Source organism: Taudactylus pleione, unplaced genomic scaffold (assembly GCF_031769625.1).
Source record: "Taudactylus pleione unplaced genomic scaffold, aTauple2 ptg000095l, whole genome shotgun sequence".
Taxonomy (NCBI): Eukaryota; Metazoa; Chordata; class Amphibia; order Anura; family Myobatrachidae; genus Taudactylus; species Taudactylus pleione.
Window position 1 is genome coordinate 31,656,526 of NW_028284497.1, and position 123,770 is coordinate 31,780,295.

At 44.2% G+C, this 123,770-nt stretch overlaps 1 long non-coding RNA gene across 5 annotated transcripts; it reads left to right on the forward strand.

The window, feature by feature from the left end:
* The first annotated feature begins 32,513 nt into the window (after positions 1-32,513).
* On the forward strand, positions 32,514-118,142 carry LOC148526712 (uncharacterized). 5 transcript variants are annotated; one of them, XR_015878231.1, is made up of 7 exons: positions 32,514-32,659; positions 34,169-34,219; positions 35,875-36,211; positions 45,473-45,560; positions 76,216-76,348; positions 102,551-102,627; positions 118,044-118,142. It is a non-coding gene; the product is annotated as an uncharacterized LOC148526712 (long non-coding RNA). The 5 variants fall into 5 exon arrangements; XR_015878229.1 differs by lacking the exons at positions 76,216-76,348; positions 102,551-102,627; positions 118,044-118,142 and adding exons at positions 36,580-36,651; positions 70,819-72,786; XR_015878230.1 differs by lacking the exons at positions 76,216-76,348; positions 102,551-102,627; positions 118,044-118,142 and adding exons at positions 38,757-38,825; positions 70,819-72,786.
* Positions 118,143-123,770: the final 5,628 nt, after the last annotated feature.

Below are 123,770 nucleotides of genomic sequence, written 5' to 3' on the forward strand. Positions count from 1 at the left end.
AGCTGCTTCTGCAAAAGCCTGATGAGGGGAATGACCTGACTCAAGCTGGCAGTGTCTGAACTGACTTCACGTGTGGCAAGTTCGAAGGGCTCGAGAACCTTGCACAACATGGAAATAATTCTCCACTGCGCTTGAGTCAGGTGCATACCCCCTCCTTTGCCTATGTCATAGGTGGATGTATAGGCTTGAATGGCCTTTTGCTGCTCCTCCATCCTCTGAAGCATATAGAGGGTTAAGTTCCACCGCGTCACAACCTCTTGCTTCAGGTGATGGTGGGGCAGATTCAAGAGTGTTTGCTGGTGCTCCAGTCTTCGGCACGCAGTCACTGAATGGCAAAAGTGGCAAGAAATTTTTCAGACCACCCAAAACGTCTCCTGCACTCCCCTGTCGCTTTTCAGAAAATTCTGCACCACCAAATTTATTGTGTGAGCAAAACATGGGACATGCTGGAATTTTCCCAGATGTAATGCCCGCACAATATTGGTGGCGTTGTCAGATATCACAAATCCCCAGGAGAGTCTAAGTGGGGTAAGCCACTGGGCGATGATTTCCCTCAGTTTCTCTAAGAGGTTGTCGGCGGTGTGCCTCTTACTGAAACCGGTGATACACAGCGTAGCCTGCCTTGGAACGAGCTGGCGTTTCTGAGATGCTGCTACTGGTGACGCTGCTGTTGCTGCTGTGTAAGGTGATACATCTACCCAGTGGGCTGTCACAGTCATATAGTCCTTAGTCTGCCCTGTTCCACTTGTCCACATGTCCGTGGTTAAGTGGACATTGGGTACAACCGCATTTTTCAGGACACTGAGGACACTTTTTCTGACGTTTCTGTACAGTCTCGGTATCGCCTGCCTAGTGAAGTGGAATCTAGATGGGATTTGGAACCGGGGACACACTACCTCCATCAATTGTCTAAATCCCACTGCACTAATGGCGGATACCGGACGCACGTCTAACACCAACATAGCAGTCAAGGCCTCAGTTATACATTTTGCTTCAGGATGACTGCTGTTGTACTTCATCCTCCTCGCTAAGGACTGTTGGAGGGTCAATTGTTTAGTAAAAGTAGTGGTGTTCCTACTTCCTCTCTGGGGTAATGAACGACTCCCAGCAGCAACAGCAGCAGCGGCAGCAGTAGGTGTAGCAAGGCAGGATCTTCCGGAGGAATCCCGGATAGGAGAGTCAGTCATGCCAGTGACATGGCCTGCAGAACTACTTCCGATCCTGACTAAGGAGGAAATTGACGAGGAGGGAGTTGACGGTGTGGTTTGCAGGTGCTTGGATACAACAGGACGAAGGGATTTAGGTATCCCTGGACTGCTTACGGTCTTAGCCAAAGTTTCTGAACTTGACAGTAGCTTTTTATGAACGAGCTGCAGGTGACGTATAAGGGAGGATGTTCCTAGGTGGTTAACGTCCCTACCCCTACTTATTTCACCTTTACATATGGTACATATGGCAAGACAGTTGTTGTCCGGACTTGGATAGAAATATTGCCAGACCAAAGAGGTGGAATGTTTGGTCTTCTGCCCAGGCATGACCGTGATGGGCTTTTTCATCCTACGGACTACATCTGTCTCCCCCGGAGCCTGATTTAAACAAACCACATCACCATCAGAATCCTCCTCGCCAACTTCCTCCTCAGCACCAGCTACACCAGTATCCTCATCCTGTTGTACTTCAACAGTGACATCTTCAATTTGCATATCAGCAAGTGGACTGTGGGTGCTCCTTTCAGCACTTGCAGAGGGCGTGCAAATGGTGGAAAGAGCCACCTCTTCCCATCCAGTGCTGGGAAGGTCAGGCATCGCAACCGCCACCACACTTGGACTCTCCTTGGGGATTTGTGATATCTTCTTAGAACGCACAGTTCTTCGCTGTGCCTTTGCCAGCTTAACTCGTTTGATTTTTTTAGCGGGATGAGGGCTTCATGTGAAGCTGAACCACTAGTCATGAACATAGGGAAAGACCTTAGCCGTTCCTTGCCACTCCGTGTCGTAAATGGCATATTGGTAAGTTTACGTTTCTCCTCAGATGATTTAAATGTTTTTTTTTTAAGGTCATTTTCCTGAACTTTGTCATTTGGGATTGTATATGCCCTCTACTATGACATTGGGCATCGGCCTTGGCAGACAACGTTGATGGCATGTTATCGTCTATGTCATGACTAGTGGCAGCAGCTTCAGCACTAGGAGGAAGTGGTTTTTGATCTTTCCCTATTTTATTTTTATCAGAGAAAGTTTGGTCCTCTATTTATGTTATATTGATATATACGTGCGGCTAAGGCACACACAAACACAGAAAATATTTTTTTATTTTTGTTGGAGACTAGTGCACTTTGTGGGTTACACCACCCTTTAAGAAATGAGCCAGCTGGCTCTTTACTTATGGGACACAGGCGCACGCTTGGCACTGCGCCTTTGTTGATGCACGTGCAGCTACAGTGCACACAATTCACAAAGACAGAAAAAAAAGATTTTTTTATTTTTTGTCAAGCGCACTTTGAGGGTTACACCACCCTTTAACAGACAGACGCATGCTTGGCACTGCTGCTTCGAGGATGCACGTACAGTGCAGAAAATTCACAAACACAGAAGAAAATGTTTTATTTTTGTTGGAGTGCACTTTGGGGGTTACACCACCCTTTAACAGACAGACGCACGCTTGGCTGGTGACACCCGGGTGCGGCCCTCACCCCCCTTGTGATGCCAGTGCCCAGACCACTTCCATTCCTCAGCGGTTTCCCTCTACCCCTCCTTCTGTCACCTTTCCCTCCTCATGCCAGTTGCACTTACAATTCTTATTCCTGTCAATATATATTATTGATCTAATTTAGAAGAGCACATAATAACACCTCTGCAATGTCTCTGAAAATTCTATTGTTAACAGCAATCTTCTGAACTCCCCCACCCCAAATAAAAAAAAACATACTGTGGTTCTGACAGCTTGTCGGAGGAAGAGAGCATATATCATGTTTCTACAAGAAACATATTTTTATGGTACACACTTTGAGGGCAAAACAAGTAGTTTTCCTAGAATGTCTTTGCTTCACCAGACTCTAAAGGCGCACATCCACTTTCTGATTTCTATGAGCGATTGAACGATAACGATATCGTTCAATCGCTCATGAATCGTGCATGAATCGGGCACATTAATGTCGGAAACGACCAGCGATGCTTGCTCTCACTGGTCGTTACTGACATCAATCATCGACCGAACATGCTGGTCAACCTGACGATAACATCAGGTTGAGCATGTTAGGGATTGATTGATATGCCTACACCGAACGACTGATTTTTCAGTGTAGGCACAGCACAGACTGTGAAATGACTGCACGATTACAATGTCGTAATCATGCAGTTGTTTCAAAGTCTGCTAGTGGATGTGCCACATAAGAAACAGGTCGTGGCAGTCTTAGCAATCTTATACATAACAAAGTGCTATTCTCATTGACAGACCTTGAAGTTTGCTATCTTATTGTGATTTGCCCTCTCCACTCTGAAACAGTCACAAATATATGTATAAGCCCCTACCAGGGTTAAGAATCCTTCCTTGTCAGCTGTTCAGGTGCATTGAGCAGATTTTGCAAGACCATGTTATAATAGGGAGGTTTCAATGTATTCGTTAGTCCATTCCTAGAAAATTGTGTTACCCCATCTGGTAAAACAGAATCCAAAGCCATTAAAGATTTTTAGACTATTGCATCACTATTAATCCAAGATAGCTTATATGACACTTGATGCTTTAAAAATGATTTCACCAAGTAACATCTCCCTATTCTGCTTCCCAACCAAATATACTTCTGCATTGATATGATTCATATATCCCACACTCTAGATCGTGTAAATACTTAGTCTGAAATCATACCATTTTCTTGGATAGATCATGCCAGTGTATATATACTGTTAGCTATTATTCACCTTTCCCTTGGCTCCTCACAAATGGGTATGGATTTACTACTGCTAAATGTATCAGCTTTTGCTAAGATTAAAACTGTAATAGTTGACTTCTTTAACTATAATTCCTCTGATGTTATAGCACCAGGTGTCATATGGTGGACTCGTAAAGCTACCTTACATGTAGACTCATCACCTCTGTGTTCGCTGCCAAAAGAGCGGTGATTACCTTAGAACAGCGGTTATCCACCCTTCTAGACAAACACAAGCAATGTCCCATTAATAATTTTCTTCCTTAAATCGAGTCACTCAAAGGTCAACTCAATACTCTCCTGTAGAGTAGCTGTTATATTGCAAACAATGCTTTTATGAAAAAGCAGATAAGTCAGACCCTTTTCTAGCAAAACAGTTATAGCAAAAGAGGGCACTCTGAAAGACAACCCTCAAGAGATAGTCAAAGAAATTAGGGATTATTTTAACTCCCTCTACAATTTAGATCTAGATACACAGTCAAAAGATCGAGATCAGATGGTCGACATGTAAACAGTCTAGATGGTCAGATGGGCGACATTCAAAAGATCAACGTGGGCTTAGGTCGACAGGGTGAAAATGTTAACATGGTCAAAATGTTGACACATTTTTTTTAATGATTTTTAAGGTAGGTTGAGTGTAAGGGTTATGTTTAGGGTTAGGCACTTGGCAAAGGGTAAGGGTTAGGCTGTGGAAGGGGATGGTTAGAGTTATGATCTAGGGAGAGGGATAGGCATCAGGGAAAATGTTAGGGTTGGCACTAGGGGGAGGGTTAGGGTGAGGATTAGGGTTAAAATAACAAAAAAAGTGTTAACCCTGTCGACCTTAGTTTATGTCAACAATTTGTCAGTCTACCTTTTGACCCTGTCGATCATTTTACCCTATCTACATATTGCCTGTCTACCCTTTGCTGTCTATCTTTTGATTGTCTATCTAAATAGTGTAGATCTTTCAATCCACACCCTTTGGCAAACCATATCCTACCTAAGCTTTCAAAAGTTCAGCTGATCCCAATGCTTATACCACAGAGGATGAGACACTAGCACCTAATAAAGCTCTCATATCTTCTTCTCATCTGGTTCTGGTGGTTTTATGGTTGAATATTATAAAAACAAATGTAAAGTTTAAATAGGCTGGATCATTTACATTTGATGGCAGCGTGACATCAGCAATCGCATGATCACAGGTACAAACCCGGACGACAGCCAGGTGCCAGCGCCTAAACATGGCAGGGAAGGCTAAGGAGGGCAACACACTATGGTGGTGGGTGCCAAACAGCAGAAGATCGGGAGCCGCCCTCAGGGGAACAGCTCCGACATAGGCCTGTATTCAATTTGAGGCGAAAAGTCCAGACTTTTTGCCTACTGGACTTTCCGCCTCCTTCGCCTGTTTTCCAGGCGGAAAAGTATAGCACGCATGCCCGCTTATCCCCGTATTCAATTTCCATGGACGCGAAACCGGGAGCCGGCAAAACTGGAAGCGACGAAAAAATTTGTACATTTTCGGGAAATCATCCTTGGACCCCCCTAAAGATGTCCAGACATGGGGGATCACTATGAGTTTTTAAAAATCCACGACAGGTGCATAAATGCGGCTTTGAAGAAGGTGATGCAGAAGAGAATTTAGCAATTTTTTGGAGGAAAAATAACTATGGCCATCAAATTTGGGGTACTTGAAAATGGGTGCAAACATATTTTTAAATCCCTAAAATGATTTTTAAAAATTCTTCAAAAATGCACCTGCTGCTACTACCCGCAATGAAGAATACACCTGCTGCATATATGGGAACCCCTCTATATTGAATTTAGCTATTTTATAAGTGTCTTCCCTATTTTTTTTTTTAACCCCAAAATTTTAAATATTTTTTTGGGGTGTCCCGATTTTTTTGTAAAAACTTTATTTTACACATATTGTTTTTAAGGGGCATTCCCAGGGGTGCGGGGTATTTTTTTTAAGCCTGCACCCCTAAACCCTAATTCAGCACTTTTTTTCACCAGCTAAAGGCTAGAGAAAACTTAACCCCGTTTTTTAACAAAGACTTTTCACATCGGCGACAAGTCTTTGTAATTGAATACGGGGATAATTACAATAGGCAAAAATGACGTCATCAGCGATAAATTATCGCCGATAACAGGTTTTTGCCTGGAATTGAATACGGACCATGCCCGGTAAGGAGAACTGTGGATCTGATGTGCCATGACAACCTCTATAAGAAAATTCAGTCAGCTTTTTAATTTCTGTATGATAGTCATTTATTTAGCCAGGGAGAGATCACTGAGATAGGCATAAAAAGAAAGAAAAACATATAAGATTTTTGTCAAAATAGACCCTTCTGAGCCTTTATCTAATAGAAAACTTACGTGAAAGAAAGGAGTATATTCAGGGAAACCTGCCCCTGCTTTTCTTGGTAGCAAATATTCCACACTTCTTTCCTAATGAAATAGAATTTATGTAAATTATCCTGTTGAGTCCTGTGTCAGTGTAGAAGGGTATCTTTTGGACACTGGCAGTGCATGCAAAATAAGGTAAACATGGGACCCAGTGCCTGAGGTGGACTCTAATCCACTCCCCACTGCGTAAACGTAGGCAGTTGTACTGCGGAAATATGCAAATGTCAGAGCCCCACCGGTAGCTTATCTGATCCGCCACTTGCGTACGGAGATGCATCATTGGTCCCACCATCAAACATCTGAGCAACCCTATGGCTGCTCAGAATATCAGTCGGAAATAAGCCACTGGAGCCAATGCACCTCGTATACAGAAGAGTCGCTGGTAAAGACACCTCCACAAAACGGTTGAGACCCACCTGCGTTCATTTAGCCACCCGCCATTACCTTCCATAAATGCTTACTGACTGTTACTCACTCTGCGTCTAGATTCTCACTGTGACTGCCATCAGTATTCAATACTGGCGCCACATACGCAGTCTAAAAAATATCCTTCAACTCCGCAAACATCGGCATTGCGTCCATCACTGAATCAGGCCCTCAATCTGAAAGACAAACAACCGTTTCAAATGGTTCTTCGAGGCAGCATTTCTTTGAGAGTTGAATGCAGAGATGCTGCTTTTCTTATGAGAGATTGAACAAAGTAAATTCAGAGCAAGAAGAGAAAGAATTTAGGAAAGTCTCACACAGGTTCAGGGGCGTATCTATAATGGGTGCAGGGTGTCCAGGGGGGCCCCGCACCGCACACCCTGCACCCATAATATTACTTACCTCTCTGGAGTCCCGCGTCGGCGCAGGGGTCCGGCGCTATAAAACAACTGGGAAATTACCGCGGCGGCCATTTTCCCAACGTTTGCGCATGCGCAGTACAGGGAAAATTGCCTCTGGGGCTATTTTCCCGGTGACCTGTGCATACAGTATAGACTCTGGGCACACTCTAGTGCCCAGAGTCTATAACTCTGGGGCTGGCCTCGCACAGCTCAGTGCGCAGAGAGAAGGGGGCCCATGTCGGAGACTGCACATGGGCCCCCTCCTCTCTAGAAACGCCCCTGCACAGGATGTTTCATGGATGACCTGTCCAGACACCTCAGCTTCTGCAATTACTGCAATTCTGTAAGATTTAAACCTGAGATGATCAACCTATGTAATTTCTGCTCATCTGTTCAGAAATAGAAGGAAGGTATTACTGACGGGTTGGGTACAGTATCCCGACAGTCAGAATACTGATAGTAGCATCCTGACAGTAGGAATGTCAACAGATTTCTGGATAGATTGTAGCCCTTATCCTAATCCTTCCCTTCCACAGACTAGCCCTAACCCTCCCGTCCTGCAGCGTAACCCTAACCCTTCCGCCACGCAACCTAACCCTAACCCGCCCATTCCGCAGCCTAACCCTAATACTCCACCTAGTGCCTAACCCTATACCTAATCGGGATTCCGACCGTCGGGATGCCGGAGCTGGTACTCTAATGACTGTCGGGATTCCAGAGCCAGTATTCTAACAGTCGGCATCCTGACAGTCGGATGCCAACTAAATCTCTTACTGACACCTGGTTTGGTTAGAACGTTGAATTTGAAATTGGTTAGTCTTTGAGTGTACTCATGTCTTTCTATCTAGTGAAATCTTACAAGGTAAGCGTTATAATATTGTGATCACTGTTCAGCAATGCTCAAGTCTTAAATCCATTGTCCTGCTGAACTGTTTCTGGGATAAAATAAATATTTCCTAAGCTTCATGCTTGCAAATGCACTACTTCAGCATCTTATTAAATGTAACACACTTTTCAATCTCACATTATGAAGGATTACAAAAATGGGCTAGGTAGGGCTTAGAGTACAACTAAATTAGGTATTTAAACTGCAGGGATTGGGGATGGGGAGTTCGACGCACTGGCAATCAAGACTATTTTTATTTATTTTTTTGAAAAGCCACTATTCCCTTTCCATAGTGTTAGAGATAGACTAATCAATTAGTATAGGGCAGTGGCGGGGCTCAGTAGAGTTATATGCAATTTAGAGAGAAATGAAAGAGAAGGAGAACTCTATTGTGTGAGCACTCTTGAAATATGAATTATTTAAAACATCACTTTTATTGTAGAATATTTTTTAAAAATACCATATTTTACATACCTGACAAAAAACAAAATACGTAATCAAAGTGTATTGTACACTCTTAACAACGTTGATGGTCCCTATTGGGATACAAAAATCACATGAAGAGGTAGGAGCTGTAAGTGCCTCCTTACTCAAATTCACAAGGCGAAATATCAAAACAACATTTATTCATATGCTTGGTTTCAATAGAACAATACAAATTAGCATCAGTTTGTTCTTATTGTATGATCATTGGAGTGAAATACAGTATCAGGATGGTCAGGGTAAAGACACTGTTACTCTTAATTCTACTGCTCCTCACTTAGCCTTAGGCCATGGATGAGGAGTTAGAGATTGTTTGAGAGCAGTATGCCCTTAGAAACAACAGTGTAACTAACTGTAATGTTCCTCAAATTTTCATTTCTGCTGTTGGAGGTCTTGCATTAAGCATTGGACCTCCAATGAGAGAATTACTCTATTTGAGATGGTCATCAGTTAATAGAGGAAGAGAGAAAATATGAAGATAAGAGATTAAATATTAATCCTGTAAATATAATAAATTGTACAAGGGTTTCTTAATACAAATCACAGTGTCCAGACTCCAGATATATGCCAGCAATTCAAGTGCATTCAGGTTATCCACTTAGTAATTAGTCGCAATGGACTTAAATAGCAGAAAATAAAAAAAGTGCTAGTGCATAAATAAGTGCTATTTTTGTCATTACAAAGCAGAAAGTATAAATGCATAAATATATACTCTAATTAGGTTGTTTGTGTACAAATCATGTGATATGAACAGGTTTTGATGACTCTTACGCAAACCAGCTAATATACACCTTAGCTGTTTGTGTGAGCCCATAGAGGAAGGCCTCCAAAAAAAGAACTGAAGCATAAGTGAACCCGCTGTGTAACGTATCATAAAAAGGTGCTTGTTATAGCAGCAAATCAAAAAGTGCTAGTGCGTAAAGAAACATCAACATACATATATATAATCCAGTTGCGTTTTACAAGATGGTCACTGTGGGTAAGCTGTATAAGAATCACAGGATTAGTAATTTCGTACATACAAGTATTGTACTGGATTATTATAGGAAAATTGCAATCAGCAAGATACATAAAGTATTCACATAAATCGTGTATGTTAGCAGAAAGCCGTTGGATCAATCCTTATAGTATTAATACATGTAAAAACCAGCCGTACCATTGAGTGTGTGGTGTATTAAAATGCATAGGAATGGAAACATGGAAGCATAGTCTAACAACTACTGTGTAATGCCAACAATCAAATAGTCTAGCATGCTATGCATGAAAGTAAGTCCACCTAATAGGTACAAACTTGTTGCTGGGGTGTGCCGTGCTGTGCAGTCAAGGGCACCCGTCCTGCCGACGCGCGTTTTGCTGATCAGGCTTGTTCACAGAGGATGCAGCACTGAGTAGAACTAAATTGCATAAGAACTGTGGGCACTGAGATCAGAGCAAAGGAAATAAATGCTGTTGATGACTGGTACAATTGAAAATATATAAAAATAAAAAATATGGTTATTTCAAGTGTGCGGAGGTGTGTCCACTATTTCATACAGTTTTCTATGATGCCATAAAAAGTAGTGTTCTCATAATAATTTCTCATAATTATTGGGTTAAGATAGATTGGGGAGATGTAGCAAACCATCTAAACAGGACAAGTGGAGAAATTGGTCATAGCAACCAATCAGCTTTTATCTATCATTTATCTAGAACATTCTAAAAAAATAATATATACTGTAGAATATGAATGGTTGCCATGGGTAACATTTCTACTAGTCTTATTTATAAGGTTTGATACATCTACCCCACTGTGACATTTAGTGAACCAGAATTCTATTATATGCTGCTTTGTGAAATAATAAATAGGCCAATCACTCCTAAAAAAATAAAAAATAATTTTATATAATGTTTTTTTAAGAACCAAGGAGCTGACATAGGATGGTGGTTTAAGAACTGTATAACCATATCAGAAACAAATTGTATTGCTTTTAGCATTTTGTCTATTGACTGACAACCAAGATTTTAAATCATATATAAAAACACCATCATACATTGGGTTTACTACTTTTTACAGTCTATCACAGATAGGGGCAACAACCTGCTTTTTATTTACCATTATGTTAATGAAAACAGAAAATATATATCTTATTTATTTTAATGTATAATATGTATTTGCGCATATTCTATTGATTTCCTTTATCCTCCTGTCATATAGCTATGCAACAAATTCTCATCTATTTAGTATGTGCATTACATACACTGCAATATACTGTATATTCTGCTATGTGTTAATAACTAGACAGGATTATGTATTTAGCCCAATAACATGGAAATTACATTATGTTAATGTATAATTCTCTAAGAGTGTTGCTCATTTCCTTTTGGAGAGAATCAGTTATATTTTATATTGCTAGTTCTGTGTCATGTTATAATAGAGCTAAATGGTTTTACTTAGGTGAGGTGAGTGTACTTATTAATGCTTATTGTTATTTCTATACACATTACTCCAGTCTATGAGTTTCTTGATTTTATTTTACTAGTACTGTAGATTGATCTTCTTTTCCCTGATGTGTAATCATGACACTTTGGGGTGTATTACTATTTACTACGGTATGAAACGGTTTGTCAAAGTCGGACTGAGGCCTGATTCAGAGAAGTACGCTAATGACATCGCAAATGCATTTGTGTACGCAGCTGCTATGCAAAATTATGCAAAAGTTGCTGCCGCTGAGAGATGTATTGAGACGCCCACTTGCAGCTTTGCAAATCCAAGCATCTAAGTACAAAGCCACAGAATCTGCGTGTAAAGACGCAGCATCAGTCGCAGAATGGCCGTGGCAGTCCATCAGTCGCAGAATGGCCGTGGCAAGTGAGACGCAAAACCCACCAGAGGTATGTTTACTTTCTGCATATGGGATCACAGATGCAGGCAACGACAGAACCCGAAAACGGTAGCGCCAAGACTGCATTTTTGCTGCCATTTGCCTTTACCTCCACTAAACGCTGCCAGCCTCTCAATCACACTACAAATAAAAAGTTGTAGAGTTCGACAACTATAAAGTAGTGTGACGCATGCATAGTTTACCAATAATATCTCAACTGTGAAAAAACATTGTCATAGTGCACAAATTTAAATCAGACCCTGAATCAGGCTCTGAATATTCAATTACCGGCGATATTATTGCACCTGAGGTAATTTGTCGCCAATTTTTCATTGAAAAAGTGAGAAAACTTTTCTCCATTTTGAGAAATGGGGAAAAATGTGCAAAATTCCTATTTTTGGGTAAAAGTATGGGGATTTCTTTCAGAACCCTTTGGACAACCTCGCTAATGATACTTTAGTGAAAACATTTTTCGTGAGTTACGTACTTTGGCGAAAAACGGCTTCTGAAATTTCAGTCAAAATTGGGTTTTTTTTCGTAACAAATGCGTTTAATGTATTGGGTCTGGTATTTCGGAGGTCCATAAGGATGTGTCAAGTGTTTTAAAAATCGCCCCTGGCTGGTGCAGGCGATTTTTTTGCGGTTTTAAAAAACTATCTGCGCCAGCCACGCGCGATAAATAAAACACTTGATGCATCCTTACGGCTCTCCAAAATGCCAGACCCAATACGTTAAATGCATTTTTCATGTAAAAAAAAAAATTTGGACCGAAATTTAAGCGGCCATTTTTCGCCAAAGTATGCCAACTTGCGGAAAAAAAAAATTCTAAAGTATCATTAGAGGGGCTGTTGAAAGAGTTCTAAAAGAAATCCCCACATTTTTACCCCAAAATAGGGTTTTTTTAAAAAAAAATTTGCCTGACCTAGACAGGAGAAACAGTTTTCTCCACTTTTTAGGTGAAAATCGGCCATTTTTAAAAATATCGTTCAAAGCCGCCTATGATCAGTGGCTTTGAAAAACCGCGTCATAGTAAATATATCTTATATATAAGAGTAATTTTCGGTAAAAGAAACCGCATGCAACAGTAGTATATTACCATATGCAGATATATATCTAGATCAGGCTTGCCTACCCTCCCGATTTGGCCGGGAGCCTCCCGATTTTCGGGTGCCGCTCCCGGCCCCCCGGAAAGGCAGGCAAGCCTCCTGGAAGCTTGAGACCCTCCCCACCTCCCCCCTGACAAAAACGGAAACCCCCGCAGTCCGGTGACGCGATTCGCGCAGAATTGCGTCATTGTGGCCCCGCCCCCTGCTTCACAATGCTGAAAATAACAGCATTGTGAAGAGGGGGCGGAGTCACGATGACGCGATCGTGCGTCCCCGCCCCCGTCCCCGCCCCCAGTGTGCCACCAAATGGCCGCCCCCACCCCGGCTCCGCCCCCAATGGCCGGCCCCGCCCCCTGCTATTAGCCGACAATCAGCTCCCTCCCGGAAGGCTGGAGCTGATTGTCGGCAAGTATGATCTAGATCCATCTCTAGATCCATCCACTTTATACCATGTGCAAAAATAGTGTGCAGAGCTCTCTGTCTCTGCTTAGAAGCATAAGCACCATGTTTACAGTAGATATATTTAAACTTACATGCAAATATATCAGACACACAAAGTAACTCACTCTAGTATTCTATTTAAAGACAGTGAAAAATATTCTAATCCAACTTTACATAATGTAGATGCTGCTTTCTACTACAAGCTACTAATCTCATAGAAAACTAGAAATGCATCAAGGGAAAAAAGAATGCTGAATATATGCAACCTTAAAAATACACAGTAAAATATAATTAAGTTACCAGAAAGACATAAATCCTTTTATTACATCAATATTAATAATAAAGTGGGAAACATTGGGGATTGCTCAAGAATATTCGCATGGAAATTCTGTCTTTGTGATGGCTGCATAGTAGAGATGTCAGGAGATGTTCAGAAGCTTTCAATATACTCTTTAAATGGCTCATACTGACTTTGTATTTTCATTCAAAAGAGCACGGATGGTATTCAGTTTATTTGAAGCAACTTCCATTCATCATTCCAGATGGCCATATGCGATGCGCTGTCTTTGATTCTTCTGCTGGTATGAATCCCTGATGATGTTTGTGTTCATACAAAAGGCTCAAGATCAGTATACACCTATTATATTCTCAACAACAGGGAGGGTTCTTTCTGGACGGTTATAGTCCAGATATAACAATATCCCTTTGCTGGGCTCTTCATTAATATTACTGATAAATCAAAGTGGGACTGTTTCTAAGTACCTTTAGGTAATCTCTGTGGCAGCGATTATGTTCTCATCAGTGAATCTATCATGGATGCAAGAGACATTATGTAGATATGATCATAGCTTTTCGGAAATTGAATCTTCATGTGATTATTATATTTCTGGCAATTCTCTTTGTGCCTGTGGAGTATTGTTTGTTTTCATATTGATGTAATAATTATTTGTATCTACACTTCAACCAACAAAGAATGAAAATGCATGTACAGTATAGTCTCAATTAGGTTCATTAGAGAATAAACAGGTCTTTCTCTTAACTCATATTAACCTTTGGTGACATTTCTTCTCTTTGTTACAGCAGTCCCTCCCTCTGTGTAGTTAGCATTGCAAATGTTATGCGAGTGGCAGATTTTCTTACAATAGACACTTTTGCACCTTCACTAGTGATACCTTAATACTGTAGGGAGAGGTTTGCAAACTGACTTGTTAATCACACTGTTAGGGGTAAATTTACTAAGAATCGAGATTGGTCGAGTTGAGTTTTTTTAATCTCGATTTGCATCGCCAAAACTTGGGTGATTTTCCCGTTTTTCACGTCTCAAATTTACTAAGAAGTGAGTTTAGCTGTGAGTGAGACGTCCGATGGTGAAGCAGGTCGAGATATCTCCCCCAAGTTGTAAGTGAAGATGAGATTACTCACCCGAGATTGCAGTGTTTTTTCTCTGCAAATCTCTCCCGAGCTAGCAGCCTGCACATAATCAGTGAGATATGTGCAAGGGGTGCAAGGAAAAGCCCCGGGCTTCAGACCAAGCCTAGGGTTTTGGGAGAGGGGGACCCCTTTTTGGGGGGGTCCCCCTTCCACTGAGATCCCCGGCTTGGCCTGACCAGCTTGGGGTGAGAATGCTTTGGCCCTGGAGACCTGGTAATAGGGTCTCCTGGATGTGGCATTACTCCCTGGTCGGTTTGGGTCCGGTGCTGGTTTTATATATAGGGGGAGCCCTATGCAATTTTTCCCCCCTATATTTAAAACTAGCACTGGTACTGCAGCCTGGTGCTGGTTCTTAAACTACAGTGGAACCCTACTTTTGTTACCCGTAATTTACGGAACCAGGACTGGCTGACATGTCCGGGGCTGGTTATGCTTTTGGGGGGGAGACCCTTCATAATTTTTTTTTAAATTAACCCTATTTTAACTTTTTACAGGCAGAAATTTTGTGATTTGTGTATGTTTCTGCCAAACTCGCAGCTCAGGAGGTGGAGAGTTTGAAAAGTCAGTTTGGCAGAGAGTTTGCTTGTCATCCCAAATTGAGAGATGTATCTTTTAGGTGAAAAGTACTTCCGAGTTGTCCCGATGGTGAGTAAATTCGATATTGCTATCTCACCCGAGTTTTACGAATGAGAAGAGAGAAATTCGACTTTGCCTTTAGTAAATTTGTGAGTTGAAAATCATGCCTAAACTCTCCTGAGATTGTCACCTCGACCAATCTCGATTCTTAGTAAATTTACATCTTAGATTAGAATGATTTGCAAAGCATTTGAGATCGGTGGTTCGGTTTTACTTGGTTCTTTTCACCAAATTAGTGCAGATTCGGATTTATCTCAAAGGCTATCCAAAACATGAGAGCCAGATAGCCATTAAGATGACGTTTTTGAGATCTGAACATAACCGAGTTAAACCAAAGCCCTCATCTCTACCAAGAATGTGATCCAAAAAATTTTATTTATAAGAAACACAAACATTTTTTTTGCAAAATAAAAATAATTATTATTTTCAAATATAGAAAATCTAATTAAATGGTGTCCTTGCATAAGTAATGATATTGGACAATTTTGCCCAAGCATGGCTGCAGGTTTGTCATCTCCAAGTGTAGGTCCATCAAATATGCCCTTTGTTGGTGACTTTGGGGTTCTGGCAGGAGTTTGTATCACCATCTAGGCCATAATGATGAGAATGATACCCGTGCTGCTGCTCAGGGTGCAAAGACAAGGAGTTTGCATGGTTACTGCCCCAATTGCACCTTAGAGAAGAGTGCAACTACCAATCACAGCTTACCACTTAACTGGCTAATATTTTTTCCAAAAACCGCTCAGAATTTTTTTTTCCTTTATAATTGAATTAGGTCAAGAAGATCTATTTAAAACTTATCCAACACGTTTTATTATTTTTTGTTTTTATAAACACAGTATGCCATAAAAATAGCCATTTCCATGGTATAATGTAGTGATGGCCATCGATGGCTGTACTGTCATTGGCCAATGGTTTTGAACCATCATTAGATAACCATTTTTGGTGCAGCCATCTATGGTTGGGTTTTGCACATCTGATGTGACCACACCAGGCAAGTGGTTAAAATCCTAGGGCTGGTTATAAGTTTCAGGAGGAACCTAAAATGATTTTTGCTTTACATTTTATGTCTTTTCGCATATATAAAAAAAACAAGCCTGCACAGATCTTAGTGTTCAATGCAGTGCTTCACTCTGTCAGATTTGCAGCATTTTTACTGGTGAGATTGCATTCTTTGCTGTATGATCAGGGTTTGTAACTAATGTCAGAAAAAATTTAGTAAAAGATCTTCCATAAGCCGCATACACACTAGACGATGTGTCCAGTGAGCGACATCGGCAGCGGCAGGCCCAGCGGGGGTGCCGGTATTGGTAAGTGCATACACACTTGGCGATGCCGGTAACAACGAACAATGGCGGGGGGGGTGGAGTAGGACCATGATGCATTCGGCAGCATGGCATCACTAATGATATCCCCAGATTGAGCTGCGTGTTTTCAGACGACTGGGGATAATATTAACGATCCGCCGGAGCATGCATCGTCCGTCATTTACTGCATACACACCAGTGGCGTAACTAGGGGGGGTCGGGCAGGGTGCGTACCCTGGGCACCGTGGGACCAGCGGCACGGGGGGGCGCCGCCGGCCACGGTCCGGCCCGCCCTAGTTAGCCACCAGTGTAGCACCGACCGCATTGAGTGCAGTCAGCGCTACACATTTACACAGGACCGGCGCTAGGCTTCCAGCGCCGGTGCTGTGCTGCCCAGCTGTGCCCGTTCCCTCCCCCTGAGCACTTGCCTAATAGCACTAGGAGGCGGGCTCAGGCTGTGCATAACACACGTATCGCGCTGGCGGCGATGCGTGTGTTAAACAGCAGCCAATGAGAGTCAGATAGACAATCATTGACTGCTGCAGCACCCACTGCAAGAGACGGGCTTGTGGGTAATGGGACAGACGTCATGACATCATGACTTCTCTCCCATAATCCGGGAAGACTGGCAGGCGGCGGGAGCGGTGTTGCGGACCGGAGCATCAGCAGCGTGGATTCAGGTAAGTATATTTTTATATATATTTTTTTTAAACCTGTCTGCACTACTGGGGGCACAACGGGGGAGGGGGTGGCTACTACTGAGGTGACCTCTACTGGGGGTGGGGGCACAACGGGGGAGGGGTGGCTACTACTGGGGGCACCATTATTGGGAGGACCTCTACTGGGGGGGCTACTACTGGGGGCACTTAATCGGGAGGGGGAACCTCTACTGGGGACTACTACTTGGGGGAGGAACTACCACTGGGGGCATTATAAAAGTGGCATACTACTAGAGGCACTGCACTGGGGGGACCACTACTGGGGGCAATAATAGGAAGGGCCACTACAGGGGGCACTGGATAGGGGGGATCACTACTGGGTGCCTGCATAAGGAGTACCACTACTGGGAAAACTGCATGGGGGGGACTACTGCTGGGGGCACTATATAAAGGGCACTGCATAGGGGGGGCTACTACTGGGGGCACTATATAAAGGGCACTGCATAAGGGGATATCACTACTGGGCTCACTGCATTGTGGGGACTGCTACTGGGGGCACTGCATAAGGGGGAACACTACATGGGGCACTGCATTTGGGGGGGCCACTACTGGGGGTTCTGAGTAAGGGGAACTAATTGGCGGCTGTATAAGGGGGACCACTACTGGGGATACTGTATAAGGGACACTATTATGGGCCTGCATAAGAGGGACCACAACTGCATACTGGGGGTACTATATAAGGGGTACTACTGGGGCTAAGGTGCATATGGATAGGAATGTTCAGCGTGAAAATAAATGGGTGTGTCATGTTGACACGCCCCATTTTTAAGTGACCACACCCATTTTTTGCCGGGGGGCTCCCTTTTCAAATTTGCCCTGGGCTCCAAATACCCTAATTACGCCACTGATACACACTAAACAATATGAACACTGTATCGTTCAACGATATTGTTATCGTTCATATCATTCACAATTATCGTCCAGTGTGTATGCGCCTTGACTCTCTCTAGAGAGAGAGACAGTGAAAGACACAAACAGACAAATACTGTATCAGTATTATTAACGCCATCTGTTTTGATCTTCTTTCCCCTCCTTTCTTTCTCATGCCTCACTGTGTCTACAGTGTTTGTTTCTCTTCGGCGCACACTAATACACACGGAGGAAGCATTTGCATATTATCGCCGCAGTGGCAAAAAGACGCAGCAGCTGTGTGCCCTTCTAAATCAGGCCATGAGTCAGATACGTTTGTAAAGAGGCCCATTGGGTTATTTTCTGCTATTTTGTAGGGACAGTCTTGTTGACTACACTGGGAAGCACTCTCAAGATAATTACATTCTGCAATATCAGTGAAGCAGCCACTATATTTCAAGTAATAATGATTTATTTACTTTTCCTTTTAAAATGCACATCAATATAAAGAGTTTATTTTCCGTTGCTAATTAGGCTAATTCTATCTTCTGTAAGGAAGGGGTCATAATCCTTTACAGTGGGGGGGGGGGGGGGCTGAGGGTTATAGTCATTTCTACTCTGCTTATTCTCACACATTTGCTTATCTTTGTGTTTATTTGTACAATAGTAGATTTAACACTTTGTATAAATTAGGGGTGTGCACCGGCCACATTTCGTGTTTTGTGTTTTGATTTTGGATCTGGATCTTTCTTCGCGTTTTGGATCTGGATTGGTTTTGCCAAAACCACCCTTCCGTGTTTTGGGTTCTGGGTTTTGTGTTTTGGATCTGTATTTTTTTTGAAAAAAAGCATAAAAACAGCTAAAATCCCAGAATTTGTAGGTTTTTCTGCTCCTATGCTATTATTAACCTCAATAACCTTAATTTCCACTCATTTCCAGTCTATTCTGAACACCTCACACCTCACAATAGTGTTTTTATGTCCAAAAGGTTGCACCGAGGTAGCTGGATGACTATGCTAAGCGACACGAGTGGGCGGCACAAACACGTGACCCATCTAGGCGTGATACTGCAGTGGCAGACAGGATGGCAGTTTGAAAAACTAGGCCCCAAACTGTACATAATGCAAAGAAAAAAAAGAGGTGCAAGATGGAATTGTCCTTGGGCCCTCCCAGGCACCCTTATGTTGTATAAACAGGACATGCACACTTTAACAAACCAATCATTTCAGCGCCAGGGTCTGCCACACAACTGTGGCTGAAATGATTGGTTCGTTTGGGCCCCCACAAAACAAGCTGGCAATTAATCTGTCCCTGCACAAACTGGCTCTACGGAGGCAAGATGTCATCCTCATCCTCCTCATCCACCGATTCCTCACCCTCTTCAGTGTTGTGTACATCCTCATCCTCACAAAGTATTAACTCGTCCCCACTTGAATCCACCACCACAGGTCCCTCTGTACGTTCTGGAGGCTGGTCTCCCTGGAAGAGCTGATAATTCATTTTGATGAACATCATCTTCTCCACATTCTGTGGAAGCAACCTCCTACGCCTTTCGCTGACAAGGTTCCCGGCTGCACTAAACACTCTTTTGGAGTACACACTGGAGGGGGGCAACTCAGGTAAAATAGAGCCAGTTTGTACAGGGGCCTCCAAATTGCCTCTTTTTCCTGCCAGTACAGGTATGGACTGTCTGACATGCCTACTTGGATGCTGTCACCGATGTAATCCTCCACCATTCTGACAATGGTGACAGTATCATATGCAGTGACAGTAGACATGTCAGAAATTGTTGCCAGGTCCTTCAGTCCGGACCAGATGTCCAAACTTGGTCCTGCCTGCCCTGCATCACCGCCAGCGGGTTGCTTAGGATACCTAAGTTTTTTCCTGGCAGCCCCAGTTGCGGGAGAAAATGAAGAAGGAGCTGTTGACGTGTCACGTTCCGCTTCAGCTGACAGTGTGTTCACCAGCAGGTCTTTGCACCTCTGCAGGCTTGTGTCGGCCGGAAAGAGAGACACCACATAGGCATTAAACCTAGGATCGAGCACGGTGGCCAAAATGTAGTGGTCTGATTTCAACAGATTGACCACCCTGGAATCCTGGCAAAGCGAATGAAGGGCTTCATCCACAAGTCCCACATGCCGAGCGGAATTGCTCCGTCTTAGCTCCTCCTTCACTTTCTCCAGCTGCTTCTGCAAAAGCCTGATGAGGGGAATGACCTGACTCAAGCTGGCAGTGTCTGAACTGACTTCACGTGTGGCAAGTTCGAAGGGCTAGAGAACCTTGCACAACACGGAAATCATTCTCCACTGCGCTTGAGTCAGGTGCATACCCCCTCCTTTGCCTATGTCATAGGTGGATGTATAGGCTTGAATGGCCTTTTGCTGCTCCTCCATCCTCTGCAGCATATAGAGGGTTGAGCTCCACCGCATCACAACCTCTTGCTTCAGGTGATGGCGGGGCAGGTTCAAGAGTGTTTGCTGGCGCTCCAGTCTTCGGCACGCAGTCGCTGAATGGCGAAAGTGGCCTGAAATTTTTCGGGCCACCCAAAGCGTCTCCTGCACGCCCCTGTCGCTTTTCAGAAAATTCTGCACCACCAAGTTTATTGTGTGAGCAAAACATGGGACGTGCTGGAATTTGCCCAGATGTAATGCCCGCACAATATTGGTGGCGTTGTCAGATATCACAAATCCCCAGGAGAGTCTAAGTGGGGTAAGCCACTGGGCGATGATTTCCCTCAGTTTCTCTAAGAGGTTGTCGGCGGTGTGCCTCTTACTGAAACCGGTGATACACAGCGTAGCCTGCCTTGGAACAAGCTGGCGTTTCTGAGATGCTGCGACTGGTGACGCTGCTGCTGTTGCTGCGTAAGGTGATACATCTACCCAGTGGGCTGTCACAGTCATATAGTCCTTAGTCTGCCCTGTTCCACTTGTCCACATGTCCGTGGTTAAGTGGACATTGGGTACAGCGGCATTTTTCAGGACACTGAGGACACTTTTTCTGACGTTTCTGTACAGTCTCGGTATCGCCTGCCTAGTGAAGTGGAATCTAGACGGGATTTGGAACCGGGGACACACTACCTCCAGCAATTGCCTAAATCCCACTGCACTAATGGCGGATACCGGACACACGTCTAACACCAACATAGCAGTCAAGGCCTCAGTTATACATTTTGCTTCAGGATGACTGCTGTCGTAATTCATCCTCCTCGCTAAGGACTGTTGGAGGGTCAATTGTTTAGTAAAAGTAGTGGTGTTCCTACTTCCTCTCTGGGATGATGAACGACTCCCAGCAGCAGCAACAGCAGCAGCGGCAGCAGGAGGTGTAGCAATGCAGGATCCTCCGAAGGAATCCCAGATAGGAGAGTCAGTCATGCCAGTGACATGGCCTGCAGGACTACTTCCGATCCTGACTAAGGAGGAAATTGACGAGGAGGGAGTTGACGGTGTGGTTTGCAGGCGCTTGGATACAACAGGACAACGGGATTTAGGTGTCCCTGGACTGCTTACGGTCTTAGCCAAAGTTTCTGAACTTGACAGTAACTTATTATGAACGCGCTGCAGGTGCCGTATAAGGGAGGATGTTCCTAGGTGGTTAACGTCCCTACCCCTGCTTATTCCACCTTTACATAAGGTACATATGGCAAGACAGTTGTTTTCCGGATTTGGATAGAAATATTGCCAGACCAAAGAGGTGGAATGTTTGGTCTTCTGCCCAGGCATGACCGTGATGGGCTTTTTCATCCCACGGACAACAACTGTCTCCCCCGGAGCCTGATTTAAACAAACTACATCACCATCAGAATCCTCCTCGCCAACTTCCTCCTCAGCGTCAGCTACACCAGTATCCTCATCCTGTTGTACTTCAACAGTGACATCTTCAATTTGCATATCAGCAAGTGGACTGTGGGTGCTCCTTTCAGCAGTTGCAGGGGGCGTGCAAATGGTGGAAAGAGCCACCTCTTCCCGTCCAGTGCTGGGAAGGTCAGGCATCGCAACCACCACCACACTTGGACTCTCCTTGGGGATTTGTGATATCTTCTTAGAAAGCACAGTTCTTCGCTGTGCTTTTGCCAGCTTAACTCTTTTGATTTTTTTAGTGGGAGGAAGGCTTCCATCGTCATGTGAAGCTGAACCACTAGTCATGAACATACTAGGGATCGACCTTAGCCGTTCCTTGCCACTCCGTGTCGTAAATGGCATATTGGCAAGTTTAAATTTCTCTTCAGCTGATTTAAATGTTTTTTTCAAGGTCATTTTCCTGAACTTTGTCATTTGGGATTGTATGTGCCCTCTATTATGACATTGGGCATCGGCCTTGGCAAACGACGTTGATGGCATGTTATCGTCTATGTCATGACTAGTGGCAGCAGCTTCAGCACTAGGAGGAAGTGGTTCTTGATCTTTCTCTATTTTATTTTTATCGGAGAAAGTTTGGTCCTCCATTTATGTTATATCGATTTGATATATACGTGCGGCTAAACAAAGAAAATATTTTTTTATTTTTGCTGGAGAGTAGTGCACTTTGTGGGTTACACCAGCCTTTAAGAAATGAGCCAGCCGGCTCTTTACTTATGGGACACAGGCGCACGCTTGGCACTGCTCCTTTGTTGATGCACGTGCGGCTACTGCGCACACAATTCACAAACACAGAAAATAATTTTTTTTTTGGTTTGCACTGGAGTGTACTTTGGGGGTTACAGCACCCTTTAACGGTCAAGCCAGCCGGCCCTTTACTTATGACACAGGCGCACGCTTGGCACTACTTTGTTGATGCACGTGCGGCTACTGCGCACACAATTCACAAACACAGAAAATAATATTTTTTTTGGTTTGGACTGGAGTGTACTTTGGGGGTTACAGCACCCTTTAACGGTCAAGCCAGCCGGCCCTTTACTTATGACACAGGCGCACGCTTGGCACTACTTTGTTGATGCATGTGCGGCTACTGCGCACACAATTCACAGACACAGAAAATAATTGTTTTTTTGGTTTGGACTGGAGTGTACTTTGGGGGTTACAGCACCCTTTAACGGTTAAGCCAGCTGGCCCTTTACTTATGACACAGGCGCACGCTTGGCACTACTTTGTTGATGCACGTGCGGCTACTGCGCACACAATTCACAAACACAGAAAATATATATTTTTTGGTTTGGAGTGTACTTTGGGGGTTGCAGCACCCTTTAACAGTCAAGCCAGCCGGCCCTTTACTTATGACACAGGCGCACGCTTGGCACTACTTTGTTGATGCACGTGCGGCTACTGCGCACACAATTCACAAACACAGAAAATAAAAAAAATTTTGGTTTGGACTGGAGTGTACTTTGGGGGTTGCAGCACCATTTAACGGTCAAGCCAGCCGGCCCTTTACTTATGACACAGGCGCACGCTTGGCACTACTTTGTTGATGCACGTGCGGCTACTGCGCACACAATTCACAAACACAGAAAATTATTTTTTTTTGGTTTGGACTGGAGTGTACTTTGGGGGTTACAGCACCCTTTAACGGTCAAGCCAGCCGGCCCTTTACTTATGACACAGGCGCACGCTTGGCACTACTTTGTTGATGCACGTGCGGCTACTGCGCACACAATTCACAAACACAGAAAATTATTTTTTTTTTGGTTTGGACTGGAGTGTACTTTGGGGGTTACAGCACCCTTTAACGGTCAAGCCAGCCGGCCCTTTACTTATGACACAGGCGCACGCTTGGCACTACTTTGTTGATGCACGTGCGGCTACTGCGCACACAATTCACAAACACAGAAAATAATTTTTTTTTTGGTTTGGACTGGAGTGTACTTTGGGGGTTACAGCACCCTTTAACGGTCAAGCCAGCCGGCCCTTTACTTATGACACAGGCGCACGCTTGGCACTACTTTGTTGATGCACGTGCGGCTACTGCGCGCACAATTCACAAACACAGAAAATATATATTTTTTGGTTTGGAGTGTACTTTGGGGGTTACAGCACCCTTTAACGGTCAAGCCAGCCGGCCCTTTACTTATGACACAGGCGCACGCTTGGCACTACTTTGTTGATGCACGTGCGGCTACTGCGCACACAATTCACAAACAGAAAATAAAAAAATTTTTGGTTTGGACTGGAGTCTACTTTGGGGGTTACAGCACCCTTTAACGGTCAAGCCAGCCGGCCCTTTACTTATGACACAGGCGCACGCTTGGCACTACTTTGTTGATGCACGTGCGGCTACTGCTCACACAATTCACAAACACAGAAAATATTTTTTTTTTTGGTTTGGACTGGAGTGTACTTTGGGGGTTACAGCACCCTTTAACGGTCAAGCCAGCCGGCCCTTTACTTATGACACAGGCGCACGCTTGGCACTACTTTGTTGATGCACGTGCGGCTACTGCGCACACAATTCACAAACACAGAAAATATTTTTTTTTTGGTTTGGACTGGAGTGTACTTTGGGGGTTACAGCACCCTTTAACGGTCAAGCCAGCCGGCCCATTACTTATGACACAGGCGCACGCTTGGCACTACTTTGTTGATGCACGTGCGGCTACTGCGCACACAATTCACAAACACAGAAAATATTTTATTTTTTGGTTTGGACTGGAGTGTACTTTGGGGGTTACAGCGCCCTTTAACGGTCAAGCCAGCCGGCCCTTTACTTATGACACAGGCACGCGCTTGGCACTACTTTGTTGATGCACATGCAGCTACTGCGCACACAATTCACAAACACAGAAAATAATTATTTTTTTTGGTTTGGACTGGAGTGTACTTTGGGGGTTACAGCACCCTTTAACGGTCAAGCCAGCCGGCCCTTTACTTATGACACAGGCGCACGCTTGGCACTACTTTGTTGATGCACGTGCAGCTACTGCGCACACAATTCACAAACACAGAAAATATATTATTTTTTTAGCACTTGGGGGGAGCACCCCTGATGGACAGAGCACCCCCTGGACAACACTGCAGCACCCCTTTAGAACTGGGACACTGCACAGGACTTTGGAGTGGACACAGCCCCTATGGAGAACTGACTGCACAACACAGTCCAGCCAGCCCCTATGGACTTTGAAGTAGTGGACACAGCCCCTATTAACAACAGCAGCACAGCACAACACAGCCAGCCCCTATGGACTTTGTAGTAGTGGACAACAGCAGCACTACACTACACTACACTACACAGCCCAGCCAGCCCTAACTCCCACCCTCCCTCTTCACTGTCCACAGCCGAGTGAGAAAATGGCGCCGACGCGGGTACCTTATATAGGATCCAAAACCCACGAGACTCGGAATGCGGGATGATGACGTTTTGCCTCGATTTCAGATCCGAGTCAGGCGGGAAAAGTCGAGCCTGACTCGGATCGGACTCGGATCGGGGGGGCTCGGGGGGGTTCGGATTTCAGAAATCCGAACCCGCTCACCCCTAATAGTGACACACATACACATACACACAGTGACAGAAACACACACACACATGCTGACACACACACACACTGACACAGTGACACACATATGCTGACACACATACAGTGACACAGTAACAGAGACACACACACACATGCTGACACACACACACACTGACACACACATGCTGACACACATAGTGACACACATACACTGACACAGTGACACACACACACATGCTGACACACTGACACAGATACACACACAGTGACACACACCTTTCACACAGAATAGATGCAGCCAGCCAAGTAAAAACAAGGCTGACATCAATTGAAAGTTACCCCTCCCCCCACTGGCAGCCCGACCCCCACCAGCAAAACCATGTGTGACGCAGCCCGACCCAGAAGACGCCTACTGATGATGTCACTAACAAGGCCCGCTGTCATGGCAACAAACATTAAAAAATAACAACGGAGGTCCGATTTAGCTGTGATACTAATGTTATGATGCAAGCGACATAATCACAGTGAGCAAACTATGGGCCTGATTCAGAGCCGAACGCTCTGACCACAGCGCTCGCTCTGAATCTGTGCCCTCCTCCATGAAAATGGAGCGGCCTCCTGGCCGCTCGCATAGCTGTGGGTGACCACCCACAGCATATGCGAGCGTCCATGATGATGGTCGCGATGGTCTTGACCATCGCGACCATCGGGCTTGCGACGGAGACCCTGCGGTAGGGTCTCGCTGCCGCAAGCCCTGGGGTGATTTTGGCTCTATCAGAGCCAAAATCACTCCCACTGACATCACTAGTGATGTCAGTGGGGCCGGCTTCAGACGGTAGGCGTTCCCATGGGAACGCCTCCGTCTGGCAGGTACGCCCCCGGCACGCCCACCAAAGGGGACGTGCTGTCAATCAACATCGACAGCACGCCCCCTTTGGTGCGAGACCCGGAGCGATGGAGAGCCCGTCGCTCGCCGGGTCTCGCGCATGCGCACGACGGAGCTCCCTCCGTCGTGCGCATGCGCAGTGGGGGAACATCGACCCGCTTGCGAGCGTCCTGCACGAACTGGCTACTGCGATCGGGAATCCACCGCAGCGAGCACATAGAACCTGCATACAGTGATTGACAGGACCGGATAAAGGGAGGGTGGTGATGGGGGGTGGGGGTCGGAGGAACGCAGGCGTGCCAGGGCATTTAAACACCATTTCAGAGGCATGTATACAGGGCCGGTTCTAGATATTGTGGAGCTTAGGGCGAAAGTTCCCAGTTGCGTGCCCCTGCCACCCCAAAATAAAGAAAGAACTTTTTTTAGACGGCGTTCCTCTGCGCATGCCGAAAGTGTGTGCAATTCCAGAGAAGGGAGTATTTCCTTGCAGAGCACTCCCAATTCATCACACTGTGGGGCGTGCCCAGCACTTACGGAGGTGCTGTGCTTCCCCAAGCTCTCCCCTCATGGCAAACAATTGGCATGCGCAGTAAAGCGCCTTACACACTATGCCCTTTATAACACATTATGCCACACGCAGTAATGGCCTTTATAACACATTATGCCACATGCAGTAATGCCCTTTATAACACATTATGCCACATGCAGTAATGCCCTGTATAATACATTGTGCCACACACAGTAATTCCCTTTATAATACATTATCCCCAATTCAAATTACGCCACATAGTAGTCCCTTATTCATGTTATGACATACAGTGGTGCCCCTTTTACACAATGCCCAAATTAGTGCCCCTTATACACAAGGCCCACAGTAGTAGTGCCTCTAATACAATGCCCACAGCAGTGGTGCCCCTTACACAATGGCCCCGGTAGTGCTGCCTCCATGCAGTTCTCCCATGTGCCCCCATTGGTAATGTCCCCATTGGTAATGCCCACAGTAGTAATGCCCCCAGTAGTAGTGCCCCCAGTAGTAGTGCCCCCATTGGTAATGTGTGATGTACTGTCTGGTTTGTACAGTGCTGCACCACTAGCACCAGGTTCAGGTGTGTTCGGATTGCTTCGGTGGCCAAATTCCCTGTGTTAAGATAGGACACACCGTGACAGAGAGGCAAGCCTGAATTCCCCTTTTGCAGACACAATGGCCAGTCAGGAGGGAAGATACAACGCAATTTTATTATTTGTTAATAATTTACAACAAATGACAGGAGATATTTACCATTTACAGATGGAATGAAATTAATTACACTATTCAATGACAAAGTATTTATTTATTACCTCCCCGTCATCTACCGGTGACCCCAGCTAGCAAGCATGTGAAACCAACAAGAACCACAATTCCTGCAGAATTTTACATTACCAAAAAAACAAATGAGAGACCTAAATATGAAACCTGCTGGTCTAGCTTGAATCAATGGTGCTCCGGCAGTCTATAGCTGTGAAATACAGTCTGTGCTAACACTCCCTTTTTGCTGAGAAATAACGTAGGAAAAACACATGCAGGTTAGGCTTATATCAGTAGTGCTCCGGCAGTCTATAGCTGTGAAATTCAGTCTGTGTTAACGCTCCCTTTTTGCTGAGAAATAACGTGGGAAAAACACATGCAGGTTAGGCTTATAACAGTAGTGCACCAGCAGCCTATAGTTTAAAAATACAGTCGGTGTTAACACTCCCTTTTTGCTGAGGAATAACGTGGGAAAACACATGCAGGTTAGGCTTATATCAGTAGTGCACCAGCAGCCTATTGTTTAAAAATACAGTCTGTGTTAACGCTCCCTTTTTGCTGAGAAAAACGTGGGAAAAACACATGCAGGTTAGGCTTATATCAGTAGTGCACTAGCAGCCTATAGTTTAAAAATACAGTCTGTGTTAACGCTCCCTTTTTGCTGAGGAATAACGTGGGAAAAAACACATGCAGGTTAGGCTTATATCAGTAGTGCACCAGCAGCCTATAGTTTAAAAATACAGTCTGTGTTAACGCTCCCTTTTTGCTGAGAAAAACGTGGGAAAAACACATGCAGGTTAGGCTTATATCAGTAGTGCACCAGCAGCCTTTAGTTTAAAAAATACAGTTCATCAGCTGAAAACGGCTAACAGTTTATGCAGATAGCAGTAGTTTACCGGCAACTTGCAATAATTTACACAGTCTTTGGGCCTTGAGAAAATAAGGACAACTGAGGCTATGCTGGTAGCAGTAGTTCACCGGCAACTTACAATAATGTAACACAGTCCTTGAGCCTTGAGAAAATAGGGACAACAGTCTTCCTAATTGCCTATGCCACAAATTACTATCACCAGAATTGCCAGCCGGGGTTACACAGGGCAAAATAAACAAGTAATATACATTACATCAGCATGAATGGACTTTGAAATGGTTACCGGGCCAAATAGTGTATAAGATACAATTTATATCAACACCAATACGGGTAAATATTGAAACATTTAATGCAAGCAAAATATTAATCAGCATTGACAATAATAACACAGCGAGCAGTGAACAGCTTTACAGAGTGCTATAACAGATAAAGGGCCATGGAGGGCCACTATCAACCACTTTAGCTAACACACGAGTCAAACAGTAAACAGAGCCAAATACATATCATATGGCATTATATTTAGTTTAAAGCTAGACATAAAATACTTTACCCACAGTGGCATCGGACATGAGCCGACACCCATAAGGCACGTCCCCTCCTGGACATGAGCCAGAGGTTCACAGGAAAGAAAATGACCACCAATACAACTCTTGGGGAAAGAGGGGGTGCCCTATATTTTACTTCCCCCCTATTTCAACATTACACACACACTTTACCTAATTTAAGACACTATGACCCCTTTCTACACCCAGTTGTGTGAGAGACTAACCCCCGACCCCAGCTTTTACACAAAACCTAGTCTCCCAGCCTAAACATGGTTAGCCACAAGGTACAGGATAATGCAATAGACCCAGGGGACCCAGATAGGATAGGTGTACAGAGGGGCAGGGCCCTAATGGAGGGAAGATAGGAGCTGTGGAGGGACAGAGTATAGGGAGGTTCTGGTATGATCTCACCCCTGGCAGTGGCTGTTCAGCCTCTCACGATGTCCAGGGAAACTCCGGGATGCTAGGCACCGCACCAAAGTTCCCAGCTCCAGACCTCCAGCAGGTTATTTACAAGGAGCAACAGGTGCAAAATCCCTTTCCACAGGAGCTCTGTCCAGCAAACAAACACAGCAGCAGGAGGGGTCCTGAAGCACTCTTCCTCTGGGGCTATCTTCTGCCCGTGCGGGTGCCAGCAGGGTTTTCGTCACTGGCGGGACCTTTTCCTCAGCTGGGGCTTCATCTGCGACGATGGAGCGATGAGACCTCCTTCCCAGGAAGCTCCTCTTCTCTCCCAGCATGCGCAGACTCCCACATGTGGCGCCTCCTTATAACGGGCACTTAGGAAGGCAGTCCTTTATTCAGAGGGGGCTTTTTCCAAAGCAGGGTGCTCTATGCAAATCCCCAGGCAAGCTTCCTCCAGGGACTCACATCCAGCATCAGAGCACCTCTCCTGGCAGATTGGATAGGTAGCTTTCCAGGTTAATGTGAAGTCTGGTAATTGTAATCCAGGGCAAACATAAAAGTTATAGCATCCTTATTTTTACAGCTCCAAGGGACACTCCACAGCAACTCATTACAGACAGCACCAGGTGCAGTATTTGTAATCCAGGGTAACACAGGGGGATACTCTCCCCTATTTTTACAGATCCAAGGGCACTCCACAGCAACTCCTCCCTGACTCCTTTTTACAGAAATTCTCCCCAGACTCAGCACTGACAGCCCTGAGGAAAGTATTATATGAGCTCTCCCTCACTCTCCTCCCTGTCGGTCCGGCATCTATGAGTGGACAGGGGGACCCCAGCAACTGGCCGCCTACAGGGATCTCTGCCTGGACACCCAGGCTACCAATCAATGGGGCAGGATTTTCCCTCCTAAATGGATCGCTGACCAAGGGGCACTTTCTACCTCCCTGTTTGCACATGCTCAGTGGGGTTCAGGGAGAGCAGGGTCAGTCAAAGTTCACTGTACTATGTGAATGGGGCTGTTAACTGTATATATAAAAAAAAAATTGGGGGACCCCTATTTGGGAACAAACTTGGGGGTACCACAAATGTCCCCTATAATAGTGCCCCCATTGGTAATGCTATATGTAAGAAAGAACAATACCTTGCACCTAAGACTGCTGCTAAGTACCACATCCAAGGTTTCACCAACCTAAATAGTTATACATATAGAAGAGGTGGAGTGATACACCAGCGCTGTCTAAAACAAAAACACAGAGTGAGGATGGCCGGGATGTATATTTTTCCAAATGTGGGTTTTTCGTAGATACGAAGTTCACTGCCGTATCTAAATTAATCTGGATGGAGCTCACCAAATGAAACCCATACCGGTCTTATCAAGGTTTCTTTAATCTGTTCCTCCTTTACCCGTTATCCCCACATATGTGAAGCATTTGAAACAGGACTCACCTATATGCCACTTGTCACGTTCACATAAAGGTATCTTTGAAATGGGATGATCTCCTCTTAAATTTCACCTCGTTTCCAAAGAATAAATGCGCTTCTCCAAAAGAATTAACTTATTTCATAATAACATGGACCCCCAGAACCCTCCCCCGGCAATGGCCGCCAGTCACTGGGACTGTGCATGCGCAGCAGCCCAAGCACTGGCCGGCAGCTCTCCAGAGACATTGCAGGGACTTGTTCCTTTTGGAGCCCATGTCCCTGCATGTCCCAGATGATACATCCAGCTGTTATGATTGAATTTTGCAATGCGATCATGGACAGTACTGACATGCCCTGATCACATTTCAAATGCGATCATTAATACATGTGTAACACCTATATTATAAGCGTGAAATGTTGGGGTGCGGTGTAATGCAAAGTGTCTTACCACTTCCCCGTCTCTGGATTTGTCAGAATCCAACCAGAAAGTAAGTATTAAATATAGGCAACAGGGTACTCATACACTTTCGTATTTAATAACACAAAAATAAAGGTGTAGTGAAAGGTAAGTTCTTCAAATATCTTTACAAGGGAGCAAACTTGTACAATATAACTTTGAAGGGGCAATTCACAACTCAATAAGCAAATACATGCATCCAGTACCTATGACCACAATAACTACGCACTTGTCCCAGGGTAATTTTATTTTACAGGAACGCTTCTTTCTTTACGCTGAAAGGAAAAATATTATGGCAAGCTTATAACACAATGTGGCAGATGTATGAAGCTCTGGAAAGTGATAAAGTGCAGAGTGATAACCGTCCAGCCACTCAGCTCCCAACTGTCATGTTAAAGGCTGTGTTTGAAAAATGACAGTTGGGAGCTGATTGGCTGGACAGTTATCACTCTGCACTTTATCACTTTCCAGAGCTTCATACATCTGCCCCAATACCCGTTATCCACCACTTATGAAGCATCCTTTCACAATATAACAATTGCAACTTTTCCAAATACCCGGGATTTTCTACATTTGATAGGGTGGTCTATGACCTATCAAACTTCTCAAAGTCTGGCGCCTATCTCTTACGGTGGTGCACGTTTGACGGAGTTGAGTACTTAAAGCTATATCTCCTCCAAAATCTGTGGATAACTACTGATGCTATGCTGATATCGGTGCAGATACTTGTATGCTGCAAGCACGGGCCTGAGAATTCCTATGAATGGCACCTGAAGTTATTATAGTACTCCTTTTAGTCTGAGCTGATCCCTGCGTAATCTTCCTGACGTTAATCAACTGTTACTGAAGATAAAGCTGAGTTGCAGGATAATATTTTATTTAGTAGATAAGAGAGGTGAATGTCCTGGTCAACTAATACAATGACACTTGTACGTCAGTTTTCCTTCAACTGCGGACTCTTAACACTCAACAAAGAGCTGGATTTTCCCCCCACTGTGGCTGCAGCGTGTATTTTGTATAACTGGGGTGGCTGTGTTTCCTCACTGTACTGTCCTGCTTGCCCAGCTCTGTTATATACTCCTCTCGCTTTTACTCTCTATTTTTTTGTGGGAGAGAGTTTTCCAGGGAATAAACTATTCTTATGGTGACAAGTAATGACGGGCTGAGTAAATTAAACCACCTCAGAGTCACTGCCTTTATATATAAGTATAGTTTGTAATTCTCCTTATTACTAGGACAAGTTCTGACTCATAGTGTTGTTCTGACAATTCAACAATCTGCTTTGTCTGCCAAATGTCGTGCTGAGGTGTAATTGCAATGTAACTGCACAGACCTGTTCTTTGTCCTCTTGGTTGCAGTACCCAGGACAGCGCTCTCCACTCCGGTCCAGCCCCCGGACTGTCAGTCACCATGAAGGTAGAAGGCTGAGGGGCGGCTACCCGCTGACGCTGCTTCCTCCCGGCAGCAACTCAGACAGCTTCCTGGTGGCTCCACAGCTCACTCTGTCTGCCCTGATGCGAGGACCCTCGTCGATAGCCCTCCGGTGAGTCCTGCACTTTATCTCTCTGCCCTCAGGCGCCTCAGTGCGACATCCACTCCGCCACTCGCCTGCCTCAGGGAACCACTACCCAGCGGCCCCTGCAAGAGTCACTTATATAGCGGCGGTCGCGTGCGGGTCCGCTTCCCGCCGACCGCTCGCGCCGCTCAACTGCTGCTTGGTATAGCCCTCTATGGGCTTTCTCTTGCCTCCCCCTCTGCCCAGCAACTGCATGAACTGTCCCTGGCGCATGCCCACCAGTCTCTGAGTCCAGCAAGGGCAGGCTGCACCATGTTTACCTTTGCTAGGGGGTCACTTAAACATCACTTGCCATATAGGGGAAGATGTCCCCTGTTGTCCATAGTAAGCACAGTCCAAGTCCCCCCTACAGTGAGGGGTTAATGTACATACATTTATACTGGCAGCTCTCCAGCCTCATAACAGTGTAAATACATTAATTATCATTCTTTAAAATAAATTGAATTCTATATATTTCCATTACTATGTACAAATATGAATTTGCCAACAACTACTTTCAGGGGTATCACACATGGGGCCCTAAGTCTTCTACCACAATCACTGCCTCATGTCACACATTTTATAATTTGTGAGGTGTTAAAATGCATATACACTACACGAGTGTAGAACGACTGTACGATTACAACATCGTAATCGTTCATCATACTGTGCAGTGGATATTGTGCCCACACTGAACGATATGTCATACAGTGCAGACACCCTCCCTCATCCCCGAACATGCAAACCTGTCATTATCAGCAGGTTGGCTTACATGTTCAGGCGATGACAAATGCCAACAACGACCAGCGGGAGCGCGCATCGCTGGTCGTTGCCGACATAATTACCGCACGATTAATGAACGATTGAACGCTAACAATGTCGTTATCGTTCAATCATTCATTTTAATCGTGTAGTGGATATGCACCATTACTGAGATATATTTCATGGATATGTAATTGTAAATGTCACTAAAATGTAATGTAGCATGTGAGCTGTAGTGGCCCTTTAAGTCTGGTGGTAGCCATGGCAACATCAGTTTATTTTCAAACTGCCCGTGATCTCAGATGCCTGTGGGTGACGCATCTACCTGACCACTAAGGAGCTGCACCACTGGCTAATTATCTCCATTTATTCTTATATTTATCTATTTTTCTTACCTATTTTTACATTTTATTCTATAACTTTTTATTATTCAACTAATTATTAATATAACATTTGTATATAATATATATTGCTGTTTAGAGGGGTATAGTGTATATATGTATATATTACTAAAGTTTTCTCACTTTTCCAGCTAAACAGCATATATTTCTAATATATTTTTGCTAATATAATACTTTATTATTTACGATTTAAGTAAATTTTAGCAAATTAAACAGTGTAAATCAATTTAAAATATTGAGATTTATACTCTATTTGTTGATTTTAAATTTACTTCTCTATTTATTGTTAATTGTTACCTGAGCCTTTTTTTTAATACATTTCTTCTGTTTGGAGTCGTTCTCTGTTAGGTGTGAGGGAGGACAGAAGCAGAGAAATGGACAGTGGGTGAGTGCTATAAGCCAGTCACTACATATAGTAAGTTATAGGGATATAGAAAGAGCAGTGGAGGGGGTAATGCATGTAAGGGGCTAAGGGGTCTATGTACTAAGCCTTGGATGGAGATAAAGTACCAACCAACCAGCTCCTGTCATTTTTCAAACATAGCCTGTAACATGGCAGTTAGGAGCTGATTGGCTCATACTTTATCTCCGTTCAATTTATGTCCATCAAATATCACTAATTAGGGAAATATAAGGCTTGATTCTGAGATTTACGCAATACCGATATTTATGCAGATCGAGCAAATAGGATTCACTTGCAAAGAGAGGGGCAGTAAGTCAGCGTTTGGGGGAGGTAACAGGGGGTGGCTAGGCAAACGCCGGTGTGTCAGGACCGTTTAAACTCTGTTTCATGGGTGTGCATATATAAGCAATTGCGATCTCCTTCACAGCATGAGCTCTCCCTGCGTGTCAGGAGAGTCACAGTGTGTGAAGCAGATCAGACGTGACTTACAAGCTGCTTGGCTGGCAAATCTGCGTCAATGTTACTGATGTTTATGCTGTTGCATGGCGTCATACAGATATGAGGAGAAAGCAGTGGGCGTCCCTATGCTTCGCTGTGCTTTGGAAGACAATAGCATAATATAGCAATTGCGATCCATTTGAGATTGCAGTTGCAATTCCATTAGCCTAAATCTTAGAATCAGGCCCATAGTGTTAGATTTGGACCTAACCTTGTTATAGATATACATTTAATATTTGTTAGAAAAAAACATGTTGCAGATGCTTTTTTTGTTTAATAAGGTAGATTCTGGCCAGATAATGATGGGTGGGTTTCTGGGTACCGGGACACCCCCTCTCATCTCCCCTGAGTGCACCTCTGGCAGTATAAAAATAGTAAAACAGAGATAGAGTACAGATGATATAAACAGTCTGCTGCCCTGTCATTCTCATAATTGCTGTAACACATCCATGAGGCTGGAGCATGTAGGACAGGGTTGCCTACCTTTAACATTCTCTTCCCGGGAGAAGCCTGGGTAAGAGATGCAGCAGGGGGCCGACGGGGGCGGGGCTTGATGATTCGCATCATTAAGCCCCGCCCCCTCGTGGTAAAATTGCCACGATTGGGCACAATTTACATAGGGGGCGGGGCCAAATGCTGTGATTCATGCAGAATCACAGCTTAAGCCCGCCCCCTTCACGGAGACCCGCGATTGCCGCGGGTATTCTCCTAATTCTGCCCACTTCACTAGGAAGTGGGTAGAATGCGGGAGAAATGCCTACCCTTCCGGGGGTGCGGGGGGTTACCCAAAAAATCGGGAGCCTCCCGCGAAAACCGGGAGGGTAGGCATGTATGATGTAGGATTTTGTAAGGAAAAGATAATATGAAAGAAGTATATAGCTGTAAAGTGTTAGAAAGATTTTGAAGTTACATTATTACTCTCTTCCCCCTGTGTGTAGTCATCTAGGCCTGTAGTCCTACAAACGTAGCAACCCCATTTTATAGCAGCAGTTCCCCCAGCAGTATGTGGCCCTCATGTGCTAGGAGAACGTCGGTGCATTTCCGCATTAAACTATGAAATGTAGGCGTACATTAATCTTTCATTTGTAAATAAGTATTCAGTATTACCATATATAAAAGAGAATAATTTATCACCGCAGGAAGAGCGCAGAGATGAATCCAGCCAAGAGAGAAGAGTAGACGTTGGTGGAGAGGAAGAACAAGGCCGACACTTTCCTAGACCAACCCCAGAGGAGAAAGTGGCCTTTTATGACCTGCTGGCTAAGGCTTATTGCTTTACCATTTATTCAGACCACAAACAACGCCTACTGTATAAAAGACCCTACTGTTAGAGTGACTTTACTAATCACCGCTGTACAGATGTAGGAACCCCCCTCATACCTGCACCCCACATCTCAGCCGGAGTGACCAGGATTGGGGCTAGGGAAAGGTTTGCCCTGTTCCTGGCCCTGTGGTCTGTACAAATAGCATTCCCAGGTGAGTGTTGTATCTACAGCACACAAGTATTAGGCCCTATAACTCATGGTGGCAGAGTATGCCTATCCCAGCACAATATGATTTTACCTTTAATATGATAAAATTCCCTTGTAAAGTGTTGCCTAATATTCCACATGACTACATTTATGGCATAAAGGATAATATTCTATGTGTAACTGTGCAGAAAAGTCAGTGTCCATTTCATCCAATGAGATTCTGTCAGTTTCTAGTAGTACATAAACTAAAGCAAATGTCTGGTTAGCAGCTGTGGGCAACACCAACTCTTCTTCAGTTACCTGCAGAAAAGTTTATATAAATATAGGCCACTATATCATATACCATGAAACCATTACTGCTTCTTATTGCAGAGGAAGATGTCACCAAGAGGTTCCTGGAATTAGTTCCTGGAATTAGATTACTGCAAAGAAGTGTCAGACAAGGTATTATTGTCACTGTGACTTATCCCTAATTCCTTATATTCATACTCAGTAAAGTTCAGCGCTGGACTAGCCATCTGGCACTTCTGGCAAATGTCAAAAGGGCCGATCAGGAGATGGGGGTGTGCAGCAAGGCCACACCTATGTGCAGCAAGACCACACCCAGCCCGGCGAGGTCATGCTCCGTCTGGTGAGGTCACTCCCCCTTTTCATAAGCAAGCATGCTCAGGTATTCATGCCAGGGCTGGATTGAAGCATCAGTCTGTCCATGGTAGTGTGTAATAGGTGGGAAAATAGGACTGTAGAGGTATGTACATACACATGCATTTCTCCATTCTGATTATATAAATGGTATTTCTATTCTAGTACTTGTTGGCAATGGTGTTGGTGTATTTACAGAGATTCGGCCTGACTGTGAGCAAATACCATACCTCCCAACTGTCCCACATTTAGCGGGACAGTCTCGTTTTTCTGGGACTGTCCCGCTATCCCGCCCGCGGGCCGAAGTGTCCCGCGGTGGGGGGGAACTTGGGAGAAGCATGCACTGCTATGCAGAGCAGCGTGTATGCAGAGCGAGAATAGATGCTGTGCGCATGCGCACAGCATCTACTCATAGTACTAGAGGAAGCCCGGGGGCAGCCCAGCATCTCGGAGATGCTGGGCACACCCCATTAGTGATGTAAATGGGGGCATGTCATCAGACCACACCCCTTTACTATCAGGCCACGCCCCCTTTTTGGGTTCATGCACCTTCGGCGCACGCAGGTCCCGACTCCTTTCCGGTATTTTCCCTCTGTTAGTAGTCAGATACAGCTGGAGATAAATCCCTGAAAAAAGGAGACAGGACTAAATGTAATAGGATGTCAGTAGTCGATATATGCAGTTGGATTTAAAGCAGAAATGTATTCATAAAAACCTATTCCGGGTTGGTTCTGCCTTTAATAAAATTGCAGCTTTAAGTCTAGTGACAAAATCAATGAAAAATCTGCACTTTTGACAAATTGCATATTACATTTATACCAATGTGTTCAAATGGGGATGTAGTCGTCATCCTAGCGTGCGGGATGCCGACGGCCTAAATACCGGCTCCGTAATCCCGTCGGGTCGGGATCCCAGCAACAGTATCCCGAATGTCGGCACCCCGAATGGTAATTATCGGGGTGCATGGGTAGGGTAGCGTTAGGTAGCGGGGTTAGGTTTAGGCATTAGGGGGAGGGTTAGGGTGCGGGGAGGGGGAGGTTAGGTTTAGGGACTAGGGGGGAGGTTAGGTTTAGGCACCAGGGCGGGGGTGTTACGGTATGGGAAGAGACTTACCTTGCGTTCGTATGGGTGTCAGTATTCTGGCTGTCGGGATGCCGCTGTCGGTATTCTGAAAAGCGGCACCCCGACAGCCGAGATTTCATACCCAACCTGTTCAAATGATATAGCCCACAATATACAGAAACTATGAGTAAGAAACTTTCCAGAGCTCCTACATGATAGTCAGAGCATTATGTAGGTGGCGTTGCATATAGGAGCCTGTGGGCTTCTTCACACAGAAATCCTCGGAGAGAGAACCAAAAACCAAAAGACGATTGCACAAGCTCAGGCCCCAGGTCGCACATGCACATTAGGACTTGTGGGTCATAAACCCATAAGTCAGAACTTTGCCGGGACAGCTGTACATCAGAATCGCTGTCCTGGGAGGTAAGTAATGATGCATATCGGTGTTACTAAATGTCAGTATACATGTGATGGGGAGCGTGATGTATTATACAGTATATGCAATACTTGGTACATCCCATCCTATGAGATATGTATCAAATCTTCTAAAGACTATAGGAGTGCAGATTGGAGAAGTTGCCCATAGCAACCAATCAGCTTGTAACTATCATTTTATGGAGTTCACTTGATAAATGCTAACTAAAAGCTGATTGGTTGCTATGGACAACTCTACTCTTTACAAAGTTTAATACAATTTGCTGTATAAGAAAAGCACATAGCTGTCAGCACAATGGGCAGCACACTGGGATATATGTATCACTGTGAGACTGCCCACAGCTATACCTCTCAAGTTTATCACTGTTAATCATGGCAGTAATAATGTTTTTATCAAACCTCTCTCATAGCTGAGCAATACCCACCAGAGCTGTAATAGTTACTGACCGATCTAGAGGCCATCGGTCTTCTCTGAGCAGGTACTGGGCCTGCGAGTACAGATACTGTATATCCTCATACATCTAGCTTCAATAGCTGCTACATTGTAGCCCTTCACACAGATCTACAAGTGTCGCATTTAATCAGCACAGTCTGCAGTCCTAGTTGCACCTTTCAGCAAAAAAAAGATGCCCGGCGCTTGTAGAGTCTCGTGACCTGGTGCACCCAAGAGGGGTTTTTTGCCGTGACTAGAGCAAAGATGTATAAGGACACATCTGTAACTAGCGATGGACCCCTTTCTCCACTATGCATGTGCTGGGACTGGTGCATGCCTAGAACTAGAGATGTGTGCAGCTCCCCGTTCTCCTCTGAGCATGTGCTGGGACTGGTGCATGCCTGTAACTAGAGATGTGTGCAGTCCCCCGTTCTCCTCTGAGCATGTGCTGGGACTGGTGCATGCCTGTAACTAGAGATGTGTGCAGTCCCCCGTTCTCCTCTGAGCATGTGCTGGGACTGGTGCATTCCTGTAACTAGAGATGTGTGCAGTCCCCCGTTCTCCTCTGAGCATGTGCTGGGACTGGTGCATTCCTGTAACTAGAGATGTGTGCAGTCCCCCGTTCTCCTCTGAGCATGTGCTGGGACTGGTGCATTCCTGTAACTAGAGATGTGTGCAGTCCCCCGTTCTCCTCTGAGCATGTGCTGGGACTGGTGCATGCCTGTAACTAGAGATGTGTGCAGTCCCCCGTTCTCCTCTGAGCATGTGCTGGGACTGGTGCATTCCTGTAACTAGAGATGTGTGCAGTCCCCCGTTCTCCTCTGAGCATGTGCTGCTGGGACTGGTGCATGCCTGTAACTAGAGATGTGTGCAGTCCCCCATTCTCCTCTGAGCATGTGCTGGGACTGGTGCATGCCTGTAACTAGAGATGTGTGCAGTCCCCCGTTCTCCACTGAGCATGTGCTGGGACTGGTGTATTCCTGTAACTACAGATGGACCCCTTTCTCCACTATGCATGTGCTGGGACTGGTGCATGCCTGTAACTAGAGATGTGTGCAGTCCCCCGTTCTCCACTGAGCATGTGCTGGGACTGGTGTATTCCTGTAACTACAGATGGACCCCTTTCTCCACTATGCATGTGCTGGGACTGGTGCATGCCTGTAACTAGAGATATGTGCAGTCCCCCGTTCTCCTCTGAGCATGTGCTGGGACTGGTGCATGCCTGGAACTAGAGATGTGTGCAGTCCCCCGTTCTCCTCTGAGCATGTGCTGCTGGGACTGGTGCATGCCTGTAACTAGAGATGTGTGCAGTCCCCCATTCTCCTCTGAGCATGTGCTGGGACTGGTGCATGCCTGTAACTAGAGATGTGTGCAGTCCCCCGTTCTCCACTGAGCATGTGCTGGGACTGGTGTATTCCTGTAACTACAGATGGACCCCTTTCTCCACTATGCATGTGCTGGGACTGGTGCATGCCTGTAACTAGAGATATGTGCAGTCCCCCGTTCTCCTCTGAGCATGTGCTGGGACTGGTGCATGCCTGGAACTAGAGATGTGTGCAGTCCCCAGTTCTCCTCTGAGCATGTGCTGGGACTGGTGCATGCCTGGAACTAGAGATGTGTGCAGTCCCCCGTTCTCCTATGAGCATGTGCTGGGACTGGTGCATGCCTGTAACTAGAGATGTGTGCAGTCCCCTGTTCTCCTCTGAGCATGTGCTGGGACTGGTGCATTCCTGTAACTAGAGATGTGTGCAGTCCCCCGTTCTCCTCTGAGCATGTGATGGGACTGGTGCATGCCTGGAACTAGAGATATGTGCAGTCCCCAGTTCTCCTCTGAGCATGTGCTGGGACTGGTGCATGCCTGTAACTAGCGATGTGTGCAGTCCCCCGTTCTCCTCTGAGCATGTGCTGGGACTGGTGCATTCCTGTAACTAGAGATGTGTGCAGACCCCCGTTCTCCTCTGAGCACGTGCTGGGACTGGTGCATGCCTGTAACTAGAGATGTGTGCAGTCCCCCGTTCTCCTCTGAGCACGTGCTGGGACTGGTGCATTCCTGTAACTAGAGATGGACCCCATTCTCCTCTGAGCATGTGCTGGGACTGGTGCATTCCTGTAACTAGAGATGTGTGCTGTCCCCAGTTCTCCTCTGAGCATGTGCTGGGACTGGTGCATGCCTGTAACTAGAGATGTGTGCAGTCCCCCGTTCTCCACTGAGCATGTGCTGGGACTGGTGCATGCCTGTAACTAGAGATGTGTGCAGTCCCCAGTTCTCCTCTGAGCATGGGCTGGGACTGGTGCATGCCTGTAACTAGAGATGTGTGCAGTCCCCCGTTCTCCTCTGAGCATGTGCTGGGACTGGTGCATGCCTGTAACTAGAGATGGACAACGTTCTCCTCTTAGCATGTGCTGGGACTGGTGCATGCCTGTAACTAGAGATGTGTGCAGTCCCCCGTTCTCCTCTGAGCATGTGCTGGGACTGGTGCATTCCTGTAACTAGAGATGTGTGCAGTCCCCAGTTCTCCTCTGAGAATGTGCTGGGACTGGTGCATGCCTGTAACTAGAGATGTGTGCAGTCGCCTGTTCTCCTCTGAGCAGTTGCTGGGACTGGTGGATTCCTGTAACTAGAGATGTGTGCAGTCCCCCGTTCTCCTCTGAGCATGTGCTGGGACTGGTGCATGCCTGTAACTAGAGATGGACCCCGTTCTCCTCTGAACATGTGCTGGAACTGGTGCATTCCTATAACTAGAGATGTGTGCAGTCCCCCGTTCTTCTCTGAGCATGTGCTGGGACTGGTGCATGCGTGTAACTACAGATGTGTGCAGTCCCCCGTTCTCCACTGAGCATGTACTGGAACTGGTGCATGCCTGTAACTAGAGATGTGTGCAGTCCCCAGTTCTCCTCTGAGCATGTGCTGGGACTGGTGCATGCCTGTAACTAGAGATGTGTGCAGTCCCCCGTTCTCCTCTGAGCATGTGCTGGGACTGGTGCATGCCTGTAACTAGAGATGTGTGCAGTCCCCCGTTCTCCTCTGAGCATGTGCTGGGACTGGTGCATGCCTGTAACTAGAGATGTGTGCAGTCCCCTGTTCTCCTCTGAGCAGTTGCTGGGACTGGTGGATTCCTGTCACTAGAGATGTGTGCAGTCCCCCGTTCTCCTCTGAGCATGTGCTGGGACTGGTGCATGCCTGTAACTAGAGATGGACCCCGTTCTCCTCTGAGCATGTGCTGGAACTGGTGCATTCCTTTAACTAGAGATGTGTGCAGTCCCCCGTTCTCCTCTGAGCATGTGCTGGGACTGGTGCATTCCTGTAACTAGAGATGTGTGCAGTCCCCCGTTCTCCTCTGAGCATGTGCTGGGACTGGTGCATTCCTGTAACTAGAGATGTGTGCAGTCCCCCGTTCTCCTCTGAGCATGTGCTGGGACTGGTGCATGCCTGTAACTAGAGATGTGTGCAGTCCCCCGTTCTCCTCTGAGCATGTGCTGGGACTGGTGCATTCCTGTAACTAGAGATGTGTGCAGTCCCCCGTTCTCCTCTGAGCATGTGCTGCTGGGACTGGTGCATGCCTGTAACTAGAGATGTGTGCAGTCCCCCATTCTCCTCTGAGCATGTGCTGGGACTGGTGCATGCCTGTAACTAGAGATGTGTGCAGTCCCCCGTTCTCCACTGAGCATGTGCTGGGACTGGTGTATTCCTGTAACTACAGATGGACCCCTTTCTCCACTATGCATGTGCTGGGACTGGTGCATGCCTGTAACTAGAGATATGTGCAGTCCCCCGTTTTCCTCTGAGCATGTGCTGGGACTGGTGCATGCCTGGAACTAGAGATGTGTGCAGTCCCCAGTTCTCCTCTGAGCATGTGCTGGGACTGGTGCATGCCTGGAACTAGAGATGTGTGCAGTCCCCCGTTCTCCTATGAGCATGTGCTGGGACTGGTGCATGCCTGTAACTAGAGATGTGTGCAGTCCCCTGTTCTCCTCTGAGCATGTGCTGGGACTGGTGCATTCCTGTAACTAGAGATGTGTGCAGTCCCCCGTTCTCCTCTGAGCATGTGATGGGACTGGTGCATGCCTGGAACTAGAGATATGTGCAGTCCCCAGTTCTCCTCTGAGCATGTGCTGGGACTGGTGCATGCCTGTAACTAGCGATGTGTGCAGTCCCCCGTTCTCCTCTGAGCATGTGCTGGGACTGGTGCATTCCTGTAACTAGAGATGTGTGCAGACCCCCGTTCTCCTCTGAGCACGTGCTGGGACTGGTGCATGCCTGTAACTAGAGATGTGTGCAGTCCCCCGTTCTCCTCTGAGCACGTGCTGGGACTGGTGCATTCCTGTAACTAGAGATGGACCCCATTCTCCTCTGAGCATGTGCTGGGACTGGTGCATTCCTGTAACTAGAGATGTGTGCTGTCCCCAGTTCTCCTCTGAGCATGTGCTGGGACTGGTGCATGCCTGTAACTAGAGATGTGTGCAGTCCCCCGTTCTCCACTGAGCATGTGCTGGGACTGGTGCATGCCTGTAACTAGAGATGTGTGCAGTCCCCAGTTCTCCTCTGAGCATGGGCTGGGACTGGTGCATGCCTGTAACTAGAGATGTGTGCAGTCCCCCGTTCTCCTCTGAGCATGTGCTGGGACTGGTGCATGCCTGTAACTAGAGATGGACAACGTTCTCCTCTTAGCATGTGCTGGGACTGGTGCATGCCTGTAACTAGAGATGTGTGCAGTCCCCCGTTCTCCTCTGAGCATGTGCTGGGACTGGTGCATTCCTGTAACTAGAGATGTGTGCAGTCCCCAGTTCTCCTCTGAGAATGTGCTGGGACTGGTGCATGCCTGTAACTAGAGATGTGTGCAGTCGCCTGTTCTCCTCTGAGCAGTTGCTGGGACTGGTGGATTCCTGTAACTAGAGATGTGTGCAGTCCCCCGTTCTCCTCTGAGCATGTGCTGGGACTGGTGCATGCCTGTAACTAGAGATGGACCCCGTTCTCCTCTGAACATGTGCTGGAACTGGTGCATTCCTATAACTAGAGATGTGTGCAGTCCCCCGTTCTTCTCTGAGCATGTGCTGGGACTGGTGCATGCGTGTAACTACAGATGTGTGCAGTCCCCCGTTCTCCACTGAGCATGTACTGGAACTGGTGCATGCCTGTAACTAGAGATGTGTGCAGTCCCCAGTTCTCCTCTGAGCATGTGCTGGGACTGGTGCATGCCTGTAACTAGAGATGTGTGCAGTCCCCCGTTCTCCTCTGAGCATGTGCTGGAAGAGGTTCATGCCTGTAACTAGAGATGTGTGCAGTCCCCCGTTCTCCTCTGAGCATGTGCTGGGACTGGTGCATGCCTGTAACTAGAGATGTGTGCAGTCCCCCGTTCTCCTCTGAGCATGTGCTGGGACTGGTGCATGCCTGTAACTAGAGATGTGTGCAGTCCCCCGTTCTCCTCTGAGCATGTGCTGGGACTGGTGCATTCCTGTAACTAGAGATGTGTGCAGTCCCCAGTTCTCCTCTGAGAATGTGCTGGGACTGGTGCATGCCTGTAACTAGAGATGTGTGCAGTCCCCTGTTCTCCTCTGAGCAGTTGCTGGGACTGGTGGATTCCTGTCACTAGAGATGTGTGCAGTCCCCCGTTCTCCTCTGAGCATGTGCTGGGACTGGTGCATGCCTGTAACTAGAGATGGACCCCGTTCTCCTCTGAGCATGTGCTGGAACTGGTGCATTCCTTTAACTAGAGATGTGTGCAGTCCCCCGTTCTTCTCTGAGCATGTGCTGGGACTGGTGCATGCGTGTAACTAGAGATGTGTGCAGTCTCCCGTTCTCCTCTGAGTATGTACTGGAACTGGTGCATGCCTGTAACTAGAGATGTGTGCAGTCCCCAGTTCTCCTCTGAGCATGTGCTGGGACTGGTGCATGCCTGTAATTAGAGATGTATGCAGTCCCCCGTTCTCCTCTGAGCAGTTGCTGGGACTGATGGATTCCTGTAACTAGAGGTGTGTGCAGTCCCCCGTTCTCCTCTGAGCATGTGCTGGGACTGGTGCATGCCTGTAACTAGAGATGGACCCCGTTCTCCACTGAGCATGTGCTGGGACTGGTGCATTCCTGTAACTAGAGATGTGCACAGACTCCTGTTCTCATATGAAAATATGTGGTAGATATATCTTATGTTATATTTATTTATTTATTACCAGTTATTTATATAGCGCACACATATTCCGCAGTGCTTTACATTTGTCCATTCACATCAGTCCCTGCCCCAGTGGAGCTTACAATCTATATTTCTTATCACATGCACACAAACACTATGGTTATTTATTTTTATTTTTATTTTTTTTATATCTAACACCTCTTCCCAGAAAATACAATGTATTTCTGGATGTGCTATATTGACCCCATTTGTTTTATAAAGGTCCAACTAGAAACAAATATTTGCTGTAATAGTTATATATTTCAGGCTGTACTTCCTGTTGCTGCCATCCTAAGATGGCACTTAAAGAAAAGGCATCATGTCGTACTGTTGGTAAATGAGACCAGTCTCTACCCTGTGGTAAATACACCCTCTGTCTCTCCTACACCACAGTCTATATATAGCTTTGTATGTAACAAAACAGGAGCTGTGAAAGTAGATTCTTCTTTAATAATGATACATAAAACATGTTATGTAAAGTTGGTGAATATATGGCACACACCTTACTCCTCATGGTCTGTTTCTGTAGGTATCTTGCAAACCAGATGGAGGAGGATCACCGCTAATTGGAACGCCAGATTCTCCAGTTTAGGCCTCTCATCATGAGGTTCTGGAAGGTAAAGGACGCCCTGTAGCACAGAATGCAGCACAGAACATTTGTGACTCAGGAAGAACTGGACTAAGGGCCTGATTCAGACCCGCTCGCGAGCGCATAGCGCTCGCAAGCGGGTCGATGGTCGGGCAGTGCGCGCACGATAATCGCGACCATTGCCAGGCCGCCCGCACAAGCTGTGGGTGGTCACCACCAGCTATGCGAGCGGCCTGGAGGCGGATTTTTATTTTAAATGCAAGCACCTCTGAATCAGGACATAAGTGTGTAACACGGTACAATGAGTGTTGGATATATCTGTGCACAGGTGCGGTGTATGGCAGAGTTATGTACACACTAGCTCCCTTATCAACAATGAGCAGTGGAACGTTTCATGTATCTGAGGAAAAACATTTCATTCCAGTGTAACAAAATTACATTCTGGAGCATTTGGAAACAGTGTTAATTTTGTTGACGAAAATTTGACTACAACTTTTTTGAGGACTAAATAATGAAAACATAAACAATTTAATAACAAAATTATGACTAAGGGCCATATTCAATTTGGAGCTAAATAATAATAATTTACCGCCGATGACGTCATATTTGCCTATTTCAATTGTCCCCGTATTCAATTACAAAGACTTATTGCCAATGCGAAAAGTCTTTGTAAAAAAACGGGGATAAGTTTTCACCAGCCTTTAGCTGGCGAAAAAAAGTGCAGAATTAGGGTTTAGGGGTGCATGCTTTAAAAAAATAGCCTGTACCCCTGGGAATGGCCCATAAAAACAATCTGTGTTAAAAAAAAGTTTTTTAAAAAAATCGGGACACCCCAAAACAATATTTAAAATTTTGGTGTTAAAAAAAACACTTCTAAAATAGCTAAATTTAATCCAGAGGGGTTCCCTTATATGCGGCAGGTGTTTTCTTCATTGCCGGAGTAGCGGCAGGTGCATTTTTGCAGAATTTTTAAAAATAACTTTAGGGACTTAAAAATATGCTTACCCCCATTTTCATGTACCCCAAATTTGTTAGGAATTGTTATTTTTCCCCCCAAAAAAATGTAAGTGCTATTCTTCACCACTTCTTCATAGCCGCAAATATGCACCTGCCGCAGCTATTACAAACCCTGACTTCCTTCAGCAGGCAAAAATGGGGGTACCCATAGTGATCCCCCATGTCTGGACATCTTTAGGGGGGTCCCAAGCACATTTTCCAAAAATTCCCATTCTTTTTCGCAGATCCAATTTCTCCGGGTCCCGTTTTCGCTCCTTTTAAATTGAATACGGGGATAAGCGGCCACACGCCCGATTCTTTATCTCCACTCTAACCTCTGATGTGTAGCGAAAAGTCCAACACTGACTTTTCGCTCCCATATTGAATATGGCCCTAAATCTGTGTTCAATTTTTAATAAGTGACTAGGACTAAAACTAAGGCCCTGTTACAGAGCCGCTCGTTAACAGCAGTACGCTCGTTGCGTTCCGATGTTGACTAACCGCGCATGCGTCGGTGTTACACTGCGCATGTGCGTACGGCAGATTGCGAGCTTTTTTTGTCTCGTTCGTCAAATAGCGTACAGGAAGTGACATGTCAAATGTGATTGACAGAACAGGGCGTTTTTGGGTGTTGACGGTGGAGGAGATGGAAAAACGCAGGCGTGGCGAGGCGTTTTTGGGGCGTACATACATTAACAAATGCGAACGTCAAATGTGTTCGTACAAACTCATACGTCACTGCATGATCCTCTTTCCCTTCAAAATGCTCGCACAACTTAGGGGCTGGATAACTCGACCACAGTGGCGATGGCCTTCTCCTCCGTCCCGGCACTCCACGATGTTGCATCGATTAATCACGGCTTGTCAGAAAATCAATTAGTGTTGGATTGAAAACCGGCTTGGTATGTGTTTGGAAAGCAGTTTTTTTGGATAGCACAAAACCGAACGAAATCATAGCTGCTAATGTCTGGATTACACAATCAATTAGCGTACATTTGTGGGGGTGTATTTTGGCCGCAATGTGTTGTTTTTGGACTATTGTAACAATAATGTCATCATGTTTAGGTTTGGTGCCTCATTTTGTGTTTGCAAGGTGATTTTTCCTCCTTAGGTAATGTTTTAAACGTTCCTTAACGAGCCCTTTTTTTCCAATGTGTAATTTTTTAGGTTGAACGTTGTTGGCTTGTGGGCCCGGATTAAATGTAACCCATTTTTACAATAATGTCAGAATACAAAGTCGTACATTTGATGTAAATTTATTGGTATCCACCAAAAAAATTAATGCACATATTTAACACAAACATTTTTGGCAGTGTTCATTCCACAATATTTATTAATTGTGCAAACAATAAATTGGTGTTAAACATAAATGCAAAAATTAAAAACAATTCACAAGAAAGGAGAGGGAAGTTTTGGCCAGAAAGGAATATGAGGCAAGCACAGAAGGAGTGTGGGAAAAGTAGCCAATGCTGTCACCGTTTTTTCGGCCGTTTGGCTGGGGGAGGGAGGGCGCCAGACCGGGTCCGGGATGTCATCGGGCTGGCCTGTCCAGAGGCAGATGTTGTGGCCTCTGGACTAGGCACAGGGCTAGCCACATTTGGAGGATTTCTGATGTTGTGCCAGAGGTGGAGGATCCTGATGTTCCGGCAGGAAGGGAGGTCGGCTCCACCATGTGCTGGCGAACGAGCTGCTCCAGGGCATTGGCGATGCGGATGTTGGCCCTGGTATTTTCCGCCAGGGCCTGACCAATGGTCATGTTGGCCGCAGCATTTTGCTCCAGGGCCTCAGCCACCCGTACCAGACAGGCGTGCATCCTCTGCAGAATCTCTGTATGGAAATCCGATTTAAAATTGAGTTCTGTGAGGAGGGACACTGCCTGCGAGGGGGATTGCCCGGGACTGGCTTCTGCAGGGTCCTCAGCCGGATGTACTGGTTCATCCCCTGCAGAGCCAGCAGAAATTCTGCGGCCAAGGCTCCCCTCTGGAGCAGACTCATCCGCCTGTGTCTCTGTTGGAAAAATGAGAAAAGACTCACATTAGAATCTACATATTGGCACAATAACATTTCAGAGTTGGTGACATCACAATATTTACCTGGGACAACATGAGGAGCCGCAAAGTCTGGCATGTCCGTATCCATGTTGGACACGCCAAACACCTCCACAGCCTGCACACACCCCTGTGCCAGCTCTTCTAAATCAGTCAACTCCAATGACACAGGGGTGGGACCTCCACCTGTCCACCTTGCATGCCTAGCCCTGTCCGCCATTTTTTGTTTCAGGCGATATTTGAAGTCTTGCCATCTGTGGGTGAAAAAGGAACCATTATCTTTTATTTTATTTTGTTTTTGGTTTTAGGGTGGTCAAGTGTTTACTTACCGCCGTTTGACATCCCGGGCTAGACGGACATAATCACCCACCCTATTGACCTCAACGGCTACCTCTTCCCACATTCTCCACTTCTGGCTTGAACTCATATTCCTGTCTGCCTGTGGCAGGATGTCCACACACTTCTGAATCAAAACCTCCATCTCCTTTCTTGTGAATTGTGGCTGCCTTTTCTTTTTGGCAGCTTTGCCCGGAATACTGGGCCCAGCAGCCTCTTCCATGTCATCCTCCTCACCTATTTGTGTAAATTTGGAGAATTCTCAACTTCACAACTTGCACAATATTATGTTTCTAATTAATCATTGAGTCAAAATGCCTGAAATACTTACCGCCAGACTGTTGTCCATTGTTTCCCTGGTCTGTAGCCATGTCTGAGCTCCAAACAAGAAATACACCAGAATGTTTTTTTTGGCTCGTGACGTATTTATACATGCGTCCTTATTTTGCAGCCGCATCATTGATTGTGCGTTCCTATGATCCCTCCTTAATTTGTGCGGGAAACGAAACACTATTTATGGCTTGGAGCGTCTCGAGTCGAGGTGGCGTTTTTTGAATGTTGGAGGTTACGTTGGTTGGAGTTGATTGTTGGCTGGTGTAGAAGTTTGCGTTGGTGGAAGAATTTTTTGGGGATATATTCGTTTTTTGATTTCCGTTCGTTTTTTTTCGGTTCTAATTTTTTGGTCGTTTCCAGTTTTGGTAAGTTTTGGGAAGTCTAACTTTGGGTCAATTTGTGTCTCCTTCTGTTTAAGAATTTTCTAATTTTTTTTGCCATCATTTTATCTCTCTTAGGTTTTATTTTGGCTCTGCCCCAAAGACCTTTTGATCTGGATTCTTATATATTATCTCTTGGTAAGTTCATTTGTTAAATTGTTTTGTAAATGTTCTTGTTTGTCTTTACGCAACTTTGGTTGGCCTTACACATGTAACCTTTGTTTTTCATAATCCGAAATCTGTGTTTTTTTTTGTTTATTTTAGCTGCGTTTTTTTAACTTGTATTTGCGAACTAATTAGCGCATTTTTATTACTTTCTATTGTGACTTGTATTTGCGAACTAATTAGCGCATTTTTATTACTTTTTATTGTGACTTGTATTTGCGAACTAAATAGCGTATTTTTATTACTTTCTATTGTGACTTGTATTTGCGAACTAATTAGCGCATTTTTATTACTTTCTATTGTGACTTGTATTTGCGAACTAATTAGCGCATTTTTATTACTTTCTATTGTGACTTGTATTTGCAAACTAATTAGCGCATTTTTATTACTTTCTATTGTGACTTGTATTTGCGAACTAATTAGCGCATTTTTATTACTTTCTATTGTGACTTGTATTTGCGAACTAATTAGCGCATTTTTATTACTTTCTATTGTGACTTGTATTTGCGAACTAATTAGCGCATTTTTATTACTTTCTATTGTGACTTGTATTTGCGAACTAATTAGCGCATTTTTATTACTTTCTATTGTGACTTGTATTTGCGAACTAATTAGCGCTTTGTGAAATGCTTATTCATCCTGTAAAATTGTTTGTGTTTTCTATGGAGCATTTGTTGCTTACATTTGGCCTCAATTTGACGTAGTGTGCGCAATGTCGTTTTGCTCTTTGCCCAAATGTGTGTTTCTCCCCTTTTATGTTTTGTCTTGCTTAAAATTTGGAATCAGAAATGACCAGCATAACATGATGTATATTTATGTTGTGATTATTTCCAGTTTGCACATATCATGACAATACCCCGGCATGTAAGCATCAATGGATGGTATCTTCAAGCTAAGTGAAAATTTTAATTTTGGGGGGGTTAAAAAGCCTGACATTCAAATCTTGCCATTTCAGGTTGATCTGGGTCGGATTGTTCTAGCCATGCTCCCGGAAGCCGACCAACCTCAATCTCGTCCCAGGCGTAGGCATCGTAGGCGTGCAAGGCCCCAGATATTTCGAACACGTGTCACCCTTTTTGGAATGCCCGATGATGAGGTTTTAAGACGCTACCATCTTCCTCCAAAAATCATCATAGACACTCTCTCATTAATAGAGAGTGATCTTGAGCGGCAAATTGATAGTCCTACAGCAATACCACCACTTACGCAATTTATGGCGGTGTTACATTTCTGTGCCTCAGGATTGTTTCAAACAACGGTGGGAATAGTGGCGGGCATCTCACAATCCTCCTTTTCCCGGATCCTGAGGGCAGTGATGGAGGCACTTTTCAAGCACCTCCATCATTTTATTCAAATGCCTTTGGATATGGGTGCCCTTATTGTGGCCAAGGCCAATTTTTACCAAATAGCTGGCTTCCCACACATCATAGGGGTTGTGGATGGTACTCACATACCACTTCAGCCTCCAGCACGGCTGGAGGCAATATTTAGAAACCGGAAACACTATCACTCCCTCAATGTAATGGTGGTATGTGATGCCTCCCTCCAGATCCTGTCCCTGAATGCAAAATTACCAGGAAGTGCACATGACTCCTTCGTCATCCGGCAATCAGGGATATGGCACAAATTAACCAACCTACAAGCTGGTGATGCGTGGCTTCTGGGTAAGTGGAGACCTTTAGTACATAACAATGTTAAGCTTCATACAGAGTGATCCTGATGTTGTCTATTCTTTTTCACAGGAGACAGTGGCTACCCTTGCACGCCCTGGCTGCTCACTCCTTATTTGGCTCCCACACCAGGGCCACAAAGTGAGTATAATTCCGCACTTACAGCCACCAGACAAGTGGTGGAGCGCTGTATCTGCCTTTTAAAAGGCCGATTCAGATGCCTCCACCGCTCTGGTGGCGAGCTCATGTATTTGCCGGATATGGTTTCGAAAATTGTGGTCCTGTGTGGGATATTTCACAACATCGCCATAAGGAGTGGTGTCCCAATGCAGCCAGAGGATGCCTTACCTGAGGATGGCCCCCCGAGGTTGGTCGGAGGTCAGTATGTGGGGGGGCCATACGCGATGATGTGGTGGCCAGATTTTTTAGGTAATTATTGTCAAAACAACAGTGTTTATACCTAATGTGGTAGGGTTTGTTTGAGAACATCTAATTAATTTTTTTTATTTTCTCCATCTTCTGTTTTTTCACATAAACTTTGGCACTCCAACGATGACTACTTCCTGCTACCCTTAAAAAACCTGTATGTGGACATTTTGGGGATATATTATGGAACCCATATTGCAACGCCATATTTGTGGAATCATGTTGGCATGGTCCTTCGTCAACCAGTTCTTGATTTGTTGTTTTTTTTTTTTGTTTTGTTGGTATGTGTTGTATTTGTGATTATCACTGTGTGTTTTGTTTGTGAGTGACCACTTTGATTTTTCAGTTATGTTGTGAATAAATGTTTGGAGAGTGACATTTTGTACCTTTTTTTGAACGTTACAAGCAAGTGTAACCAGGTTCACACACGTTACATTTGACTAAGGGGTAATCCAGTAATGACGCCAGTTGAGCTAAAATGTAATATGTTTTCAGGGTCCAAACCAACACCCAAAGGAATCCTGTACAATCATTTGGCTTCGTAATATTGGCCTAAGCAGCTTGCACCTCAACTAGGAACCTGTAAAATGTAGTAATATCTAATTGTGACTACACCAAAAAAGGGAAATGAGATTGTTACTGTTAGGTGTTTCTTGTGGCTGTTTTACATAAAAATACAACACACAATCTTAGTGACAAAAATTGCTAATCCTTGCAGGAACAGTCTACTTATGTCAGGGTAAACAATCTCTGATTTTGAAAAAACGAATGAGCCAGAACGTTACTTAGAAAATAACAATTTATTTATAATTGGGCAAAAAACAAAAAAAACTAGTCCCTAAGGAGGACCGACATATGGTCAAGGACCACCAGCAGACCGATGATATTGTGACGCATACGGGCCACACAGGCGGCTAATTCTGCCCGACGCCTCTGTTCCTCTGTGGGTGAGAAAAGTGTGGGGATTAATACAACAATAATGAAACCACATTAAAAAACAAACCAAAAAACCAAAACCCCCCCCCAAAAAAACTAACCATAATTACACCATTAAAACCCATCAACCAAAAATGGTGTAGGCCAAAAATACAAGGCCAATGTACAAATTCCGACAGGTGTGATATGTGTATGTTGAAATCAGCAGTAACAGGTAAAGGCAATCTGCAAAATCCCCAAAAGTCTAGCAAAAAACGCCATAAAAAGGAACGACACATGATTACATACAAACAGTTTGTGGCGAAAAAAAACCCCAAAGAAAAACATACCGGAAGATAAAACGGCAGCTCGATTCCGGGGAGCGGGTAATTCGAAGAGGGGTGGTTGGAGGAGAGGGGGAATTGGGACGGAGGGGAAGGAGCCCCGAAATTTCACCCAGGGGGTCTTGAAGGCTGGGGAGGAGTGGGGAATAGGGGAATATTGTTGTGGAGGGTTGGCTGGGGGTTGGGGAGAGTGGCCGTGAGCGCCGTCTGGGCTGACGATGACGGCGTAGTCTTCGCTGGGCCCCTAAAAGATGTGAAACAAATTGTGGTTAGTTTCAACACAAATCCGCGAAAAACACCATTTTCTAATCACCCAAAAAAAAAAAGGGACATGCAGATATGAGTACAATGAATAAATATGAACTACATGGAAAACATGCACACGCAGATATGAGTACAATGAATAAAAATGAACTACATGGAAAACATGCACACGCAGATATGAGTAAAATGAATAAATATGAACTACATGGAAAACATGCACATGCAGTTAGGGCCACAAAGACAAACATGAAAACCACAGTCCATAAAACTTACTTTCGGCGATCTGCATGCGAAAGCATGCCAGCAAGCGGGGCGTCCGCCGTTGCAGGTCCGACCACCTGCGCTCCAGCTGCCCGATCTGGCGGCGTGAGCCGAAGGAGCGCAGGCGGGCCCGTACCTCCGCATATGCGGAACGCTTTTCGCGGTTGGTGATGGGTGGAGGCTGGCTGGTGATCCGCCTATCCATGACCTCCGTTAGCACCAGCAGCTCGCGCCTGGTGAATGCGGAGGCTCTCATGATGGCAATGGTGTATTTGTGAAAAATCATTTTTAATAAAGTGCCCAAAAAATTTTTGATTGGCTAATGTATTTGGGTAATTAACAGGACCAATTCTATTGGTTAGTGTATGAGTCATGTGTTCGACAGGGCCAGAAATCTCTTGAGACTTATGATAGGCTTGATGCAGTGACATGCGTAAGCAAATTTAAATAAAGAAATGAACTTCGGGAAATATGCGGGTAGAAAAACAAATAGAACAATTGTTTAATTGGGGCTAACATGTATTTTGACAATTAAAAGCGAATGTTTAAGCCATACGTATTCTGCGGGTAAACACAAACACGGACATGAATAAAGTTTATTGCATTGTGTTAAAAAAAAAAAAAAAAAAAACAATTAAGCTAATTGATATATTGATTGGCATGATACGATTGAGGGAGGTAGGCAGAATAAACGAGCAGTTAATCGAAATCTGACAGTCCAACTTCCGGGTAGTACTTGTGCGTACGTTCCCTTCAAGCCACTTCGGGGTTTCTACGCTCGCTATTTGGCACGCTCGTTAGTTAGAGGAGGGGTCGCTTGAGTTTGGGGAGGATGTTTGGCTGCGAGCGAAAATACGAGCGAGTGCTTGAATTTAAATATTTTTTTACGTACGCCGAACGTACGAACGGCCACTTGCGTCCGGGTCTGAATGAGGGCCTAAATTTTAAATAATTGTCAAAAATTATACTGTTTATAACAAACTTAAAGCATTAATTTGTATAACACATTCTCACTCAGACTACTGAGCCTAGATTACTAAACACATACGGTAGTTAAAGCTATGCTGACTTCAAGTTCTCAAGAGAATTTTAAGAGAAAAGTTCTTTAGTAACACACATGCCCCCCCTCCCCTATATACCACACATACATAGTTGTCAAATAGGCTTTCCCCACACATAGGCAGTCTTAATACTGGTAGTAACCCTTTCATTTGAGAAACAACCCTAGTCAGTGCCGTAACATGGCTCCTGGAATGTCGTGTGTCGGCCCCGGCCCCTTACCACATGACATGACGCATAGGGAACAGGGCCACCAGTACCAGGAAGTGCAGCAGTGCATGGAGCATCCTTACGATGGTCCGAGTAGCTGCACAGACAGCAGAGTGCATGCCCGGGAAACGTATTCTCCAGTGCTGCAGGAATACTGGCATTCCTTGTGTGTATTTTATATATATATATATATATATATATATATATGTGTGTGTGTGTGTGTATAATACAACCATTTACCGCTTGCCTTTCAAACCACTGATCTCCTTCTCATCTGGACAACTGTTTTTTGCAGGCTTCAGATCCACAAGAACTTGATAGCTGGTGATATGTAACACATTAGTACAACCCTTCATTAGCTGGCACGTGACATTTCTACACCTCTCTCTCTCTCTCTCTCTCTCTCTCTCTCTCTATATATACATATATATATATATATATATATATATATATATTTGCCAAATTAATTCAATATATCCCAATGGAACGTAGTATATAACCCATAATCTTAAAATACCCCACCACATAAAATATTACTGCACAACCCCACATACGATACCACAACCCCCAACCCACCTCCCCCCAAAAAAATTGTATACAACACCCTCCACGATACATTACTACACCCCCTACCAGATAAAATAAGTATACGCCCCCCAGATATATTAGACCTCTCAACCTACCTCATTTCCCAGATAATATAAGTATACACTCCCAAATACATTACTATACCCCATAACTCACCTCACCCCCCTGATACATCACTATACCCCCATGATTCATTACTATACCATCACCCAACCCACCTCCTCCCCCAGATAATATGTTTAAACCCCCCCTGATAAATTACACCTCTCAACTCACCTCAGCCCCTTGGTAATATAAGTATAAACCCACATAACATGAGGAAGCACAGAGCCCCCTGAGGTACTTACCTCTGTTTGCAGCATTGCAGGAGGCTCTGTGTTTAATTCTCACACGCCAGCAGGACAGGCCGGGACTCCGACACTAGAGCAGGAGAGGCGGGGACTCAGGGATGGGTGGAGACTCTGTGTAAAGGGACAGGGAGATTTGACCTTACACTGCCTGCAGAGGAGAATGACAGGTCAGGCAGAGCAGGAGGGGGCGGAAACTCAGGAAGGGGGCAGGGAGATGGAACCTCCCCACTCCACCTGCAGAACAGTCCGGGCATAACTGGAGGGGCGTGGATTCAGGAAAGGGGCTGGAGACTCTGGAAGTGGCCAGGAGATAGAAACTCCCAAAAATCCACTTGCAGGGAGATACTGATTACTGACTTGAGCTGGAGAAGGGAAGGGGCGGGACAGAGGAAGGAGTTAATTCATCCCCTGCAGACTCAGAGGAGATGGAAGGACAACATGTCGGGCAGAGATACAGTACTGAAGCCTCTGGTCTGCCATCCTATGAGAAGGGGGTCCTAAGCTGCCGGTCTCCACTGTAGCTTGTTACAAGACTGACAGTGACAAGGGGGCGCGCAGCGCGCCGCTGGTACTTACAGAATACTGCTATGTACTCACAGACAGGATCATTTGAACTCTGCGGGCCCCCTCTGAGCCCGGGCCCGGTACATTAGTACCGGCTGTCCCCCCCTGATGGCGGCCCTGCCTATACATATCTCAGTGTCCCTATGCCTCTCTGTGTTCTCTATACTTCTGAGTCCTCTATACCTATCTCAGTGTTCCCTATACCTGTATCCCTTATGCCTCTCTGTGTCCCTTATACCTCTTTGTGTCCCCTATACATGTTTCAGTGTCCCCTATACATATCTCAATGTCCCCTATGCCTCTCTGTGTCCTTTATACCTGTATCTCCTATACATATCTGTGTCCCCTATACTTCTCTGTGTCCCCTATACCTATCTCAGTGCTCTCTATGCCTGTGACCCTTATGCCTCGCTGTGTCTCTTATATGTCTCTCAGTGTCCCCTATACTTCTCTGTGTCTCCTAAACCTTTATCAGTGTCCCCTATACCTATATTTGTGTCCTCTATATCTTTCTCTGGATCCTACACTGCTCCTGGTGTCAGAGCCGGCCCTAGCCAATTTGGTGCCCTAGGCAAAATTTTGACTGGTGCCCCCTACACACACACACATATATATATATATATATATATATATATATATATTGCTATATATATATATATATATATATATCAAAATAATCAATCTGCACCCACATCTTCACAATATAATCAGAGTTTGGGGTGCTCCCCACTGGCACCACTCGAGGTCCAGATAAACACAGCCAATTTGAAAAATAGGGGCACACACCAGAGTAAATATTAAACAGCTATAGGTTTTATTGCTTACATATCCAGTTTGTCAAAGTTTGACCAACTGGTTATGTAAGCAATAAAAACCTGTAGATGTTTATATTTATTCTGGTGAGTGCCCCTCTTTTTCAAACTGACTGATATATATACATATATATATATATATATATATATATTATATATACATATAAATATATATATTACTGTATATATATATGAACACATACATGTTTACCCCCAGGCAGTGTCCATTGTCTGTATGCAGACTTGAAGGGGACCTCAGGGGACCTCTCCTCCCCTTACCCCCCCTAGGATCAGCCACTGGGTGGTCCTACCTGGTGGCAGAGGGTCCTCTCTCTTCAAGTTCTGTCTTTATGTATTCCACTCTTACTTTATTCCCCCTGCAATTTACATGCTGGGCTGCTCTGGCGGTGGCCATCTTTGAAAAGGACGCAATGACTCATGGGATTTGTAGTTTCTCTTTTACTGCTAAGAGTCTGAGCAGTAAAAAAAAAACTACAAATCCCATGTCACTCCACTTTCTTCTCTGGCCGGTCGGGTGCATGAGTTGACAGCTGACTCATCTCAGCTGTCCAGTGCCCACCCCTAACTGTATATGGACAGCGCGGCCAGGTCCCGGCTGGTACCCGCAGCTGACCTGACCTGGCCACGTGCTGAGCTGCCAACCGGAGCTGAGCTCCGATTGCGGCAGCGCCAGGGAGGCAGCGGCAGGTGGGTGAGCAGCGGCAGGCGGGGGGCAGCAGCAGAGCTGTTGGATGCCCCTGGGCATTCAAGCCGCCCCTAGGCATTAGCTTATTATGCCTATGCCTAGGGCCGGCTCTGCCTGGTGTCCTCTATGTTCCTTATCACACTTTCTGTAAAGGGGTTTTTGTCTTTTAAATTCTCTATCACCCCCACTCTATCTCTTGTGTCCCATATACATCTTTCAGTGCCTCCTATAGCTATCACTGTCCTCTATACCTCTCTCAGTGTCCCTTATATATCTGTGTCCCATATATTCGTCACTATCCCCTATACCTCTCTCAGGAGTCTATTAAGTATGTTAATTATAGTCACAAGCGTTGGAGACAGCTGGTCCAAAAATCAGCAATCCCCTTAAGTAGCGGTGAAACTTAGCACTGTCGAGTCTGATTCGGTGGTGCTACTGCGCATGTGTGATCTTATACATTGTAGATTCATTAAAATTTATATATATAATCAACGAGATCAGACATCCCTTATAGGTATACTCCCAATGACATATATTCCCATATGATTGGATAAGTGATCCAATATATTAAGGTAATAAATACTGATATAGAATCCTCCCGGATTGTGAGTGTACTCGTTGGTCTGTTAATTTGTATTGCCGCCAAATTTTGTACATCGGAACATATCTACAGTATGCATTATAATATAATAGGTGCAAACTGGGATTTTTTAATTATTTCACACCCTCTCCTTTTTTTATTTGCTTATGCAATCATCATTGTATGTGTGTGTATGATAAGTTTTAATATTTCGCTTTGATGCTACAACATTTTAATGACAATCAATAAACGTTAATTTTTATTTCATATTTGTGCGCCACCCAAGACAACTCTCTTTCTTTTTCTTCTTGATGAATAGCACTGACAATTTATACAAAAGTAGATGAAAATAGTAATTTTCACCTGCTTTTGTATAAATTCAGTGATGATGAATAGAGCCCTCAGTGTCCCCTATAGCATTCTAAAGCCAGGTACACACTAGACAATATGTCGTCCGATCCGACGGATTGGATGACATATCGTTCACCTTGGCCAGTGTGTACAAGCTATGTTACAGCTGAATGCAGCATGCCCCCTGCTGTCGCTCCATCGCTCCGGGCATTGGCCAATGTGTATGCACTAGCTGAAGCTGGCAGCCCCGCGAGACCCGATGCACAATAGATTGTGCTGGTACACATCATTTAGTGTGTACTCAGACCAACATATATCTATTCGCACAAGAATAACTCCTAAAAAGGAGAATAAAGACCCTCACATTTATATCTTCCAGAAATCAATATCATCAAATGAGGGGTGCTACCAAAGACATTTATAATATAGTTAACAAAAAAGAAGAGGAAAGGGATGAAATGTCCCTAATGGTGCACTTAATTTTATTTAAAATATAACTTTTATTATTCAATATTATAATAAAGAAAAACAGCGAAAATTAGTTAAAAAATATAGAAGTGAATATGAAATAAAGACTTTTCGGACCAGATCCAGACAATTGTGTGAAAGATTGAAATTTCGTGGATATAGTAACAGGAGCATCAAAAGAGCCTACAAAGATACTAACATATATACTAGAGATCAACTTCTTACACCAAAAATTAAGAAAAAAGAACAAGAATGTGTGAGATTTGTGGGGACTTTTTGCCATGAATGGAAACTTATACAAGGAATTCTACATAAAAATCTTGATGTATTACATACTGATCAAGATTTGATGAGAATCCTTGGAGATAAGATCCAAATGAGCTGGAGACGATCCAAGAATTTGAGGGACATTTTGGTCCAATGCTATTTTGAAACACCCAAGAAGCCCCTATATTTTAAAAAGGGCTCAAGAAAATGTGGAACTCGCAAAGCCTGTTCAGTTATGACAACTACAGAAACTTATTGTGATAAATTCAAAAAAGTTTGGCATATTAAAGAACACATTGATTGTAATACAACAGCAGTGGTATACAATCTACAATGTCCATGTAAAAAACACTATGGCCCTCATTCAGACCCACTCGCAAGCGGGCGAACGTACGTTAGGCGTACGTACAAAAATATTTAAATTCAAGGGCTCGCTCGTATTTTCGAACGCATCTAAAAATCCACCCCAAACTCAGACGACCCCTCCTCTAACTAACGAGCGTGCGAAATAGCGAGCGTACATCCCCAAAATGGCTTGAATGGAACGCACGCACAAGTATAAACCGGAAGTGGCCTTGTCAGATGTCGATTACCTGCTCCTTTATTCTGCCTACCTCCATCAATCGTATCATGCCAATCAATGAATCAATTACCTTCTTTTTTTTTTTTTTTTCAACACAATGCAACAAACTTTACTCTTGTCCGTGTTTGTGTTTTCACGCAGAATACGTACGGCTTAAACATTCGCTTTTATTGTTCAATAAACATGTTACCCACAATTAAACAATTGTTCTATTGCTTTGGATCCCCGCATATTTCCCGGGGTTCATTTCTTTATTTAAATTTGCTTACGCATGTCACTGCATCAAGCCTATCATAACTCTCAAGAGATTTCTGGCCCTGTCGAACACATGACTCATACACTAACCAATAGAATTGCTCCTGTTAATTTCCCAAATACATTAGCCAATCAGAATTTTTTTGGCCACTTTATCAAAAATGAATTTTAGGAAAAACACCATTGCCATCATGAGAGCCTCCGCTTTCACCAAGCGCGAGCTGCTGGTGCTAACGGAGGTGATAGATAGGCGTATCACCAGCCAGCCTCCACCCATAACCAACCGGCAGAAGCGTTCCGCATATGCGGAGGCACGGGCCCGCCTGCGCTCCTTCGGCTCATGCCGCAACATCGGCCAGCTGGAGCGCAGGTGGTCGGACCTGCAACGGCGAACGCCCCGCTTGCTGGCATGCTTTCACATGCAGATTTCTGAAAGTAAGTTTTATTTATTTTGTTTTTCATGTTTGTCTTTGTGGCCCAAACTGCGTGTGCATGTTGTCATGTCTGTCCAATTTATTCATTCTCCTCATATTTGCATGGCCATGTTTTCCCTCTATTTCATAATTAATCATTCTCCTCATATTTGCATGGCCATGTTTTCCCTCTATTTCATAATTATTCATTCTCATATTTGCATGGCCATGTTTTCCCTCTATTTCATAATTAATCATTCTCCTCATATTTGCATGTTTTTTCTTGTTGGGGGCTGTTTTTAAATAGTTTTTTGGCCAGGATTTGTGCTGAAACTAACCACAATTTGTTTGACATCTTTTAGGGGGACAGCCAAGACTACGCCGTCACCGTCCGGCCAGACGGCGGTCACGCCCACTCTCCCCAACCCCCAGCCAACACTCCACCCCCAATAATTCCCCTATTCCCCACTCCTCCCCAGCCTTCCAAGACCCACTCCCGGAAATGTCGGGCCTCCTTCCCCTCCGTCCCACTTCCCCCTCTCCTCCAACCACCCCTCTTCCAATTACACCCTCCCCGGAGTCGGTAATAACCCCGCCCCGATCTTTGGGGAATGGAGGGTCCTCCGAGGAAGACGATGGTGGGACTTCTGGAGCTGCCGTTTTGTCACCCGGTATGTTTTTCTTTTGCCTTTTTTTTAAGCACAAACTGTTTGTATGTAATCATGTGTCGTTCCTTTATTCGGGGTTTTTGGGTCGACTTTTGTGGATTTAGCAGATTGCCTTTAACTGTTCCTGCTGATTTCAACATACACATATCAGACCTGGGGGAATTTGTACATAGGCCTTGTATTTTTTGCACCCCCCATTTTTAATTTTTTTTTCTTTGGGTTATTTTTGGAGTGATTTCGTTGTATTTTATAATTTGTAATGTGGTTGCCCTATTGTTGTATTAATACACACACTTTTCTCACCAACAGAGGAACAGAGGCGTCATGACGAAGTTCAAGTTTGTGTGGCCCAGATACGCCAACATATAATTGGTGTGCTCGTGGCCCTTGATCGTTTGTCTGGCATCCTTCGCCAATAGTTTGTTTTTTGGTTGTTTTTTTTCACATTAAATGTTAGTTTTCAAACATACGTTCTGGCTAATTCGTTTTTGCAAACCCAAAGATTGTTAACCCTGACATAAGTAGACTGTTCCTGCAAGGATTTCCATTGTTTTAAAGTAAGATTGTGTTTTGTATTTGTATGTAAAACAGCCACAAGAAACACATTACAGTCACAATGTCATTTACCTTTTTGGGTGTAGTGTCAATTAGATATTTCAACATTTTACAGGTTCCTAGTTGGTGTGCAAGCTGCTTAGGCCAATCTTACAAAGCCAAATGATTGTACAGGCTTCCTTTTGGTGTGGGTTTGGAACCAGAAAACATATTTCATTTTAGCTCAACTGGCGACAGTACTGGATTACCCCTTAGTCAAATGTACCGTGTGTGAACCTGGTTACACTTGCTGGTAACGTCCAAAAAAAGGAAGAACATTTCACTCTACAAACATTTATTCACAACATAACTGATAAATCAAAGTGGTCACTCACAAAAAAAACACACAGTGATAATCTCAAATACAACACATACCAAACAAAAACAAACCAAAAACAAATCAAGAACTGGTTGACGAAGGACCATGCCAACATGATTCCACAAACATGGCGTTGCGATATGGGTTCCATAATATATTCCCAAAATGTCCAGATCCAGGTTTGGTAAGGGTAGCAGGAAGTAGTGAGCGTTGGAGTGCCAAAGATTATGTGAAAAAACAGAAGATGGTGAAAACAAAAAAAAAAATTAGAGGTTCGCAAACAAACCCAAACACATTAGGTATAAACACTGTTGTTTTGTAAAAACGTACCTAAAAAATCTGGCCACCACATCATCGCGTATGGCCCCCCCACATACTGACCTCCGACCAACCTCGGGGGGGCCATCCTCAGGTAAGGCATCCTCTGGCTGCATTGGGACACCACTCCTTATGGCGATGTTGTGAAATATCCCACACAGGACCACAATTTTCGACACCATATCCGGCAAATACATGAGCTCGCCACCAGAGCGGTGGAGGCATCGGAATCGGCCTTTTAAAAGGCCGATACAGCACTCCACCACTTGCCTGGTGGCTGTAAGTGCGGAATTATACGCACTTTGTGGGCCTGGTGTGGGAGCCAAATAAGGAGTGAGCAGCCAGGACATGCAAGGATATCCACTGTCTCCTGTGAAAAAGAAGAGACAACATCAGGAACACTGTGTATCAAGCTTAACATTGTTATGTACTAAAGGTCTCCACTTACCCAGAAGCCACGCATCACCAGCTTGTAGGTTGTTTAATTTGTGCCATATCCCTGATTGCCGGATGACGAAGGAGTCATGTGCACTTCCGGGTAATTTAGCATTCAGGGACAGGATCTGGAGGGAGGCATCACATACCACCATTACATTCAGGGAGTGATAGTGTTTCCTGTTTTGAAATATGGCCTCCAGCCGTGCTGGAGGCTGAAGTGGTATGTGAGTACCATCCACAACCCCTATGATGTGTGGGAAGCCAGCTATTTGGTAAAAATTGGCCTTGGCCACAATAAGGGCACCCATATCCAAAGGCATTTGAATAAAATGATGGAGGTGCTTGAAAAGTGCCTCCATCACTGCCCTCAGGATCCGGGAAAAGGAGGATTGGGAGATGCCCGCCACTATTCCCACCGTTTGAAACGATCCTGAGGCACAGAAATGTAACACCGCCATAAATTGTGTAAGTGGTGGTATTGCTGTTGGACTGTCAATATGCCGCTCAAGATCACTTTCTATTAATGAGAGAGTGTCTATGATGATTTTGGGAGGTAGACGGTAGCGTCTTAAAACCTCATCATCGGGCATTCCAAAAAGGGTGACATGTGTTCGAAATATCTGGGGCCTTGCATGCCTACGATGCCTACGCCTGGGACGAGATTGAGGTTGGTCGGCTTCCGGGAGCATGGCCAGCACAATCCGCCCCAGATCTACCTAAAATTCAAAGATTTCAATGTAAGGCTTTTGACCCACCCCAAAAGTCAATTAAAACAACTTAGCTTGATGATACCATCCATTGCTGCTTACATGCCGGGGTATTGTCATGATACGTCCAAACTGAAATTAAACACATAAATTATTTCACACATTTCACTCTGTGCATTTTTGTTTCTAAATTTTGTGCTACACCAAACTTAAAATATGCGAAACACACATTTTGCAAAACAGCAAAACGACATTTCACACAGTACATCAAAATGGGTTGAATTGTTTGCACAAAAAGCGAAAGGGAAACCTCAAAAAATAAAAAATGATTATTAAGCATTTAAAACTGCGCTAATTAGTTCGCAAATACAAGTCACAAGAGTAAGTAGTAAAACTGCGCTAATTCGTTCGCAAATACAAGTCACAAGAGTAAGTAGTAAAACTGCGCTAATTAGTTCGCAAATACAAGTCACAAGAGTAAGTAGTAAAACTGCGCAAATTAGTTCGCAAATACAAGTCTCAAGAGTAAGTAGTAAAACTGCGCTAATTAGTTTGCAAATACAAGTCTCAAGAGTAAGTAGTAAAACTGCGCTAATTAGTTCGCAAATACAATTCTCAAGAGTAAGTAGTAAAACTGCGCTAATTAGGTCGCAAATACAAGATAAAAAATTGACTTACCAAGAGCAAATATATAAGAGTCCAAATCAAAAGGTCTTTTGGTTTGAAAATAATCAAAAACTAAAATAGAAGAAATTATGGATCCAAAATTTAAAAAAACGAAGAAACACAATGAAACAACAATTGATCAAAAGTTAGACTTCCCAAAACTTACCAAATCAAGAAACGAGGTCCCAAAAATCAAAACCAACAAAGAGAACGGAAAATAAAAACGCAAATCTAACCAACAAAAGAATCTCCAACCGCCAACTCCTTTCTATGCAATCAATAAACTCCAGCCAAGGTAACCTCCAACAATCCAAAAACGCCACCTCGACTAGAGACACACCAAGCCATAAATAGTGTTTCGTTTCCCGCACAAATTAAGGAGGGATCATAGGGACGCACAATCAATGATGCGGCCGCAAAATAAGGACGCATGTATAAATACGTCACGAAAACACATTAAAATTCTGGTGTATTTCTTGTTTGGACCTCAGACATGGCGACAGACCAGGGAAACAATGCCCAAGAGTCAGGCGGTAAGTCTTTCATGCATTTTGTATCAATGATTAATTTGAAACATAAGATTGGGCAAGTTGTGATTGTGTGAATTCTGAAAATGTACACAAATAGGTGAGGAGGATGACATGGAAGAGGCTGCTGGGCCCAGTATTCCGGCCAAAGCGGCCAAAAAAAAAAGGCAGCCACATTTCACAAGAAAGGAGATGGAGGTTTTGATCCAGAAGTGTGTGGACATCCTGCCACAGGCAGACAGGAATATGAGTCTAAGCCAGAAGTGGAGAATGTGGGAAGAGGTAGCCGTTGCTGTCAATAGGGTGGGTGATTATGTCCGTCTAGCCCGGGATGTCAAACGGCGGTAAGTAAACCCTTGCCCCCCCTAAAAACAAACACCATTTTAAACCAAAGGATAATGGCTTCCATTTTTTCCCACAGATGGGGCGACTTCAAATATCGCCTAAAGCGAAAACTCGCGGACAGGGCTAGGCATGCAAGGGGGACAGGTGGGGGTCCCACCCCTGTGTCATTGGAGTTGACGGATTTAGAAGAGCTGGCACAGGGGTGTGTCCAGCCTGTGGAGGTGTTTGGCGTGTCCAACATGGATACGGACATGCCAGACTTTGCGGCTCCTCATGTTGTCCCAGGTAAATCTTGGGATGTCATCAACTCTGAAATGTTATTGTGCCAATATGTAGATTCTAATGTGTTGCTTTTCTCTTTTATCGTAACAGAGACACAGGCGGATGAGTCTGCTCCAGAGGGGAGCCTTGGCCGCCGAATTTCTGCTGGCTCTGCAGGGGAGGAACCAGTACATCCGGCTGAGGACCCTGCAGAAGCCAGTCCAGGGCAATCCCCCTCGCAGGCAGTGGCCCTCCTCACAGAACTCAATTTCAAATCGGATTCCCATACGGAGATTCTGCAGAGGATGGACGCCAGTCTGCTACAGGTGGCTGAGGCCCTGGAGCAAAATGCTGCGGCCAACGTGACCATTGGTCAGGCCCTGGCGGAAAATACCAGGGCCAACATCCGCATCGCCAATGCCCTGGAGCAGCTCGTTCGCCAGCACATGGTGGAGCCGACCTCCCTTCCTGCCGGAACATCAGGATCCTCCACCTCTGGCACAACATCAGCCAATCCTCCAAATGTGCCTAGCCCTGTGCCTAGTCCAGAGGCCACAACATCTGCCTCTGTACAGGCCAGCCCGATGACATCCCGGACCCGGTCTGGCGCCCTACCTCCACCATCCAAACGGGTGAAAAAACGGTGATAGCAATGGTGACTTTTCCCACAATCTTTCTGTGCTTGGCTCATATTCCTTTCTGGTCAAAACTTCCCTCTCCTTTCTTGTGAAATGTTTTTTTTTTGTTGTTGTATGTTTATGTCAACAGTTATGTTGGGCCAATTTGTTTGATTTTGGAACATATCTTTGGGCAAAAAAGATGTCCCCAATATTTTTTAATTTTGTTTTTTTGTTTGAGCATTAAATTTCCCAAAAAAAAATGACATTGTGTTGTGAAATTATTGTAAAAATGGGTTACATTTAATCCTGGACCAAAAGGCAAAAACTCTGCCAAAAAAAAAAAAAAAATGGGCTCTTTAAGGAACGTTTAAAAATTCATATAACAAGGCAAATTCAAGAGGCACAAATAAAATGGTGCGAAACTTAAAACATGATGACATTATTGTTACAATAGGCCCTAACCACCAAATTGAGGGCAAAATAAACCCCCACAAATGTACGCAAATTGATTGTGTCATCCTGACATTAGCAGCTCTGAGTTCCACCTGCGTACGGTTTTGTGCTATCCCAAAAAACTGATTTCAAAACACATACCAAGCCGGAGTAAAATTCAATCCAATAGTAATTGTAAATATAAACTTTCAACTTATGATGGTAGACTATTAGATGTATTTAGACATTTTTTATAGAATATTATTATATAGTTCTTTTTAAATTCACTTTATTTATTATAATTAGATTAGATTTACAATATCAATTTATCATTATACAACATGTATTTCTTTTCTTTTTTCTGTTTTTCTTTTATTTTTTTGAGACTATTGTCTCCTTAATTCACATTTTTTGTACTTTTGGATCTATTTTGAAATAATAATATACTATATAATACAGGGTTGTATTTTTCTCCAGTTCGGATGGGGTTACCCAAGGGAGAATTTCTACACATGAAGTGTGATTGTTTAGAGGATCAAAAATTTTTGGATTATATCTTGACAATTAAAAATTCATCGATATAGCAATAAGAGCATTAAAAAGAACCTATTAAAATATTATATACACTAGAGATTAATCCCTAATTCAAATGAGCTAGAGTCTTGAGATTAGGTTACTTTGATGTATTTAGACTATTATATGGAATATCATCTTATAGATTTATTTTATTTAGGTTAGATTCATTACATCTATTTTTTATGTAATATTATATTTTATTTATAAAATCATTTGTTTTTTCATTTTTTCTTCTTTTTCTCACTTCACTTTCTTGAGACTTATGTCTCCTTAACTCACATTTTTTACTAATTTTTCACATTTAATTTTTTACACATTTTTTCTTTTTTACACAATTTATGAAGATTATTTATATATATATTATTTGTTTACACATTCGTATTATATCACTATTAATATAATCCATTAACACATTGTAGCACTGAACATTATTCAATATAGCTTTATTATAGATATATTGATATTTTATTATTTATTATTTAAATATATATTTTTTATTATATTAGTTATTATTTTGCTTTATTATATATAGATGGGATCATCTGGATGGTATTATATTATAGCAAAATAATGTGATCTTTATTAGGGTTTGTACAATATATATTGGATGCTATCTAAGATAGATTTTTAATTCCATGTATTTACATGAGAATAGATGGCAATCCGGGAATAGGTTATCTACTATTCAATCTGAATAGGCTATATTCAATATCTTATACAGCGATCATGTGACCTTCTATTCCTAATAGCGCTATTTAATTCCTCTGTGAGAACATTGATTGTCTATATATAGAGAATATATTCATTCTAGAAGTGGTCCTGTGCATGGTCTTATTTGTTTTGGAATCTAATTATGGATATAGGAACTATATTAGAATAAGATCGGGGCTTGATTACTATAGCCTGAATATGATCTGGATACTCGAGCATCCATTAGAATATCCTGGATTGACATTATTGTTTCCCTGATGCAGCTATGTCTGTCAATCAGGGATAAGAAGGCGGTACTAATTTAGAGATCAGAACGCAATAGGCCCGTTGATGATCTGAACGCCGGGGATTGGCTAACTACGGCACCTGCGGGTACTTAAGGCTTTCTCAGTAAGATATTCGGCTTACCTTGATAAAGCATGGAAGCGAAACGCTGCATCTCATGTCTTGAAATAAGCGATTACATTATATGTTTTAGTGAGAGTCATATGTGATTGTCCTGAGATGGGTCCTAATATACATGAATCTCACTATTAAAAGTTCTGTCACACTGCATAACTGTGACCAGTGCAGTGCGGTGTTCCCACAGCATTACACCGGGGTTTACATTTGCAAATCTCCCAGCATCATCTATGTGTGTGTTAATAGATTTACAATACTGTGTTCAAACTGGGAGTGTCTTTGCAATAAATGAGAATTAAAATATATTTTGATATCACTCTTGGGTGTCAAATCAAACATATAAGGGTGATAGACAGTATTTTAGTAAGTGACCTGCACATGTATCACTATAACCATATTAGTGATTTATGAGAATCACCTTTCAATTAACTATCCCTGTATGTGTACTAAATGATAGAAATACTTTCAATACACTTATGGGATACATTATTACTTTTGTCTTAGTTATTGAAACATCATTTGAGAACTGACAATATAATAACACATGGGCGACTCCTTGTGATCTAATATAAATTTATTAATATCGAACAGAGGCCCTGATTCAGAGCCGGACGCTCTGACCAGAGCGTTCGCTCTGAATCAGGGCCGTCCTATTTAAACTTGGAGCGGCCTTTTGGATGCTCGCATAGCTGTGGGTTACCACCCACAGCTTATGCAAGCGTCCATGATGATGGTCGCGATGGTCAAGACCATCGTGAACATCGGGCTTGCGACGAGACCCTGCGGTAGGGTCTCGCTGCCGCAGGCCCTGGAGTGATTTTGGCCAAAATCACTCCCACTGACATCACTAGTGCTGTCAGTGGGGCCGGACCCAGACGGTAGGCGTTCCCATGGGAACGCCTTTGTCTGGCAGCCATGCCCCTGGCACACCCACCAAAGGTCGCGTGCTGTCAATCACCATCGACAGCACGCCCCCTTTGGTGCGAGCCCCGGAGCAACAGCTTGGCTGTCGCTATGCGGGTCTCGCGCATGCGCATTTGGGTACCATCGACCCACTTGTGAATGTCCTGCGCTCGCGAGGGGGTCTGAATGAGACCCAGAATCCTTGATAGCCTTATTTGAGACTATCACATACATACCTGTATAATCAGCTACTTCTGTTGTATGTGATATATGTTGGATGTCATAACTTATTACAACCACCACCAACGTTGATTTATGGGGTATTAATGTGCCGCTTTTTTAATCACATTTCTTTATTTCATATTCACTTCTATACTTTGTAACTAATTTTCGCTGTTTTTCTTTATTATAATATTGAATAATAAAAGTTATATTTTAAATAAAATTATATGCACCATTAGGGACATTTCATCCCTTTCCTCTTCTTTTTTGTTAACTCATTTAGTGTGTACCCAGCATTAATGTCAAGTTCAAAAAAAATTTACTTTTAAATTGGGAATTTGTCCAGATTGCAGTAGCATCTTTGAGCGTTCCCTCAGGGTTACGCATGCGCCGTATGGGTTTTCTGAAATTGTCATTTATACGTGGTATCAAATAATCGCTCAACTATGTAAACACCAGCATCACGTGCTGTCCACTTTTTGTTTATATAGTATACTATGACGCTACTATAATGGCTGGCCACTCATCTTTGGTAGTTAGCCACACCCCTTTTGGAGAGGGGTCAAACCCCTTAGTGGGCTCCTATGACTGCATTCCCTTGGTGGGCCCTTCATGTCCCAGTCCGACACTGCCCCTAACCCTCCCCTAGTGCCTAACCCTAACATTCCCCCCACAGCCTTACCCTAATCTCCCCCTAGTCTCTACCCCTAACCCTCCCCTAGTGCCTAACCCTAACCTTCCCCCTACAGCCTAACCCTAACCTCCCCCTAGTGCCTAAACCTAACCTTCCTCCACAGCCTTACCCTAACCTTCCCCTAGTCCTACCCCTAACCCTCCTGTCCAAATCCTAACTCTAATGTCGACATTTTGATAATGTAGACATGTTGACTGTCTGCAGTTTAACAATGTCGACATTCAGAATGTCAACCTTGAAAATATCGATCTACATTGATTACATCCCACCTGTGACATATGCTATATCTCAGGCTCTGGAATAGGCAGAAATACATTATTTTTGCACATGCCTTTTATAATAGTAACACTAGTAATTTTCCAGCCAACTCTGCATAAGCCCCAGATAATCATATCTGGCAATCAGGGGCCCAGAAAACAGATTCTGGGCCCCACTAAATCTGTATCTCTATTCTAGAGCATCTAACAAACTGTGAGCTGATTATAACCCTCAAAATCAGTTGTGTGGCTCTTGCCTAAAGTACAGTTTTATTATACTAGGTTATGAGAGATGACTGTCATCCTGCATGGAGGAAAGAGAGAAAAATCCAACATGGCTGGGCGATAAGAGAATATCCTGGGCGTCCAATCCCGGCTTGTCATCTGTGTGATCCTCCTCAGCAGCTCAGTGTCCCTTCCTGCTCACTGCAATAGAGCTGCTACATCTGGAGGAGGAAGAAAATATCTTGAGAGCAAAATGGGGAGACGGAGACATAGTGGGTGACGGGGAGAGGCAGAGGGTGGCAGTGGGTGACAATGAGTGGCAGAGGGTAATAGTGAGAGGCAGAGGGTGGCAGTGGGTGACTGGAGAGGCAGAGGGTGTCAGGGCTATGTAGTGGGTGGATGGGAAAGGCAGTGGGTGTCAGGTGGTGACTGGGGAGGCATGGGTGGCAGGTGGAGGAAGTGGGTGAATGTGAGAGGCAGAGGGTGTCAGTGAGAGGCATTGGGTGTGAGGTGGTGACTGGGGAGACAGTGGGTAGCAGGGGGAGGCAGTAGGTGTCAGGGAGAATGGGACAGGAAGAGGCAGTGGGTGACAGGGAGAGTCAGAGAATGGCAGGGAGATGTAGAGAATGACAGGTAGAGGGTGGCAGGGAGAGACTGTAGATAGCAGGGAGAGGGTGGCAGGAATGGCAGTGGTGATAGGGAGAGGAAGAACAGTGGGTGGTAGAGGATGAAAGGGAGAGGTAGATGGTGACAGGGAGAGGCAGGGGGAGGCAGTGCATGGAGAGGCAGTGGATGGTAAGGAAAGGCAGTGGGTGACAGGGACAGGTAAAGGGAGAGGTACTATAGAGAGCAGTGGGTGACATGGAGAGGAAGTGGGTGAGAGGGAGAGGGTGAAAAGGAGAAGTAGAGGGTGACGGAGAGGCAGAGGATAATGTACAGAGGCACAGGGTGGCAGGGGGTGACAATGAGTGGCAGAGGGTGACAGTGAGAGGCAGTGAGTGACTGGAGAGGCAGAGGGTGGCAGGGCTAGGTAGTGGGTGGATGGGAGAGACAGTGGTGTAAAGTGGTGACTGGGGAGAAGCAGATGGTGTCAGTGAGAGACAGTGGGTGTCAGGTGGTGATAGGGGAGATAGTGGGTGGCAAGGAGAGGATGTGAGTGTCAGAGAGGCAGTGGGGGGTAGAGAGTAGGTGGCAGGGAAGGAGGTATAGGAAGAGGGCAAAGGGTGTCAGGGAGAGGAAGAGGGCGGCAGAGAGAATCAGAGAGTGGTAGGGACAGGCAGTGGGTGGCAGGGAGATGTAGAGGATGACAGTGAGAGGTAGAAGGTGACAGGGAGAGGCTGTAGGTGGTAGGAAGAGGGTGACAGGGAATGGCAGTAGGTGACAGGGAGAGGAATGGGGTGGCAGGGAAATGCAGTGGGTGGCAGGGAGTGGTAGAAGGTGACAGGGAGAGATAGGGGGTGACAGGGAGAGGCAGTGCGTTGAAGGGGGAAGCAGTGGGTGATTAGTATGCAATTGTTGTCTTGCGTGTCTCGTTCCCCTTGTCTACCCTACTCGGGGACTAGCTACTTGCCGCTGTTGGCAGCGAAAATCTGGAGGGATTTGGGCTTTTTGCCTGAACTGATGGACTTAATTCGGCTTAATTTGGCTAATTGGCAATAATAATTCGATTTCTTATGTCCCTTAGCAGGTTTTTGGTTTTACCTCCAGCCAAGTTTACTTGTGTTATCCTTGCTTTTCCCTCATACCCTCCCCTCCCCCACTGTCCTACTCTTCTCTCTTCCCACCTAATTCCTAGTTTACCCTCATATATCATTATGTTGCTTCCAATTGGCACTGAAGCTTGTCTTGATTCCAGGTGGAATTTAACCACGCAAATATTTTTTCTTTTTGGCAGATCTCCCTTTTCATTAAGTTTTAATTTCAAAATGATTTAATGTTTTAGACCCCAGGTTGGTGCCACCATACTTTCTATCATTTAAGATTATTTAAATATTCACTATATGTTTTTAATAAATAACTAATTGTTCTGCCAAATTTATGTCTCCAAGTCTTTATTTATATGGTTTACTTTGAATGCTTTAGGGCCATTCTATGGTAACTCAAGTTACAAAGTGTCTTAGCAAGTTATTTGCATGGCTATCAACCACAAAAGGAATTTATGTGAAATTTATTTTATTTACTGAAAAAATAATAAGACAAGGTCATTCTTTAAAAAAAACTGCATACAGGAATTGCAAATTTTTTGGTATGTCACTTTGTAATGCAAGTTACCGAGATGTTCAATTGGATTCAAGTCTGGGCTCTGGCTGGGCCACTCAAGGACATTCACAGAGTTATCCTGAAGCCACTCCTTTAATATCTTAGCTGTGTGCTTAGGGTCGTTGTCCTGCTGAAAGATGAACTGTCGCCCCAGTCTGAGCTTAAGAGCGCTCTGGAGCAGGTTTTCATCCGGGATGTCTCTGTACATTGCTGCATTCATCTTTCCCTCTATCCTGACTAGTCTCCCAGTTCCTGCTGCTGAAAAACATCCCCACAGCATGATGCTGCCACCACCATGCTTCACTACAGGGATGGTATTGGCCTGGTGATGAGCGGTGCCTGATTTGCACCAAACATAATGCCTGGCATTCATGCCAAAGAGTTCAATCTTTGTCTCATCAGACCAGAGAGTCCTTCAAGTGCATTTTGGCAAACTCCAGGTGGGCTGCCATGTGCTTTTTACTAAGGAGTGGCCTCGGTCTGGCCACTCTAATATACAGGCCTGATTGGTGGATTGCTGCAGAGATGGTTGTCCTTCTGGAAGATTCTCCTCTCTCCACAGAGGAATGTTGTAGCTCTGACAGAGTGACCATCGGGTTCTTGATCACCTCCCTGACTAGGGCCCTTCTCCCCCGTTTGCTCAGTTTAGATGGCAGGCCAACTCTAGGAAGAGTCCTGGCGGTTCCGAACTTCTTCCATTTACGGATGATGGAGGCCACTGTGCTCATTGCAACCTTCAAAGCAGCAGATATATTTAGCCTTCCCCAGATTTGTGCCTCGAGACAATTTTCTTGGACTTCATGCTTGGTTTGTGCTCTGACATGCACTGTCAAGTGTGAGACCTTATATAGGTGTATGCCTTTCAAAATCATGTCCAATCAACTGAATTTACCAAAGGTGGACTCCAATTAAGCTGTAGGAACATCTCAAGGATGATCAGTGGAAACAGGATGCACCTGAGCTCAATTTTGAGCTTCATAGCAAAGGCCGCGAATACTTATGTACATGTGATTTTTTTGTGTTTTTTTTTATTAAATTTGCAAAAATCTCCAAAAAAAACTTTTACACATTGTCATTATGAGGTATTGTGTGTAGAATTTTTTAGGACAAAATTTAATTTATTCCATTTTGGAATAAGGCTGTAACATAACAAATGTGGAAAAAGTGAAGCGTTGTGAATACTTTCTGGATGCACTGTGTGTGTGTGTGTATGTATGTATGTGTATATATATATATATATATATAAAACACAAAAAGTGAGAGCACAGCGCCTCATAGTGTAATAATTTTATAATTATGTGGAAAATCAAATATAATAGTTAAATGCCCATGCCATACAGATTATATGTCAGCGCATATAACCAATCTCTCCTGAAACTCCACACCAGGATTCCTCCACGCCCCACTGGTATCATGGTATGAATACTTCAATATATTGCCCGTCAGGGTCACCAATTCACCATATATTCAGAATTCAGGTGGAACATAAACAGAAAGAGATACTCTCATGGTGCAGTATAAACACATTTATTACATACACCCCTCAAAACACCTGGATAAAATCACTATTGCATAAAAAATTCTTTCAGAATCGCTTATCTTATGGGCCTCAACCCAGCTGGATAAAGTGCTTGCGTCACACATCACCCCGTCCTCAATGCGTTTTGTCCCTTATGCTCTACAGGCTGGACTTCATCCTCCTGATGAAGTCCAGCCTGTAGAGCATAAGGGACGAAACGCGCTGAGAACAGGGTGATGTGTGACGTAAGCACTTTATCCAGCTAGGTTGAAGCCCATAAGATAAGCTATTCTGAAATAATTTTTAATGTAATAGTGATTTCATCCATGTAAACATGGTCGCAATATCCGAGACATGGTGGTCCGAACAGATGTGACGAATATGGGGAAAGAAAAACCCACACATTTCTTAAGCCTGAAAATGGGTAATTTTAAATGTTTAGGCTGCACTACTCGTAGCTATTTAGAGACGGGAGACAGCTTCCATCACCCCCATACCGTTGATCAAGCACAGATTAACATGCAGCAGCCAGTTCGTAATATACTACATCAAATGCCTATGTGAATTGTACTATATAGGCAAGACTATTAGACAATTTAAAGAAAGAATGGTGCTACACAGAAGTGCCATACGTTTGGCACTAGAAGGCAGAGTAACTGAACAGCCTGTGGCGAGACATTTCAGGGAATGCGGACACAATCTATCTTCGATCAAATATAAAATGATTGACCATATCCCTCCTGATATTAAAGGCGGTGATCGTGCCAAGAGATTACTACAGAGAGGCACGCTGGATACATGACCTTAACACGGTCAGACCTTTTGGTCTGAATGAAAATTTGTCACTAAATTGTTTTCTCCAGCTGATATAGATGTTACAGAGTACTGTCATCTGCTTATGGAATTGTACTTATAACTATAGCTGTAATTGTCATCATGTTGCTCCTTTCCCTAGTTTGTTACTTTGTTTCATGTATCTTTTAGCCGCTGAAGCTTCTGAAGATTGCATTAATTCGTCAGTTTATGCATTTGTTTCTGATTATAGCCATAGCGCCATGTGCACCACATGTACCTGCCTTATTGATTAGTTACCCATTGTGTTCTGACAGGACTTGGGGCCTGATTCAGACCCACTCGCGAGCGGCTGTCCGCTCGCAAGTGGGTCGATGTTATGCACTGAGCATGCGCACGACGGAGTGAGCTCCGTCGTGCGTATGCGCCAGACGCGACGAGCGAAGGAAAGTCCTTCACTCGTTGTGTCCGATCAAAGGGGGCGTGCTGTCAATGTTGATTGACAGCACGCCCCCTTTGGTGGGCGTGCCGGGGGCGTTCCCACGGGAACGCCTCCCGTCAGAAGCCGGCCCACTGACATCACTAGTGATGTCAGTGGGAGTGATTTTGGCTCTGATAGAGCCAAAATCACTCCGGAGCTTGCGGTTGAAAACCTCAACCGCAGGCTCCGGCTCGCAATTTCGATGGTCGCGATGGTCTCGGCCATCAAAAAGCACGCTCGTATAGCCTGTGGGTGGTGACCCACAGCTATACGAGCGTCCAGGAGGACGCTCCATGAAAATGGAGCCCGGCCCTCATTCAGAGCGTGCGCTCTGCTCAGAGCGTACGGCTCTGAATGAGGGCCTTGGTGTTTAATGTTGGTCATGTTTTTGTCTGTTTTACAGTATCTTGCTTATGGCCAGGGTTGCCTGCCTCAGACCCACTGAGACACGGCGCGGTGCATGACGTAGCATTGCAGTCCAGACACGATGAAGCAGTAGTTAGTCACGGTGGAGGGGTATAGCACTGTTATTTAAGGTAAGACTTGTTTTTATATATTTTGTTCCTGATGAAAAATTAGCATTAAATTTGAAACGTTGAACAGTTACAGAGGACTGGGACCCTCTTATTGAGCGTATTTCTATACTGAGAGTGCCGCTCGTATTCATCTATATATATATATATTTATATATATATATATATATATATATATATATATATATATATAGTAGTCCAACATGCCGGCACTCCTCACATAAAGAAATAGTATTGTGCGCCCGGTGCCTTCCTTATTACCTCTCCTGATGTGGGAGGAATATTAATAGTCCAAACATAGGTGTCACTCGCGGCGTCTTAATAAAGCAAACTTCACAAGCTCGTTGCTTGTGTTGCACATTTAACGAGCTTGTGAAGTTTGCTTTATTAAGACGCCGCGAGTGACACCTATGTTTGGACTATATATATATATATATATATATATATATATAATATATACAGTGGTGATCTGCTGCTATTCTGTCAGTAGTGTCTCTATGTGTGATGCTAATGTTTACAGATGGTGCTGTGACAGTTGTAGTGCAGGTGTGCAGTAATGCTGAAAATTGTTGTGAATAATGCACAGTCATGTGATCTATGGTGTCCAATCATGTTAGTGAGTTTTATATATACAGTATATTATAAAGGCACAGTCGTGCCCTTATATTAAGGCTGAATCAAAAAAAAATGGAAATCTCCATAGAGAATTCCGAAGGGGGCACCCAGCACCCACCGCTCCAGGGTTGCCAGGGATAGACCCGGGCTATCAGCCTGGACATGGGGTGCCCTCGAGAGGGGGGCTCCTTTATTGGAGGGGTCCGCGGCTCCCCAGGGATTCCCAGCCTGGGCTGACTAGCAGTCAGGGGTGATGCTATGGCTTGGGGACGTGATAGGGCTCCCCTGGCTGTGGCATCACCCCCCTGCTAGAAAGGGTCCAGTGCTGGTTCTGGTAAATACAGGGGGACCCTACACATTTTTTCCCCTGTATTTCCAGAACCAGGACCGGCTCAGAACCCAGTGCTGGTGGTGCTGAATACGGTGGCCTGCATCTGTCTGCTGCTACCTCTCCTGGGTCCTGCATCCCACACCACCATCATCAGCACTGCTCCCACTAATGCCCGCTATTGTCCCACAGCTAACGCCCGCTAACCCCCCCTCTATCGTGTCCCGGACGCAGCTAATTGCTGTTTCCTTCCCCTGATCCCACTACCGCTACCGACCAAACTGGCCAGCCATCTTGATGCACCCAAGTGAAGCCACAGTGAGTACATGTGCTGGAGGCTCCTACTGAGGCTACAAAACAATTTATAATGACGGATTAGTGAGGTAATAGTTTAAAAACTGTAACTTTCTCAATTACGTAAACCCCCAAAAAACCTACCCTAGAACAATAGCTACCTAATAAAACAAACCCCAAGTCTAAATTCGCCCCCTACCCTGAGTTATGCCTTCAAACAAATCCCCCTATAGAGTATACCAAAAAAATGGTCCTCATTGAGAGTGTCAGAAAAATCTGACAGCTGGAACTTTAGATTACTCCCAAAACCTAATTTTTTATGTTTTTGCCCTGAAATGGCATGCAGCACCAAGCGACATGTTACGACCGGCTGTATGGTATCCCCTGCTGAAGGCTGCAAGCTGTGCAAGCTGAGGTTCTGCTGAAGAGGGAATCAGTGAGGTGGGGCCTGTATACAAGACCTCCTCTTCCACGAGTACCAGTCATTGGCGAGACCTGACCAAAGGTGCAGAATCTAACCAGCCGGGAGGTGTTCACCAGTGACCCCTCCAAGCGGGATATGGGTTTAGCTGCACCCAGCTGGCAGGTCGCGGTTCTTTGGTCAGGTGTCTGGTACTCACGGGAAAAGAGAATCTTGCTACAGTGGCCCTAGATGATATTTCTACCAGAAATATGCTATACCACTGTATAGCTTCCAATGTATACACCAGAGGATCTATGAGGCACAATGGCGCTGAGGATTGGCACTTGTAAAATACACTATTGAGAAGTTCCAGATGCACGGTGGTACAATGAGTAGGCAGGTGTTCTTCTCACAGACAATATGTCGGAGGACGCACTTTAGCACAATGAAGTGACAATTGCTCCGCACACAGGAGAGTTGTACAGGACGCACTTTTGCACAATGAAGTGGCAATAGCTCCGCACACAGGCAAGATGTTCAGGATGAACTTTAGCACAATGAGGTGGCAATAGCTCCATACACAGGTGAGATGTTCAGGACGCACTTTTTCACAACAAGGTGGCAATGGCTCTGCACACTGGCGAGATATTCAGGGTGCACTTTTGCACAACGAGGTGGCAATGGCTTCGCACAAAGGCAGGATGTACAGGACGCACTGGAGCGCAATGAGGTGACAATGGCTTCGCACACAGGCGGTACTAGTAAGCATAAGAATAACACAAGGATAGGACCTGGAACAAGATAGCATCAGTAGACACTGGAAACAACAACATTGCTCAGGCGACTCCCTTCCATCCAGAGGCAGACTTTATATCCTAAGGTTCTGTGTAGTGCTTCTCCAGTCAACATGGGACTTCGAAGAGGTAAGTATTTGGAAGTATGGGTGCAGGGTGTGCAGTGTGGGCTGCACACCCTGCACCCATTATAGATACAGTATGCCCCTGCGCAGGAGCAATAATATGCAAATGCCAGTATCAGCCCTGACTGTACAATCACTAAGATGCCCACTTTTAGTGTTTGTGCAAGCTGTAACACCGCCGGTGATTCTTTTTTATTCTTGCAATACCGTCTGGAATTGAAATTGGAGATAAATTATGACCACTCGAAAAGCCACGATAGGAGACACTTTTTTCGGAAAACGGCTTTACGATTCTAATTTAATACAGCCCTTAGTATGGGCGTGTTATTGGAGTGACACAGGCATGTTTCTAAAAGTGGTTGCGTACTGATGCTGAACTTCTCACATTGGAGACCAAACCCAGATGGATGATCTGCACCTAGCGTAGGGCTCGTAAAAGTTTTGATGGCGTCGTCTAAAGATGATCAAAGCATGACTGCAGGGTCTTTAGACACTGAGAGTGGGCGATTCTGTCCTTGCACATTCGGACGCACAGATGTGCACCATGAAAGCGCTTTGTAGCAGCACCAGGGCCGGCAACAGAAATCTTGGGGCCTCAAAATTTTGGGTCCCCCTATCCCTTCCCAGTAGGTACATACAGGCTGGCATTTGGCTCATCCCCCTGTATCTCTCCATCCTTATCCCCAACTGTGTCTCTCAGCCTTATCCTTGCACCAGCCTCAACCCTCATCTCTCCAGCCTCGTCCTCACCTGTTTCACTCCAGTACCATCCCTGTCTCCAGCCTTATCCCCTGTGCCTCTCCTTCTGAATGCCATCCACTCATATCCCCTGTATCTCTCAGCATAATTATCCCCATCCATGTCCCTCAGCTTCATCTGTGTCTCAGCCTCATTCCACACCCTGTCTCTCTTATTCATTTCCAAGCCTAAGCTTAATTTTTCCAAGCCGGTGTCACTCAGCTTTATTTTCCCCAGCCCGTGTGTCTCTCAGCTTCATTCCCCAGCCCATGTGTCTCTCAGCTTCATTTTCCCCAGCCCGTTTATCTCAGCTTTATTTTCCCAAGCCCGTGTCTCTCAGCTTGATTTCCCACAGCCTTCCCCAGCTCCTGTGTCTGTCACACACACTCCTCTTCCTCATACCATGTCTGTCACCCCTTCTCTTCCCCAGCCTGTGTCTATCACTCCCCTATTTCCCAGCCCCTGTTTCTGTCACACACCCACCTCTCTTCGATAGCCCCTGTGTCTGTCACAAACACCCCTCTTCCACAGCCCCTATGTCTGTCAGCCCCCTCTTCCCCAGCCCCTTTCACACACCCCCTCTCCATCAGCCCCTGTGTCTGTCACACACACACCCTTTTCCCTAGACTCTGTCACAAACCCCCCTGTTCCCCAGACCCTGTCACACAAACCCCTTTCCCCCAGCCCCTGTGTATGTTACACACCAGCCTCTTCCCAAGCCCATGTGTATGTCACACCAGCCTCTTCCCAAGCCCCTGTGTCTGTCACCCCCCCTCTTCCCTAGCCCTTATGTCTGTCACACCCCTCTTCCACAGCCCCTGTGTCTGTCACCCCCCCTCTTCCCTAGCCCTTATGTCTGTCACACCCCTCTTCCACAGCCCCTGTGTCTGTCAACCCCCCTTCTTCATCTGCAGCTCCTCACCACATGCCCCATGACTATAGCCAAGCCCAGACCCGGTCAACACTAACTTGCTGTGCTGCCTGTGTTCCTCTTCCTTCCTGGCTGCTGGCAGCCCCAGCCGGTAGCTCCTCTCTGATTCAGCGGCGCAACGTCATGATGTCATGCACTCTGCGCTGGCTGCCATCCTCCCTGTCTCTGCCTGTGCTGGGTGGATGTAGCCACAACCATGCCGGGTGCACTGCTTACTGTTGCCTCTGCCACCTGTAAGTAGCTTACATAGCAGGTGACAAAGGCAAGGAAGACACATGAACTGGGCTTCTGAAATTCCTGAGGGGTTGGGGCCCCATGGAATCTCAGGGCCCAGTACAAGTGTCCCCTTTGTACCCCCCAGTCGCCGGTCCTAAGCAGCATTTAGCATTAAGTCGCAGATGTACATGCAGCAAAAGAGGCAACTAAGGCTATGACTCAGAATCAGGACCTATGATGGAGTATACTGCCTCCCTCCCACAGACCCCACCTCCTCACCAGACCCATCCCCATTAGGGCTGCTTCCAGAAATTTCCTGGGCTTGTTTTCCAACTCAATCTGCCCTTGTCGGCAGCCGCTGTCACATGACTCCCCACCAGGCTCTTACTGTGTGTTCTACAGGGCTATGGAGCCCTGTAGGTCCACAATTAACAACAAGGCAATCTGTGATACGGCCGTCCTGCAGCGCATATATGGCCGTATCACACTGGGGATGGGAATTCCTGGACTCCTGGAGCCAGTTTGTTTGAGGATTCCATCAAGGGGCATAATGGGCTGGGTGGCCTGTGCCCCCTACACCGGACTACAATGCGTCCTATTGGGCCGTGCTATTGTTTTGCAGTATTTACTATATGAAAATGAAATAGCTGCAGCCACCATTGTTTAACATATTAACAGGACCAGGCCAAGGCTCCGTAGCCTGGAGAAGGCAGAGACTATTGTGTCAAAGTGGCAGGGGCTCCGAGTGACTGACATTGATTGTACTAACCTCTCTCTCTGACTAGAGATCAGGCAGCAGGACACAGGGGTGGGGTGACACAGGAGGGTGACTGCCCGCACCTGACACCACTGGAGACTGCAACCAGCAGTACATTTTCAAGCCAGGGAAGTGGTGTGGGGAGCTGGCTCACGCTGCCCCCACACAGCCACCTGCACTGCCAGTATATCCCAATTAACAGAACTGCAGGTACTAACTGCCCCAGCCCCAGTAAACTCCCCTGTCACCCTATGTGTTCCTTCTCATTTTACCAAGCTGTCATCTGTGTCCCCACTACACTACCCCCACCCAATCCCCACTACTACTTCCACCACCCTGCTACTTCTACTCCCACCCAGTCCCTACTACTACTTCCACTATTCCCACTGGTCATGTGTGTTCCCATTTCCACCCAGTCTCTACCACTGCTACTTCCTCCACCCCAACTATAATTGATGTCTCTGCTACTACTGCCCCCAGCATCATCTGTGTCTTTACTACTAATACAAACCCCCAGCTGTCATATGTATATTTTCTTCTACTACCTACAGTACATCCACATGACATGTTCCTACTGCTACTCCAACCAACCTATTATTTGTCCCTCCTCCAATCCTTCCCACTTGTCATGTGTCCCTACGACTACACCCACCCATCTGTCATATGTTCCCACTGCTATTATTATTACCACATCTCTAGACGACAATAATAAATAAAATATTCAGGGCCTAATTCAGTGGTGGATGCTGCTGCGCCCGCTCGTGTGTCTGTTGCTGGAGTCGCAGGAGCAGGGGCGTATTTAGATAGGAGTGGGCTCGTGTTCACTCTCCATCAGGGGCCCTCTCCTCTCTCTCCGGTGGCCGCGGCATACTGACACATTCAGTAGACTCCGGGCACTAGTCGGTGCCCGGAGTCTAATGTGCATGCACAGTACACCAGGAAAGTGGCGCAGCATTCTCCCAGCGATTTCCCTACTGCGGATGCGTAGAACGCCGAAAAAGTGGCCGCTGTGGCCACTTTCCAGGCGTTCTGTGTAGCGCCTCTCCAGTCAACATGGGACTTCGGAGAGGTAAGTATTTGGAAGTATGGGTGCAGGGTGTGGAGTGTGGGCTGCACACCCTGCACCCATTATAGATACAGTATGCCCCTGCGCAGTAGCAATAATCTGCAAATGCCAGTATCAGCACTGACTGTGCAATCACTAAGACGCCCACTTTTAGTGTTTGTGCAAGCTGTAACATCGCCGGTGAGTCTTTTTTATTCCCGCAATACTATAATTGGCAATAAAAAGAACTGTCCTTATTGATGGAGAAAGCCCATGTGATTTATATGTTAAACCACCTTTGTACGGGCTGCTGTTAATGGGTCAGTGCTGTGGGATTGCCCCCGGTCTTAAATTTGCCAGCCAGCCCTGCTGTCAGAAGACACCAAGCGCTTAGTGTCTTTTGGTAGACTCTCTAAGGCAGGGGCGCTTTAAGAGAGGAGAAGGCCGGTGGGCAGCCTCCGTTTGGGTCCCCTCCTCTCTGGGAGTGTAGTAGTTACTGGCCAGAATCTACTACGTGCATGCACAGGTCTCCTGGAAAATGGCGCCTGCACCTTATTCCCGGGGACATCTTTTCCTGCACATGTGCGACTCACCGGGAAAATGGCCGTTGCCATTTAGCCTGTGATTTTTGCTGCTCTGTAGCGCAGGCCTGGTGCTGCAGAGCAGCACTCTAGAGACTACAGACAGGTAAGTATAACTAATATATATGCTCACCTGTGATCACAGGTGAACAAGCTTCCCCGGCGAAACACGCGTCCTGCTGCTTCTGTTGCCTCTCTCCTCGCATTGACACACGGAGAGTTTTCTCTCCCTGCATTGACACACGGAGAGCTGCTACTCTGGAGCTAAGGAGATCTTCTCTCACACTGATCCTCAGGTATTCTCTTCCATTACAGGCAGCCCTCACACAGCGAATCTGACTTCTGCAATGCCCCACAGTGGTACCAGCAGTCACCTAACACCTGGCATGTGAGTGATTGCCTGTATCTTCCTTTGGTTTCTATCAGCACAGCAACCGACCCCTCTCTCATCTAGTTTCCTCTCGTGGAAGAGACTGGAAAGCAGAAGGTGCCAGGGCATCTGTGTGCTGTACTTTTACACCACTTATACAACAAACCTGTACATACCCTATAAATATGAATGATATACTTTTCTGACATATATATCACATCTGGTTTATTTATGCCATAACCTCTGCTCTGTATTTATATAGGTATCTATTATTATAGTACATCTTAAGTTTGTAGACTCTGTCTGATTTTTATTTATCCTGATTATAATTTTGAGAGACCCCTGTCCAAGTTTGCAATATACTGTATAATGTAATTACTGATCTCTGTTTAGAGTACTAATGATTGTAATGTGATAAAAAATTGGATATATCCTTGCACAAGTTTCACAAATCAGATTAGAGGTTTCTCAAAGATAGGGTATGAATATATAACCCATTTGCCCTTTATTTTAGAGATAACAATAAAAGGTATGTTTTAACATATACAATAATTTTCTTATACATATTTCTGATATATTAACCATATATACCTAAGAGTGCTCCCCAAAAAATAGGAATTTCTTTTTGTTTTTTTTGCAATCTGCTAAAAAAATCTTTTGAGAAAATAACTTATCCCAGCAAATTTGGGGTACTTGAAAATGGGGGCCAGCGTAATTAAAAGTTGCTTAAGTTAAGCTTAAAAAATCATGAAAAATCCACCTCCCGCAAGCCACTGCAATGAAAAAAAAACACCTGGGGCATACTAGAGGACCCCCTCCAGAGTCTAGTTCGCTAGTTTTTAACTTTGTCCCCCAACATTTTTTTTTTTCGCCCCCAAATTGAAAGTGATTTTTTTGGGGTGTACTTAAGTGTTTTTTAAAAACTTTTTGACAGTTTACCTTTGGGGGTCTGTCTGAAGGCTGCACGGGGGTTCCCGCAAAGTTGCACTCCACTTTTTTCCGCCTGCTATTCATAGGCGATTACATTGCATTGACTTTCTGCCTAGGCGGAAAGTCTTTCAAATTGAATACGGCGATACTTTTCTGCCTGGTGAAATGTCATCGGCGAAAAGTTTCCGCCAAAAACACGTGAAAACGGCTTTTCACCTCAAATTGAATACGGGCCTATATCTGCCATTGTGCTGGTCGCTTAGAAAGTGGTAATATTCTTAAAAGCAAAACTTCAACCTGCCCCCACATGCTGGCTATGTCAAGGGGCGCCGAGAGGGAGGGGGGTGTGGTATTAATTGCCCTGGCTTTCTGGAGGGGCCCGGATCCAATGCCACCCCCCTTCCTCTCTCTCTGCGCCCCTTACAGCAGTCGCTGCAGTGGGAGACTGCTCACTGCTGTTGGGCAGCAGCAGTCTCCTCTGCCTGTGGGGGGAGCCATCACACTGATCACGCCTCCCCTGGCTTTGCATTGTGGATGAGGGGCTCACAGTCCTATGGGGCGTGCCCCTTCCCAGGACACGGGCAAGCTGTCTATGCCTCTGGCTTTGTCCCCTCCTCTGGAGCTCTTCATTGCTAGGAGAAAGGAGGGAGGGGGCATAGTAGCGTGCACTTGTTCAGGGCACCATAGTTTCTTGCTACACCGCTATCTTTGTTTATGAGCAACACAGATATTATGTTACTATTTTATGGGGAAACGTGTGATACATAACTTGGAAATAGAATAACAGGAGTAAGAGTAAACAGATTATGGAGGATAGGGATAGGCTCTAGCCTTTGAGGAGGATTTAAATATTTTGAATTCAGGGTATCAAATTCCCTATATGGGTTTCTGTGCTGGAGTAGTCTTGTATCTATGCATGGCATGAGGTTATAAGAAAGGATAACATTAGAACTTACAGTAAGTCACTAAAGATGCACACAGTGCAACTGGGAGAATATTTATGGGTAAGGTGAGAAATAATGGGACAGTGGAGGGATTGGAAGCTTATGAATAGGCAATGTTCAGTAGATACTGGCAGAAAGGAATTGAAGTATATGGGGGTGAACCTTGCAGGAGCAATCATTATAGGTGGTTCCAGAGGTGATGGCCCACAACAGCATGTCCCCTGACATCCCTGTATCAAACACATTGTAACTATAGCTTCCTGCATTGACCATTTGAAGTTCCATAAATTTGGCAGAATACAGTACTTGGTTGGAAGCAGCTTCTATATATCCATTTCTCCGATGTCCACCTACTGTCGTTTCTCAGGGAAACCATAGGCGTTAGCGAGAAGTATATTTGGCGCAAGTCCAATTGGCCACACACTGAATTCATGTCTGGGGCCTTTGTTCATGTCTGGGGCCTGTTGGTGCGTAGGTAGATGGACAAACACACAGGCCTGTAACTGTCATCTGGAGTCATCCTCCAGCAATATTGGGGGTCAATACGGCCAACTACTGTTTTCAAATTCATTTAAATTGGATTATCAGTGGCAAAAGCAGGATTTCTAGAAAGGGGTTTCCAAATGCTTGTGTGTGGCCAGTCCATAAGTAGGGTAGAATTAGCACTTAACCAGCTTTAATATGCGTCATACAAAGTATATTGTGTGTCATAATTCCAGCATATACAGGTCCAGCAATCACAGTAAGCCATTAGATGTGGCAGTAGGGCCATCCTGTCTGAGCTGAATGTTTTTATTTTAGATGTGAGCACCATTCCAGAGTATTAGAGTAAGTCTGGGAGTCTGGGAGCAGCAGAAGAACCTAACACAGCCCTGGACATATATGTACATATTGGGCTCTATAGCAGCACATCCCTAACAGTGAATGTTTTTCAGATCTCCTAGTTGGTGTACGGGTTAAAGCCCCCATACATCAGAGATTGATTGCAGCAATCATGCAATTTGCAATCGATTGTGTATAAAAATCTTTCCCTTTTTCAATCGATAGTGGCAATTCTGCAATCTGCAATCGATTGAAAAAGGGAAAGATTTTTATACACAATCAATTGCAAATTGCACGATTGCTGTAATCAATCTCTGATGTATGGGGGCCTTCATTTATTACTAGCTGATACATGTTAAAAGAACCACAGGTGGTGCTAATTACTTCATTTGTGATACTGAGAAGAACATGCAGCACTAGTAAAATTATATTATATTACTATTTCTGTTGTCATGGTGTGGGCTGGGAAGGGGGGTTTCCAGGCAGACGGAAAATCCCCCTGCTATTGCCTATGATTATGACATTGCTTTCATTTTCAGGCTGCACATACACAATATTATGTCAATTGGCCATTATTTGGTTGCAATATTTCAGAATCTGTGGCCACCATTACCATAATAAATAGGAGGTAATTTATTAATCTGTACTTATAGATCTGTACCAGTGGCAAACGCTGAATTTCTATAGGGGGGTTTCCAAATGCTTGATATTAGAGTAAGTGTGGCCAGTCCATGAAGAGGGCATAATTAGCAATTAACCAGCTTTAATATGCATCATACAAAGTGTATTGCGTGTCATAATTCCAGCATATACAGGACCAGCAAACACAATAATACCCCTTTTACACCGGAGCTAAAACCCGGGTTATTGAAGGGTTAACCCGGGCAGCTCCCTGGTGTAAAAGGGGAGAGGATAGGATTGCCAGGTCGAGTGACCCGGCAATCCAACCCAGGTAAATAGCAGGGTTTAACACGTAGCCCGTGAAACCCTGCTGTGAGAACAGCGCACTCCGGGTCATGATGACCTGGAGTGCGCTGCTAGCCAGCCAATTGGTCCGGCTTCAGTGGCGCTTGGAGATTACATCATCTCCAAGCGACCACTTACACGCCGGAAAAGCCGGGTCTATGCAGACTCTACTCCGGTGTGAGCGGCGCCGACTCGGGAATATCCCGAGTCGGCGTCGGCAAAATTCCGGGTCTGATCGGGATAGGGACCCTGTTCCAACTCCGGGTCAGACCCGGAATTTTGGTGGAAAAGGGGTATAAGCCAGTAGGGCCATCCTGCCTGAGCTGAATGTTTTTATTTCAGATGTGGCACCATTCCAGAGCATGGGAGCAAGTCCGGGAGACTAGGGAAGCAGCAGAATAACCTAGTACAGCCCTGGACATTTATATACATATTGGTCTGGTTATGTATATATATATGTATTATTTATTATTCAGTAATTAACCCTGTTGATAGTCTAAAGCAGTGCACCCCTAACAATGCATGTTTTCCAGATCTCCAAGTTGGTGCACAGGTGTATTTATTACTGCCTGACACGTGTATAAAGATCCACAGGTGGTGCTAATTATTTAATGTGTGTCTGAGAAGAACATGCAGCACTAGAAAAATTATATTATATTACTATTTCAATTGTGGTCATGGTGTGGGATGGGGAGGGGGTTTCCAGGCAACCGGAATCCCCCCTGTGTTTGCCTATGTGTACAACTCTGAATCACCTGTAATTGCTTTAAGATGAGTATGCATACCCTGATGCTAACAATCGCAAAGCGTGCAACTCAGAAGCCCTGCATTTGTGGTTGAAAATTATTTCTCTACAACATGAAATTGTAGGGTGTTGTGTTCACCGAGGGATCCGATTGAGCATTGTGGTTGATTTGCACCTTGCAATAATAAAGACATTTGGGGTATACATTTCACCACCCCAAAATAAATAAATTAAATACTCATTCTTGCCTCATATGTCCTGGTATGAGCATATGGTAATTACAGACATGAGATCAAAATACACCACAGTTTAAAGCACATCTATGAAATATTGCCACACAGCTGTGGCAGAAATGAAAGGTAGAGCAAGATGGAATGGTCCTTGGGCCCCCCACCCAGTGGGGTACGGCCAGCAGAGTCACAGTACTTGTTTACACAGTCGGCTACGGCCCAAGGAGTCACAGTGCACAATCTTATTCACATTACACCGCATATAGGTACTGATTCAGAGCCGATCGCTCCCAGCGTAAGCAAATCCAGCGCACACCCAGAAAGGCAGGCGATCGCTCGGCGAGGCATTAGCACGCCCACTATGTCTTGGCGAGCGATCACTTTATGTAAGTAGACCCCCACCAGCCATTCATAAGACACCCACTTGCGCACGTCATCTCCAGGAAGTGCATGAAAACATTGGTACATCGAGCACCATCGGATGTGCTCGCAGCGCTTGAGGTTGACTATACCTGCCCACAAGCACTGCAATCCCTTCAGTGTGAAATACAACCAGGTGACGTGTACTATGACGCTGCCTGTTAATTATGCACGCCTATGAAATGGTGTTGAAACACTCCCACTCCCCCGTTTCTAGTGGCCTGCCCTTGTTACCACCCACAAACGGCCTCTCCTGTCACTCATTCAACTGGGCTGTCTATGCTGAGCGAGCGAGTGCTTCCCGGTCTGTCGCAGAAGTTCGTGCATGCGCAATGTGATGCATACGTATGCGCAGAACGCAAAAATCGGCCAGCAACGAGCTATTGCATCCTAGCGAGCAGGTCTGAATCAGGTCTATAGTGCCCCTGATTCACATTACACCATAAAGTAGTATCTCTTATTTATGTTACGACATATAGTAGTGCCACTTTTACACAATGTCCACATTAGTGACCCTTATACACAAAGCCCACAGTAGTAATGCCCCTTATACAATGCCCACAGTAGTAGTGCCACTTATACAATGCCCACAGCAATAGTGTCCCTTACACAATGCCCCCAGCAGTGGTGTCCCTTACACAATGCCCTCAGTAGTAGTGCCCTCAGTAGTATGCCCCCATTACTAGTTCCCCTAGTAGTATGCCCCCAGTAGTAGTGTCCCTAGTAGTATGCCCCCAGTAGTAGTGCCCCTAGTAGTATGCCCCCAGTAGTAGTGTCCCTAGTAGTATGCCCCCAGTAGTAGTGTCCCTAGTAGTATGCCCCCAGTAGTATTGTCCTTAGTAGTATGACCCCAGTAGTAGTGCCCCTAGTAAGTATGTCCCCAGTAGTATGCCCCCAGCAGAAGTTCCCCTAGTAGTAGTGCCCCCATTTGTAGTGCCCCTAGTAGTATGCCCCCTCTAGTAGTGCACCTACTAGTAGTATGTCCCCAGTAGTAGTAGCCCCTAGTATTCCCCCATTACAAGTGCCCCTAGTAGTATGCCCCCATTACAAGTGCCCCCATTAGTTGTGCCCCTAGTAGTATGCCCCCATTACAAGTGCCCCTAGTAGTTGTGCCCCTAGTAGTATGCCCCTATTATAAGTGCCTCCATTAGTTGTGCCCCTAGTAGTATACCCCCAGTACATGTGCCACTAGTAGTATGCCCACATTACAAGTGCCCCATTAGTTGTGCATCTAGTAGTATGCCCCATTACAAGTGCCCCTAGTAGTATGCCCCATTACAAGTGCCCCTAGTAGTTGTGCCCCTAGTAGTATGCCCCCATTACAAGTGCCCCTAATAGATGTGCCCCTAGTAGTATGCCCCCATTACAAGTGCCCCCAGTGGCGCCGCTTAACACACAAAAAAAAAACTTACCTGAATCCCGGCTCCTGCTGAGACCGCAGCCGTCCGTTCCTCTCTGCACTATGGGAGAAACGTCATGACATCTCTCCCATCACCCGTAGCGGGGGGAGCCGGAAGGCGGAGCTCATGAATGAGCTTCAGCCGGCTCCCTCCGGGGATGCAGCAGCCAATGAGAGTCTGTCTGACTGTCATTGGCTGCTATAACAAATAAACAACCGCCGCTGCGGCTGTGTGTTTGTTTCTGTGTAGGGCAGACCGCTATCACTGCGTTCTGCCCTAGTGGGGCCCTGACGTCGGATTATCTCGCGAGAATCCGACGTCAGGAGGCCGCCGTTCGGCCTCGAAATGGGATCCGAATCAGGCAGGGAACACCCGAACAGTGTTCGGGTGGACTCGGATCCCCGATGTTCGGAGCGGTTTGGATTCCACAGACTCCGAACCGCTCATCTCTAATTATATCCATTTTCACTGGCATATCAATTTTTTATTCTGACAGATGGACATTTTGCAGCATTTTTACTGCCTGTCAGTAATTTTAGTTAGAGTGAGTCATCATGTCAGTAAAACACAATGCTGAATGCACCAGGAGAAGCTAGGCACAGCCTAAACTCCAAACACTGCTCATACACTTGGTTTTCAGAGGTGCAGCAAAAAAAGCAAAACAGTTGCTTTAGTACATCCATTTATACACGCAAATGCAAAAGGTATCGTTGGGATGTCTGCCAAAGAGGGCTGTTATTTGATACAAGCAAAGGACAAAAATACTATAATTACAGACATGCCAACATTTTTTACATAAAATAAGGACAAATAATCCCACCCCTGATGTGTCCTATCCAATCAAAGAAGAATGTCCAAATTCCTGCAAAGCCACTCCAACTTTATCTAAGGTTACGCCCCAAAATTAAGGGCTTTGGGAGATAAGTAGATTCAGAATGACTGTGTGTTGTTTGGCTATTTGCTACTTATTTGTTTTACTTTTATATTTTAAATAATTTTTGACACATACAGTATGGGGAGATCATAACAATAGATATTAAATGGTAAGAGGAAAGTACATCTGTAAGTATTGCAACTGTGGATAGGTTTGGCAGTATTCTTAATCTAGTACAGTGGTGAATTTAGAATACAATATTCTAAAGCAGAGGTTGTCAAACTCGTTCTTCAGGTCCTCACACAGGTCACATTTTCCAGGTCACCCAGCAGGTGCACAGGTACATTCATTTTACTGACACATTTTAAAAGATCCCCATATTTCACTTGTGATTCTGTGAGGAGACCTGGAAAACATGCACTGTTTGGGGTCCTGAGGACTGAGGGCCTGATTCAGATCCGGACGCTATTTGCGCTCGCTCGTTCAGAAAAAGAGGCCGGCTATTTAAATTGAGCACTCGCTCTTTGCGGTCTGTTGACGCCTCTATGTCTGAGCGAGCGAACGAAACATGCGCTCGCTATTTTGTAAAGACGCCCCCTGGCCGCTCGCATCCTACGTCATCTCCGCTATTTATTTGATTAATCGAGTACATCAAAAGGCATCTGAACTGCTCGCAGTGCTTGTGGTAGGATTTTCCTACCGCAATCATGCGAACAGTTCAGGCTAAGAAACAACCAAGTGACGTGGTCGATGACGCTGCTTTGTTAATTATGCACACCCTTAAAACGCTCCTTTTTGACCTTTTGGCACGCCTGCGTTCGGATCACCACTCCCCGTTTTCAAGCACCTTCCCCTGTTACCACCCACAAACGCGTCATCTTGTCACCCAAATTAGCAGGCACTCACTATTTTGCGAGCGCTCGATTTCCGACCGCAATGACTGGTTGGCGCATGCGCATTACGACCCAAACGCATGCGCAGATGTGCGAACATCGCTCGGAGCGAACGAGCGGCCGCTTACGAGCGGCTCTGAATCAGGCCCTGAGTTTGAGTACCTGTGGTCTAGTAGAATAACATTGAGCTCTACAGAGCAGCTAGGGTATAGCTCACCTTGGTTTTTATTGGTAAAGCAAGTGACAATGAATCTGAATGAGCTACCAGACGCAAAACGTAATTGTGTAAGTTAACCTGCACTTCCTATCTTGTTACGTCCTGGATGAATTTAAACATCGTCCTCCAAAGAAAACATTTAAATAGTTACATGAACGAAAACATTGGACAAGATATGTTAAAGGTTAATTTATATTTAGGGCATTTGTTTTAGTGTTTGACATTTTCTAATAATTAGAATTGAAATCTTACAGATGGAAACCTCTATCACACATCACAATTTATTAGACAGTTGGAACGCATTTCGAAATATGATCACATAAGAAATGTGGAGAGAACAACCGTTTGATATGCTTTATAAGACTTACATAGCTTTGTCTTTTTAGTGTGTTATGTAAACAAACAAAAAAAGTTTGCTGCAACCTACAGTGCATTGATGCCAACCAATTATGACATTTATTGATTTAAATACAGAAGTATTTTGTCAGTGAGGGTGAAGAAAAAAGAAACAAGTCGGTCATTCTGAAGTTTAGTTGTGTTGATTCAGAGGAAGAAAAAATAAAATACCCCTCAATAATACCCCTTTTACACCGGAGCTGAAACCCGGGTTTTTGAAGGGTTAACCCGGGCAGCTCCCTGGTGTAAAAGGGGAGAGGGTTGGATCGCCGGGTCGAGTGACCCGGCAATCCAACCCAGGTAACTAGCAGGGTTTAACACGGGCGTAGCCCGTGAAACCCTGCTGTGAGAACAGCGCACTGCGATTGGTCCGGCTTCAGTGGCACTTGGAGATGACGTCATCTCCAAGCGACCACTTTCACTCCGGAAAAGCCGGGTCTATGCAGACCCGACTCCGGTGTGAGTGGCGCTGACTCTCGAATGTCCCGAGTCGGCGCCGGCAAAATTCCAGGTCTGATCCGGATAGGAACTTTGTTCCAACTCCGGGTCAGACCCGGAATTTAGGTGGAAAAGGGGTATTAGACTGCTGCTAATGCAATCTCACAAGGGAAAAAAATCTTTCCTAACAGCATACATGACCATCAAATTAATTCCCCAATTCCGTAAATTAACCACTAATGCTGTATACATTATACAATTTTCTGTCAGATATCTGTCCAGTCTAGCTGGTTGGAATGAAAATCTGGTAATATATGGGAGCAAATGACAGTCAACCATATGATCATAAACAGGGCCGGCTCTAAGGGTGTTCGACCTGTGCGGTCGAACAGGGGTGCCACACCACAGATGGCGCACCCCTCTACAACATCCCTATTTCAGCGGGATAGTGCTGTCCCACTGCTCCACCCGTGGGCTGAAGTGGCCCGCGGGTGGTCAAATCGGGAGGTTGGGGACCCCTACCACCGCAACTGTGCAGCAGTGCCGGACCCCGGAGTCTAAATGGATGCTGCGTGCATGTGCACGGCATACCTCCAAATAACGCCACTTAGGAGGAGTGGCCTATGGTAATTAGGCCACACCCCCATTTTCGGTCGCTCACGATCTAGGGGCGCCCTACAGAGAGCCGGCACAGGGTGCTCTGACCCATGGAGCCGGACCTGATCTCAAACACTGGAAAATGGACAAAAATGTTTGTTCAAATTGGTTAAATTCGTTTGATTTAACTAATTTGTCTGAGAACGACCATTTTTATCTGTTTTCCAGGGTTTGTCAGCAAATGATAGATTGCTGTTTGCTCCCATAAACTACCAGACTTTCATTCCAACCAGCCAGATTGGACAGATATCTGCAGATAACTGTATAGTGTATGCCTAGCATTAGAATTGCTGATACCATTTCTTGTCAGAAAGGCATCCACTTCATTTTTAAATCCATTTAGCGAGATTGTCATCACCACCTCCCTTGGCAGATAATTCCGCAGCCCGACTACCCTTGCAGTCATTCAAAATAACATACATATAAAACATGAACAATAGAAATACACTGTAAACTGGCAAAAAAAAAAAAACAGTGGGAAAAGTGTACGTAAGTAGGTAATTTACCATCCAAAATCCATTATAAGTGACCAAATCAACCTTTCAGTTCTAATTATTCCATAGTGGGACAAAATATCTAGATTATTTTGCTTTGAAATAAAACTATATATAATAATTATATATATATATATATATATATATATATATATATATATAAAAAAATACAGCGCTATTTTTTCCTAGGAGCCTTGTCAACTGGGCCACGACCTGGGTTGACACTGCAATAACACAGGTTTTTGTGCCGTGGAAAAGGGCTATCAGCAGGGGCGTTTCTAGAGAGGAGGGGGCCCGTGTGCAGTCTCCGACACAGACCCCCTCCTCTCCGTCTGGCAGCCGGCTGCGCACTGAGCAATGCGCGCCAGTGCCGCACTTATAGAGTCTGGGCACTAGAGTGTGCCCTGAGTCTATAGCGCATGAACAGGTCACCGGGAAAATGGCCACCGCTGCCATTTTCCCTGTACTACGTGGGACTCCGGAGAGGTAAGTTTTATAGGTGCAGGGTGTGCGGTGCGGGCCCCTCCAGGGGCTCGTGTGCCCCACACACCCTGCACCTATTATAAATACGCCCCTGGCTATCAGCCAAAATTGTATAACTACATATACAGAGAGAGAGATAATACAGAGACAGATACAAATAAAATGATGAGTGAAGCAGATATGTGACATGTGCTTACTTTATTAGTGGTACCTGGTTACTCAGTCCAAAAACAAGCTACCTTTAAAAAAAAATAAGCCCAAAATCAAGCAGCCTTCAAAAAACTACAAGCAACTTGAACAAAAAAACAAGTCCAATTCTGCTTATTATAAGTGGACTTGGCAACTATGACTATGGGGCCTATTCATCATTTCTAGAAAAAATCGAAAGAGGTAATTAGGTTTAGAACTCGCATGGAGTTTTACCTAATTACTAGAGGAATTCATCATTCCTCCTCTCCATTTTTGCGATGACAGCTTTTCAGAGAATAGATAGTTTTCCCTATCTGCTCTAACTTACCGCAGCTGTAATCAGTGCTGCACATGCACCACTACATTCACAAAAGCGGCGCATGCGTAGCACTGATTACAGCTGCGGTCATTCTGTGTCCGTCCGCCCCCCCCTCCGCTCCCCTCCCCCACCTATCTGGGCGCCTGTCACAGGTTGCAGCTACGACCCCGACCACCCGTCCGGCCACTGTCTGCAGCGGACTGTACGGCCAGGCAGAGGGGACTGGCTGAAGATTTTATTTTCTAAACTTTACTTTTTTTTTTACTTTACTGTGTTCTGCCGGGAAAACACACTGGGCCTGATTCAGTGCCGAACGCTCTGACCAGAGCGCTCGCTCTGAAACAGGGCCCTCCTCCATTAAAATGGAGCGTCCTCCTGGACGCTCGTATAGCTGTGGGTCACCACCCACAGCATATACGAGCGTCCAAAAAGATGGTCGCGATGGTCTTGACCATCACGACCATCGGACTTGCGATGGAGACCCTGCGGTAGGGTCTCCCTGCCACAAGCCCTGGAGTGATTTTGGCTCTATCAGAGCCAAAATCACTCCCACTGACATCACTAGTGATGTCAGTGGGGCCGGCTTCAGACGGTAGGCGTTCCCATGGGAACGCCTCCGTCTGGCAGGCACGCCCACCAAAGGGGGCGTGCTGTCAATCAACATCGACAGCACGCCCCCTTTGGTGCGAGACCCGGAGTGACAGCTTGGCTGTCGCAGTCCGGGTCTCGCGCATGCGCACGACGGAGCTCCCTCCGTCGTGCGCATGCGCAGTGGGGAACATCGACCCACTTGCAAGCGTACTGCCGCTTGCGAGTGGGTCTGAATGACCCCCACAGTCTGTGCCAGAGCAGCAGCCGGAGCCAGAGGAGGGATCAGAGAGCATTGGAGGGAGCCGAGGAGGACATGCTCAAACTGACAGCAGTTAAGTATATCCCTGCTGTACGCCATCTCAGTGTGGCGTATAGTAACACCACCAAATTCCGAAAATACATAATTTTCGGAATTTGATGAATAGCCTAATTTCTACATCCCCATACTAATGTGGGGAGTATGGAAATTAGCGCAGATGGACTTAACCAGGAGATATCAGTGATATCCCCTGTGTTAAATGTGTTAATGAAAACTAAAAAAAATGGTAATTAAGGAAAATGTCCTTAAAACCATTATTTTAGTGTTAATGAATAGGCCCCTATGTCCCAGCACAACTCATAATAGTCACGCTGGCTCAACTGACTCTGAACTAGCCAATTGTCGCGTAACACACATCAGACCTGCTGTGCACACACTGGACGACCGGGGGGAGATGCTCCCCGTGGCCAGCCATTTGCTGGGCGCCCGCTGAGATTTTGTTACCAGCAGGTGCCCGGCTCCCTACCTGCACCACACCGCCAGCCGGAGGCTGGAGCTCACTCACTAGGGGCATTACTATTGGGGGCACAACTACTAGGGGGCATTACTATTAGCGGGCACTAATACTAGGGGGCATTACTATTAGGGGCACTACTACAAGGGTGCATTTCTATTAGGGGTATTACTATTGGTGGCACCACTAATGGGGGCATTGCATAGGTGGCACTGCATAAGGGTCACCACTCTTGGGGGCACTACATAAGGGGCACTACCACTACTGGGGACACTGCATAAAGGGCATTACCACTGTGGGCTCTACATAAGGGGCAGCACTACTGGGGGCACTACGTAAGAGGCACTATCACTACTGGGACACTGCATAAGGGGCATTATCACAGTGGGCTCATCATAAGGGGCAGCATTACTGGGGGCACTGAATAAGGGGTACTACCACTATTGATGGCACTTCATAAGAGGCATTACCACTGTGGGCACTGCATAATGGGCAGCACTACTGGGGGCATGGAATAAGGGGTACTACCACTACTGGGGGCACAGTAGTGGTAGTACCCCTCCGGACGTCTGTGCTGCCACCCTATCTCCCCTCCGCGGCACCGAGACGCCAAACCTGCACTAGGTGCTCCCGGCGGGGATCTGAGGGGGACTAGCTAGCAGTCACCCCGGACACCCAGACTGCAGCCCGGAATCCAGGAGACAGGTAAGGCGGACCTCAGTTTGCGGGGACCCGCGTATTAGTGCAGTCTTGCCTCCGGTCTCAGGAGACAGACCGGAGGCGCTGATGTTTACTCTGGCTCACACACTTCTCCACTAGACCACCGGGGCATTAACATACTGGGGCACAGGGCCAGATTATAGGAGCGGCGAACGGGGTGATCGTCCAGGGGCCCCCATACCTTGGGCGTCTTGCGGCCAGTCACAAGATGGCGTCGCCGCAATTCAATTTTAAACTGATCTCGTCTCAGTCAATTATCCAGCTTCGACACTCACCATCGACAGCACGCCCCCTTTGGTACAAGACCCGGAACGACAGCTTGCCCGTCGCTATCCTGGTCTCGCGCATGCGCACAACGGAGCCGGCTCCATCGTGCGCATGCGCACTGGGCCAACATCGACCCGCTTGCAAGCGCTCAGCGCTTGTGAGCGGGTCTGAATCAGGCCCAGAGATCGGTCCCCGTCAGGGCTCCCCCTGTAGGATGGCCACAGCAGGTACTCCCTGCAAATCCTTTGCCTCCCCCATGGGTAGACATGCCGTCTACCTCAGTACAGAGTTTGGTTCACACTTGCCTATTCTCCCGGGACTGCCAGGAGCTTCCCGATAATCGGGTGCTGCTCCTGGCACCCCGCAAGACAAGGCAAGTCCCCTGGAATGGCCGCCAACACCTCACAAACCCCCACTCCCGCCACAAAAGTGGGCGGTCCGGGGGTGCGATGACGCGATTCGCGTGTCATCGTAGCCCTGCCATATAATACCGGTAATATTGGCATTATAAAGCGGGGGCAGGGCCACTATGATGCAATCGCGATGGCACACCCTTGCTCCGCCTACTTGAACCACCCACACCCTCCCTGCTGGACAGACCTAGCAGCCCCCTCCTGGAGCCCCCTGCAGAAATGTCGGTAAGTATGGTTTGGCTACTACCTCTACAGCCTTGCAGCAAATGCTACAAAGGGAAAAGACTTTACCTTCTAAACGTGCTCTGTTATTCTCCCAGTCCACTCAGTTATCTGATTCTGACATATCATCTGGGGAGGCAGAAGAAGCAGACCTCTCTCACATTGACTCCGTCTCTGGAGAAGAGGAGCCACCCTCTAAGCTAGATATACCTGCTCTTGTCAGAGCTGTAAAATCCAGTTTATAAATAGAAGAGTATGTACCCGCTCCTAAGAAAAAGAATGCACTTTTTAAACAACAAAATGTAGTTTTATTAGAGTTCTCTCAATCAGACCAGCTATCTGATCACATGAGTGAAGCATGGAATATGCCTGGTAAAAGGTTTCAAATTCCAAAATGGTTCAGTTCCTTTTACCCTCTTCCAGCTATTGATTGCACTAAGTAGGAATTTCCCCCGGTGGTGGATTCTCCTTTAACTCATTTGGTTAAAAATGCCACGCTTGGTTAAAAATTCCACGTTACCCATTCATACTGCTACCACTTTGAAGGAGACTACAGATAGACGTATAGAAGCTTGTCATAAATCTATCTATTCTCTTACAGGAGCTATTACTCGTCCTGCTAGGGCTACCACCTGGGTGGCGAAAGCCATTGAGAGTTGGGCGGAGGCCCAAGAAGAAACACTTCCCCCTGAAGCTTCAAGGGAGCAACTCTCCTATGTATCTCACATTAGGGATGCAGTCTCCTACTTAGGTGAGGCAGCTATGGATACGACTCTTCTGGCCTCCAGGATATCTGCCTCTTCAGTAGTGGCCCACCGTATCGTTTGGCTCTAAACCTGGAAAGCGATTCATACTCAAAATTGGCTCTGGAGTCTCTTCCTTATTCGGGACACATACTATTTGGTCCAGAGCTAGATAAATATGAGAGATAAGGTAAGAGCTTACCCTTGTTATCTCTCTTTCTTTGAAGTCCATAGGGTCCACAGGGTTGACCTTGGGGTATAGGTTGGGAACCAAATCCAGGCACCACGCAGTTAAAGCTTTCAGCTCCCAGGATGCACTGGGTCCACTCTCCCTATAACCCCGCCCCCAAGCCAGTGGCACCTCAGTTTGTAAGTAGACAAAGGCCAGAGGAGGAAAGAAAGAGAGAGAAGACTGGAACACTCAAGAACCATACTCACTGAGAAGGAGACGGGAAACCGGTGACCAGTAACACAGCCCACATGAAGCCAGGTGCGTCAGGGCGGGTGCCATGTGGACCCTATGGACTTTGAAGAAAGAGAGATAACAAGGGTAAGTTCTTACCATATCTCTCATTTTTTTCTTCAGGGTCCATAGGGGGTCCACAGGGTTGACCTTGGGGATGTCCCAAAGCAGTCCTTGTAAGGGTTGGGATGCTTTTGTGCTGAGAGGAGAATCCGGCACCCAAAGGAAGCATCCTGAGAGGCAAAGGAATCCAATGCATAGAAAGGTCTGGACAAACATTGGGAGGACCCGGTCCTCTTCTGGGGGGCGTCGAAGGCGGGTATGAGGGGACATGTCATTCAGTATGTTCCAAAGCTCAAAAAGGATTCTAACAAACAAAATGATGCTCCAGTCAACGGTAGCTGAGGCCTTTCACCATTATAGCTCCCATGAATCTGATGAAACGTTGAGTATTTACTTACAAAATAAAAACTTTTGGAATCTTTTTTGACATCACAGGCTCAATCTAAACTGAGATTGTTGTCAGTGATGTCAAAACCATGGCAAAAATATTCTTTTATAACAGCAATAAAAGACCCTGTTATGAATAGGACTTATTCCCATACAAAGGACATTTTATCTAAATTCCAAGAATTTTATACTCATTTATATCAATTCTTTGAGATAAATAATACTCTACAGGAACAAATGCTTTCTGAAGCGAATCTTCTCTCTTTAACACAAGAACAAAATAATCTTTTTTCATCTGATATTACTGCTATAGAAATACAAACGGTAATTTCAGGGTTAAAACCAAATAAGTCTCCTGGACCTGACGGGTTTACTGGGATGTATTTTAAATTCTTACAACCTGAATTGACACCTACGTTTTTGGATTCATATAATAAAATGTTAATGGATCATCCTGTATTTCCTTCTTTTACATAGGCTTATACTACGCTTATACCCAAAGCAGGTAAAGACCCACTTTTAGTTGATTCCTATCGCCCTATCTCGCTCTTAAATTCTGATTTTAAAATTTAATCTAAAATTATAGCTAACCGATTACAGTCTATATTACCAGATCTATTAACAACTCATCAGATGGAGTCTAAGGGGCAGCCAGTGCGCACGTGTTATCTTCATACCTAATTTTTCAAGTAGTTTATTTCACCTATTGAATTTAACTGTACAGCAATTATAATGTTTAGAATAAGGGAATAAAGAACACAAAAACTAGATTTCCTATTTTCATTAGACAATAGTGAAATTAATTTGATTGATGAAGATCTAGATAATGTTATGCACAAATTGGAAAATACTCTTATTAAGGAGACAAAGGTCTGGTGGGAAGTGGTGGTACTAGAGAAGTATTTAGCACATCAATTAATACCAAAAGGACTTAGAATCCACAAAACAGCCAGCTTTTCCAATACAACAGACCATTTTCAAAGAAAATGGCAATCAATTATTAATAATTGTTCCTTTGAATTAATGTCGCTCATTATAGAGGCGAGGAGAAAAGCATTGATTGAATTAGATTAAAAAAAAATCAGTGAATATAAAGAACTCATTATTCCTTTTGAGGATTTACCTGAATATAAGGAACATGAGGTGGTAATTGAAAGAAAAATAAAAAGACTTGAAAAAGCATTGAAGAGCCACAAATTCTTCAGAGATAAAAAAGATATTGGGGACTCTAAGAAAATGCAAGAGATTGACTTTGTTGATGATATTATATCAGATAATCAAAGAAAGGAAGTCTCCTTTCCTTGTGCGTCACCAATAAGAATTGATTCAAAAAGATATCCATACTCTAGAAAATTTAGAGAGAATTATCCTAAATCTCCTAAAAGGTTTAATTATCGTAGACCACATTATAATGGCAATAAAGATCATAGAACTCCGGAATGGAGGAATAATAATAAATATCCAAACAGGAATATAGGAAGATTGCAACAACAATCAGGAGTCAATAGAAGAATACCAGATAGAAATTACAATAGATTTTCTATTTTGGATAACAACAATTATTAACCTGCTTTTTTAGACAAGAGAGAAAGGAATCCATATTGTTAGTACCCTATAGATCAAAGGGCACTAGGGGGGGTAAAAAAGGAAGGAAGTCCAAAAATAAAAGTAAAAATAAAGATAAAAAGAATAGAAAAAGAGAGAACGAAAGGAATAAAAAGAATAAAGAAACAAGAATTATAGAAGGAAGTTCAGATCCAATAATAGACAGATCAAGCAAAAATTATGAGAAAGTGATGATTTTTAACCTTAGTGACCATATATTAGAGAGAGGTTAAAAAGATTTTAGTTAAAAAGATTTTAAAAAAGCACTGGAATCTGCTAAAAAGAGACCCCATCATTGGCAATGATTTACCTGATGTTCCAGTATGTATTTTCAGAAAAGCCCCAAATCTAAAATCTAAATTGGTTAACAGTTATCATGCCCCTAGCCCTAATACTAGTATCAATTTTATAACTGATTTCCACAGATATGGATTGTGCATGGGCTGCATACATATCCCTAATAATTTTGGAAAGAAAAAAGAAGAGGTGACAATTAATGAATTTATCACCTGCCATTCACATAATATTATATATGGAATAGAGTGCTCGTGCAAAAAATTCTATATTGACAGAACCAGACGCCCATAAAAAGTTTGAATAAGCGAACATCTTCATAATATTCGTCGCAGGCTTGAAACACATGCACTGCCACAGCACTTTAAAAATGTACATAATTGTAATACCGCACACATAAGTAATTTTTATGGCTTAAAAAAAGTTAATAAGGGAATGAGATCGAATGATGTTGCACAACTGTTGGCCAAAAATTAAATGCATTTTATTTTTGATTTTTAAACTCTGATACCTTCTGATCTCAACAGGGACTTTGAACTTAAGTGGTTTTTGTAAACTATTATGTTATCAAGGTCCCTGTTTTTAGATCATGATTCTTTTCATATATTGGCATTTATTTTTGTTTTAATTTGTTTTAGACGGTTTTTACTCGGTAAGGGTCCAACCATTTTTATTTATTTTTTATCTCTTATGTTGTAATTTGAATAAAACATTACACTATTTGGAGATTTTTTTATTCTTTACATATTTGTGGAATGAATATGGAATTCTAAAGTTCTGAAGACGCCGTGTGGGATTGCAGCCTGTACTTTAGGACAACCTGTGAAAGTGCCTGATTGTCTACTTCATATGGTAGACCAATACTTTGGATAATTGAGCACGATCACTATTTGTTATATATTGTGATTGGTCCTATATTACTACACTATGAGAATATTATTCACATTTTTTTTTTTAGGTGACTATTCTGGATATAAATGAATAAGAAGATCATGTTGGAACAGATATTCCCAGAGAGAACTGAACTGAGACTTCTGTTTGTATTGTTAGGAGCGCCTCCTGGACACACTTGGTGATATTTATATTTTTTACCTAATCAGATGGGTTTTGTGCGTGGCAGACATTCGGTGAGTGCAATATGAATGGCTATAGCTGCAGTTGTTGCGCAATATCAAAGTGATAATCCAGAGGGGATGCTATTAGAATCAGACACACATAAGGCGTTTGACACTGTGTCGTGGTCCCATCTTTTTTCAGTTCTAGAAAGACATAATTTTAGTTCTACATTCATCCAATTAATTCAATATTTCTACTCACAACAATGACAACACTTTTGGTCAATGGGATGCGTGGCGACCCTTTGCAGATGTAAAGGGGTACATGACAGGGATGCCCGATGTCCCCCCTCCTGTTCAATTTGTCTATTGACCCGTTATTTCGTCTACTGCAATCGTGGTCTGAATTTAAAGGGATCATGATAGGCGGGGCAGAAATTAAACTATAAGCTTTCGCGGACGATGTACTGTTATATATTTCTAATCCCAAGGATACTCTGGAGCTGATCTTGGACAGGCTGGGGGATTTTGGAGCCATTTCTGGTTACACGACAAATTTGTCCAAATCCATTGGTCTTTATTTGAACCCACGCATCCACACACCACATTGGAACCTTCATCTACCTGTCACATGGGCCAAGTCTTCTATTGAATATCAGGGAGCTCAGCTTCCAAAAAGACCATCGGAGATATACAGTCTCAACATATCTAGAGCTATTTCACAAATTTCTAATGAATAGGGGGGATGGGGTAATCTCTTGCTATCTTATATGGGCTGAGCAAGCTTGATTAGAATGGTGACATTTCCTAGGCTATTATATTTAACCCAATCACTCCCAGGATGCCGCTAGTCAGAATACCGATAGCAACATCCCAACAGGCAGAATTCTGACACGCATTGGAGTGAATGGTAAGTATTTTCCCTACCCCTACCCTAACCCACTCTTCTTGGTGCCTAACCCTAACATTCCCCACCTAGTGCCTAAACCTAACCTTCCCCTCTTCACACCCTAAACCTAACACCCCCTCCCTGGTGCCTAAACCTAACCTCCCCCCTAGTGCCTAAACCTAACCTGCCCCTCCCCTCCCCCTACCCCCCCCCCTTGTGCCTAACCCTAACCCCGCTAGGTAACGCTACCCTCCCCGTGCACCCAGATACTTACCTTCGGGATGCCAGCGGTCGGGATACTGGTGTTGGGATCCCAACCTGTCGGGATTTCGGCGCCCTTATTAGGACTGTCGGTATCCCGCACGCCGGGATGCCAACTACATCCCCATACCACACCCCATTCATTTACAGTAATGTAAGAAAATTAGATCACAAGGAAATACACAATAATAATAATATATACTGTATATATTTATTTATTTAATAAACTTGCAGAAAACACTGGAAACAGATAAGCAAACAATGGACAACTTGAAATCAGCTATCTGACCATTCATAACAAACCTAAAAAACTTCACAATAAAGTCATGTACACACAGCATCTCAATACCTAGTGAAATATACTGTGTTTACTACTTATTAATAAACAGTGTTCCAAGAAACAAATAATCTTATTTTATTAATCTATAACAATGAGATTATTAACAATATTGCCACAAGTTAAATAATCATGTTAATAGTAGCACAACAAATAAACAATGGACAGATTGAAATCAGCTATCTGAGCATTCACAAAAAAATACAAAAAACTTCCTACTTTCATTAATATCGGACATGTGCATATAACCCTATAAAATCTGAAACTAAAATCGAATGTTTGATAGTATTGAACATCTATGGCACCCATGCCTCATTCTCCCCAATGATCATTGATACCAATCATTAGTGATTAAAATAAGCAATGGTTTTCTATCGATGATCGATTTCCATGTACTTTTTTAGTTCTGTTGTTGTCGATAATCAATGTTATGAAACACAGAGCTGAACACACAGAAAAGTTCTACAATAATCAATTAAAATTGATGGCCTGTTTTGATTATTTCGATCATCAGTGTTTCATCGATCATCAATGTTCTATCAATAACCATTGTTTTTATCGAACAACAATGTTTAGTAGTGGGACTGCCGACATAATAATATATATCTGTTGACATTATGACTTGTCTATATATTGGATGTCGACATTTAACCTGTCTTAGGGTGCCTACACACTAGACGATATTATGCATGATTTGGCCAATTCTGTGTTCAGTCTCCGTCCAGGACCCCTCCTCTCTCTCCAGCGGCCGGCAGCACAGTGAGCGCAGCACCACAGCAGTAGACTCTGGGCACTAGTCTGTACAAAGAGTCTACTGCGCATGCGCAAAACACTGTGAAAATGGCCACGGTGCCGACATGGGACTCCAGAGAAATATTATAAATATGGGTGTATGGGTACAATATTTTTGGGGCTTGACTGAAGGAGCTTTCGCCGTCTTCAGATGTTATTTGCTCCCGCACACGGCACACACTCTGGCCCTCATTCAGAGCCGCTCGTACGCGGCTGTGCGCTCGTAGCGGTCCGATGTTGTCAAACCACGCATGCGTCGGTGTAACAGTGTGCATGTGCGTACGGCTGATTGCGATCATTTTTTCCGTCGTTCGTCGAATAGCGAACAGGAAGTGACATGTCAAATGTCATTTTGGGGCGGTGACAGGGGTGGAGATGTGAAAATACAGGCGTGGCGAGGCGTTTTTTGGGCGTACATACATTATCTGATGCGAACGGCCAATGTGAACGGAAAAAGTGTTACGTCACTGTCTGATCAACTTTCCATTCAAACTGCTCGCATAGCTTGTGGTCTGGTATTCTCTACCACAATGACGATAGTCTCTTCGTTCCTCCCGCGGCTCATCGATGGTTGATCAATTGAGGCCTCAAAAACAATCAGTTTAGAATTGCAAAAATGCTTGTAAGGTGTTTAGCAAATAGCCTTTTGTTACTAGCAAAAAAACGTACGCAGGTGAACTACTCAGCTGCTAATTTCTCAGTTAGACAATCAATTAGCTTACAAATGTATTTTACCTTTGCGTGTTTTTGCCAACTTTCTTTTCTTTTCTTTTTTTAGGGCAACAATATTGTACGCAGGTTTGTTGTTTTTCTTCATTTTTTAGGGGCAAGAAAACAATCTTCCTTTTTTTTTTAGATAAGTGTTAATTAAAACTCCTACATGTTTTTTAACCCTTGTTTTTAAAAAAAAAAAATAATAATGTTTACATTTCCGTTGTATTGTTTGTAATTTTGTTAGTGGGATTACCTTTTAACCAGTTTTTGAATTAATTAACAATAGATTTTTTCAGTTTTTCAAATTATTTTTATTTTGATACACAATTTTTTTTAAGTTTTTTTTTCAAAAATAAAATATGGATAACTCTAAAAAAAAAAAAAAAAAATTATAGAAATGCACAAACAAAAAAAGTGGCATTTTCAAACCACAAACAAACAAACAAAATTTAAAAACAATTCACAAGAAGGGAGAGGGAGGTTTTGGCCATTAAGGAATATGGGGCAAACACAGAAGGAATGTGGGAAATTTAGCCAGTGCTGTCATCGCCTTTTGGCCCGTTTGGCCGGGGTAGGGAGGGAGCCTGAACGGGTCCCGGAGGTCCTTTGGCTGGCCTGTCCAGAGGCAGATGTTGGGGCCTCTGGACTAGGCATAGGGCTAGGCACATTTGGAGGGATGGCTGTTGTTGTGCCAGAGGTGGAGGATCCTGATGTTCCGGCAGGAAGGGAGGCCGACTCCAACATCTGCTGGCGAACTAGCTGCTCCAGGGCATTTGCAATCCGGATGTTGGCCTCAGTATTTGCCTCCAGGGCCTGAGCAATGGTCACATTGGCCGCAGCACTTTGCTCCAGGGCCTGCGCCACCCGTAGCAGACTGGCATCCAGCTTCACCAGAATCTCAGTGTGCAGATTCGTTTTAATATTGAGATCAGTGAGGAGGGCCACTGCCTGCGAGGGGGATTGCCCTGGACTGTCTTCCACAGGGTCCCCAGCCGGATCTACTGGTTCCTCCCCTGCAGAGCCAGCAGAAGTTCTGCGGCCAAAGCTCCCCTCTGGAGCAGACTCATCCACCTGTGTCTCTGTGACAAAAAAGAGAAAACAATAACATTATAATCTAGATATTGTCCAAAACACATTTCGGAGTTATTAACATTACTACATTTACCTGAGGCAACATGAGGAGCCGCAAAGTCGGGCATGTCAGTATCCATGTTCGACACGCCAAACACCTCCTCATCCTGCACACACCCCTGTGCAATCTCCTCCAAATCAGTGAGCTCCAGTGCCACAGGGGTGTCCCCCCTGCATGCCTTGTCCTATCAGCCAGTTTTTGCTTCAGCCGATATTTGAAATCGCTCCATCTGTGGGTTAAAAAGTTGGCATTATTCCTGCAGTATTTGGACCTGTAAACACTTTTTATTAAAATGTAGTTTGTACGTACCAGCGTTTGACGAACTGGGTTGCTCGTTCAAACTCACCAACCCTATTGACAGCACTGGCTATGTCATCCCACATTTTCCATTTCTGGCTTGCACCCATATTCCTTGCTGCCAGGGGCAGGGTGTCAACGCACATTTGGACCAAAACCTCCATCTCCGTTCTTGTGAATTGTGGCTGGCGTTTTTTTTTTGGTGGCTTTTCTTGGCCTGCTGGGCCAGCAGCCTCTTCCATTACATCCTCAACACCTTTTTGGTTTTTGGAAATAAAATTTTTAATGTAAAATGTGCCTAAAATGTTGGTTCTACAAATTCCTTTAGGGAAAAAAATACAAATACTTACCTGGCGCCTCTTGGCCAGTGCTTTGCTGCTCTGTAGCCATTTTGGAGTTTCAGGTCTCACTACAGCAGACCGATTGGGGTTTTCAGTGACGTTTTTATACATGCATCAGCATTATTCGGCCGCATCATTGATTGTGCGCTCCTATTGTCCGTCCGTAATTTGAGCGGGAAAATAGACTATTTATGGCTTGGTGTGACTCGAGTCGAGGTGGCGGGTGAGGAATGTTGGAGGTTTGACGGAGGAGGTGTTTGTGTGCGGTTTTTCTAGTGCGGAGTTTGGAGTTTTCGATTGTGATTTTTTTTTTTTTTTTCATACTTATTTTTTTTACGTTCGCTTTTTTTTTATTGTTTACCTTTTTATTTTGGAGTTTTTGAGTAAGTCTTTTTCAAAACCACCGTAAACAATAATAGTAAATATTTAAAAAATGTTAGTCCTTATTTTTATTTTTTTTTAACAGTTATTTTGGCCTTGCCCCCTTGACGTTTCTGGACTTTGGGTTATTTGTCTGTTTTTGGTAAGTGTTTTTATTTTCATGAAGTTACAATGTCGATGTGTTGGTCATTGCCTATGTTTCGCTAAGTGTTTTTTTTTGGGTTGGAGGACCAATCATGTCTTCCCACTAAATATAGCGTACTCTTTGCGAAATATTGTTTGAGTTGTTTTTATTTTTAACTGAACGTACTATTTAGCGCACTAATGTCTCCTTATTGAACTGTAAAAGTAGCGTAATATTTAACGAACTCATGTGTCTTGTTTTAACTGTAAAAATGCGTACTATTTAGCGCACTAATGTCTCCTTATTGAACTGTAAAAGTAGCATAATATTTAACGAACTCATGTGCCTTGTTTTAACTGTAAAAAATGCGTACTATTTTGCGCACTAATGTCTCCTTATTGAACTGTAAAAGTAGCGTAATATTTAACGAACTCATGTGTCTTGTTTTAACTGTAAAAAATGCGTACTATTTAGCGCACTAATGTCTCCTTATTGAACTGTAAAAGTAGCGTAATATTTAACAAACTCATGTGTCTTGTTTTAACTGTACAAAATGCGTACTATTTTGCACACTGTCTCCTTATTGAACTGTAAAAATAGCGTAATATTTAACGAACTCATGTGTCTTGTTTTAACTGTAAAAAATGCGTACTATTTTGCGCACTAATGTGTTTTTATTATTTCAGTGTAAAATTATGTTTGACCACTAAATGTAGCGTGTGTTTTCCCAAACTAATGTGTGCTACCTTCTCTTTTTTTAGGCCTAAAAAATGTGATCACAATCCAAGTTTGCCCAATAATAACTAAATATATTTTCAACTTTTGAAATGTAGGTTGTTCTACTCATGACAAGACCCCGGCCTGTAAGCATCTTTGGATTTCTTAAAAAAGATAAGAATATTTTTCTTTTCAAATTTTTGGAAAATAACTACCTGGCTTACCATTTCAGGTTGATGTTGGTCGTATTATCTTGGCCATGGTTCCAGAACCCGACCAACCTCAACTTCGTCCCGGGCGTAGGCCTCGTAGGCGTGCAAGGCCCCAGATATATAGAACATGTGTCACCCTTTTTGGAATGCCTGATGATGAGGTTTTACGACGATACCGTCTTCCTCCACAAATCATCCTAGACACTCTCTCACTAATAGAGAGTGATCTTGAACTGCAAATTAACAGTCCTACAGCAATACCACCACTTACGCAATTAATGTCGGTGTTACATTTCTGTGCCTCAGGATCCTTTCAAACCACGGTGGGAATAGTTGCCGGAATCTCCCAATCCTCCTTTTCAAGGATCCTGAGGGCAGTGATGGAGGCCATTTTCAAACACCTCCATCATTTTATTAATATGCCATTGGATATGGGTTCCCTTAGTGTGACGAAGGCCAATTTTTACCAAATAGCTGGCTTCCCACACATCATAGGGGTTGTGGATGGCACTCACATACCACTTCAGCCTCCAGCAAGGCTGGAGGCTATTTATAGGAACCGAAAACACTTTCATTCCCTGAATGTAATGGTGGTATGTGATGCCTCCCTCCAGATCCTGTCCCTGAATGCCAAATTCCCCGGGAGTGCACATGATTCCTTAGTCATCCAGCAATCAGGGATTTGGCCCAAATTAGACAACCTACAAGCTGGTGATGCGTGGCTTCTGGGTAAGTTGACACCTTCAGTTGAAACCAATGCAAAGCTTGTTACACAATGGTCCTGATTGTTGTATTTGTCTATTCACAGGAGACAGTGGTTACCCTAGCACGCCCTGGCTGCTCACTCCTTATTTGGCTCCCACACCAGGGCCACAAAGTGAGTTTAATTCCGCACTTACAGCCATCAGGCAGGTGGTGGAGAGCTGTATCGGCCTTTTAAAAGGCCGATTCAGATGCCTCCACCGCTCTGGTGGCGAAATCATGTATTTGCCGGCTATGGTTTCTAAAATTGTGGTCCTGTGTGGGATATTTCACAACATCACCATAAGGAGTGGTGTCCCAATGCAGCCAGAGGAGGCCTTGCCTGAGGAGGGCCCCCCCGAGGTTGGTCGGATGTCAGTATGTGGGGGGGTCATATGCGATGATGTGGTGGCCAGATATTTTAGGTAATTATTGTTGAAAATTTAGTTAAATGACACAATGTAGACATGTAAGATTGTAATGTGCAATTGTAATTTTTTTTTCATTGTTTTTTCTTGTATTCCCTTAAATTCCACGGAAAAACGATGCCTACTACCTGATCCTCAAAATTGTCTTCATGTGGCCACATTGGATATAACTTCGGGAACAATTAATTCCTCGCCTCATTTGTGGATTCATGTTGGCCTGCTACTTCTTCCACCAGTTTTTGATTGTTGTTTTTTTTTGTTTTGTGTGTAGGTTTTGTTGGTAGTGTGTTTTCACTGTGTGAATTAGTTGTCACAATTCACTTTTGGTTTTTTATTTGTGTGTAATAAATTTTTGCTTGACATTAAAAAAACTTTTCCTTGGTAAACTACAAGCACGTGTAACGTGGGCCAAAACAAACAAATTTTCGTAATGGCTAATCCTGTAATGGTTTAAATTGTTAAGTATTTTAACAGGCTTTGTGGCTAAAAACAAACACCAAAGGTATTATGGTGAAACAGTATGTCTTCTAAACTAGGCCTAAGCAGGTTTGAATTTATATTTACATTACCCACCCAAAGGTAGCAAAAAAAATGCTGGTATTTCTACAAACCTATTGATATTGTTAGGTGTTTAATGTGCCAGCTTTCATACTTACTAGTGCTTTGTCAAATCTAATTTACCTTACTTTAAAAAACATGCTCAAATAGTCGACTTAGGGAAGGTTAAACAATGTAATATTTACAGACAAGGAATGAGACTTGTTAAAATACAATGCAATTTTAATTGAACACACATTATTTGTGGGTGAAAACAAAAAAAACAATTAACGACGAAGGTCCGCCGATATGTGGTCAAGGACCACAAGCATGGCAATTAGATGTGCCAGCAAGGCTTGCAATCCTGCCTGCATTGATTGCAGCCTCCTTTGGTCCTCTGTGGGAAATAAAAAATGTGTGGATTAATAAAATGACACCTTATATTAGATGTTTTTTAAAAAAAAAATAATAATAAGACTATAGTTTAAACAAAGATACAGTTTATTTGACAAAAACAAAAAGTACTGGCAAATGCAAAGATGGGAGAAATACAAACTAAAAAATGTACACACAAAAAGCCAACCCAAAAAAGGGCAAAGTATGCCAAAAAAATACATTTGTTGGTACGGTAAACAAGAAATACAAAAGTATGAGTGTTTTGATATGTGTCAGTGGTAAACATCCAAGACATTTCTAGAATTTTTTTTTTTACCAAAAATTGAAAATAATGAAACATTTAGAAATGCACAGGCAAAAGGACAACATCACCCAAAAAAGCAAAAACAAACATAGTTTAAAAGGGAAACATACCGGTCATCTGTATTCCGGCTCTTGGAGCCCCTACATTCTCCTCTTCTGAGGTGGGCCAGTGCTGGTCCAAAGAAGGAGGGGAGATTTGGCTCATGGAGGAGGGTGAAAAAAAGAGAGGGGGGGGGAGGGTGAAGAAAAGAGAGGGGGGAGGTTGAATTTTGCGGGTTTGGAAAATTGGGAGAGGGAGGGGCCTCAGGTACTGGCCAGTCTGGGGTGGAGGGGGAATTGGGGGAAGGTTGGGGAGAGGTGTTTTGGCTGGGAGTGGGTGATAGGGGACGAGCCCGTCGTCTCCTTCGAAGTCTATGCCGGAGTCTGCGCTCAGCCCCTAAATGATGGATGAAAAATGTTTAGGTTTTTATTGGGGGGGGGTTTGGGAACAAATGTACCACACTAAAAATGAGAAAATAGTACAACAACTGGAAACATGCACACGCAGGTAGGGACGCAAAAAAAGACCACAAAATAAAAATAAACACTTACTTGTGTCTATCTGCATCCGCAAACATGCCAGCAGGTGTGGCGTGCGGCAGCGCAGATCCGACCACCTGCGCTCTAACTGCCCGAAATTTCGGAGACAGCCGAAGGAGCGCAGGCGGTGGCGAACCTCCGCGTAGGCCATACGCTTCAGGCGGTTGGTGATGGGGGAGGCTGGCTTGTAACCCGCCGGTCCATCACCTCGGTGAGGACCAATAGCTCCCGCCTAGTAAATGCGGAGGCTCTCATGATGGCAATGATTTTTTTTACACAAAACAGTTTTAATAAAGGCCATAGAAAAAATTTGATTGGCTAATGTACTTTGTAAATTAACAGGAACCATTCTATTGGTTATTGTATGAGTCATGTGTCCTAGAGGCTCAAAAATATAATGTGAGTTATGATAGGCTTCATGCAGTGACATGCGTAAGCTAATTTAAATAAACAAATTAAAACACTAAAATATGCCTATCACAAACACAGGAAAACAATAGTATCCATCGTAAAAAGAAGTAATTTTGATAAAGTAAACCATTGGTGAAACCGTACGTATTCTGCGGGAAAAATGACACACGCTGACAAGAATAAAGTTTATTGAAATTGAAAAAAAAATAAGATTGAAAACATGTGAAGAGCACTTGCGTCCGGGTCTGAATCAGGCCCTCTGCTCCTACCCAATGGGAAAGAATCCCAGATTGCGAAGAGGAATCCTTTCGGATCCCTCTGTCCCTGTCCGACTCCTACCGCGGTGGCTTTGTGCGCCTGAGTGAACTTTAGTTCATGCAGGCGTACTAGCAGTGCCGAGTCAGGCCCCCATTTAACAATGAAGCATAACCTATTTACCGCTGTTTGTCAAACATCGCTCTCGCCATTTTCAATGGAGAACCAGCTGTGCCTTTCCGGCTTTACCGAAGTCTTCCAGTCACTGCCGGGTCCCCCTTTCATGCACAGAAGGGCCATCACGCATGCATATTACACCAGCGCTGGCAGCATTAGGCTGCCAGCAGGTGAGGGAAGGACCCCGCCGAGGAGGATTTTGTGGGATCTCGCCGGAGAGTTAAGTATTAAATACTAATGGCTTTTTCGTTTGTATCACAGTGATACTGAACGAAAATTGCAGCTGGTATTTGTGCTTGTTCATAAATAGGCCCTCAAGACAGGAGAGGGAGGTCAGTGCACAGGTATACTCACAACATTAATTAGTGTGATCAAACTATAAAACCGAAATGTATCAGAAGTATCAATCATGGATAGTATATTCTATTCCACATAAATGGGTGATCCTTTGGTGTTCGGCGGTGCTCCCCAAGAGTCATAAAGTACAATATAAGAGAAAAGAGGGAAAGAGGACTCCTTTTTTGGGGACACTCACATTACAATGTGTAATCTTATCAAACTAAAACTTAGCTTTTAATACATCTGCTAATAAAATAGAGAAAATCCAAATGGATATAATAAGAGACAAACAAATAAAAGATATAGTAAATAAAGATCATACAGTCATGTCCATAAATATTGGGACATTGATAGAATTTTCAGATTTTGGCCTCTATTCACCACCACAATGGTTTTGAAATGAAACAAACAAGATGTGCTTTAACTGCAGACTTTCAGATTTAATTTGAGGGTAATTACATCTAAATCGGGTGAACGGTGTAGGAATTACAACAGTTTCAATATGTGCCTCCCACTTTTTAAGGGGCCAAAAGTAATGGGACTATCAACTCAAAAGCTATTTCATGGACAGGTGTGGGCTATTCCCTCGTCATTATCAATTAAGCAGGTAAAAGGTCTGGAGTTGATTCTAGGTGTGATATTTGCATTTGGAATCAGTTGCTGTCAACTCTCAATATGAGATCCAAAGAGCTGTCACTATCAGTGAAGCAAGCCATCATTAGGCTGAAAAATCAAAACAAACCCATCAGAGAGATAGCAAAAACATTAGGTGTTGCCAAATCAACTGTTTGGAACATTCTTAAAAAGAAAGGACACATCGGAGAGCTCAGCAACACCAAAAGACCCGGAAGACCACGGAAAACAACTGTGGTGGATGACAAAATATTTTTTTTCCTGGTGAAGAAAAACCCCTTCACAACAGTTGGCCAAATCAAGAACACTCTCCAGGAGGTAGATGTATATGTCAAAGTCAAAAATCAAGAGAAGACTTCACAAGAGTGAATATAGAGGGCTCACCACAAGATGTAAACCATTGGTGAGCCACAAAAAAAGGAAGACCAGATTAGAGTTTGCCAAACAACATCTAAAAAAGCCATTACAGTTCTGGAACAACATCCTATGGACAGATGAGACAAAGATCAACTTATACCAGAGTGATGGGAAGAGAAGATTATGGAGAAGGAAAGGAACTGCTCATGATCCAAAACATACCACCTCATCAGTGAAGCATGGTGGTGGTAGTGTCATGGCGTGGGCATGTATGGCTGCCAATGGAACTGGTTCCCTTGTAGTTATTGATGATGTGACTGTTGACAAAAGCAGCTGAATGAATTCTGAAGTGTTTCGGGCAATATTATATGCTCATATTCAGTCAAATGCTTCAGAACTCATTGGACGGCGCTTCACAGTGCAGATGGACAATGACCCAAAGAATACTGCAAAAGCAACCAATGAGTTTTTTAAGGCTAAAAAGTGGAATGTTATGCAATGGCCAAGTCAATCCCCTGACCTGAATCTGATTGAGCATGCATTTCACTTGATGAAGACAAAACTGAAGGGAAAATGCCCCAAGAACAAGCAGGAACTGAAGACATTTGCAGTAGAGGCCTGGCAGAGCATCACCAGGGATGAAACCCAGCGTCTGGTGATCTCTATGCGTTCCAGACTTCAGGCTGTAATTGCCTGCAAAGGATTTGCAACAAAGTATTACAAAGTGAAAGTTAGATTTAGGATTGTTTAGCTTGTCAAATTACTTTTGGCCCCTTAAAAAGTGGGAGGCACATATAGAAACCGTTGTAATTCCTACACCGTTCACCTGATTTGGATATAATTACCCTCAAATTAAATCTGAAAGTGTGCAGTTAAATCACATCTTGTTTGTTTCATTTCAAAGCCATCGTGATGGTGAATAGAGGCCAAAATATGAAAATTCTGTCAATGTCCCAATATTTATGGACCTGACTGTATATTGTGATCCATCATTACTCATGAACAGAACTGTAACAGTGTATCTCTAACAATCCTTATCTCAAACACTAGTTCCAATAAATGTATTCACACATGTGAAACAAAGCATGGGAACTGAATGACTTTGTTAGGTAATGCTAATTATTCGTATTCTGTGTTTCGATCAGCGGCCCAAAAAAATAAACACAAAAACATAAATGGGTACATCTATTGTAGTGTCTACAGATTAGTATTGGTGCCCGTCTTTATATAAAATAGGTAACACGTCAGGAGATATAGTTAATTATTATATAAAGAAATACCATCAGAACATAAATATGACATTATGTGCATACTCTGGTACATATTCAACAAGTGTATCATCATAGGCTAACTGCTGATCCTCAGGAAAAAGGGGAGGAGTATATGTTCAGCAGGTGTCTGAGTTTGATTTGTACTAGTTGTATATAGTCAGTACTGAAAAGCATACACGTTTTGTTCAGAATAGAGATCTACTGTCGGTTATTTGCCCGTCGGCAGAGAATAAGTGATGAGAGTCTCTTATCCCAATGTGTATGAAAACAAAGTTTTCCCTGCATCTGCTGTCAGTCCCAAGATACGGGACTGATGAGATTATAGAAAGTAAGTTTATATAGTAGAGATAGGATAATAGGTGTACAGCTGTATAAATGAGGAGAAAGTTCAACCTAAAAACTGGGTGAAGATATTTAACCAAATATCAGTATCTAAAAAATAAGAAAAATAAATTATTCATTCCACATAGCAGCATATAACCTCTCCAAATATTAATGATAATAACCATCCATTGGTAAACATACATCCTATAGATATTCTCCTAAAAATGATTTAATAGGTATGAAATAAAGAGGAAGCGGAATCTCCTGGTTCTGACTGAGCATTTGCACTTGGCAGTGAATACTCAGAAAAAGAAACCCAAATAGAGGTACTAAGAGGGAAAAGCTGTGTCTCCTAAATAGAGATATGGGGGAATGATTCCCTTGGTGGGATTAACCCCACTACCTCTCAGGGGACACAGTGAAAGATAGAAAAATACCTGTTCCTGTACAGTCTATATGGAGAGTCGCTGTTCATGCAATAGGGATCTGGTATGCGCACAAACAGTGGGCCTGAGTCAGAGCCGGATGCTATCAGCCGTTCGCCCGCAGTAGGTACGTCCGTCCAAATGTCAAACCAAGCGCTCGCACGAGTGGTTGCTCGTAGCGAGTCTTCCGCCCCATATTTCCACAACCCCTCCTCTAGCTAACGAGCGTCCGAAATAGCGAGCGCACTACTCGTTTTTGGATGAAGTGTTCGCTCGCACAAGTACAACCGGAAGTAGGCCTGTCATTTGTCGATTGCCTTGTTTTTCCTTCGTTAAACATCCGTGAATCGATTGGTGGCAATCATTACCTTAATTGACTTAATTGTTGCTCGAAAGTTTTCAATCTTGTTTTTTATTTGAATGTCAATAAACTTTAGTGTTTGTTTTGTGTTCATTTTGGTCCGTAGAATCCGTCCGCTTTTAACGGGAAACTTGTTTTTTTTCCATCCAAAGGCAGTTTCTTTTATTTTTTCTTAGCTTTTATTTTGGTTTATAATTATGAAATTGTTTTATTTCCAGTTGCTAACGCATCCAAATGCAGCAAGCCAATCATAAGTCACAATAAATTTTTAGGGGTTGTTCACATGACTCACACATTAACCAATAGAATTCTTAATATTATTTATGAAAGTACATTAGCCAATCAAAATTTAGGGGTCCCTGTAATAAAACTGATTTGTGTAAAAAAAAACCCATTGCCATCATGAGAGCCAGTGCTTTCACACGGCGGGAGCTACTGGTGCTGACGGAAATAATTGATCGCCGTATAACGGACATGCCGCCCCCCACCACCAACCAACGCAAGCGCCGCGCGTACGTGGAGCTGCGGCGCAGGCTGCGGGCCATGGGCTTTCGGCGGACCATTGGCCAATTAGAACGCCGGTGGTCCGGTTTACGACGCTGGTCCCCACACCTCCTTGCGCATCTTCGGATGAGGATCCGTCGGCGTAAGTGGATATTTGAATGTTTATATATCTCTGACAATCTGTTGTTACTTTTTGTCTTTGCTAATGTAAATTTGCATTAATGCGTGTGCATGTGTGCAGTATGCGTTTTTTTAGGCCTAAATTAGACCTTTTTTTTTTTCTCACGATTAATATTTTCTTTTTGTTTCATGTTTTAGCTTTAAAATCTTTTTGGGTATACATATTTGCTAATATTACAAACTATACATCATTTAGGTCAGGAGCGGATCCTGAGACATAGACGGAGGCCTGCCCGACCCCTCTCCCCAACTCCTACCATCTCCTCCCCTGCCCACTCCTCCCAAATTTCCCCACCCTCCCCTGACCTGCTCATCCCTATTTCCACTCCCTCTCCTGCTCCCCAAATACAAATAACCCCTCCCTCCCCTGTCCTATCCATCCACATTCCCACACCCTCCACCGAAGCACCCACTCCTCAATCCAACCCCTCCCCTTTATCCCCCACGGACATTTCTCCCCCATCTTCACCCATCCACTGGCCCACTTCGGAGGAAGAGGATCTGGGCCAACCTGGCCCTCAACCTGCAGGTATTTTTTTTGTGATGTTTTCAATTTTTGTGTTAAAATGTGCCCTATATCCATACACTGTTGTATCCCTGCTTACAATCTAAGGGCAGTCCATGTTTTTTGGGTGGTGTTTTTTGGAAAATTGAGCTCCAAAATTTTTAATTCTTTTTTTATTTTTTAAATTGTTTTTTTTTTCTTTGTAAAAAATTTTTTTTTTTGTCTTATTTATTCCTGTTTCAAAAATTAAAAAAAACCCACATATGCCAGAGCCGAATACAAGTTTCATTGTGATGTTTAAAATTTATACACTAAAATCAATATACAAATGATGTAAGGATTATTTAAGTTCCCAAAGTGATTGTTCAAACCACTCTTCTCATGTCCATGTTTTTTTGTTTTTGTGCCAATTGGTAATTTTTGCTAATTTTTGTTAACACTATAGTTTTGCATCAAAATTAGCATGGTATTTAAACTTTATTTAAGTGTAAATAATCCTGTTTTTCTTGTATGTATTTGTTTTACAAATCATATTTAATTTAAAAACATATTTGTCTTTCTACAGACACAAGGATGCGGGATCAAGCCATTTTGGGCCAGATATTGGCAATGAGAGGACATTTGGTGCAGCTCCTGGTCGCAATGGACCATTTGATTGTCTTTCTGCGACATTAATTTTTTGAGTTATTCTCTTTTGTTAATAAAAGCTTTTGTTTAAACCAATCTCATTTATTGACTCCAAAATTAGCTCACAAGGTCATTTTTATTTATTTTTATGGTGTAAACATTTGGGTTTATGGAATTTGCATAGGAAAATGCAAACAATGTGGCATACCAAATTCAGGGAGTATGTAATATTTAAAAGTTCAACTTTTCACCAAAAAAAAGTGTTTTCCTAGACTTTAAATACATATTTTTACATTCCAAAATTGGTCCAATTGTCATTAAATCCATAATGTTTTTAGAAAAATAACTTATATAATAATTTTAGTTAATCCAAAATATCCCTGCAACTCCCAAAAGTTAAAAAAAATGAGAAAAGGTAGGCCCACTATGCAAACATGTTGTTAATTGTTATGTTGTTTTTTAATTTTTTATCAACCCCAAAAATAAATTAAAAAAACAAAAACAAAATTAAGTTAAAAGGTAATGTCCATTTGCTGGTTTTTCATGTAAAAAAAAACAAATAATTTTAAAAGTAGTTTATTATAAAATATCACACAATAAAAAGCAAATACACATAAAGAATGGAAACAAAAAATCAAGAACTGCTTGAAGATGGTGCATGCCAACATGTTGTCCCAAAATCAGGTAAGAAACACATTTGTCCAGGTGTAAAGGTCATTTTGGAGTCATTAATGTCACAGGCGAGCATTTTCAGGAAGTAAGAAGGTTGTTGTTTGGATTTTGCATAAAAAAAAAAAAGGTTAAAATGCAAAACAGGATAGTAAACACACATAATTTTCAGTCTTCACAATGTCAACAAATGTAAAACCAAGGAAATTCAAATACCTGAAAAAGTGGGAAACTACATCATCACGTATGGCCCCCCCTGACACTCTCCTCCGACCAACCTCGGGGGGGCCATCCTCAGGCAAGGCATCCTCTGGCTGCATTGGGACACCACTCATTATGGCGATGTTGTGAAATATCCCACACAGGACCACAATTTTGGAAACCATAGCCGGCAAATACATGAGGTTGCAACCAGAGCTGTGGAGGCATCGAAATCGGCCTTTTAAAAGGCTGATACAACGCTCCACCACCTGCCTGGTGGCAGTAATTGCGGAATTATATTGAGTTTGTGGCCCTGGTGTGGAACCAAATAAGGAGTGAGCAACCAGGGCGTGCAAGGGTAACCACTGTCTCCTGTGAAACAAAACAAGCATTCAGTACCATTTCTAAGTCAACAGTGTTTGCTTAAAATATTAGGGGTACCACTTACCCAGAAGCCATGCGTCACCAGCTTGTAGGTTGTTTAATTTGTGCCAAAGCCCTGATTGCCGGATGACAAATGAATCATGTGCACTTCCTGGATATTTGGCAATCAGGGACAGGATCTGGAGGGAGGCATCACATACCACCATTACATTCATCGAATGGAAATGCTTGCGGTTCCTAAATATGGCCTCCACCGCTGCTGGAGGCTGAAGTGGTATGTGAGTGCCGTCCACAACCCCTATGATATGTGGGAAGCCTGCAATTTGGTAAAATTTCTGCTTTACCACATTAAGGGAACCCATATTCAATGGCATATTAATAAAATGATGTAGGTGCTTAAACAGTGCATCCATGACCGCCCTCAGGATCCTTGAAAAGGAGGATTGTGAAATGCCTGCAACAATCCCAACCGTGGTCTGGAAGGATCCTGAGGCGCAAAAATGTAACACCGACATTAACTGCGTAAGTGGTGGTATTGCTGTTGGATTGTTAATTTGCCTTTCAGGATCACTCTCTATTAATGAAAGAGTGTCTAGGATGATTTGGGGTGGTAGGCGATACCACCGTAATACCACATCATCAGGCATTCCAAAAAGGGTGACACGTGTTCTAAATATCTGGGGCCTTGCACGCCTACGATGCCTATGCCTAGGAGGATGTTCAGGTTGGTCGGGGTCGTGGACCATTGCCACTATAATTCGCCCAACATCAATCTGAAATGTTAGACAATGTAGTTAATTTTCTAATATTTAAAAACAAGAAAATATACTTATCTTTTTGACACATTAAGAATAATCTTACAGGGTTAGGTAGTGACATCTTGAAGAAAACCTACGAATTAGATTTAACATAAATAAAAACTCAAAAAATTAAAAAAAAGCCTAAGGCCAAAATATAAAGAATGCATGCACTACACAGATGTTGTTAGTGTCTGATTTTATTATATTAATTCAATGTATGCTAACGCCACAGACAGAAGCTGTGCAAACTATACGCAATAGAGGGCAAAAAATACCGCTAAATGGTACACTAACGCCAGACAGGAGCTGTGCAAAATATATGCAATACAGGGCAAAAAATACCGCTAAATGGTACGCTAATGCCACAGACAGGAGCTGTGCAAAATATATGCCAGACATTTTGCATTTTTGATGGCCAAATAATCATTTGGGCAAAAATAAAAAAATAATGCATAATGAGATCCCTTAAAAAAACATGATAAATGTTAACAATAAACAGGGTCTACTGTATCTCAATAAACACTTACCGTACAAAGACGATCCCGAAACCCGAAATGCAGTCCACCAGACGAAAGGAGATAAAATGTAAAAAACAAAAAAAAGAAATATAAAAAAAAATATATAAAAAAAATAATAATTTTTTTTTTTACAATAAAAAAGTAGAAAAAAAGCGAACCACCAAACTTACCTCAAAACCCCAAAAAAAGGCTTATTAGAAAAATGAAAAAATGCGAAAAAAAAAAAACACTCGATAACTCTCAGCAACTCTCGACAACACCTTCACAAACAACTCCGCACCTCCAACATCCACCAACCACTTCTATCAACCCACCCCAAAACAAGGCCTCAAAAAAGCCTTAAATAGACCTAACTTTCCCGCTCAATCAATGATGCTCAATAGATGCGCCCGTATAATGCACATGCATCTATAAAAACGTCACGAGAGCACACAATGGGTCTGCTGAATTCAAGGATTGAATCATGTCCACAGAACAGCAGCAAAGCCAAAATCTTGGACAACAAAGTAAGTAGCTCCAAAATGAAAGTCAGCAACCCAAAAAAACTAAAAAAAAAGTAGAAATTACAAAATAATAATTATTTTTTTTAAGGTGTGGAGACTGACAATGAGGAGGCTGCGGGGCCTAGTACCCAGGCCAGGACTAAAAGAAAAAGGCAGCCGCAATTCACAAGAAAGGAGATGGAGGTTTTGGTGCAAATCTGTATTGACAACCTGGCACAGGTGCCACGAAATATGGGTGCAAGCCAGAGATGGAAACTGTGGGAGGATATAGCCAGTGCTGTCAATGGGGTTGGTGACTTTGTCCGTTCAACCAAGGTTAAACGCCGGTACGTAAATGCTCTCACCTAAGTCCCAAAATGTTGAGGAACATTTCAAATCGAAAATTACTTTTTTTACCAGCAGATGGAGTGACTTAAAATATCAGCTAAAGCAAAAGTTGGCTGATAGGGCTAGGCATGCAGGGGGGACAGGTGGTGGGCCAACCCCTGTGTCACTGGAGCTGACCGATTTGGAGGAGCTGGCACAGGGGTGTGTGCAGGAAGAGGAGGTTTTTGGCGTGTCCAACATGGACACAGACATGCCAGACTTTGCGGCTCCACATGTTCCTTCAGGTCATTGAGATAAAACTGTTTAATTTTTTTTGTTTTGGAAAACTTAAAAATGTACTAATATTTGTATGATCTCTCTTTTTCACACAGGCACAGAAGAGGACAAGTGTGCTCCAGAACTGAGTTTTGGCCGCAGTAGATCTGCTGGCTCTGCAGGGGAGGAAGCAGTATTTCCGTCTGGGGACCCTGTGGCGGACAGTCCAGGGCCTTCCCCCTCGCAGGCAGTGGCCCTTCTCTCAGATCTCAATGATAAAACAGATAAAAACACAGAGAATCTGATGAGGATGGGCACCAATCTGCTACGGGTGGTGGACGCCCTGGAGGAAAACGCTGTGGCCAATGTCAGACTAGCTAATGCCCTGGAGCAGCTCGTCCACCTGCGCATGTTGGAGCCGGGCTCCCTTCCTGCCGGAACATCAGGGCCCTCCACCTCTGGCACAACATCCGCCAACCCTCCAAATGTGCCTAGCCCTATGCCTAGACCAGAGGAAACACCAGCTACCTCTGGCCAGGCAAGGCGTTCGACCAGACGGACAAAGTCATGCTCCCTCCAACATCAAGCCAAGCGGGGGAGAAGGCGTTGACAGCACTGGCAAATTTCCCCACATTCCATCTCTGTGTTTGCCCCATATTTTTGCACCTCAAAACCTCCCTCTCCTTTCTTGTGAATTTTTTTTTTTATCATTACTTTATATATTTGAAGTCCCATAAAAAATATTTGGACTGTAAAATGACCCTAATTTGTGCAAAAAATGTGAACATTTATTTATTTACAAATAAAAAAACAATAACCCAATAAAAATTGTCTAATTAATTCTCAAATGGCTAAAAGGGACTGTAACAAACATAATTAATTACTTAACAAAGGTCATATACTTAAAACAATGTTTAAGTTAAAAAAACAAAAGGTAACAGGTAAGTAAACAATAACACAAGCCAAGCAATTAGTAGCTGATTGTCTTTCTGGATTTAAAAAAAAATGTTAAAAACAAAAATAAAAAAAAAAGGTGTTGGGCTTTTTAAAAAAAAACAAAAACAAGGTGTTGGGCTTTTTAAAACCATAAAAATATCTGACAACAACATGCGTATGGAATACAAGAAAAACATCTAACATTTTTACCTTTATTAAAATGTTTATTTTGTGATTGCTGTGATTTCTAAAAACAAACAAATAGGAACACAACATGCGTTCCAAATTTAGCTAATATATCCTGGCCATTGCAAATCACCTTCTCGCAAGTGATCCAATTATTAGGTGATTGGTGTTGCGCCTTGTAAAGGAGAATAGCAAAACATTGATTCGCTAAGGAAGCTACGAAGAGACCATCATCTTTGCGAGATCCAATACCCTACCACAAGCTGAACGAGCAGTCATAATGGAAACTGGATCACACAGTGACGTATCCAAAAAACCGTCCAAATTGGACGTTCGCACAAAATAGTACATGTACGCCCAAAAAAAACGGCTGGACACGCCTGCGTTTTCTCATCTCCACCCCCGTTACCACCCATAAACGGAACATTCTGTCAATCAAATGACATAGGTCACTTCCTGTTCGCTGTGTATACGAGCAAATGAAAAATGACTGCAATGATCCGGCCGCACATGCGCAATGAGAACCGGACGCATGCGTGGTTTAAAACAATCGAATGCGTACGAGCGATTGGCTGATAGCGTCCGGCTCTGAATCAGGCCCTGTATCCCTGTGGACCAACGCGCGTTTCACCCCTCAGGCTTGGTCACGGTCTCACAAGTGTCCAAGGAAGCATGTGTTTAAGTCAGGAAGTGCCGGTTCGCGGCATCCCGGCTATCAGGTCTCCCAATGACAGTTGGAGGCAGGACATGACGTGTGTTCATCTTGTGATAGACAGGACTCCGGGCTGGCCATCAGCTCTCACAAGCGGTGACAGTTAGAGGTGGGACGTATGACGTCCATTCACCTCGTGATAGACCGGACTTCGGGCTGGCTATCATATCTCAC